Source organism: Pituophis catenifer, unplaced genomic scaffold (assembly GCF_029215685.1).
Source record: "Pituophis catenifer annectens isolate HBS135680 unplaced genomic scaffold, rPitCat1.0.hap2 SCAF_1, whole genome shotgun sequence".
In the NCBI taxonomy this organism is placed as follows: Eukaryota; Metazoa; Chordata; class Lepidosauria; order Squamata; family Colubridae; genus Pituophis; species Pituophis catenifer.
In genome coordinates this window covers 146,097,541-146,219,436 of record NW_027256881.1, presented here as the reverse complement: position 1 = coordinate 146,219,436, position 121,896 = coordinate 146,097,541, and the positions used below count along the sequence as shown (strand labels likewise).

Below are 121,896 nucleotides of genomic sequence, written 5' to 3'. Positions count from 1 at the left end.
GGAGGCAGTGGCAAAATCACTTCAGAAAATCATGAAACTAGTTCAGGCAGTCACCAGGAATCAAAGAAACAGAAAACACTTAATATTCCTTTGGTTTAAACTAGAGTATACATTCTAGCCTTTCTTTTCTTTTTTTTCTTTTTTTTTTTTGGTTCCTCCAAATTCCACTAGTCTACACTCTAACTCAAAGGAACAGAAAGGACGTTGTCTCACCTGAACGTCCATTTTCAATGTGCTGCTCCTCCAATCCATGGACGGGGCTGGCATCAGAGCGACGGCCGCCATTACAGAGGCGGCCGTCACTCTGATGCCAGCCCCGTCCATGGATTGGAGGAGCAGCACAATGGAAAAAGTTACTGAGCAGCCTATCTTTCCCGCTGCTGTTGAACAAGTCTCTTTGGATAATGCTAGAATTGTCATCCATGCTGGAAGACAGTATAATTTCCAGGTCTGTATGATTTTTACTTTAATATATTGCTTGGATTAAGTGGTAGGGACAACTACACTCTTACTCTACCCTATTATTCCACAGTGAGTGAGGTACTGAGCAGCTGCCTACTCATTTCAAGCTACAATTGGTAAAGGTTCCTTTCTGATCTAGATCACTGGAAGTGGTGGTGGCCACCAAACACAAACCTCTGCTCAGTACAGCACCAGATCCAGTCCAATTTTACTCAATGCCAGATGCAGAATGAAATTAAGGAAAATAGACTTCTGCTCTCCTGTACTTCAGCACATTACTTTAGCACTATGTTGTTGCAAATGTTTTTAGCATTAAATATAACTATGGTAGACTATTAAAAGTTTCACAGACTTTGATACAAGATTTTTCAAGCTATTTTTAAAGCACTCATAAAGATTACAATAGTAGTCTCTAAGATGGGGAGTATCCTTGCAAAATTTCAGATGGATAGAGGGTTGTTGTTGTTGTTTGCAATGAAGAAACTAGTTGTTGATGCTTAAAGTGGAAGTATAAGGAATTAATTTATTGGTACTCCTATTCATAGCGATTGAATGAATTCGTAAATCTGACTCACTACCAGCACTCATAAAACATAGCTAAAAGAGCTCAGATTAGGCAACCTTGAAATAGAGCACACATTTAAATGAACACTTTTCAGATCGTGCCACAAAGACTGGCTGTCAATCCCAAGATGCAATGACTGGGAGAACCAATGTTTTAATCATAGGGATTGATTTGAGAGTATACCTCTCTGTTGAATGTAATTTAAGAAAGTCAGCCCTGGAACAGCTATGTCAAGATCCAGAATCAAAATGAAGCAAGCTCCATCCTGTGTTAACAAAAATCTGTTTCAAATTTCCTTGCTGCATCTTGCAAATATTTTAGTCAGATAAATATCTGTGTATTAAATTACTTTGTACAAGAATTGTAAACGGCTCAATGATTGAAGCACTAAGTAAACGTGTGTCAATATTCCTATTCCAAATCTTGGCCAATGGTTTATGGCTTAGCAAGGTCAGAGGATAAAAAATATTAAAATACAACAAAATCAATGCAATAGCTCTTTATAACTACCAGGATTATCTTCAGTGTTTAAAAGACAAAACCGAATAGTATCTTTTTACCTGCCTGATGTAAGCATGAAAGAACAAGTAACACAGTAGCTATTAGCCAACTCTGGAAATCTCATGAATGCTATTAACAGCTACTGCTCAGTTCTGATTCCTTGTATTTTCCCCCATTGATTTTTCCAGTTGAGGCTTCTACATTGAAGGCTCCAATTTTTAATATGGCTACACACTGTTCAAGAGTAATTTGGAAGTGCTTTGGATTGTGCACAAAGCAGGGTCCCTCTCTTAACACACGAGCCCATTTCATTTCAGACTTCTAATTTAGCCTGATTGAAGCCATAACCATTTAGATTATGAAACTCTTAAAGCAGCTACTATTAAGGTAGATATTTTTTATGAATAGCTAAAGATGTGAAACAGTATTTACATGAAATCCAAATATATTTCTTCCAATAATTTTCAAAGACCAGTCTTATTTCCTACCATCTTTTGGGGTATTTCCCATCCAGTTTTCCTAATACTAGGCATGCAGGTACCTTCCCCACCAAACAATGTTGCTTCTTGTCCACAAGCAGACATGAAGTGGGGAATCTGGGAGGAATACTTCATTTATGACTAACCATATCAGTGATTAAAGATGTCTAGCTAATTTAAAAATAGTTACAGCTGTGGATATGATATAACTTCCTAATTGTAAATAGGAATAGTGCAAATTCTTAACCATGCAGGAATGCTCTGACAAAGGGAGTTGAAAAGGACAACATTGAATTTTAATTTTCAGGCTTTTGCATTAACACTACAATAATTCCTTAACTAACAAGAAATTAGAAATATGTTAACCCTCAGCAAGAAACCATAGCAGTGATGGAAAATCATATTGCTGTAGGTCTTATACTTTTAGCTCTCAAAAAGGTTTGTGCTATTACATAGTAACTTTTAAGACATTTGTGGCACATTAAAAATGGTTAAGATTGGAAGATTAAACAATTTACTCCTGAGATAAAGTCTAAACTTTATGCGATCTGAGCTATATTGCGAAAAATAAAATGGTGATTTAAAGCACCTCCCCTATTTATTCATGTCAATTTTTAGGATAAGGTGCTAACTGCATGTTGGAAAACAAAGTATTCTATTCAAAATCAAAGCAATTTGATGAGCAGCAAGTAATGCTGCAACCCTCCCCAAGTAAAATAAAGTCAAGGATCCAGTATATATTCTTAAATATGGTTTAATACTCTTCTCCATTTCTGTACATCACAACACCAAGATATCACTGCTTGGGAGCTCTCTGAAGAGGCTACGTAGTATGCAAAAGGCTAGGATTCTCATCCTTTTAATGTGTTTGTGTTAAGTGTAATACATATCAGTATATATTGATATATACATCAATATATAATGCAATATATACCACCAGAGATCACACATTGATTAAAGAGATACAAAATTTTGGCATCATTTCCAAACTTAAATAGTAAAAATAAAACTACCAAAAAAAAAAAAAAGGAGCTGCATACCCTAAATGTGAAACAAGCAGTATATTCAAAACTGTAAATTTACACCCAATTTTTCTGCTCTTGTCATGTCATAGCAGACCCATTTACAATGGCAAAATCAAAGTATGCTGTTTTGAAGAGCTTAAGGATGCTTGTGATCACAATTTCGGCAAATCAGTCTGAATATTCATAATCATAAAGAGCTTCCCTAAGAGATTCCACCCAATGTGAAAACTTCCTGTGGGCAAACACATGCATTACTTGCTTGCCAAGTTATAAAAAGATACAAATTCTATTGCTCACATTGACAGAAAGTCATTTTGGACCTTTTTAAGTATATACTGTGATGAGAAGGCTTTGTTAAGACAACTCTCCCTTCAATTCAAGTGAGGCAGGATTTGGAACGATATACAATGTTCGCAGGTTGGGAGTCTGACCAACACAAGAAAAATAAGGAAAATGAACAGAGCCAGGCATTAAAAAAAAAAAATCAGTACCTTTCAAAAACCAGCCAGTCCTAAAGGAATGCAGGAAAGTGAGCTAACTGTCTTGCATGAACTATGCCATAGTGTTGAATGTGAATCTTTGGTGCCTAACTTCTTAAAAAACAAAAAAGTTTATTTCTACAGAAGCTCCATAGCCACCAGTTCCAAGGCTTATGTCGGTCACATTTTGCTAGATAATTGCATTTTTAAGCAGTTTGTGAATGTTGGCTGTTGATTCACCAAGGCAGCTTATGCAGTCCCAAAGCAAAACATAAAAAAAAAAAAAACCTAGTAAAGTACAGAACCAAGCGTAAGCAGTATTAGCTTGCTTGTGGAAACTGTTTATTGACTGACAAAAGGGAAAAGTGAAGGCCACACAACTCATAATCCCGGTTAAGCCTGCTGAGACCCTGGCACTTCAATTTTCTTTAATGAAACACACTTCCTGATTTATACAAACAGTGTTTTTGCAGTCTAAGAATGAAATAGGTGGACCTCCGAATTTTAAAGTCACACCTTTCAAAGCTGGCACAGCAGAGTGTTTAATTCCTTTTACTTCTACCACTGTAGACTGGGAACAATAGGAACAAGGTCTCCCTAAGATGGTTCTTCTAAGCCAAGAACGCCATGTAAATGGGTCGTATCACTGCAAAAAGCAGCAATAAATTTCCTCCTATCAAAGTAAGAAACAAACCAGTATAATTACTTTGTTTCAAATGAAGGTTGAGAGCAGTTAATGTAGCTGAAGGTTAAAAAAATCATTTTCATAAAATACAAGAGCAACCAATTTCACCATTAAGTAAAAGTAAAAACTGGGATTTTTTTTTAATTAGTCCAAATGGCATTATAGAAATCTAGTAGAGTGCTGCTGTACTGACACTATGACAAATCAGTAGGGTTTGCTTTCTTTCTCTTTCTTTTTTTGAAACCCGATGTTCTGGATAAAGTTCTGGAAATACTCCAATTCTAAGGCAGGGATCTGTTTTGTTTTCCATCATGAGTTTTCTCTCCTTGGGTTGGATGCTGGAGGGGTGAGGCACATTTGCCAGACCCAGGCCGACTACCTAGTAGTCATCAAGGTCAAAAAATTCATCATCTCCTCCTTGGTATTCCATTCCCTGGAAGTCCACTCGGTACCGCAAGATACCTTTGGAAATAAATGTTAAAGGGAAGATATTACAAATACTTCCTATTTAAGAAGAACATTCAGCACAAAACCTGCTTTCTGATACCAAAGTACTGAACTAGACTATATTTCCTTCCCTCTAGTGTTGAACATTTTTATTCATATTAGAACACACTGTTTTAAAACTTACGGTATATAGAAAATCTCAATTTAAATTGTTGGCGTCAAACAAGTTTGCCACTAAGAATTCATGTTAGAGCAGTGCCGCTAATTTGACCTCTAAAAATATGCTGATTTGCTGCACATAACATTTCATTTCAGCTTTAACCAAATTTCTCATCCACTTCTATGTCAATTATATTTTCAAAAATTCAACAACAGTATATGTGCAAAGTTTACTACATCTGGAAAAACTGAAATAAGCAATTCACTATGATGGGATGGAACTGACAGAATGTCTAATTTAACACAGGAAAGCAAGAAATCACAGGGCAAATTACTTTTGGATTAAAGTGTAAATCTAAAGTGACTGATATCTGGGTTGCAGTCTGAATAGCATATATTTGTCCAAAAAAGCGGAATAGATAACAATTGTCATAAAAGTAGCAAATGATTGGAACCATTCTTAAATTCTTACTGCGATCTTGCTGTAAACAAATAGTGTACCAACTAGTGTGCTGTGAAATTATCTCCTATGTTAAATACTATTCCTGGAGATAGCCACACATTTTCAGATCTCTCTTTATAGAAGATAAGGAAACGTGCATTTTTCTTCAATCCACCATTTCTAGCCATCATCCCAAATTCAGAGAATATCTGGCATCTACAGTGCATGATGGAAGAAGGAAGGATAGCATTGTCATAATCAGTAAGAGTAGGCAATCTTCATCCTGGTTAAAGCTGCAGTGTTATGCTAAATCAAAAAGTCTAATTCATATATAAAGGTAAGCTTACAGACCACAATGTTGCTTTCATATCAGAATATACATGCATTCAGCACACTGATGTCTCACATAATGCCAACCATCTTTCTCACCATTTTTAAGTACAGGTAGTCCTCAACTTACAACTGTTCTTTTAGTGACTGTTCAAAGTTACAACAGCACTGAAAAAAGTGACTTGTGACCCTTTTTCATACTTATGACCATGGGGTTGCAGTAACCCCATGGTTACGTGATCAAAATTCAGATGCTATGTCCCAGGGTCATGTTACCACCTTTGGCGACCTTCTGTCAAGCAAAGTCAATGGGGAAACAAGACTCACTTAACAACTATTACCAACCTAAATGCAGTGATTAACAACCGTCACAAGAAAGGTCATAAAGGGGGCAAAACTCACTTAACTGTCTCACTTGGCAACAGAAATTTTGGGTTCAATTGTGATAATAAGTCAAGGATTAACTATACTGTTAATGTATTTCGCTCAATCTCTTTACCAGATTGATCAGTGAAACTTAGTATCAACCGAAGATGCTTTCTATAATGAGAAAGGCAGCATATACATCTTATCTATTCCAGCACTCAGCGATAATTATTCTTACCGCAGTGCAAATCTCATTTAAGTTGAATAAATGTACTTCCAAGCAAAGATTATCAAGGAATCCTTCCAGCTATCAGATGTACAGGAAGCCTAAATTATCTGACAAAATTATTGGGATAATTATGGAACTATTATAAACATATATTCTCCATGTGGTAATTTGCTTTAAATTCTTATTGCATTGTTTACACTAGGCATATTTATATTATCATCTTTAATCACTACATAAATCAAGGACTCAATCTTGAAAAAGCTGTGGGTCATATACACCAGTTTTTCTTCCCCTTGTGGACAAGCATATTTGTGAGCAGTAATCCTCCAAGAGATTAAAGCATGTCAATGCAACTTGCAAACTATCAAAAGTCTACATAAAGCATCCCTTGAAAATAAATTCAAGTCAAATAAGGAAATATTGATAGAACTGTAAATTCTATCAATGTAAAACACAATTTATGTCAAAAATAGGAGAAGACTAGTGGTCTGGGAGAGTACTGCAAATAGTATTTGGCACAAATGCCAAAATAAACAACCATTTATTGAAATAATATTTCACAGGATTTTGGCATTCTCTATTGAAATTGTGCAAGATTTTGACAATCATGCCAATTGGGACACAACAATGTAGGTCACATAGTAATCATGCACTCTATTGTTTTCATTTTCCATTTACCTCCAATCCCTCCAAATCCTTTCACAAACTGGGATCCTTCCTGCGACTTGTCTGTCACAATTTCCAACGTGGCCCCAAATTTCTTGTAGTTGTTTGCAAACCATTCAAGCAGAGGCATACTTTCTATGAGTTCATGCTCCTGTCCTGTCTAAAAGAGATGACAAGTGTACCTATTAGCAATGTTTTTTCAAATCAGTAGGCAATGTACAATCAGTATTTATGTCATTAGATGCAGAACATTGTGTTGCCAAAATAAAGAAGCATGCAATAAAAAATAACCAGAATGCCTTTCATTCACTTTCCGTAGTGTATAAACCTAACATCATCACACCAAAATGAATTGTCAGAAAGTGTATGTCACTTATCTCATGACAGTGTTGGTGAGCCTTTTTGGCACCGAGTGCCGAAACGGGAGCACGCACATGCACACGGGGGAGCACCAGAAATCAGAAGAGCAGCTCCCCGGCACACATGTGCATGCCAAGAAGCTGGTCACCTGGTCTTCCTGTTTCTGGCATGCATGCACACGTGAAGACCAGCTGGTCAGTGCACATGTGCGCACCGGAAGCTCAGCTTCCTGGCATGCGCATTGGGGAGCTGCTCTTCTGGTTTCCAACGCGTGCAAAGACCAGCTGACCAGCGTGCATGAAACCCAGAAGAGCAACTGATGATGGCTGGCGTGCCCTGAGAGATGGCTCTGCGTGCCATTCTGGCATAGGTTCGCCATCACGGTTATATGAAAATCTCCATATTAGGGCCTCATTCTAGATATTACTTATCCCTTTAAAATCCTGGTTTGAAACAAAAGGATTTAAAAACTATCACCTCTACAGAATTATCTGCTTGCTAATTTCACTGTGCCCTATTATTGTCAAAGAGAAGGACCAAAAGAACAAAAAAGGCTATTTTGCTGATTATTGGGAACCCAAAGCAATTCCCTTTCTCTCAAAGTCTCCATTATCTTGTTAAATGTTTTAAATAATTCTAGATGTATGACTGTTTTTTGCCAACCCCTTGTTTGTAGACAACACAACAGACTTCATAGGCTCTATTATAAGAACTTTCTCATTTTTCTCCTGGGATTCTGCAAAACCCTTAAATCCAGCAGCATCTACTAAAAGTGATGTCAAAAAATAGGGTTTCATAAAAGATAATAGCAGAGACTCAATAATTCTTAAAGGCACAGAACAGAAATAAAACTGTTACAGCCATCGATTTGGTTTTCTTTCTGATGGCAACCATTTTCTAAAACAATTTATTCCAAGGGCATTGCTTCATGTCCTTGCTCTTGCCTACTAAGGCAAGGAGGAGGAGCATAGACCACTGCTTCATATCACTGGAGGGACCACATGACAGCATGACTATTAGAAACAGTGTGTTTCCAGTCCTTTCCTGAAAACTGGATTGAAAAAAGGCAGGTAATTATTTGTGATTTATCTGAGATGTCTCCACTGAAATGATGACCATCAAAATGCCTCAGGTGGGGGGAAAAAATAAATCCTGGCTTTTGATAAATACCTCTTTATCTGTGAAGTGGGATTTATCTTTTTCTTGTTCTGGTGTCAAATAAAGAATCTTCTCTTCTGCAGGAGGGGGAAAAAGCATAATATGCATTAAAAGCACAATTTCCTAAAGTGAAACAGATTATCCAATTAGCATTACACGAAATATTACCAATACAGATTAAAGAATCTATTCATTTTGGGGAGCAGTTGTGGTCCTTTACCACATCTCACACTGTTCTGTGACATAAAAAAGATACTAAAATATTGTTTGTTAAGAAAGAAGATGCAGGAGAAAATTACTAACTCTATGGATACCAGCCATCCTCTTGAAGAAAGAAAGCATTCAGCTTTGCTTTCACCAGTTTAAGAGAAACCAACATATTTGTAAACAATGCCCAATACAGAAGACACTGATGTCCTTTTATTTTTCTAGAAGGAAAAGCAGAACGTCACTACTGACTAAATTGGATCGCAAATTCCAAGAGTTTTTTCCCTAGCATATTCAAGTAGAAACTGCAACCCAATAGATGAGTATGAAATATTCTAAAATTGTTATGAAAATGCAGAGGGATGTCACATACGATGACTAGTACATGGCTTAAGCATGAGGAAAAGCACTGAAATAAAAAAGCAGACACACTGAAACTACTGGATGACCATGAAGGAGTCCCACAATAGAAAACATAAAAGAACACAGTAATTTCTTCCAGAACTTTCATCTTGCTACCACGTATAATGTTTGTTACTGGAAAATAGTCTTTTTCTTTCTAAATCTAATATGGATGAGGGCAAATATTGTCCTGTTTTTCTGTCCTATGCACTTAGATACATTTGCACGATGGTAACGCAATAGCTGAAAAGAATGAAGCCACAACTATTAGGATAACTGTAGTTATCTCAACCAGACAGGTTCTGATCATAATCACTGTAAAATCAGAGCCACCTGCATGGATCATATCCAATGAGTACGCATACAAGTAGTCCTTGACTTACAACCACCTATTTAGTGACCGTTGAAGGTTACAACAACACTGAAAAAAGTGACTTATGATTGTTCTTCACAGTTGTGACTGTTTTAGATCCCCATGATCACATGATCAAAATTTGAATGCTTGGCAACTGTGATCCCTTTTGTGACCTTCTGACAAGCAAAGTCAATGGGGAAGCCAGATTCACTTAACAAAAGTTATAACAACTGCACTGCAGTGATTCTTTTTACTGTTGCAAGAAGTCATAAAATGGGGCAAAACTCACTTAGCAACTGTTTTGCTTATTAAGAGAAATTTGGGGCTGAATTATGGTTGTAAATCGAGGACTACCCATACAAGTAAATTCAGATACAAGCATTTCTTAAGAATGTTTAAGCACGTTTGTTACCACTTTACCTACAGGATTTTAGGTATATGAATCTATTATCTTTAATATTATTTTATGTACATTTACGAGCTTTTTGAGACACTGGTATTTAGGTATGTAATTCTAAAACTAATGTCACAAGAATTATTTCTGTCAGAATCTATGGATTTCCATTAATGAAAGCAGCAAGAATGCAAACATTTACAGTGACCTATACAAATAATTCCTGAAATCCTAAGAGCAAAGCGATAGGTATCACATACCTTCCGTGCCTTGGCAATGAAGTACATATCTCATTATATCCAGGTTCTCATAAACTATCAGGATTTCTACTGCTCCCATTTCTAAGGCTTTTAGAGTATCTTCAACCCCAAAACAATATTTTCCTGTGTCCTGACTGATTTCATCAAAGTATCGGCCTACATTTATTACAAACCAGAGAGAGAGGTTATAAAATATGATTATTTTAACTCCATGCACAAAAACAAATTAATTAATAAAATTAAGAAGAGTTCATTAATGTGACAGATACTGACAAATATGTTTAGGAGATAATGGCAAATATGTTTAGGAAGACAACAATTCATCAGATCAAAAAAATGAGGCTAATGACCACCGGACCAAATACTTTTTACAATTTCTTCTTTTGGGTAGGTGGGGATGATTATGGGCAGCTACAGGGTATTCTTTTATATTTCGGTCCAGATTCAGACAGCACTGGTCACTGTTATAGATTATTTGGATTGAAGCAATTCACTCTTCCGGTGATCTTTGATAGCAATAACCATAGAAACCTTCTGGACCATCTAAAAGGATTGGGAACTAGAGACTGTGTCCTACACGGTTGTAGGGAAGAGAAGTAAGATGTTAGGTCCGTAAGAACTGCTGTGCTTGCCCCTTGCTTTTTAATGTGTACATGAGGTCACTGGGTAAGGTCATCTATCTATTTGGAGCAGGGGTGAGCATGCATACACACACACACAAGTTGAAAAAAATAAAAATAAACACCTTCAAAATAAAAGCAATGCAGTTGTATTTTGTACATAGCATACATTTATTTATATTTGATTTCTAATTCTGGACTGAGCTCACATGGGCCAGATAGGGATAGCTAAAGGGCTGGACATTTTTCCGCACTTACTGCATCTGCTGATTCTCGCCCAGCCGCCCTATTTAGGGCAACTCGCTCCCTCCTTAAGGTAGGGGGAACGGAGGAGCCCTTGCAAGGTAGAGCTGAGGAATTTGTGCAGTTTCTGTTGGATAAAGTCGCTCAGATTCGGATGGACCTGGACTCTGATTGGGCAATACCAACTTAGATAATGGGGGCGGGTCTTAATCCTATTGTGTGGGAGGAGTTTGAGCCAGTGACTCCTGAGGAAGTGGACAAGGCTGTAGGGGTGATGAGTTCCTCTACTTGTTTGTTGGACCCGTGCCCCTCCCGGCTGGTTTCGGCCAGCAGGGAGATGACACGTGGCTGGCTCCAGGCTTTTGTTAACGCATCCTTGAGGGAAGGGTCCTTCCCGCAACCATTAAAGGAAGCGGTTGTAAGGCCCCTCCTCAAGAAGCCTTCCCTGGACCCAGCAGAATTAAAGAACTTTCATCCAGTCTCCAACCTACCCTTTGTGGGAAAGGTTGTAGAGAAAGTAGTGGCACTTCAGCTCCTGCGGTCATTGGATGAATCGGATTATCTGGACCCTTTTCAGTCTGGCTTCAGGCCTGGCTACAGCACAGAAACTGCCTTGGTCACGCTGATGATTTCTGGTGAGCCTGAGATGGGGGTCATTCCTCTATCTTGGTGCTACTTGACCTTTCAGCGGTTTTCGATACCATTGACCATGATATCCTTCTGGGGCGACTAAGGAAATTGGGAGTGGGAGTCATTGTGTTGCGGTGGTTCTCCTCCTATCTCTCTGGTCAATCACAGTCGGTGTTGGTAGGAGGACAGAGGTCGACCCAAAGGCCCCTCGTCTGTGGGGTGCCTCAGGGCTCGGTCCTCTCTCCCCTATTTAACATCTACATGAAACTGCTGGGTGAAATCATCAGACGACACAGGGTGGGATATCAGCAATATGCTGATGATACCCAGCTGTATATCTCCACCCCTCGTCACTTCAGTGAGGTGGTGGATGTGATGTGCCGGTGCCTGGAGGCTGTGAGGATCTGGATGGGAGTCAACAGGCTCAGACTTAACCCAAACAAGACCTAATGGCTCTAAGTATTGCCCCCTAAAGACTATGTTGATTGTCCATCCTTGGTTGGGGGGGGGAGAAAGTGCCCCCCTCAGAACAGGCTCGCAATCTGGGTGTCCTCCTAGACTCACAGCTGAGATTGGAACAACATCTGACAGCTGTAGCTAGGGGAACCTTTGCACAGGTTCGTCTGGTGCACCAATTGCAACCCTACTTGGATCAGGAGGCTCTCCTCACAGTCACTCATGTCCTTGTCACCCACGGTTGGATTATTGCAACGCGCTCTACATGGGGCTACCCTTGAAGAGTGTTCGGAGACTACAGTTGGTCCAGAATGCAGCCGTGCGAGCTATTGTGGGTGCACCTAGATACACCCACATTACATCAATTCTCCACGAGCTGCACTGGCTCCCTATCGGTCTCTGGGCGCAATTCAAGGTGTTGGTTATTACCTTTAAAGCCCTACATGGCTCAGGGCCAGCCTATCTTCGAGACCGCCTTCTACCGCATAGCTCCCAATGACCGGTAAGATCTCACAGAGTCTGTCTCCTCCGGGTCCCGTCAGCTAAACAATGTCGGCTGGCGGGCCCACGGGGAGGGCCTTCTCTGTGGCTGCCCTGGCTCTCTGGAACTAATTACTCCCTGAGGTCCGGACTGCCCCCACTCTACTGGCCTTCCAGAAAGCGTTGAAGACCTGGCTCTTCCGGCAGGCCTGGGGCCGTTGATCTCGCTACGGTGATCTTGCGAGACCCGGCCACAAATTGGAGCGTATGAGTTTTAATGTTTTCTTTTTAAACTTTTGTGTGGGATATTGTTCGCATTGTTTTATTCTTTGTTGTTAGTCAGGAGTCTAACAGAGTCCCTCGGGAGTTGGGCGGCATAAAAATGCGACAAATAAATAAATATGGCCCAGGGGCCGTAAAATACCCAGGTCTGGTTTGGAGTAGCTGCCGATACCCAACAGTAGTTTACCACTAGGTTCAAACAAGATGTGGTAAGAGCTACTGATTGATGGATAGATTGAAATAGTGGCCAGGAGAGGCCCCAACTCTCTGATTGCTATGCCAGTTATGACCTTTTCTGCAGAAAGAAGAACTACTAATACTAATTTATCACTACTTGTCTTTACCACTACCTTATGCTCTATATAGAACTGCCGATAAAGCCCACTCAAAAACAAAATTACTCCAAACTGCAATGACCTGGTTTGTATTGGCATTCATCCCCAATAGAATATTACATCTTTGTTCCAGGCACTATTTTAACTTCCTATCTGCTTCTGAGTACAATTCAAAACTGTCATCCATAACGTTCTATGACTTGGCAATAAGGCTATTCAATGGGATTTCATCCACCTCAATTTGAGAAAAAAGTGCCACTTTTCAGTATTAGCATATATTCTTGAATAGCCTTCCCTCAAAAATCAGCTGTTCTGCTGTTTTTAACTTTTGAAAATTGAGTTATTCCACAGGGATTATGGTAAGTAGGAAGCCCCTTTGCTTTGATGCTTTGAATTTTATTTTAATTGTACTACAGTTGTTTTATTACATTTGTGTGTACTGTTTGAACAAAAGGTTCTGATACATGATTTGAAAAACCCAGATGGGGAAACAAACTTTTACTTTGTGACCAACCTGGAGGTTTCTCTTTGCATAGAGTTCTGACTCAGTAGCAAGTTACAGAGTCACCACTCATACAGTCACCAACACGGAAGCAATAGCATTTTCTTCTGGTAAGCTCAAGGAGTATGAACCAACACAAAAAACCAATATGCATATGCAACAGACCTTAAACTTTGATCAAATATGACATTGTGTTAAAAATATTTTTAATTCAGAATTTTTATATCTGTAACTAACACCAAAAAATGTTGGGTGGAAAGCTGTTACCTTAAGGACCTTAAGGACAAGATAATTCCTATAGAAACTAACTGATAATAATAGAGATATTGGATCTTTATTTTCTTTTTCTTGCATAACTTAAGTGACAATTTTTGTATATTTGACAATACATTTATGTTGCATGCAACAATGAATAAATGGATGTGTATTTCTTCATACCTATTAGCTTTTTTTCTTGAATGAATTTCACATTAGACAGGACCTCAGTGGACAATTCAATTGCTTGATTGAATCCATTTTCACCACCATATGAGATGTCAACTAACTTTAATACTTTGGATTGCAACCTCTGCAAAAACAGAGGTCTAATATTAGAAAAGTCAGATAAATGAACAATTAAAAATCTAAAAGTATTACCCAACAAGGTGAAATAAATAACCAGCATTAACTTTAAAAAAGTAATTCCAACCTCAAACCATTTCATAATTGTATCATGCAATGCTTAAATGTAAAGCTTTATTGTGCAAAATATGTGCAACATTTCATGAACAACTAAATTCTACTTGACATTGCATTTATCATCTTTTAGTGATTTTATTATAAGTTCCTTTTGTCATGAGCCACTCAAAGTTACTATTATTAAAAATGATAAACCCGTGAGGCACTATAACCTTGATGTGATTGTGGCGCTTATGTGCTCTGAAGATGATGAGAGCTATACCAGATATTAACAACAACATATTGACAGTTTACATCCTGCAAATGATAACTTTAACATCATCAAACATTTGCCTATCCCTGGTTCTTGGGAAGGACTTGATAAGTAGATGAAAATGCCAAATGCAGTCTAAACGTCTAGCTGACTATGCAGAAAAAATAACAATTCCAATGGGCAAGATTTAAAAATCTTTTCCTTTAGTATTCTCAATGTTATTGGTTTTCTATTTTACAAATATAGCTCCAAGATCCACATATTTCAGTTGCTATTAACAGCTTACTTTTGAAAATAACAACTGAAATAGTAATCCATACAACTATCAATAAGATAATACATTTGTAACTGCTAGTAAAATTAGCAACCATCATTAAATTACTTCTACTTACCTGATCAAACATATCTGATTGACTTAATTCAGTTTTGAAATCAGCTGACCCTGCTAACACAAGACCAGCCACGTTCACCTTGTCACCAGAAATAAACAGCTGCACAGCAGTTTCTGCTACTTTCCTTACATAGTTGTGACGTTTTTCCATTCTCAAACGAGCAAAACGCAAGGCAGATTGGCCTCCTCTCCCTTTGAAAGGCAAGAGATATAAATATATAACATTAGCTCTTGTATCTTTCAACATTCAAATCGAACAGCCTTGATTGGTCTAGTTAGGGTTTATGACTAGCATGACAAACTTGGGTCTATCTCAAATGTCACCTGCCCATGCATGGCATGTAGAAAGTCAGGCAATATGTTAGCAAAAGTTCAGTGATGGAAAACCACCCCAAAACAAATTTTCTCTATCACTGTGTCCTATCAATGTCACTCAGCAGAACTTTCTTATGTGATTCAGGAACTTTTAGGATCTGGCCTAGCTAGAAATCATTCAGAACCCTGTAGCTCTTTTCTGTAGCTCTTCGCTAGACTTTGTACTAAATCAAACTGGCAATAGTTTAAGAATCTATATGTTCAACAGTTCAATCTACAGAAATTAAAAAGATGTCGGGTCAAGATTTGGGGGTGAGGGAGTGCTTCACTTTTCTGGTGATGCAGATAAGATGCCTGGTAGTATGAAACAACTGTATATAGTAATTACTAGCTTCTTTTTCATCGCAGATTATTTTATTTAATGTTCAGCTGGATTAAGGAGATTTATAAATTCCTCCACATGAATATAAGTTACTCCAGCTTCATAAAAGGAGGTTGCAATGAGGCCTGTCCTGGAAAAATGGATTCAGAAAATTTAAATAATTATAGGCCAGTGAATAAAATTTCTTCCTGGACAAGATGTGTACACGATGACTGATCACATCCAAATATCCTATGAAACTTATTATCTAGATCCACTTCAATGGGATTAAGCTTGTTTTGGTGGCAAAACAGTTATAACTGTCCTGTTGGATTTATATTGCTGGGACAGCTACAACTCTGTTGCTCCCCTGAAACTCTTGATGAATTTTAATACCACGAATCTTGCTAATCAACATCTATGTAAAAATACCAAGACCATTAGGAATGTACTGAATAAGGATCAATGTACTGAAGTACCATCAAAACAAGTCAGAAGTGCTGTTAGTGGCTAATTTATTTGCCAAGTGAGAGGAAATCAACCTATTCTTCATGTGGTTATATCCTCTAAAGCAGGGGTCCTCAAACTTTTTAAACAGGGGGCCAATTCACGGTCCCTCAGACTGTTGGGGGGCTGGATCGACTGGGGGGGCGTGGCTAGTTGGTCATGGCCAATTTAACAGTCCATTGAACAATGCACACAAATTAAACTTTAATTTGTTTTGCTCCTGGGGGTGTTTTATTTGCTTTTGTTTGCATGTTGCTCTTTTGGTTGCTTTTTCTTTTTACTAGATCGTTTTTTTCAGCTGTTTATAGGAGTCTAATGGTCCACTTCAGGAAACTCAGTTTTGCAGCAATTCTCAGCCCCAAGGAGCTTGAGAAACCTGTCTCTCTCTCTTTCTTTCCCTATCTCTCTCTCTCCCCCTCTTTTCCTCTCTCTCTTTCCTTCTCTCCCTCCCTCCCTTTCTGTCTCGCTTCCTCTCTTTCTCTTTATCTCTATCTACTTCTGGAGGCAGGGAAGATGAAAAACGGGCCATTTTTGCCTGTTTTTTGGCCTCCTTTCCCCCCTCCCCCCAACCTTCAGAAGCATTCTGCAGGCCAAAACAGCTTGTTTTTTGGCCAAAAATGGGCCGATTTTGCCTGTTTTTTGACCTTTCACATCCCCCCCCCAAAAGAAGCATTCTGCAGGCTAAAATTGTTGAGCTTATCTTTTGGTTCCAGCCCACAGGGCTTCCGAAGGCACGTCCTGCGCCGTGAAGGGTGGGCGGGGCAACCTTGTGGTGCTCTGCGGGCCGGATTAATTACTTCAGCGGGCCGCAGTTTGAGGACCCATGCTCTAAAGGATCAAGTTCCTAGCTAGGTAGGGGAGTTTCTGGATCCATCTTTTACATTAAAGGCTCAAGTAGCACAAAGCATTTTTCATGAGGTCAGGCTAGTGTACCAGTTCACCTCTTCTTAGAGATAGTTTTCTACATTATACCATGCACTAGCAACTTCACATTTAGATTACTGTAATGAAAAGTAGGGTGGCCCTTGGACAGTTCAATTAGTGCAAAATAGTGTAGCAGTTTGCAATCCCTATTCAAAGTAGGGATTTAAGGATTTAAGGTCATTTAAGGTCAATTTAGAAATGGCAAGCAGTAACCCAGCAGTGGGAGTTTTCATTGTTGGAATGCCCTCAGTGAAGTATCCTTCGGGTTTGTCCTTATGGTTAAAATACCTGTGTTTTGTTTTATATTGTGTATTTTATATTGTGTATACTGTTTTTATAAAATATCTTAATGTTTTAAATTTAATTAATACATTGTTTAAAATGCAATTTTAACTGTAATCCACTTAGATTAATTTTAACTAGGAATACAGAAATATTTTCAATGAGATAGCAAGTAAGCAAATTTGGAACATCTATTTCCATACATGTAGTTTCTGTTCTGTACTAAGTTCATATTTAAAAACAAAACAAAAACCTCTCATATCCAATGTTTAAACATCTGTTTTAATGAATGATTCAGATGCAATTGGAGTATTGTCTGGAGCCATTTCATAAAACTAAGCATACTCAGTGATTACTTTGTCAGCTGCACAGAATATCAATTGATGTTAATTTGATCTCTTGTCTTAACTTCAGCCTCCAGATTACTGTACCGGAATTATCCAAACATATTGAGAAAAACAAACTATTCAGGATACAGCCTTTCAGATATCACTGAATTGCTTTCAAGTCTTACTCCCCCAAAATTATTCTTTCTAAAAACACATCAATCTTTCTTATTTTTAATACAATACCGTGCTTCTTTGGAAGATCCACTGTGAATTTGTGCAGAACCTCTCTGGTGTTTCCTTGAAGCGTTCCAAAAAGTGCACCACTACCATCTATTACAATGAAACCGAATTTGCTATCATCTGACAATAGTGCTGTAAGAGCCTAAAAGTCAACATGACAGAAATTGAGTTTGAACAAGCTGATGTACAACAAATCAGACGAGAGATATTCTCCTGAAGGAATGTTTTTATCATTTTTATAAACTTACTTTTGGAGTATACTTTTATACTCATAATTACTCCAAGCTCTTTAAACTAACAGATTCATTTGAGTTTAAACTACCATCATTGTACACTTTCGCACTTAAATAAAAAACACAAGCAATGTTCAAATACAATTTATACATCATTTTGTGAACAAGAAAGAGATATTCCAAGATGAATGAAGCTCAAATGATTTGAGCTGTCTGATACTACAGCTTTAATAATATCAGTAAAGTGCCAATCTTAGAATGGCAAAATAGGCACATAAAGCAACACACTCAAATGAACTTGTGCACTGTATAATTTTTGGCTCACATTGTTTACCAAGATAAAAGCTGTTAGTGATTTCTACCAGGATCAGTAATAAAGTGTGTGCAAGCGTCACATAAGCACCTGATATACAAACTGAAGGTAACACGCTGCAAGGCTAAGATTAGCTGTGGTGGTGAAGTGGTTAGAATGCAATATTGCAGGCTAATTCTGCTGACTGCCAGCATTTCGATCCTGACCTGCTCAAGGTTGACTCAGCCTTCCATCCTTCCGAGGTCAGTAAAATGAGGACCGAGATTGTTGGGGGCAATAGGCTGACTTTGTGAACCGCTTAGAGAAGGCTGTGAAGCACTGTGAAGTGGTATATAAGTCTAAGTGCTATTGCTATTAGCAAATCCACAATCTGACTTCTCAATTTCACTAAGACAGTCCATTTAAATCACTTGGGTGATATGTGATTATGTAATGCTTTGCAAAACAAAATGCAGTAGAATTCAGTTCTCTGATTATATTCACATGTTCTAAAATTTTCTTTTGTCTCCCATTTCCTTGAAAAATGCAATTGTCAACAGATTTTTAACTGGAAGTTGTGGAAATGATGTTCAGGAAAATGGTCATGTTCTCAGACATGACTAGACTTCCCAATGCTCAGTAGCTTTTCTTGCTATTAAATAAACAGTAGATTGTATAGTTCACTTTAGAAAAAAATAGTTAACTTACCTCTGTATGAAATTTATTATCACACAAATACAATGATGTATTTATTGGTTTGAAAGGTTCAAAATCAATGTTCACTTTCTTCTCTTTTCCTTCTTCTGTCACAATTGTTCCACAGTAAACAACCAGACCATTCGGAGGTACTGTAAAAAAAGATATAATGTTAAGTACTGCTGAAGCTTGAATCATTTTATCTATAATGGAATTAGCAGGATATTTTACCTTTATTATATAGTTTTAGCCGTTGCTGTACAGAAGTAATGGCGCCAAGGACTGAAAGACGATTCACTCGAGACTTAATATTTGATGCTGTGCCAAACTCATCAGCTAACATTTTTGCCACTCGGGAAATCTGGTCTTTGGGGGGAATGATCAAGGATATCATGCTGGTGCCATTGCTAAAATGAACAAAAGAACAAGGATAAAGATTCAAACAAGCAACCCAAATATTTAAGGGATAAGATTTCCATACTAAATGTGGACGAGATGGGCAGTCATATAAATTACTGCAAAGGTACAATGGTTTGTGCCCATAACAACATTTGACATGATACTGCAATGGAGGGTTTTCATTTTGGCATACTTAATACAGTTAAAAAATAATGGTTTCACATCCTTTAAAATTTGTTCTTAAGTACTGTGGAAACATCTCTCTCCCTATTCTTTTTTTAATATATTCTATTTAATAAATGTCCAGTTTTCCCATCTACCTGAATCACACACTTAAAGGCAATTAACAAATTACTCATCTTCATACTGGAATTTTTCAATCATAAGGGATCTGTCTGTCTGTATGTTTGTTTGAACACACACACACACACACACACACACACACACACACACACACACAGAGTGTTTGGATCATCAGCTAGTCATTTAATCCTCCACCAAGAGTATGCAAATATTTTTTTAAAAAAATACTTTAGATTCCCTGTACCAGTGTTTAGCATTTAGCTGTCAGGGGATCAAACATGAGTGGTATCTCTTTATTTAATCTACTTCTCTCTACAGAAAACAGTAAAGGTAAAATTAGTGTTGCAAAAATATGCTTTGATGGAAATTCACTAGCAGTTCTCTCTCTATCTTCTCAAAATTGTCACAGAAACCTCCTACAACCAGTGAAAAATTTTGTCATATTGACCTTGCCAATGTTATCTCACAGCACTCAGCTACCTATAGGTAGTAATAGTGTCCCTAAGCAATAAATTCCACCTTCTGGAATGTTTTCAAAGCAAAATGGAGCAGCAGTTCCTATTTGCCAAAACCTTTAATAAAGAGCCTTTGGTTTGATGCTCAAATCTACTGAGATGTTTGAGACATGTCAACTTTACAACACAAATAGATCTTAGATACAGGTAACCGATTAAATTGTAGAAAATTTAAAGAAAATTATATGGATATAAGGAAGTGATTTAAAAGAGAGCTATCTGTACATCCATTTCAATAACTGCATGTCAATATGTACAGAGCAAATTGCAAAACTGCAATACACTACTGCTGCAGACCATAGAAAAAGTTATATGGGTAACTAAAATAGGTTTGAATAGAATTAAACCTAACAGGGCTTGTTTAAAATGCCTTCAGATCAAGTTCAACTACTAGTGACAATAATGATCTAAACATAGTTTTCTTGGCTACAGTTCTGAAATTGTTAATTCCCAATACAGGTCATTGCTTTAGAATTACCTGCAAGTCTCCTCAGTACTACCAGGCTAATTCTACTTAACTTCAATTTCCTGACAAGGATGGCCAGGTTCTACTGCCAAAGGTATTCCAAAACGTTAGCTGTTCTTATACAATTCAATGGAGGAACTAATTTATTCAATATTACCACAATGGTGCAACTAGCTTTTCAAGACCATTTCACACCTACTTGACACATTAGTCCATTTCTGCTGGCCATGAGGCGGGTCCGAATTGTGCTGCCTGCCAGTGCCCGCTGCGTGAAGACAAGCCTTGTGGCCCCCCCGCTCCAACCCACCATCTCTCAGCTTGCCCGCAGCCTGTCCAGATCACGTGCCTCCCTCTGCCTGCTACTTGGACAGGTAATCAATTCACCTGCGCTTCGCAGGCTGCAACCAATCCCAATTGGTCCTGCACCCTCACTGCCTCCGATGCTGGCCACGCCCACCCCTTCACTAGGGCTTATTTTGGGAGATGGCCTTATTTTCAGGAAAACACAGTAGAACACTAATAATAATTAAGCTGCTCAGTTTCTTAAATTATATAATAAAACTGTATTTAGATTAAAAGAACAAAGCTGTGTGAATCATACAAGATCAAATGTGACTGTGCAACATGCACAAAAGTCAATCAAATTAACTGAATAATCAAATCAGTGTTTCATACACCTCCTTTGCAAAACATACTCCTGCCATCTGCTGGTTAAATTAGTAAGACTTATAGTTAGGAGAAACTGCAATGATGAAAATCAAGATCTCTATCCTAATCAAGATTCAGATTAATTTTTAGGATTCAGTAGTTTCACCTCACAAGAAAACTGATTTCCAAATCTTTCAATTATCCAGAAGATTTTGACTCAATGGGTTTCAGTAATAAAACTCTGCACTGAGAAACAGAGTTGAGTGTGTTTTATCTGCCCATAGTGAAGATGAAATAGCTAAAAAAAAAAGTGAAATAACAGCTTCGATGGAAAAGTACCTGTACATTTTAAGGCAAAATTTTAGGGAGCTGTGGATTATTATGAACACTCTGTGTTGGACTTACACTATGAACAGAATTTTCCAGTCCCTTAATCAACACAGCAATTAGAAATGAGAATTAAGACAAGACTATCTGGAATATTTTATTAATTATCAATCAGTAGCTAAGTCACATCTTTGAATTGCAAAATATAAATTATGCGTAAGTACTACTTTTCTAAAGAAGCAATTACAAGCAATTAAAACATTTAATATGGTAAATTTGAACCCATTTGAATCCATACTTTCACAGAAGCATACTAATTATTGTAATAAAATATATTTATTCAGTTCGTACAGGAGGATCAGTCAACTAGGTCAATACAGCTGTTCTCTCACTTCATGCAAGCTACACTATTAAGTATCAACAATTAGTAGGGAAAGAGAAAGCCTCTAGAGTACAAGACTGTTTTCATTTTCTAGAGTACAAGACTGTTTTCATTTACTAGTTACTAGTCCACTATAGCATCTCTCTAATTATAGAAACCGGCTGTTGGATTTTTGCAGTTCACTTTGAGATTTCAGTTAGGGTTTGTTAACTGGTGAAGTTAGCCTCATGTAATCTTTGCAGCCACTCTGTTCTCTGAAATTTAATTTGGGTGTAGTTAGGATGTTTTCCAAAAACAACTATTTTATGAAGGGTCCTTGGTACTCTCTGAGCTTGTTTTCTTACAGATGTTTCATTACCCAAACTAGGTAGCATCATCACTACATCTTCCAAATGTGGCTCTTCATGGGCTGAGTTGATGGGTATCATACCTGATCATGGCGCTGGGCTTGTATTGCCATTTCAGGCAGCTATGGAGCCACATCTGTTCTTGTAGGATAATATCTCAGGATGGGAGGTCAGCGTGTTCAGTCTACTTGGAATAAGCACACAGGCTAAACTCCAGGACTAGCATGATGCCACCTAGGAAAAATTATCCTAGAGGAAAGATAAAACTAGGCAAAAGCAATTTGATCCTAGCCAGGATTGGTTGGGTGATACTAAGAGTTGTTGCAAGCCATTCCAATGGGTACAGTGATGGCCATAGGCCTAAGAGCAAGTTTTGACAGCAAGTCACACCTGTACGTACAGAGCTATATAACCATGAGAGATCAGACCTGTTCTGCCTCAGCAGAATCTGATAGTTTTGTGCTTAGTTCCAGCTAAAGCATATTGCCCTAATTGCCCAAATTACTAATTATTATTATATCTGCTAAATCCTGCTCCTTCAAGTGTACATGACGTGGATATGCCGATCTAAATTGGCAAAATAAACGAACACATTTTTGTACAGCACCAAAATATTCTATTATAATTATACTACACCACCTGAAATAACATTCCCTTGTGAAGCATTTTGCTAACTTCTAAAGCAAGCACTTTTACCATTGGGTCTTGCATCAGAAATAGCAGTAATTTATTTCTAAAGCTTCTTCCTCAAACTGAGGGAAATTCATTTGTATTGTTTAATGAAACAGATGAGGGTGGACTTGATCATACATTTTTATTTACTTATTTATTAAATTTATATGCTGCCCATCTCACTATCAAGCAGCCCTGGGTAAATGAAAACAGCAGGCATTATTTTGTATTTAGGTTCTTTGATAGACTATGAGATACCTAGGATACATGGATTAACTAACCCAGAAATACAAATAAGGAACAAAGGCCTAAGGGTGAGTCAGTTAAGTAAGTAGCTTTATTTAACTTATAAATGAGGCTGAGACTTAGTATTAACATCTGACAGCCTGTCATATATTCCTTTGCAAAAATACAAGTAGAAAAGACCTTTCCAAGAATTTAAAACAGGATCTCACCAGAAAATGGTGAGATCACCAACAGGTTATTTAGGATAAAGGCTGACATAACAGGACCAGAACAATTCAAATTAGAGAATTAAAGACATCTAAGATACAAAGGGTTTTACTGATAACTGTATGTTATTCACACCAGCATATCTTTAAAAAAGACTAATAGCAAGATAATTGGAGAAAACAAGCAAAAGAAGTACTCATATTCTTGCATCCAAAATGTTTTAATTGTTGCATTAACAGGGAAATGCAAATAGGAAATGCAAATAAGCATTTTATTAGTAGAGAAGCTATTCCTGCAACAATAATATGCTCTTTTGCAGTTCTCTTCGAGGATTCCATAGTTGTAAGAGTTTTCTTTTTAAAAGGTACTATGTTTCCTCATTTTATAAATGTAGGAGAGGTTAACTACTAATAGGAGGGAAAAAATAATTTTTAAAATTGCTACTATCAGAAATTCAAGACTTAATCATTTAATTTTCCATCTAGCTTTTCTCAATTTTAACACCAAAATGATTTAGGATTCAAAGCAGTTCAAAGCCATACCATATTATTATTATATTATTCCATAACAAAATAACTTGTTATCTAAAGTTGTTTTCCTGGTTTTGCAGCCTCAAGGTAGGATTGAAAGTTTCCATACTGACTGGAAAAATATGCTGTTCATAAAGCATAGTAAAAAGATACTGGTAATTTCACAAGTGTAATTTCCTTTTAATTATTCCATATAGATAATTTGTGTCATTCTCTTTCATATACATGCTTCCTATTCATTTATAAATAACACTGAGGAAGAAGAGGAAGGTACTAAACACAAATATTATAAAGCAGTTGTAAAGTTTTCCAATTTAAAATTTTCCACAAAATTCTTATCACTGTAGGCTCATACAGCCATAATCTACAGGTATGTATGTGTGTGTGAACACATAGAAGCCCCCATCCTAAAGATTTCTCACAAGTGCTACTTGCTTGTAGACCAATTTTATTCTTTCCACCTTATTTCTAATTTCTTCCTAACATTTCTTCCTATCCCTAGGTTTGGAGATCCTCAAATCTTGATATTCAGGATACAGATACAGAAAATACTGTTGACAGGGGAGTTCTTCCTTATATAAGCTAAAGCATTACTGAAAACTGCTTTGAGCTATTTGGAGTCAATGATTTTATAAAGCAGATTAGCAGGAATCTCTACTCAGTTATAATACTCTCTCATTTAATAAAAAAAAAACCTCCACTTAGACATGCTGCCTGTTATGAGATCATTGTGCAACAATCTATATTCCAAAATAACTTGCTAGGTCCTAGAAAATTCCTCCTAAGACATAATATTCAACTTTGTGTATTTTTAGTTAAGATGTTGCAAGTTTGTTATGCTGTTGCTTGAAACACTCATAAATCTAAAAACAGTGCACCTAAAACCAAATTTTATATGAAAAATTCACAATTTAAAAAGCACAACTTTCCTGATATCTCCACACATGGCTTTTTTTTAAAAAAAGTTGCAAAACTCAAACTTTATTAGTATCTGCCTTGAGTTTTCCCAAGCCTATAGCTTAAAGGAGTCATGCAAACATAGAACATAGACTGAAGAATTAACATTCAGTTGCTATCTTTAAAGCTTGCCCAAGGTCTAAGCCCCATTTTCTGTACACTTTGTGAACACTTCATAAAGCAGTGGGTCTCAACCTTCCTAATGCCGCGACTCTTTAATACAGTTCCTCATGTTGTGGTGACCCCCAACCATAAAATTATTTCTAAGACCATTGAAAATATGTGTTTTCCAATGGTCTTAGGCAACCCGTGAAAGGGTCGTTCGACCCCCAAAGGTTGAGAACCACTGTCATAAAGGCAGGCTTTGCAGTAGAGCAGTAGCAAACCCCAAACACAAAATATTCATCAGCTGGAATACATTATTTCCCATCCTTTTCAGAGAAAGCTAAATTTCTATGTTACTGAAATGTCAACTGTTTAATATTTGTATTAATGAAGTATTTTTTTAAAAAAGAATTTATCAATATGCTTTTCATGAAAAATGTCACTATCAAGATCTTTAGGAAAAGTTAAAAAATACTATGATTTTAAGATGAAATTTAGACAAGAAAGATCAATAAAACACTTTATAAGATGTTGTTTCCTCACATATGCCACAAATTCAAATCCTTCAGTGCATTTAGCTCACAAAATTTCATAACTCCTATTAATATTCTGAATGTAGTGTATTGAAAATTAGTTTACTTGTCTCCTGGCCAATCTTATTTAAATGTAAAATTATTTAGCTCCAGAAATGTCAATAGGTCCCTCAACAACTGAAATACTGTATAATTATTAGCAATGATAAACAGGCTTTTGAATTGTATTGTGCTTGCTGTCTGTTTTATTGATTAAAAAGTATACCCCAAAACTGCCAATGCTTAAGTTTTCAAAGTGGCAAATTAAATAGAAAGATGGGATTCAAATGATTCAAAATATTTGCACAAAACTCAATTTTGGAAGGTGCAATATAAAACATGCAAAGCATTCTTTCACTGCTCCTGAACAGAATTAGAATGCCAACTTTATATATTAAGAATCCAAATGTTGTTGTTCACTTCTTCCATATGTTGGATAGTAAACATATATGGCTGTAGAAAGTTAACTGGAGATAGTTTTCCTACCTGGAAATTTCTTATTTACGTGCTCATGAGGGACAAAAGGATTAAAAATTAATTGCTTTTTCCATTCCCAGCATTACTGGTAAATTGCTAACACAACAAATTATAACTAAATGTCAATTAGTCATAAACCCTATTAGATTTGATTTGGGAAGGCTCAGAGGGAAGTAAGGGAAATTTGCTCTCTCAATAATCAATATAGTATTCTGATTGAACAGCTTTTTTCAACTGGTTGTTGAACAAGCCATAGAGGCCTAGTTCTTATGCCAACATGAAGTCATAGTCAGTAGGTTAATGCATCCAAAAGAAAATCATGCATATTGTAACTTATTAGTTAGAAACTGAACCCCTGCAAGAAGACTCTTTGTGAGTATTTACAGTACTTAATTCAGAAGCCTAAAGATAAAGATAAACCAAAAAACATCAACAATGCTGATAATTTCTAGTGAACATACAGAGATAATTTTGGTTACTTTCAGTTAAGTCAGTCCTTAAATTGAACAACTTAGCCAAGCAAGTCACATTTTTCATAAACAAAGGAGGCAAAAATTCTTCATGCATCTTTTCCCAAAGCCTATCATATACAAATCTATAAGGTACATAAACAAATATTAGTGACAAGCAAAACTTGCCATCTGAGCAACAGAACATTCCAGAATGTTCCATACAGACTATGCTGTTCTGGAAGTAAATCCTATATATATGTAGGAAGTGAGTTGAAGTGTCCTGAAAAGATTATTCTGGATAAAAAAGAACTGTTTTGGGGCTGGAGTACTCCAAAAAGCTTTGGAGGGTTTCTTTTTGGAGCAATTTCCCCCACTCCACTCCAAAAAGAAGAACACAATCTGGAATGTTCCAGTCTCAAATCAGATTAGTCAGAACTTCAGTTTCATTCCATTACTTAAAACACAGCTAAGCTTTCATAAATATCTTGGAAAAGATAGTAATTCAGCAACATTAACATGTCCCTTTGGCACTTGAATTTATATATATATATATATATTTGATGGGGTCCATAAATTTTTTCTAGTAGGCCATTATTTCAAATTATTCACTGAATTAATACATTCTCAAAGTCCCTTTCACATAGTTAGCATTCAAATGAGGAAAGTCACTGTCCTTTAAAACAGGCCTTCTACACAACTGCAAGGAATGGTTGTGTATTAGTTCAACAACCAAATGTAAAAACAGTCATACACTCAATTCTTTGAGCATGCAGGGCAGAAAAGCAATAAAAACTATCTTTCTCAGCTAGCACAAAGCCAGAAATATTCCCTTACTTGCTTCAATAGATGGAAAATTACAGAAAAAATCTTAGGAAAAGAGGAGCTAATGAAGGTTACTAAGACAAGTGGTCAGTTGAACATGCCAACTCTAAAACATCATGTACCTGTTGTGCCTACAACAGTTTAAGGTAAACAACCTCTGTACTTTGAAAACAAGAAAGGAACAGGATTAACTTTTATAACTAAAAATGCTATTATATCTATATGAACACATGTAATTATTTTTAAGCCACCTTTTAATTGATGACTGACTGTCCAGCAAGTTCTAGTATGCAACTGAAAGTAAAATATCCCAGAGACTAAGGACAAACAAGACATAAAAAACTTGATTGGCCTGCTCCATAAATTTTGAGTATAACAACAAAATTTTGAGTATAACAACAAAATTTGTGGGCACAGTAAAATGGAAGTTCAGAGGAATACAAGGTGAGATGAGGAGGAAAAAACTATCAAGTATTAAACAATGTTTTACGTGGAGTAGACATGATTCTATACACTGGCTTTTATAAAATCTATTTTCTGGATTCAGAATGAATATCCCAAATGTCTTTCAACATTTAAAACAGAACTGCTGTTTTAAACCTACTAGTAGTCCTCCATCATAGAAGAAAAGAAAAAAAAAAACACAATGAAGCTATCTGAGCAGATGTGTGTGTGTGTGAAAAAGTGAAATGGAGGCCCATACTTACAGACTTAGCTGGCCTTAACTAGTTTTATTGTGACTTGAAAGTGTCCAAACTGCACCCACAGGTGTGTGTCACAACCTCAGGCAGCAAAGGGGCCACGTCCCGAAATGGAGAGCGTGGCTCCGTCTGAAGAGAAGAAAACTCCCCTCACAAACCCGAGGACGAGTCTCAAAAGGCAGGAACAACCGCCTCTCTTTTCTCTCTCCCCCCCGACACGCTTCTTCTTCTTCTTCACGGCTGCCCCTCACGGGCTCCTCTTAACTACACGCCTCACCAAGAACCTTCCCCAGAAACTTAAGGCCTAACTCACCCCCAAAGTAAGCCTCGAGTTTCAATTTAGCGTTATCTCCTCCGGGCCGGAACCCTGGAGACCCGGGAAACGTCTCCCGATATTTCACACTTTTTTTTTTTTCTGAGGAGGAATTTTTTTTGGGAGGGGGGGGAAAGCATCCCACGCATTAACGACCCTCTCCCCCCCCTCCCCCGTTTTCGGCCCAACCCGCAAGGTTGCTGCTTCTCCTTCCTCCCCAGCCCCCCCTCCCTCCCCCCGCGCCCGCCCCACCAACGGCCCACACGTGAGCGCCAAATCCCTTCGGCCGCCTCCCAAGGTCTCGGTCTTCTCCCTTACCCGCGCGCCGCCTCGAGGCTCTTGATGAGCTTCTTGATCTTCCAGATCTCCACGTTCCTGTCGGCAGCGCTGGGATCGTCCGCCATCTTCTCCCTCCTCCTCCTCCTCTTCCTCCTCCTCCTCCACCGCCCCTCCTGCGGGTGGAATCGAGCCGCCGAGCCGCCACGAGGAAAAAGGATTGAGAAATTTGGGGGTGGGGGGTGGAAAGGGAGGGAGGGGGGAGGAAAGGAGGAAGCAAGGAGCCGTTAAATCCTAAAGCCGATGCCAGCCGGGCTCCTTCGGTTCCACCAGCCGAGGAGAGCGGCGGCGGCGGCGGCGGCGACCACCACCACGGCCCGCCTGCCTCGCTCCCACTGGCGGGGCGACTCTCCCGCCCGGACGCGCGCGCTCACCTCAGGCCTCGCCGCCGCCGCCCCCCCCTTCTTTCCTTCCTACTCCGGACTGCAACGAAGGGTTCCTCGCGACGGCGCTTGTGACGTCGTTCGCCGGCTTCTTCCTTCCTTTCCTTTCCCCTCCGCCTCTCCTGCTCTTCCCCCTCCCTCTCGCTTCTCCTCCGCGCTGCATGTGTTGCAATCGCCTCACATGGGGTTTCTGACATAATTTCCGGTCCCGCACCAATCTTTTTTTTTTTTTAATTAAAGGAAACGAGGGCCTGCGAGGAGGTGGATTTTCAGCTTTCCGCCACTTCTCTGTCTCTCATTGGCTACGTGCCTTCCGAAGTTTCTCTTCATTGGGTGGATTATGCCCGTGACGGCAAGGCGCTCCCCCCTCACCTCATATTAGGCTGTATGCCGGGAAGCGTAGTTTTGTTGGAAGGGTCAGGCAGGGCGGTTAAGGAGTTATCGCGTGATCTACCTCCGCGACGTTATTCGCGCCCGAGTGCGTGTTCTTTAAAGGGAACGCGCACACCTTTTTTGGGAATGTGCGAAGCTATGAGTCAAAACTTTCCACAGCGCGGGGGGGGGGTTGTCATTGACAAAGAGTACCTTTGCAGCTATAGACATTCTGAATTAGCTTTTAACATAAGAACGACGGCAAACATAAGAATTTAGGTGTTGGCACGTTCCAACTTGTAAGTTTTCCCTTTTTAACTTTTACAACAAATTAAACCAGGACACCAGATTTGGGGTATAAAAATATGTACTAGGACTTAATAGCAGCAAAATCCTGATGATTGGAGGCTTGCCGCCCGGATCTCTTAGCCCTTGGTTAAAGGAGGAACAGCTGCTACTCATTTCAGTTCACAGAAGGGATGTCCAGGTAATGGGGATGCTAATTCACAGGCAATCCCATGTTGTATTGTATTGACTTGGTCAAATCTTTTTTAAACAATGCTAACAGTAATAATACAAATAAGTATGCCTAGTCCTGATCTTCCAACTTCAACAATACCATTCTCTCTTTATAATTCTTTATCGTTTTTTCCATTAATTCATTTAAACATAACATTTCTTTGCGCAGTAGGAAGTTAGCACCCACCCCGTTCCTAGAAGAATGAAATATTTTAGGAAATATTAAAAAGGCAGAATATTACGTTTCCCTGGTTGAGAAATGGAGAAACATGTTTTAAAGACAAAGCAACTCCCACCTTCCTGTCTCCCCCCCCCCCCTTTGTTAATGGGCCAGAGGCAGAAACTCAATCTTTGACAATAGGACCCATCTGCAACAGAAACTCACCACATGGCACCTGGGAAGATTACATCAGCCAGCAAGGCTAGCTAAGACCCCCACCCCCTGGGAGTCTGACAACCAATCAGCATACTCTTTCGGGGGGGCCCAGAAAGTTCAAAGCCAGAGAGAGCATAAAACCCGGGGACTCGCTATATCTCATCCCATTTTTCTGTTCAGGAACTCAAACCATGTGATCCTGTCCACCATTAAACCATCTTTCCAAGCAGTCTCCATGTTTCCAGTGTCTTTTTCCCCACTTGGAGCTCAACCCAGGAGGATATTTCTTCCATCAGCGCCATGTATTTGTTATCCTCTACTAAATTACTAATATTTACAGAATTATTTTGAAAATTATTCACTATTCCACTATAATTTCAATATCCCAAATGTCTAGGACTACTAATAAGGCCAAATATTAACAAAATTTAATCAGTCCCAGGAATATATTTCAAAATTCCCACAATTTCTAATCCTTAAAAGTTTAAGTTCACAATATACTTTAACACACTATTAATATTAATAATACAATCAGATTATCTAATCCTAAACTTCCACCTACTAAACTTAGTTTATTTTTAATTATAATAGATTATATTGTTAATATGTATGCTACTATTTTCCTTATTTGTATTTTCTATTTTTTCTTTTTATTAATATATTTTATCATTATCCATCTTCTCTTAACCTTTTTGGAGCTCCATCATTTATTGACTTTTTAATCACCCTTTTATTTGTCCCTCTTGGAGTCTTATAACTCTTTCTGATATTTTTATACCTACTGAACCTTTGGGTTGCCCTTTGTCTCTTTCTGCTGTATTATTTAAACACCCACCAGTAAGACTCTTTTTTTAATAGAGATTTTTCTTTCTCCCCCTCTATTCTATTCTAAGCTTTGAAGGAGTTATCTGATTGATTTCTACTTATTAATCCTTTCTCTTCATTATCTTTCTCTTCTTGCATCTGGTTGTGATTTTTTCCTTCCATTGCTTCTTAATTCTAATTTCTCATCTATTTTCTGAATATCATGTTCATCTTTTTCTCCCAATTGTTGAGTGGTTTCTACACTCATTTCTTTATCTTTGGACAATCCCCTTGTCTCCTTATTGTTCTTTATAGTTTCATGTATGTTTTTGAGCATCAAAATTATTTCTTTATTTGCCTCTATAATCCCCTGTAGATCCATTTTGTAACAATTTAATAAAGATTATTCAGTATACTTCTTTGGTTCCAACGTCTCAATATTTAAAAACTCCAATTTAATAAAATTCTATCAATCCCATAGTTATGCTTCCAAATCCCCTAGGTTTATAATCTTTAAAATTCTTTAGTGGTTTATAGCCTTGTGTTTTTCTAATTGCATATCTTCCCAATTCTCCAAATTTTAAAGTCTTATTTAACTTTTCTCTTTTCTTCTATCACCTTTCTTCTTTTGCCTCGTAGAATGTGCTGTCAAATAGCCTTAATAATCCAAATCCAAATTAATCCACTTGGTTCCTCCAAACTTTCAAGTCTATAATCCAATAGCCAGTTTCAATGAAGTTTAGTTATTTGCAATTTAGTTCATCTTAGAAATCTTCAAGAGAAAAAAGAAACTCAATAGGTATTTTCAAAATATCCAAATCATCTTCTAGTCTAATATACAGAATAGAAGAAAGTAAATAACACCTGGAAAGGGGCCTGAATAAACGTCAGGCTGCCTTCAAGGTGTTATTTACTTTCTTCTATTCTGTGTATTAGACTTTATGTGTATTGGTATCACTTTTACTAAGAGTCCTGATACTGTGGTGCTCCTCTTCTTCCAGTAGTTGGCTCTCCTGCTCCCAAGTCCAACATTAAACAGTATGTCAAAAACAATTGATTATTCAATAAGTCCAGGGGATTTAAAAATAAGCAAGACAGTTTCTCCCAAAAATCACCTTTCAAATTGTTTAAGCTTTTTTCCTGGCTTTCTGTATTTTAAAGCTTCCCTTGGACATTTTTTTCACTTCTTAATTTTCAGTCTTCAATCTTCTCCGTGTGTCTAATCGCTGCTTCCTTAACGCTTGGAGATTATCTTTTAAAATTCTTATACTAAAATTAAATCTTTGGAGTAAGAGCTGGAAGTTATCTCACCCAGTTTCAATGCTCTGTCCTCGGACTGCTCCAGCACAAATCTTATTGTCCCGGTTGTCCCAGCTTGTGACTGCCAAAAATGGCCATCATCCCTGCTGCTGTTCGGGAGAGCTTGCTTCAGTCCTAACAAGGAAATTGTGAGTTCCTCGTGGTCCACAAAGCGCCTCTCCTTTCTTCGCCGCTCCTACAAGGTGGCTTTGACCCCGTAGGGCCTCCTGACAGCGGTTATCGACTGGATTTCGCAGGGCTCGGTAGAGCCCGCTATTTTCCAAGCTGTTCTCGCTGTGACGTCAACCGGAAGTCAGCCATGGACATTATGAGAACCCAAACTAGATGATTATTTTATGATGTGATGGCTAGGAAGATCAGTTATTGAATTTTCAGCCGTTCTGTAATATTTCTTCTGATTACATCATTAAACATACAGGATTTGATTGGCGAAAACTATTAGTTCTCGACTTACAACTTTTTGGGTATGACTGTTCGAAGTTACACTAGCATTGAAAAAAGTGACTTATGACTGCTTTTCACAATTACGACCATTGCAGTATCCCCAGGGTCACGTGATCAAAATTAAAATGCTTGGCAGCTGATTCATATTTATGACAATTACAGTGTCTCGGGATCATGTGACCACCCTTTGCAACCTTCTGACAACCAAAGTCAATGGGAAACCCAGATTCACTTTACAACTGCGTTACTAACTTAACAACTGCAATGACGCAATAACTGTGGCAAGAAAGGTCGTAAAATGGGGCAAAACTTACTTAAACAACTGTCTTGCTTAGCAACATAAATTTTGGGCTCAATTGTGGCTGTAAATCGAGAATTACCTGTACATAGTCACTGAATTAGTAAAATGAGAACTGTATGCCGACTCTGTAAACCGCTTAGGGAGGTCTGTAAAGCACTATGAAGTGGTACATAAGTCTAAGTGCTATTGCTATATCAGATCACACGTGAAGCTCATTCAGGATCCTGATTTCCACCATTAGCTTTCCAACACTTGATCCTGGAAAGACCATAACCAGAATAGTCTAAGGTGTTTGGCTCTAGAACTGGATCTTTTATAGGGTGTGTTACCCGTTTCATTAATATTTATCATAAATATAACTATTTCTTGTTAGTGTCTTGTTCAGTTTTGTATTTCCAACAATATCCAAATAACACTGCTTTTCAGTAACTCTCAAACAAGACATGTGATACTCTTCACCTGAATATATCTCCAGCTTCTGGCCCAAAATCTCTTTGTCCTTTTCCCCTTTTGATTTATTTTTAAACAGAAAAAAAAAAAATCTGCTTTCAAACTAAATTGCGAAGATATAAATAAGCTACATGCTGTAGGAATTTTTAGTTAAGATGGCATCACTTACCCAGTTTCAATTTAGCTACCAAAGCTAATGGATGTAGCATGAATTTATATAAGATTTTATAAGAAGATAAAGGACAAATCATCATGGAGAAAATCTATAAGGTCATTAAAAATTGACACCAACTTGAGGGCACATAACTGTTGTATCATCACATTTAAGATTCATCTAATCTAATGGGCTTCAAATGAGATACCTTAAAAACCCTTCTCAATGTGAAAAATCAGTGTAGAACCCATTAATAAATACATTTCATATAACATCTTATTACAGACTTCTCTCTTTTAAACCAAATGAAGATCTTACAATTTCGCTGTAATCATGAGTAAACTGTCATGTTGAATTCCTTGATTCTCCCAGAGCCCTGGGGAGAATACTTTGGGACTAGGACAGGGATCAGCTCTGGAGCCACATGTGGCTCTTTCATCTCTCTGCTGTGGCTCCCTGTCGCTGGTCGGTGCCACAATTTTGAGGAGCTTCCAGTTAGGGAGGGGGGAAGCATGGCGTGCCAGGAGACTCTATGGCAAGGGGAGGGTTTTCCGGTCGGCTCCACAATTGATAGGGCTTTTGGTTAGGACAGGTTGAGGAAAAAGGACACTGCACTAGGAGGAGACTCTATGGTGGGGGAACCGGACTTCGTCAGCTGCAGAATTTAACAGATTTCTGGTTAGGACTTTTGTGGCTCTTTGAGGGTTTAAGGTTGCCGATCCCTGGACTAGGAATATCCATGCTTTCCAATGGAAGTCAGCAACATGCTTCCAAAAAGTACACTGACAATAGCATTCCCATAAATGAGGTTAATGTGTAATAGCTGCTGATTTATTTGTAGTTCTTTCCAGGTCTGATCCACTTTCAATTTTGAATACTTCAACTATTAAACAATACCACATCCTGAATTTCATTCATCCGTATAATGTTCAAGCAGAATCAGGATTACCAAGCATAGTTTTCAAACAATATTTAGTGGTCGATTGCCATTAAAAAGACTTTAGCATTTCCAAGGAATTGACCATCAAGCCAATTTTCTTCATTGGCAAAACCATGGTCGGGTTACTCCATTAACAACTTTTTTCAATCAGAACATGCACATTCAGGACATGCACATTCATATAGCTAAGTCATAAGTGTGGCCTTTCAAATGCTAAACTGCAATTCCCAATATCCCCATAAGGGTGATACTGGTCCAAACTGCTGAGAGTTGGAACAAACGCCTGACAAACCACAAGTTGCTCAACTTTGAGGTAAACATGCAGCTAAATCCTGACACAGGAAAAGCACTCATTTAAACAATGAAGAGTTGCTGTTTCTTACTGTTAATATTACACCGTGTAAAACAGATAACGGAGAAACAAATATTCTAATCATGTATCTTCTATGTGCTGAATCTCCATTGGCTAACATGAAACATCAAATTCCAGCATTTTATCAGATTAAAAACTTTAAAGCACCAAACTTTGATGGTTATGCATTAAGCAGTTAAAAAAAAAATGAAATACTGAACATAGATACACAAGATTCAGGTTGTCTTTCTAATCGTTGACAAGTTTTCATCAGATTCCCCAATTCCAGTATACATCTCTGTCATAGAATGGAGCTGAAATACTATACCAAGATTTTTGAACAAAGCACTAAAGAAATAGGATGCTTACTATTCCAGTAACCATCTGAACATTTTTACTGATGGAATTTTGAGTTAAATTGAGGAGTCCTGTTCTTCTGTCTCTATGGTAGTGCGTGACAGAATGATGGGGCAGTGATGAGCTTCCAAAAGGGAAGCCAAAGAGCCCAATGTTCTACCTTGGATCCGCTCAAGATCCTACATCTAGTGTATACTTTTAAGAGTGACTGGATTGTCACTATTTGCAAATATTATGGATTTCCCTGAAGAAAGGCAATTGAAATAACAATAGCCCTGGCTGGATTGCCTTTTAACAATGCCAGGGGAACCAACAATAAAAGGCTGCTACGAAACCTTCCTAGTGTTGTATGAAAGCAGAAGCAGATGTAATAATGTTCTTCATTAAGGAACATTGCATTGCTTCCTTGCTTCCTTAAAAAAGAATACCTTATCTCTGTGATGCAAATTCATTCTCTGAATGAATCCAAGTTGCCTTGCACAAGTCTATTATGCACTTCATTTGTTGCACATGGAAGAATAAGTATATGTATCCATCCACACATGTGCCACAATAGATGTGTCAAATTTATTGTAATAAAGATCTGTGGGCAAGTATGTTCAATACAATGCAATAAACTAGAATTAAGCTCCAGATTAGATTTACCGTAACAAAATCAAGAAATTCAGACAAAGCAAATAGATTTTAAATAGACAAGAGTTTAATCTGGAACAGTTAATGAATTAGATCAGAAATGTAATTTCCTTTGAAAAATTCCTTTGAATTAAGGATGGGAATTTTTGTCCTAGTGGTACCTTTTTCAAAAGATAACTCGGCTTTCTTGGGTTTTTTTCCCCTTGTAAATGTCTCGCTTCCAAGAAGCTTCTTCAGTTCTGCCAGAATTGAAAGTCCAGGTGCCTTTTGAAAAGCACATTTGGGACAACCATGACCGGGATGATTAAGAATCTCCACAGACAACAGGAACTTTTAGCTATTTTAATTTGCTAATCAATATAATAGCAATAGCACTTAAGACTTAAATACCGTTTCATAGTGCTTTTCAGTACTAAGTGGTTTACAGAGTCAACATATTGCCTCCAACTAACTGGGTCCTCATTTTACCGACCTTGGAAGGATGGAAGGCTGAGTCAACCTTTGAGCCCTTTCAGGATCAAACTCCAGACTGTGGATAGCTAGTCTGCACTACTACAGTCTAACCATCACACCACCGGGGCTCACTTCATGCTTATGAAGGTTTGACAGACTGGCTACTGTCAGGTATGCTACAGATCTCATTTAAGTCACAGGTCCTTGCAACCTAAGCAAAAGTTAAGCATTTATCTACACACACGATTTTTTTTTCTACTTATCATTACATTCTACAGATTTCAGTCAACACCTAGGGACTACATTGCTGCACCATGACTTCCAATCTTTTTTCTGACCTCTGTTCATTCTGCTTACAAGATACTGGCTATGAAGCGTGCAAATAATAATTGTGTGATACTCCAACAGATGTAGTTTCTTGCTGTTGGTGTCCAAATCTTGATCATAGTGGGGACAGTGCAACAGTCTTAAGTCCAAGGACCAATTGTTAAGTTACTTTCTCAATGTTATTGTAACTTCCTCTAAACAAGGAAATTGTTAAGCAAGGACTACCTGTATAATGAAAAGCCAGTTTGGTGTAGTGCAATGATTAAGTCATCAAGCTAGAAACCGGGAGACTATGAGTTCTAATTGTGACTTAGGTATGAAGCCAGCTGGGTGACCTTATTTATTTAAAACATTTGTACAGCTACCCATCCTATTACAGCTCCTAATTAAAAACTAAAACACAAAAACTATATTACAACTATACAAAAACTATAAAAACTATAAAAACAGGCAATGGCAAACCACTTCCAAAAAACCTTACCAAGAAAACTGCAGATTTGTCCAGGCAATTGACTTGAAAGTGCAAAAATACACATGCATCTGCTCCATAAAGATGCCCAACTTTCTTGGCAGTCAGGTTTCCCTACCCTTCTTATGGTTGTCATTTTTGCGCCTACTTTTAAATGCAGCGCAAAGAATGCTGTCAGACGCAACTTTTATCAGAGCAAGTTGTATTAGCTCAAAATCTTTATTCTTTTTGTTTAGCACATTTGCAAAATTGTATAGCAGATCAGCAAAGAAGAATTATGCTTTTGGAGACGTACATTAACAGAGGTGAAAGAAGCCCCAATTTGTGTCTCATTTGATAAGGAGACCAAAGAAGTACAAAGTGCAATATAACTATTTATTTGGATTCTGCAAGATTACATTCATATACATTACCACTTGTAGGAACTACCTGTGAAAATTAAAAAAAAAATGCAACTTGAGTCTACAGCAGGAATGGTATCTAGGAATACCACTGGGGCAAGGAAAACAGAATTTTTACACAGACTACTTAGTCAACTGAGAACAATTTATTAATAGGGAATCAGATTTACTGCAAGGAAAAAGACACTGGACAGAGCAGAAAGCCTACAAAAACAATGCATGGAGTATCCATGTTGTCTTGTGGTTGCCGCTATATTAAAATAAGTCACATTTTTTATATTAAAGCTAAGGTGTAAATCTGCTTATACTTTCCCAAGTAAATTGTCAGCTGATGACCACAGTCCCAATATCATCTCTTCCCAGAAGCAGAAACCTGTTTCCAGAGGAGACTCCGTTATTAGGGATGGAATTCACAATTCAGCAATGATGAATCCTACTCCCACTCTGAATTTTGAGACATGGTTTCTAGACCTTCAAATTAAACATGCCGATTCCTTCTGCTCTGAAGTTACGATTGCCAGGAATTCCCAGTGAAAACTGTCACTGACCTCTCTAAAAGTTACCTTGCATTAATTTTTTTTAAATCAGATAGCAATTTGACTAAATTTATACATTTCAGAAAGTATGTATAGAATACTGCAAAAACACAGTAAGACATAAATCAGTTCACAGCTGCTCAGGAAAGTCCTTTGGCTATGAAGCTGTGGAATAGTGTCCTCTTTCTGTTCCAGTCTACACAAGACTGCAATTTACTGCTTTTCCTCCTTCTGATCCCCGGAGCTCCCTGAATCATGTGAGCCAGAGCCTTGTGAACTTCCAGAACTCTCCCGCTCTGATGCCATCTGTGAAGAGAAGCACGGTATTGGTTTAGTTTTGGGTGTGTTCTTCTGCCCTAAGGAACAACTCAGAATGTGGGAAGAATCACCCCAACCAACATTCTCTTCTGAAGAATATGTTTGGGATCCTCTAACAACAGAATGAAGACATCTGCATTTAGTTATGGTGGTACTATCACAGAAACATTCTGCATTCTTGAAACAGAATTCAAACTTGAAGATAAATAGGAGTTTTAATACTTTAGTTAGACATCTGACAACTGATTTAAATACAAGGTGAAGAGTAATGCCTAAGATAGGGTGTTGGGTGTTGTACTTCAGCAACATCTGGAGGGATACAGATGCCTTAAGACCACAGGGACCAAATATATGAATGTTCAGTATTGCATTCTTAACTCTCATGCTGAAAAAGATAAACCGTTGTTTTTACTCTGAATGATATGTAACCATCGAAAAGAGATATATTAATTTTTATGAAACTGGATATATTTTAAAATCTGTGAACATAGGCAAGTCAGTTAACCTGTAAGCACAATTAATGTTAGAGCACTGCTATGGCTCTTACTTTCCCAGCAAAAGGCTCTATAAATGTCTTCACCCGACAGTATGCGCTGAAAATGTATACTCACTGCACAAAATACATAGAAAAGAATGTGCAAAAACTAAAATGCTTATTCTGTGGTATGATTTATGTGTCCTACGCATAAATCTTACACAGCAACAAAATAAAAATGTATTCTAAGAATCATTAGTTACACGTGATTTGCTGAATAAATTACTGACACAGCAGTTCTGCAGGTCCACAGCATATGGAATCAAAATCAGACATGTTAACTAATGATCAAGGTAATGGGCTTAGTGGAGGAAGAATTCAAGTTTGTTAACCCAATCTTAGGTTCTTAGAGAAAATATAACTTAATTACTAAATTATCAGTAGTTTAGCCCATAAGGATTAGCAGTGCATTGGCTGTGTTTACATTTCCTTCCTTCAATTAGCTGCTCCTTTTTAAGGTCATTGGCACATATTTTTGGGATATGAAGCTGGGTCTTTCTCTGCCAAGACAGATCCTTCTATATGTTGTCATCCTACCTTTTTGTAGGCCATTTCAAAAAGTTTCAGGGATGCTTGTTGCAGGGACATTGCTGCCTGCCGGATGTTTTCGCCTGTTTCACTATCTTTACGAGCCAGTAACTCCCGCATTTTTGCAATTTCTTCCTTCAATTTGTTGCACTATAAAGGAATTGCCAAAAAAATTTCAGGTTTTAGTGGAATATACAATAATAGCATGTAATCTATATTATTAGCAAGACACAATCGACTTATATCACCTTAGAAGGCCCCATAACTGATGATCAAGTGTCAGATATATTCACAATGGAAGACTTCAGAAATAAAAACTCTTCATCAACTGTGTCTAATATTCTGATACGAAGCTAGTTAGTTTTTCCTGTTGATTACTGCAGCCCTCAACAGTTGGAAAATATGTTTGTGAAAGGGAAAATATAACATAAAATGTAAGTCTAATTACTTTCAGTATCCCACAGCTGTAACATCCATAATATATTGTTGGGTTGGGTTTTAGATGTATCTTGCAGATTAGATATTTGGGTGCATGACTTGAAGGAATTTTATGAATCAATTTTATATAGCTGCCTATTCACCAAAGGCAACTCTGGGCCTTTTAGGAGTATTTTCTCCTATAGCACATGAAGAGCTTTTCTTGACCTACAAGGTGCCACCATGCAAAGCCATCTCCTAGAAACACAAGGACTACTGCAAGAGAGAGAAAGGAACTACCCTTCTTCATGTTTAAGAGAAAGCACAAAGCCACCCAATCCCAATCTCGGCATATGGAGAAAACTGATGGGTTCAAAGAAGGCAAGCTTTTCTTGCAATCCTGTTGACCATAACAAGAAGATTCGCAGATCACATGTAGCCTGCAGGATGGAAGCTCTCTCCTCCCAACTTCATCCTAAATCTTGGGTACAAGGTAAGAGGCTGGAAAAATACAGCTGCCTTCATAAATCTAAGCAGATGGACACCTAGCCATCTTCAGCAATATACAACAGAAGCCCATAGTGTTCCAATCTGAAGAGAAAAAGCAGAGATGCCTAATGCAGACCATCTGTTACACTATAGTGTGTAGATGCTATTTTCCTTTTACTCAGTGATTCACAAAAAGGTAAGCTGTAAAATTAGCTTTCTTGAAGAAGCAGTATCAATTGCAGCAAGCATATTGCCTAATCAAATTAAGGTGATCAACCTGGGCTGCATGCCAATGCAGAATACAAGAGGGATTCATATAACAAAATGCTAATGCAAAACATTGCTGCACACAGAAAATTAGCTTAACCAGGGAATTCTTCTAGAACATGTCTTCAATATACTACTTTTCAACAGTCTGCAAATACATTCATTTGATTTTCTATATATTATGAAGGAACGGTCAAGTGTCATAGAGGACAGTAATCCGCAGGAGTCAGTTCTTTGAAGGAAACATTTTGGTGGGGAAATTTAAAAAGCAAGCTGGAAAATTTAAGACTAAATTCGTGAGTTCAGCTTTATTACACGTAGTCTTCATCTAGCAACCACAATTGAGACTAAGTAAAGCAGTCACTAAGTAGGAAATCATGTGACTAAAACTATGCTTTCCTCTCCCCACCCCCCACCCCCTTTGGGATGTTCACCCTGGTGCTAGGATAGTGACTGGAAACTGAAAAGAGTAATCAGTTCCAAATCTTTGGTTTTTGTTTGCCTCCTATTCACTCCACTGCTCTTTGGATTGCTCCCCTTAGTGCTAAAATAATTAACAAGAATGGAAGTAATGTTTGTATTTACATTCATTGAAGAAGAGATTACCAGAAAGTAAGAAGGCACATAACGGGAATACGCTGGTTGGTTTGGATAGCACAATTGTAGCTGCCTGTGCTTTTGATGTGTATTCCCCACTTTGTACTTGCTTACTCCCTTGTAATCCTTTCTCTCCAGTCTCTCTGCTCTGCAAGGGGGTGGGGGGGAGGAGAAAAACAGGTTAGGCACAGGGCAACATCTATAGTGATTACGTGACTGAGGAATATTGCAAAAGTTGTTAATGTGGACATTATGGAAAAAAAATTAACAAATTAGTGATAAAGTAAGTTTCCTAAGTTGCATTTACAAAATAAATTTAGAAAGGTAGATTTACTTAAAACATGACCAAGCAATGCAACCCATCCATACATGTTCATTTTAGATTTTAAAAAACTCTTTATAAAAAGGCAGCATGGTAGACCTACTTCATCCGCAGGCAACTGATCTTTAAATTCTTCCATCTTGGATTCTGTGTCATGGATTATTCCTTCGGCCATGTTTACAGCTTCAACACGTTCCTAAAGAAAACAGTAACTTTGTTAGACAGAATATAAAAGCCAATTTGTACTAGCTAAGCATCTTACCAACAAGACACTTATTTAATGTGCACAGTCAATGAACTCTTGAAAGGGAAACAAAACTAGCTAAATATGGCAAAACACACATTCCATTGATGGAAATGTTTGCATACTATCAATTTTACCATTAGTTTTTCTTTTCTGTAGCTGCACAAAGGGGGGAAAGTGTTTTCTTTTGAAATTAAGGGCCACCAAGTAAAGTAATTTTTCAAGAATTTCCTTTTTGGGAGCAAATATATTTCTTTTATCATTGACCATTAGAATTTTTCATCGGTATAGGAGATATTTTGGCCATTTTGTAAAAAAATAAAATAAAATCCTGGGATAACTTAAGTCATCATTACTTGGAAGACGGCATATTGTTTTTGCTTTGCATGGGTAAATATTAGGGATAAATAAATCTGGGAGTATATAGAAAAATATTTATAGGAGAAAACCTATCCTAACTTGCATGGAAAATAGCACCAATTTCTTCAGTTCCTTGTCTGATTCCCAGATTAACCTTCCTCTTTAAAAGCAGTAACTATAGCATCCCAGTTTGTAATTTGTGTTGCATTCTACATCTGTATGAAATATATGAACTGAAAACAGTTCCAGACCCCTGAAAGAATATTTTAAAGGGATCGACCTTAGCTTTTTTCATATTGTGATAATCAGAAATTTGAAGGCTCTTTAAGTCACATTATTTGATTTTCTCTACATATTGCTTTGTTCTTGTTTCAAATTAATATATATGTCAATACAATTTGGGGAAGAAATATTATAGCTAAGAAGCTTGATGTGATGCCAAAGTATATTCCTAAAGCATGGAATTTGCCATACCATGTGGAATTCTGACTCTGTGATGCCAGACATGACCAAGATTAATTTTATGTAAATTGAATCCTATTTTCCTGATTTGGTGGACTTTTTTGTTAGTTTTCATTTGTCACTTTCAGATTATTTTAATATCTTTCTGCCCTTTGGGTTTTTTCCCCCCGTTATTGTTGTAGGGTTTTGTGGATTTTTTTGCATTTCATCATTTAAAAAAGAACATTCTAAAAAAGTCAAGCTAATGGAAACCAAGGTGTTCTTAATTCGTACAAATGCTGTGCAGTTGATGTTAGCACAGAAGCTAACTTATAGCTGACTTTTATTTGAAATAAATTTCAGGCCAATAAGCTGGAAGCCATCTTGGCAACTTTACCTTTTTCCGTCTGTCTTCTTCTGCATATCTTTCTGCATTTTTAACCATGTTTTCAATATCATCTTTACTAAGACCACCAGAAGACTGGATCACAACTACAGGAAAATAAAAGAATTTTCTTTTTACAGAATGCTATCATAGAACAAACTCAACATGCAACACGCAGCAGGATTGCAATATTTTATATTAATGAATCACAATCATACCTGGGAAAGATTTTATATCAGGAAAACATCAAATGTGGGAATGCTACTCTAGGTTGACTAAACCAGTCTACATTAAGACCAATGTGGGCTCCCACTTAAATCTATTTTACTAGACCAGTGATTCTCAACCTTTCTTTACCATGGACCCACTTTAAATACCTTTTGTGGCCATGGGTCATGCCCATAGACCCCCAAGACGTAACTCAAGATTTAAATCATAATTTCTTCAGGCCTTTGGGGATCCCCCATGACATCACAGCCCTCTAGGGGACCATGGACCACAGGTTAAGAACCACTGTACTAGACAATATTCCTGCCAGTCTATGACTGTAGAATGTAAAGTATGTAAAATATTGCTAACAATTCCTACTTCATGTCCTTTATCATTTTAGCATAGATAAGCTTTTGATACTAAATGTCATGTACAGGTAGTCCTTGACTTATGATGACAATAAGAGCTATAAAATTCATCATTAAGAAGTGTGATTGGGGCTGCACCCAATTTTGCAACCATTTTTTGCCAGTCATTGAGCAAATAAGTCGTGGTTGTTGGGTAACCAACAAGTCATGTGACCATGACTTGTGACCTCCTGCCATTGACCTTACTTTTTAAAGTGGCTGGGAAAGTTATGAATGGCGATCACATGATTGCAGGGCAGTCATAAGTGTGAGCTGGTTGCCAAGCACCGAGATCACAAATATGTGACTGCAGGGACACTGTGATGAACGTAAGTGCAAGGACTAATCGTAAGTCACTTTCTTCAGCACTATCATAACTTCAAGCAGTTGCTAAATGAATGGTCATTAAGCAAGTTCTACCTGTATTGTTTGGTTGCCATCTTTAAGAGCACTATCTATAATTTCAAAATTACACCAGTTATCTACCTCAATGCTGTGCTCAGTCAAAAATCTTCCACACACTTTTCAGAATGATGTGTTGATAATTGCATCATAGCACACAAAGCACTTGATTCTGGCCAAGTGCTAAAACTCAAAAATTGTATTAAGCATTTCTAGAAAAATGTAAACTTGGCAGAAAATGCAATGATAAAATATTACTAAATTTTGGCAATTTACTGCAACAAACTCTGCTGGGTTTATCCTCCTAGCTGGCTTTTGCAATAATAGGCTCTCAACAATGCCCTTCGGTTTTTAATGCAGCAACAATCCAAGTACTTACTCTGTTGTTCTCGTCCTGTACCTTTGTCTTTTGCAGATACATGGACAATTCCATTTGCATCAATGTCAAATGTTACCTCAATCTGGGGCACTCCCCTTGGGGCTGGTGGAATCCCAACCTGGAATTACAAGGTACACTGCTGTTGATTTAGAGAAGACCCATCGATGTAATCAACTCTGTCTTTCCAAGCAAACTAAAGTGAAGTTAGTGGTACAATCTATTATTCACTACAGCAAAAGATTTATGAAATCTGAAGAGAAACCACAGTAATCTAAAGCAAAAGTTATCTTTATTACTACATATTCCTTTACAATTCTAGTATTTGTGCTCAGGAAATTTTACTATAGATGCCTTCCTAACATAATGTTCCACAATTTACATTAGAAAAATGTTATCAGAAAAGCATCATGAAGTGTATACATTCTATAACAGTGAAGAATTTTCTTCTTTAACCAAATTATGTTATGGCAATCTGTTTCCATACTTATCTGCCAAACCTAATAATTTAAAGGAATTTAAACAAAGAATTTTCATCAAATATTCTGTCCTGTTCTAGGCAAGCTTTGTGTTTTTATAGGAAAAGTAAAAATTACTTTCCTTTCATTCATGACTATTGTTTTAGATTAAAAAGTACATTCAACAGAATTCCAACATACCAATGTGAACTGGCCAAGTAGTTTATTGTCACCAGCCATTTCCCGTTCACCCTGATGAACTTTGATCTCTACTTGAGTCTGCCCATCAGCAGCTGTAGAAAATACCTGTGGAAGCAAAGCACATTTCATTCCATTAATGCTACTTAACACGATCATATAACTAAGTAACATGATACGGTAATTTCTTGGAACAGAATGGAACCTCAGTACCTGCTCCATGAACTGTTAAAAAGCACAGAAAATGCCAGAAAAACTTGACGTCACAAGTGGCACATCAGCCCCACGGACACATAAATACATTTCAGGAGTTTGACAACCTGTTGTAGCCTCCTGCAGTCATATAATCCTCCTTTTGCAACATCTTTTATCAATTGTGGCAAAACACACCTATTGGATTAGATTAGGACTCACAACCATGTGGTTTGCTTATCTACTCTGTGATTCACTTAATGACCACAGCAACTCGCTTAATGACTGCTGTAAAAACACTTGTAAAACCAAGTTTGGTCATGTGGTGACTCATGTACATCCTGAACAACTCTGACCAAAATTCTGGACTCAATTACGGTTGTATGTTTAAGCCTATTTATAATGGCAGAATGGTTAGTGCAAGAGAGAATGGGGCAACAATGACAAAATTTAGATGACTTTCAAATATTGAGAAAAATTTTAAGAACACATCTTCTCACCTGGCTCTTCTTGGTTGGGATAGTTGTATTCCTATTAATAAGTTTAGTGAAAACTCCACCTAGAGTCTCAATTCCCAGGGAAAGTGGAGTGACATCCAACAACAGCACATCGGTGACATCTCCAGCCAACACTCCTCCTTGGATGGCAGCACCAATGGCAACAGCTTCATCAGGATTGACCGCTTTACTCGGAGAACGCCCAAACATATCTTGTACAGTTTGCTGTACCTGTATGGATAAATTCATATTTATCAGCAATACACCAGAAAAATGATCACATACCACAGAATGTGGCAGGTGGATTCAGCACCTGAAAGGAGCAGGGAATTTGGAAGCGCAGATATAAAAGTATGCAAGACCACAGTAATATCCTACAGGAGTGTTCCATTTGTCCAACAGGATAGATGTGGAACGTTTACTTTTTTACTTTGCAGTAAGCTATGCCCAGAATAACACTAGTCCAGTCCACAAAATTAATCCACATGAAAAAAGTACAATAGATGGTTATAGGTAAGCAGCTGCAAGACCATGCATTCCTTCAGTGAAATTACTGCTCCTTCCCAGAAACCCAAGAAATAACCCACTCCTTCAAGCTGAAAAATCTCTTTCAATGCTTTAAATATCTTCCAGTTTATACATTGAATAGAATGCTGATATGACAAAACCCCCCGCAAAAATTAAAAAGATGTAGAAAGTACAGGTAGTCCTCAAGATACAACTATAAGGGAACTTACCCATTACAGATGCATGTTGTGAGAGTTGTTAGGCAAAGCATCTCAATTTACAACCCCACTCCCATCGCTGCTCTCCCCAATGAATTGCTAAACAAATGCCCAGGTTATTAAGTGGAGCCCTTGGGAGCCTAGCACAGGCCCGCCTGCCCTGGCCCTCCCTCACCCCGCAAGATGCCGTGCTCAGCTTCCCACCACTTGGCTCCCCACAGGTCTTTTCCTACTGCCACTGCCCCTCCCCAGGTCTTAAAAGTGTTTCCCACCCACCAGATGAAAGACTCTCCTCCTCACTTATCTTTAAAGAGCTATGAGGCCTTCCAGAGCACTGGAATGGATTGTTTCTTTGTGTGGCCATGTGGTATGATCCTGGAAGCAGCCATTTTGTTGTACCCACAAAATGGCCACTGCCACTGGGTTACTGTCATGTAGCCTGGGGACAAACTACTTAGTTTTGCTGCCTCACTGATGTCTGCACAGTCCTGCAGAAGCTTTCTGCAGCATTCAGCAGACCCTGTTAAAAGCCAGCAAAATGAAGCAATTTGTCTGGCAGCTGCCATTTTTGTCCCAGCACTCAAAAGGTGGAACAAAATGGTGGCCGCCTCTGCACAGCCCAGAGATACGTGGCCTGCCCTCCTCCTTCCATGAGGTCCAGAAAGCTCCAAAAAGTAAGTGTGAACATTGATGAGTGTGTGGGGAGCAGGCCTAAGTGCTGTGGAATCATGATGGGGTGGGAGAGGTGCAGGGGCGCTGCAGCATCCCTGCGGTCATTTGTAAGGGCAAATGACCACACCAGGGGCGCTGCACTCATCATAACTTTGAAACACAGTCTTACAAAATTTTGGACTGTCTGCTGGAACTTTGAGCCTTCGTTAACTGACCTGTTGTCTCTTGAGGACTACCCATAGATTCATTATCAAAGCTATCTTAGGTCTCAAACTTAGAGAGGATAGCAGCAATTCTGCAAAAACAGCAGAATAGCCCATATAAAGGGTTACAGTTAGTTCTACACAGCCATCTCTATTGATTAACACATTTTTATTTTTGCTGGGTTCTTTTTTTAAAAAAAAGCAAGCAAAGCATAGTCCAAAGGGCACTTGGCCAGACTGCCATGACAGGATCTTCAAGTATATCAAGTCAAAGAGGAATGATTGTACCTTTGGCATTCTAGTCATGCCACCAACCAAGATAACTTCTCCGATGTCACTCTTGCTAACTTCTGCATCTTGCATGGCTTTCTGACAAGGTGCTATTGTCCTTTTAATCAGATCTGCCACAATCCCCTCAAACTGAGATCGAGACAGCTTCATATTCAAATGTTTTGGTCCTGAGGCATCCATTGTAAGGTATGGCAAGTTAATGTCAGTCTGCAATACAAGATTAACAATCATTAGAAATAAGAACAATTAGAATTAGAACAATACTTATTTGAAAAGTATTCTGTGATGCAGCTATTTGATTTTTTCCAGGATACACTGTTCCCAGATTGGTCCTTCAGCAATTGATCTTGCAAAGAATTACTGTCCTTAATGGATATGGCAGCCCTCAAGTATAAAGTTTCTTTCGAAAGCCAATTAATTGTCCAGAATGTATTCTCTTGGTGTGGTTCATTTAAGTAAGTCTCCATGGGAATAATTCCTAATTCAGTATATTTTACTAAATGGCTATCATTTTTTCCCACAACTCAAAATCACAGCATTTAATTGAAAATCACAATACTACCTCACCCATGACCGTCATCAGTATTTCAATTTTTCTTTGAATACAAGATAGTAAGTAAAACCATGAAGGGTTACCTTTTCTGCCATCTATTTCCAAATAGTTTTATTAATTTTGAAGATTTTTATTTTGTCTACAGTATTACAACAGACATGAGTCTCAAAAACAATCAATTTCATGGTTGATATATGGTTAAAAGGAAGTCAAGTTTAATAAATAAATGGGAAATTGCAAGCTTTTCTGTTAAATAGTTGCTATCTCAAATTATCGATTAGGTTTAGGCATATCACTTGAGATATCGCCAGGAAGACCCTGTAGGAGAAGGGACAGAATCTGCACATCTTCCAAGGGAACATTCCCATTTTCAGTTTTAAGCTTTGCATTATTGACCTCTATGCACAAACACATTCATTTCTTTGAGAGGATTGATATAGTCATGTGAAAAAGTAAGTAAGTACATCCTCTTTGAGTTCTATGGTATTACATATCAGGACATAGTAAAAAATCATCTGGTCCTTAGCAGTTCTTAAAAAGTAGGTAAATACGACCTCAGATGAACAACAGCACATGACACATTACACACAGACACAATCCAATAAAATGATATATAATACATTATTACTTACTACATGATAATTTAAAAAATATTTTAAAACTATTAAGCAGAACTAAAACAAAAAGAAAATGGAGGGATGTTAATAATAATAGAACCATCTCACAAGTGGTTCCCATCTCTTGCAGCCCTGAGGCCTGCTGATATAAACAGGTCTTGAAGGACTTTTGAAAGGTCTGGAGTGATAAGGTCAACCTCATCTCTGGGGGAAGAAGACTCCACAATGTGGACGCTACAGCATAAAAGGCCCACCACTGAGGATCCACCAAACGTAGCTCATTTTCAGTTCCTCACCTGGACCGAAGAAGAAAGTTCACATTTTGCTTTTTCAGAAGCTTCCCTCACTCTTTGCAGAGCCATATTATCTTTAGTCAGATCAACCCCTGTCTAAAAAGAAAAAGACAAGTGTTGAAGTTCACTGTCTTCTATGTAGTCTTGATTAAATGCTAAATAAATCTAATTATTAGAATGAAAGCTTAATACAGAGAATCCACAACAGGTCATACAATCAGCATTCAAACTGATTCTTTCTGCATTCTAAGGAAGACAGGTAACATCAATCCTTAACACTAGGCTGCCCATTGTTTAAGTGATTTTACAACAAATGTGATGTACCATGGAAGGTTTTGTCTTTATATTACAGATGCTAGAAATCTTTTTAAAATTCACATTTGAAGAAAAATATTTGAGCCATACTCTGCTCCTAATCCCATACTATGGTTCCCACTAGCTATATACATTCCCACTCAGAAATGCTAGATAACAATTTCCAGTTCTATTCTACTCTACTTGCATTCTAATTATTAAATTGTGAACATACAATCTAAGCTAGATCCAGAATGATGAAAGAGGGGAGGGGAGGGGAGGGGAGAGGATTTATCCTTGCTACTGTATTAATAGTATGTACTGGGTATTTTGAAATATAAATGCATTCATTTATATAAATTGGTAAGTCAATATGCAACCCCCTTATTATCCAATAAACTCCCTGTATGAATGTATACATTTCTCCTTCAAGCAACTTCTCCAAGTTTAGATTTGGCTCTGTTTTTTTCTTAAAAAAGATAATTAAATGAACATATTAGTATATGCAGATAACATCCACAATGGTAGAGATCTATGAGCCTAGACTGCAATATAGATATACAGTGTAGATACAAAAATTATAGTGAGATGTGTCTTGACTTTACTTCATTATAGTCTGAACACATCTAGAGAAGGACACAAAGCATATAGCATGAAGGAAATCCATGCTACTGAATGTGCGAACCCATTTCTACAAAGTAATTTCAGTACCAGTTGCCCTATAACCTTCTTCAGTACTTTCATAAAGGAACTGCATGAAATGCACTATCTGCTTAACTGAAATATTTTAATCCAATTTCAAAATGGGCAGTTTTGATGTTGTCTGAAGTGTTCTGACCTCAAAAGAACCCACAGGAGGGAGCATTCCCAGTAAGGTTAGAAAACTGTAAGACTGTACTATCTGAGCTCCCAATCACCTACATTTGAAACACCTCTTGTATATCTTTTTGAAACTCATCCTGTCACAGGGAAACAATGGCTATTAAAGAAATCAACTTGTTTTAAGATTAAATGTGCTTATTTCATTGATACTGCCACCTCGAAGTAATATTTATGAGGTAGAGATAAGCTTTGCAAAACAGCTATTGAATTATACAAGCAGTAAAAAACGGTACAAATTGAATACAATAGCATGATGAAAAAAAGTGAGATATTTTGGTTAAGTAAAACACAAATTTTGAAATATTAGTACCAGAGTTTGTTTTTTTTTCAAATTAAATTTACACTTGAAAGAGTTCCCTGAAAATCAGTTTAAAATATAAAAAATGCTTACTTCTCTTTTGAATTCTTTTACTATATGCTGCAACAGCGCCTGGTCAAAATCTTCGCCACCCAAGAAAGTATCACCATTTGTGGACTTGACCTCAAACACTCCCTTCTGAATTTCCAAGATAGAAATATCAAATGTGCCACCACCCAAATCATAAACTGCAATACTAAAAAAAAAAAAAAAAAAAAAAAAAAAAAAAAAGGGGGGGGGGAGAGAGAAGACAGACACACATTAGCACCAAATCTACACATTAATATAACATTCAGTTCATACTAAATTCTTCCAACATTTGTTCTATTGAGCTATATTTAATCTTTCAGAGTTCATCCATTATCACATCATCTGATAATCTGATCTTAGAAGTTTCTATTTATGACACCTTATTGTAATGTTCTTTTGGCATCAATGGCCTTTGTTCTGCATAGAAATGGTATGTAACTATGTTCTTTCTATCTTGTAAACATGTTCAACTTCTTTCTATCTCTGATAAAAGTGTATCACTTGGTTTGTTAAGTAGAGAGGAATTCAACTGAAAATTTACCTGAAGGCCTTCTAATTCATCATAGGTCTTAAACAGTGCTCTTTATATAAAGCTATACACTGAAGCTGGCAGCTAAAGGAATTAGCACATCTGTTGCTCCAGTAGGTAACATAAACCAATAAAGCACACACTCTCAGAAATAATATTGCAAAAAGCATGGGACTATTATATACTTACACTTTGTCTTCAACCTTATCTAATCCATAAGCTAGGGCTGCAGCTGTTGGCTCATTAATAACTCTCAAAACATTCAATCCAGCAATCTGTCCAGCATCTTTAGTGGCCTTTGAAGAAAACAGCAATCTATTAGGTATTGGTTGTTCAACCAAGGGAAAATTCAACACAAAGAGGTGAATCCAAATTATGCTTGCTTCTGCAAAGGAAGCTTTTGTTCAGTCACCTTCCACCCATGGCCCATGCATTCTCAACCTATTCTAGAAAATTATCCAGAACAGATTACAAAACTATACCAGGATTTGCAAGAGGAAGGAGAATTACAGATTATTTTTACTTATGGTTTATTTTAGATAAAAACTTCTGATGCAAAGTAGGTTTTTAAGATATGAAGTTGGATTGCTGTAGATGCAAGTTGCAATCTTAACTGTGTTCCTACATTTGCCTGAAGACTAGGTTTCCACCAACTTAATATACAGTATTTCTAAAATGGGGAAATTGAGTTTGATTTGCTACAAATAGAGCATTAGAAACAGAATTTTTTTTCCAATTTAACTTCTTGTGGGAAGCTTTATCACCTTTCCTTTGAAGAAATACAGTATTTACTTCACACTGTTTTTGAGCTCTTAATGGGTGAGCTTTAATTTTATCCCTATTTGATTACATCTTCCTTAAATACTAATTTTAGGTAAGAAAAAGTTGGGTAGAATTGACTAAATGAAAACAAATGAATATCTACTGTCAAGTAAAGCAAGCTGCAGTACATTCTGAGATCTGACCAAAATATTTCCATAAGGGAACATGGAAGTAACTATAAACATCTTCCTGATCTCTCTCCTTCCATCAAGAGAAATAAAACCCCAATTTCTGCAACCATACCTGTCTCTGGGAATCATTGAAATAAGCAGGAACTGTGATGACAGCATTTTTGGCAGGATGCCCCAGGTAATTTTCTACAGAAGAGGAAGCATACTTTTAAGAGAGGTCACTATTAAGATATAGTCAAAATTTTAATCTGGGTAGAAAGATATGTGGCAGGGGTGAAATCTAAAATTTTTTGCTACAGGTTCTGTGGGCGTGGCTTAATTAGTGGGCATGGCTTGGTGGTAAGGTGATTGGGAGGGCGTGGCTTGTTGGTCAGGTGGGTGTGGCCAAGTTAATGTTACTTCTTTGCCCTTTTTTAACCTACAAAACACAACACAACACAACTGGCTCACCCACAATGTAAAAGCAGCTGTGCTAGACCCAAAATGGTCCCTGCAACAAGGAGGACAGGAACCTCACACAGCCACAAAAAGCCCAAAAAAACAACTTTCACACTTTACACACACAAAATTCCACATACAGCTTTGTGAGATTTTGTGTTTTGTGTAGTTAGAGTGAAACACTACAGAAACACACTAAAACTCAGAAAGCTGCACAAATATTATTTTATTTTATTTTATTTTATTTTAATATAAAAACAGCTAAATTTAAAACTTCCTAAACTTTAAATGGCTAGGTCTAAAAAAGAACAACTAAAAAAAACCCCAATTAATTATTTTTTTAAAGATCCCAAAGGGAAAAAAAACTTACCCAATAGAACAGGGGTCTCCAACCTTGGCAACTTTAAGACTTGTAGACTTCAACTCCCAGAATTCCTCAGCCAGCTTTGCTTTGCTGGCTGAGGAATTCTGGGAGTTGAAATCCACAACTCCCTGCCTGCTTGATTGCAGGCAGGGAGATTCAGTTGCTTACTGATGCAATGGATTGCAGGGTTTACAGCAAGGCATTGCGACCAGCAGCTAAGGTAACCAAGCTGAGGGGGGGGAGGGGGAGGGATTTCTGCTACCGATTAGCAGGCAACTCAGCTGGGGTCGTCAGAGCTTGGCTCGTCAGAGGCATGTAAAAGAAAAAAAAGGCTCTGATGATCGCGCGGCTCAGCTGGGCATGGGGGGCGGGGGCAGGGATTTTTGCTACCAGTTCTCTGAACTGCCCGCCGCCATCGCTACCTACTCGCCCGAGCCGGTCCGAACCAGGAGCATTTCACCCCGGTATGTGGCTATATTATAGAATTTGGAAGAGTATTACAGATCTGCTTAATATTTCATTTGACTAAAATTAAATGTAATTATAACAGCTTTTTAGGGTAGGCTTCAAAAGTAAGATGCAAACAAGGCAATATTGACATCCACATTAGTGAGCATCAATAGACACTTTGTGAAATTTATTTTAATTAGAAAATCAGTTAAAACTAGTATTTAAGAAAGTCTTAGGCATGCAAGCCAATAAGGAGGATCCAATTCTCAGGCTAGCCCTGAGAGAGTCTTTTACTTATATGTGCCAGAAAATTCGCCTAAAGTATAGTAGGATTGTTTAGTGGAAAGGCAGCCCTTCACAAACACGGTACTAAGTGTTTAAAGCTTTAAAAGCAAGTTTAAAACTGAGAATTGGACCTGGAATCTTGCTGGCAACCATTATAGCCAGCATTTCAGACTTCTTGGATCCTGGCAACAATATTTTATACTAATTGCAATGTTGAGCCTGCCTTCGAAAACTACCCCAAGCAAAATATATAGGAAGGATATCAGTCAAAGATAGCCAGTGCAACCTCTGGATTTACTTCTCCTTTGGAGAGGAATTAGAATCACAATGTGTTGTAAGCATAGAGCAGACTAATTGGCAGAAAAGATGCCACACCCCTTATAAAAAGGTTATTCATCATCTCCATTTAGTCCTTCAGATAAATCATATTATCAGTTTTCTGCTGCAAATCAAAGTAACAGAACCCCAAATAATCTAAGTGTCAGACCTGGAAGCCATCTTTTACAGCCTAGGAGTCTTCTTTCGTTGGGGTGTTACTTGGAACCCTGACGTTAAGTGTGAGTTTTGAATGGCATAAAAGAAACATATTTTACCCATCAGCAAATTATTTGGGTTAGAAATGAAGCCTCAGAGCAATCACAAAAATTCTGCTGTACAAACCTGAAGTCTCTTTCATCTTCATTAAAATAAAAGCACCAATCTGGCTTGGAGAATAGAGCTTTCCATGAGATTCTACCCAGGCATCACCATTGGAAGCACGTACAATTTTAAAAGGAACATTTTTGCTGAAATAACAAAAGTTTTCAGAAGGTTAGAGCATAGCACTTTGTGGCAACACCTAGCTAATTCTGATCTGAAAAACATAATCACAGAGGTTAGGTTAGTAATTAAATGGAATATTAACAGAAATCCCAGAGCTATAGGCTTTGCCAAGGTTTTTCTTAGGCCATAGAACCCTAGATCAAGAGGAAGTAGGACTTCTGCATGTCAGATGACAAGCCCTGTGCTCTTTTACCTTAGCAATAAGGGGTTATGGGAAACCTCTTCACAAAGAAGTCCAATTTTTAGTCCCAGATAATTTTTTTTTACTTTGATCCTCTGTAGTCCTTCCCCCATCACTAAGATAAAATTTTAGAAGGAACTAAGGAAAAAAAGATTTCAGAAGAGACGAAGATGTTTTTTCCCTTTAGTCTCTTGCAGAATCTCCCACGTATTTTATAGCAAAAAACTATTGTCAAGACACCAGAAATAAAGCATGAGTCAAAGGAATATTTGCTATTTAAAACTGTCACAACTTTCAAAGAATTGGAACAATACAATCTTTGGTAAAAGATCAAAGTTAGCAGACTGTAATATCTTAATATATGTATTACTATTACTTTAATATTACCCCTAAACCCCGATATTGAATTTTCCATTAGTGAAAAAATAGCAAGCCAATATTATGTATCTCAATGTTAACTGTTTCTTTCTGATCTCCCACCCACAATGCTTAGGGTTAAATTTGGAAAGCATGTGGGTTCAGAACAGGGGTTTGCAACCTTAAACATTCGGAGCCATTTGGACCCATTTCTCACAGAAAACATTGGGAGCCACAAAATCTGGGTGGACGTGGCCAACTCAACATCACTTTCACACATGACACCCCCCCCCCATGCCTACCCAGGTTTTGTGGCTCCCAGTGTCTTCTGTGAGAAATGGGTCTCTTTCTACCTCCCTCCCACCCTCTCTCTTTTCTTTCTTTCTCTCCCTTCTCTCTCATTTGTTTCCCTCTTTTCCCTCTCTCTCATTCTCTCCCTCCAGCTCTCTCATTTCTCTTGTTCCTTTCTCTTCCTCCATCATTTTCTCGTTTCTCTTTCTCCCCTTCTCTCATTTCTCTCTCCCTCTCATTTGTTTCTTTTTCCTCTCCCTCCCCCTTTCTTTCTATCCCTTCTCTTATTTGTTTCCCCATCTTTTTCCCTCATTCTCTACCTCCAGCTCTCTCATTTCTCTCTGCCTTCTCTCTCTTTTGTTTCTCTTTCTCTCCCTCCATCATTTTCTCATTTCTCTCTTTTTCTCCCCTTTTCTCTGTATCAATCTCCCCCCCCCACTTCTGTCTGTCTGTCTCTTCTCTCTCTCTCTCTCTGAAAGCCAAGGCTGGGCCAACTTGGCGAGCTCTCCTTGGGGCTCTTTGCTACTCCTTTCTTCTTGGCAACTTTTTGGAAATCCAGGCTGGCTGAGGAATGAGCCACAGCGGTGGCTTCACCAAAGACTACCCCCCTCCTCCTCCTTCCATGACCCCCTGGCCGGCTGTTGTAGGGCCAGGAGGGCAGGCATGAGCAGGGATACCCTCCACAAGTGAGCGGAGCGGTGGCCCTGGCTGCGTTGATTGAAAAGCATCTTCCAGGTGGCTTTAAATCTGGCGCAGGGGACTTCCGCCACCCGGACGACGCTTTTCAATCAACCCCATTGGAGGAATAAAGAAGCTCAGAGCAGTGGGAAAAGAGGGCTGGCCCCGCCGAACCTCTCACGCCCACCCCGGGGATCAGGCTCAGAAAAAGCTGGAGTGCCCTCGCCAAAGACGCTTGCCCATCCACCTGTCAATCCACCCACTCTGGGCCCCTTCGCTGCACTTTGGCCAAGTCCAGCTGCTCGCTTGATGTTATCCCCACTTGTGGGCACCCTCCCGGCCCAACAGTCGGTCAGGGGGTCATGTGAGGAGGGTCTTCGGCGAAGCCACAGTGGCGGCTTGTGCTCGCCTCAGCTGAGGACCTGTCCCCCTTTCCATCGTACCCTCCTCCTGGATCCCATTCCCACCTCGCCAGCCCTCATGTTAGCGAGGTTGGTGTTGGCCAGTCATGTTGGGCCAATGTTTCGGGGTGGAAAGCAGGTCATGCGACCGGGTTGGCACAGAGCCCCAGGAGAGGGGTCAAAGAGCCACATGCGGGTCAGGAGCCATAGGTTGCCGACACCCGGTTTAGAAATAGAGACTGGTTTTCAGAGAACTCAAATCCTATTTATGAAAACTATGATTCTAAAACAGAAAAGAACATTCCCAATTCTTAAAATTATGAAATTTGTACATGCCACTATGTCACCCAGATCATAATAATCTTAAATATCCCTGCGAGTATCCCAACAAATCAGAGCACAATTGTAGATGAAACTTCACATACTTCAGTTATTTTGAGAACAACTTTCGAATTATTTAACTCCCAAGCATTAAAAATGTGGATCATAGGTGCAAATACATATAGGTATGCAGTTCATTTTTTAAGAATTAAAAAAATCTCAAAATGTTTCCTCACATATCTTTCTGCACTTCTGGATCATCATATCGCCGCCCAATCAGACGCTTGGTTGCATAGAGTGTATTGTGAGGATTTGTTACTGCCTGTCTTTTAGCTGGCATGCCAACCAATCGCTCTCCCTCACCGGAAAATGCTACAACAGAAGGAGTGGTTCTGGCACCTTCTGAATTTTCAAGCACCTGCGTAAGACAAAATAATTATTTGGTATGGGCAACTATCATCAAATTTATAAAAATCCTGACTTGGATCAGCAATCTGATTTGACTCACTTTTGCCTGCTTTCCTTCCATAACTGCCACACAAGAGTTGGTTGTGCCAAGATCAATCCCAATAACTGCTCCTTTGATTGCTTCTGAGCTGAAAGGGAAATGTAAGGCAATTAGGCTTAAAAGGAATTTAGCACCTGGTTTTATTTCCACTTGAAGAGTAAATGGTCTATTTCTAAAGAATTCAACTGAGATTTTTTAAAAAAACCTCTTAACCAATTAGTATTGCCTTCCCCAACACAGCAATCTTGGCTACAATTCCCAGAATTTACAGCCAATGTAGCTCTTGGTCATACCAAATGAAATATCAATACCAAAGCTATTGAATGCCAACCAATAACAGCATCAAATTTATACCATTAACCACGATCTTCCAGTTTTGCTAACAAAATAAAATTCAGCATATATCTGCATATGCATGGATATGGATGTATTTTCCTTCGTTAGTTTATCCAAATACTCCTTTCAGCCTAAATGTTTTCAAAGAAAATACAAGGCAAAAATTAAAATAATTATTCACATGCTATGAATAGAAGAAAACTTTTTACACCAAACTCTGGAATTGGTACTAGAAAAGACTTCAACTGCTATATGAAGCTGCAATATACACAGTATATGGTATAATATCATATATACACAGTATACACATATTATATGTACACACACACATTCAAAAGGGCTTTTTAAAAAAATAACTTCAAAAATAACATTGTTACACTGAAAATGTGTTAACACAGTACATTTAACAGAATTGACAAAGAAATAAATATACCATTATATGTCCTCAACATATGATCTGAATTGGGACTGAGATTTGTGTTGCCCTTGTGATCATAAGTTGAGGCACCTACATGACCAGCCCTGATTTTTTGACTGTTTTATGATGGTTGTTAAGCAACATTGCTGTCATCCAGCAAATCCATTCTCCTAAATGGGCATCTTTTGCTGAAAACTGGCAAAAAAAAATTGTCATGTGACCTTAAGATCAGGGGTGGGTTCTACATTTTTTTTACTACCGGTTCTGTGGGCGTGGCTTATTTTGTGGGTGTGGATTGATGGGTCATGTGACAATTCTTTAGGATTTAGCAGAGGTACTGGTCTACCAGGCTTTTAACTGCTTTCAGAGCTGTATCGGTCTACCCATTTGTTCTTGGAGCGTTCCGGTCTACTCATTTGATTTTGGAGGCACCGGTCTACCAACACACTGCCTTCTAACACTGATCAGCTGTAGGGCGGCAAGAGTTTAAACAGTTTTTTTCCTTCTAGCCGATCAGCTGGGACGCAGGAGGCAGCAATAGATTGGGGGTGGAGCCAAATAAAAGGTAAGAATAACGCGGGGGGCAGCCGGGGGGGCAGAACCGGTTCGGTGATGTCATATCGTCACCGCTACCAGCTCGGCGGAACCGGATGGAACCGGGAGGAACCCACCACTGCTTAAGATGCTGTAACCGAGTTGAACCCAAATTGCGATGATATGACTGGGAGGGGGGGGAGGGCATTTAACAGCTGAAAACAATCTTGCTAAGCTCACAACTTTGAACGTTAAGCCAGTGGTCTCCAACCTTTCTGGCTCTGCGGACTGGCGGGTGGTTTTGTACACGCGTGCCATTATCACAAATGCAGTTTTGCACATGCATGCCCTCACCCACCACGGCCCAGGGATTGGAGAACCCCGCATTAAACAACTAGTAATAAATTGGGGACTACCTGTAATGCTTTGCTTTTAAATTTCTCTATTACCTTGCCATTCCCATCTGTCCCTTTGACCTTTGCTTGCCCAAACTTCATTATTCCCAGCAATACCAATGTCACCACCCTTTCTCTGATGTTTTTTATGCATGCCACTGCTTCCCAGGCAGCCTCTGTATTTTCAAACCCTTTCTGAAAATTCCAAATATTTTTTTTTTTGCAAAACTCAAGGTTTTATGTTCCATTGCAGATATTACTTCCATTTTTATTCTTTTGCTCCATTTAATCATTTATTCATCTTTCATATCATCTCAATTACTAAAACTATTTATACTGCTTTATACATTCCTAGTGAATGGCTTGCTGTTATGCTTTGGAAGTAGAATTGCAATCTCATTTAGATGTAATTTATGCCCAATAGCCATAATCTTTTGATTATTACACTTATCTCCAAAGATTTCAAAATTCTGAACATCAGCAGAAACTAAAACTGATTTTTCAATTCTCTTCTTGAATATGTTTCTTGTAATGTTGACTCATAATTGTAAAAGTTGTGGAAAATAGTAAGAATATATACATATTTGCACATTTTGTGCACTGATTCTATCAAATATATATTCATTTCCGATTTCCAGCTCTCTCTTTTCTCCCCTCCCTTTATTGCTGCCCATTTCTCTACTAGAACAGATTTTTTTCAGTAGTGACATGGTTTTCACAGGTTTTTTTCATCCACATATGAAAAAGCTAAAAGCTTATTCAGCCATATTATGAGGTTTACAAAGTGTTCCGGAACAGCAACTATTCTTCATTTTAATATACAAGAAAATCATTTTGAGCTTTAATTTCATTACTTACGCATAATTCCTGCTTGCTACAGTTCTGAGGATATCTTGACTTAAACCATTCCAGATGATCTATAAGAACAACAAAGCCAATAACAATGCATTTATAAAGAGCACTTCCATTTTTCACTGATAATGCTGTCTTCTTCCAACATACTCCCATGCTTTACCTGCAAAACATGCCTATCTAAATCCTATCTAAAAACATTCAGTTAAGCAAGACCCTGAGGAAGGAGGAGGAGAGGGAGAAAGAAAGAAATGAGAAGGAATATATTTTTCATTCTTCTGGGGGGTAGGAGAGAGAGAGGGGGGGAGAGAAATGAGAATGAATATATTTTTCATTCTTCTGGGAGGTAGGAGAGAGAGAGAGAGAGAGAGAGAGAGAGAGAGAGAGAGAGAGAGAGGGGAAAGAGAAATGAGAATGAATATATTTTTCATTCTTCTGGGGGGGTAGGAGAGAGAGAGGGGGAGAGAGAGAGAAATGAGAATATATTCATTCTCATTTCTCTTTCCTCTCTCTCTCTCTCCTACCTCCCAGAAGAATGAAACATAATTCATTCTCATTTCTCTCCCCCCCTCTCTCTCTTACCCCCCAGAAGAATGGAAAATATATTCATTCTCATTTCTCTCTCTCTCCCTCTCTCTCTCCTACCCCCCCCAGAAGAATGAAAATATATTCATTCTCATTTCTCTTTCCTCTCTCTCTCTCTCTCCTACCTCCCAGAAGAATGAAAAATATATTCATTCTCATTTCTCTCCCCCCCTCTCTCTCTCTTACCCCCCAGAAGAATGGAAAATATATTCATTCTCATTTCTCTCTCTCTCCCTCTCTCCTACCCCCCCAGAAGAATGAAAAATATATTCATTTTTCATTCTTCGGGGGGGGGGGGTAGGAGAGAGAGAGAGAGGGGGAGAGAAATGAGAATGAATATATTTTTCATTCTTCTGGGAGGTAGGAGAGAGAGAGAGAGGAAAGAGAAATGAGAATGAATATATTTTTCATTCTTCGGGGGGGGGGGGGTAGGTGCTGCCTTAATGTAACTTTGCTGCCTTGACAGTGGATTTTCAGTACAAAAATGGTTCAACGTCCTATTCATGAAAAGCAAGCAAGAAGTTCTGCCTTCTGCCAGCCCGCTTAATTCAAGGCTCTGCTTCTCACCAGCTGAAAGTGGCAGCGGAGCACGTGGCTCCTTCCCTTATTAAGCGGAGGCTGGACAGCAGCCTTTCCATAAGAGGGGAGGGGGGGGGGGAAACGACGATTTCTAATCCCCGTTTCTTCATCCATGCTCTCTTTCATTTACTGTCATTGCAATTTCAGGGGCTGCTATACAGACGATGAAGCCCAGCTCTCTCTCTCTCGCTCTCTCTCTCTCCTGTAAAAAGGCACCAGAATTGGCAGGGCTTTCGTATAGAGATCAGCCAGGCCTACTCCCTTCCAGGTTCATCATAAAGAGCCTCTCTTGTTGCATAAGGGAAGGGGGGAGGGGAAAATCCGAAGCGCTCGACGTTTCTAAACCAAAGGCCACAGGTTATTCAAATACATCTTGTTCTCTAAAAGATTTGGGGGGGGGGGGAGGAAATCGTCCCATCACGACTGCCCATGTGGGACCATATCGAAATCTTCCAAAAAATATTGAAGGAGGGGGGGAACCCAAAAACCCCACCAACCGCCGCTTTCCTATTTTGCCCGGAGGCAGCACGATGAACAATTTAACGAGCTGCTAGTAAAAGGAGACGGATCCATTTTGTGTGTGTGGGGGGGGGTTCCTTTCTCTTTTTTGGGGGGGCATCGATGCCGTCGAAATTATCCTGGCCTCCTGAGACGACAAGAACCACGGCATGGTCATGGCGCAAGGCCCCTGGTCCAAGCGGCGAGCGCCCCCCTCCCCCTTGCCAACAAAGGCTAAAAGGACACACATGGAAGGGCCCATTTTAAAAAAAAGGGGAGGGGGGGCTCCGAAAGCCCTTGACTCCCTCCCTTCTGCCGGGAAAGGAACCGGCAACTGCCTCCCTCCCTCCCCCCCCCCTCCGTCGGGCCTTACCTGGGCGGGCCCCGGGACTCCCCCTCCACGGCGCAGAACGAGCACGCGGGCAGCGCTCAACATGGTGGCAGCGAGAGAGAGAGGAAGAGAGAGAGAGGAAGGCCGCGGAAGAAGCCGAACAGCGGGGGGGAAAAAAAAGAAACACGCGCGCGCTGCCGACTACGGCTTTCTGGAAGTCTCCAGCCCACGTGGGTAAGAGAAAGAGGCGTGACCGGGAGGGCCTCTCTTGGAGCTATAGGTGTCCGGATCAGGCGCCCGATTAAAATAGGCCGTCAGAGAAAACCAGGAGAAAGTAGATTTCCCAGGATTTGAGATTTTAAAAAGGTGTATCGTTTTCTCTCTCTCTTTCCCGCTAAATTCTTAATCTTAACCCCCCCAAATAACGCTTATCCCACAACAGGCTTTTTCGAGACCGGCTTTACTGGCCGTTGGCGGGAAGTCCCCAAACTTCAAGGTCAGAAAGCGGAGGTGGATTGATAGATGCCTTTTAACCGGAAGAGGGGAGGGGGAGATGACTTGCGCGAAGCCTTCGACGAGAGATTGGGCGGCAGAAGAGTTTTTTGTGCTAGAGGGGCTTCCGGAAATGACGAGCGCGCGCTATTTAGAAGCGGCTGGTGAAATAGGTTGCAATGCTGCGGGGGTGGGGCAGTGAGCTTTTCAGCCAAAGCCGATGGAGTTGCTCAATCGGACCTTTAAACATGAACGAAACTGAATGAGCTGCGGCTCGTTAATTTTTTTGTTCCAAACTGCCTTTAAAAAAAAACAAAAAAACTTAGCAGCAGGGTAATAATTGATACAGGGGAAAAAAATGACACACACAAATGATGGCTTAAATAATATATGGATAACTGACACGGATAAATAAGTGGCGTTCCTGATAGATAAAGAGTTTATGGATTCAGAAGGATCTGATTGTCTTTCCTTTATTGTGTTACTTTTTTTTATTTTGCTTTTGTAGTATTCTCAGTGTGAGTACCAGTTTCCCCGCACAATGGAGACCTGGCATCGTAACATATGGCATTGTCTTCTGTGTTCTCCCAGCCTCCGCAGATGCCTATATATTTAGGAAAATTTGTCTTATTTCTCTTGGCTGCTGAGCATTAGTTCTGTTTGGGATGGTTGATCTTAATGGTTTGGGATGTGTGGTTGGCTTTCTTTTTCTTTTTTTAAAGGAGAGCTAACCGTGCTCGGCACGCAAACTTTAATAGCATTCACCTCTGAATATCAAAATGGAAGACATTAATCATGCAAGCAGTCCATCACGAACGATGCTATTTTTTAAAACAAATATACCCTAGGTTGTTTTTGCTTCAGCAGCTCTTATACTAAAATTGGAACAATACCAAAAAGATTAGCAAATATATAGGTTAAATAGATTTACATTGTATGAATATAAATATAAATACTGTATAAATGCTATGTGTAGAATAGCCCAAAGCACATATTCCATTAGAAGTTCTGTGAGGATGGGCTCCAGCACGACTCTGAAAGCTCGGAAGACTAAACCCCTAGTCCTAGTGACTGATCCAGATTGGATCCTGCAATATCCTGAGACATGTATTTGCCTTCATTTGTTAGAAATTTCAAGGACTGATATTTGGCAGACAAAATATTATCTTTCCCATTAAGCACAGCAAGTAGATTACTTGACTGCCTTGTATTCCCACATGGATTTTTTAATCATTATTTTCACACTGCATGTTTATACAGAGTTCACCACTTAAGCCAGGGGTGTCAAACTTGCGGCCTGCGGGCCAGATGTGTCACGTGCCCACCCCCATTTTAGCGAAGGGGGGGAAAGTCACGATACATCATGTGACAACAACATGACGCCACGAGTTTGATCCCCCTGACTTAAACCATCCCATTTTCTTTTTCTGTTCTTTTCCTCTCCACAGTATGAGACTTCCAAGTTTTTCACTACCTAGATTTTGCCCCTAACTTTTGCTTCATTGAACAAACTGCTCAATCTGTATTCAGACTGTTTCACGGTGGAATGCTCCTGTTCAAAATCTCAGTCAACAAACCATAACTTTTCTAGAAAAAAGTTAACATTCTATTCCTCTGCTGTCCCTTGACTTTCACTATTTTCATAATAGGCATGTCTAGATTCACAAAAGGCCATGAATTGCTTTAATCATTTTTAAAATAGCAATAAAAATAGCACTTAGACTTAAAATACCTCATTTTACTGACCATTTTACCGAGAAGGATGGAAGGCTGAGTCAAACTTGAGCCTGGTGAGATTCGAACTGCCAAATTGCAGGAAGCCAGCAGTCAGCAGAAGTAGCCTGCAGTACTGCATTCTAATCACTGCGTCAGGAGAGTACAGGTAGTCCTATATTTACAACCATTTGTTTAGTGATTGTTCAAAGTTACAAGAGCACAGAAAAAGGGGACTTATCACTGCTTTTCACATGTCTGTTGTAGCATCCCCACAGTTACATGATCAGAATTTGGATGTTCAGCAACTGGCATGTATTTATGACGGTTGCAGTGTCCTGGGATCATGTGATCACCTTTTGCAACCTTCCGACAAGCAAAATCAATGGGGAAGCCAGATTCACATAACAACTGTGTTACTAAACAACTGCAGTTATTCATTTAACAACTGTGGCAAAGTCGTAAAATGGGACAAAACTCACGTAACAACAGTCTTGGTTAGCAACAGAAAGTTTGGGTCAATTGTGGTTGTAAATCAAGGATTACCTGTAAGATGGTATTGATTGATCAACAGTTGTCTCTGCCTAGCTATTAGCCAGAAAGGACTTGCCTGCCAGTTCTCTGTCAACTCTGTATATAACTGTGCACAGCAGATAAAGAAAGATGGAGGCTTGATCAGTCTCGTGTTCATGTTAAACTGGCATGAGAATGTATGGGATGAAAAGTTGATAGGAAGAGGCCTGACACTGCCATACCTTTTTTTTAAACTTTGTTCTTTGCATTTGTATTGCAGTTATAGAGATTGATGGGGGAGGAGAGGCTGCTCTTTGAGGGCTCTATATGTTTAGTTTTAATTTTTGTGCTTGTTTGTTGACCTAAAATTTAAGGGGTTGCTGTTTTCAGTTCTAACAGATTATTGCTGAGATGATCATTAAACATAAGATTTAATTCTAAAATATGTAAAATTATACTCATTACCCCGTAATCTGAAGAGTCTGGATATACTGAGACTTATGTCATAGTAGTAGTAGTAATAGTTGCCGTTCGGTTTTTTTAGACAGCAGAATAACATTTTTTTACTTCAAAGAATCTTTGAGTATGGTGACTTACACCTTAAGAGCTTTTCTCAAATTGGTATCATCTTAATATATTGGAATAATTCCCAAACTATTTGTCATGTCAGTTGGGGAATTATGGAAGCTGAAGTCCAACACATTTGGAAGATACCAACTGGGGGAAGATTAGCTGAAATAGTTATGTCCTCAATTTTAGGACTTTAGTCTCCTACAGATTAGTAGGAGGATTAGTAGGATTAGTTAGAAGTAAAGATCTCCAGCTATTTCAAATCAAGAATTTATTGTGTCTGCACTTTCGTAATGTTTCTTACTCTGAAAAGGAATACAGGTCGTCCTTGACTTACAACCACAACTGAGCCCAAAATTTCTGTTGCTAAATGAGATATTTGTTAAGTGAATGTTGTCCCATTTTATGACCTTTCATGCCTCAGTTGTTAAGTGAATCACTGCAGCTGGTAAGTTACTAACACAATTGTTAAGTGAATCTGGTTTCCCCGTTGACTTTGCTTATCAGAAGGTCACAAAAGCTGACCCCTTTGTGATCTTCTGACCCTGGGACTCTGCAACCATCATAAATATGAATCAGTTGCCAAACATCCAAATTTTGATCGTGTGAGCAAGGGGAGGCTGCCAGTGGTGGGCTGCTGCTGGTTCAGGCGAACCGGTAGTTCTGACTATCAGCTGGCCCCGCCCACCCACCCCTGTCCTATCCTGTCCTATATTTCCTTCTTTCTGGCTCAACTGATTTCCACGCCTCGGCTGTTCTACTTACCGGAGCTGCCATAGAAGGTAAGCAACTGAGCTTCAAATTGCTGTATTTTGAACATGCACATTAGGCGCATGCGCACACAAAGCACATACTCACAAAACTGGTTGTTAAACCGGTTGCAGCCTACCACTGGAGGCTGCAATGGTTGTAAGTGTGAAAAACAGTCATAAGTCTCTTTTTTCAGTGCTGTTGTAACTTTGAACGGTCAGTAAATGAACTTTAAGTGAAGGACTACTATAGCATGAGCGGTATATATGTACGAATTCATTTGGCCTATAAGGTTCTATAAACAAGGTTCTTGTTAATGTAGGCAGCTTTGTTATACTGCTAAAGTGAAAAGACAATACTTGAACCTTTCTATTAAATGCATAAAAGTAATTTGTGATATACTGGCAAATCCTCAGAACTGTGATGTCCATCGTGTCACAGCTGAACAATAAAATTATGATGCAGGGGATTTACTCCTGAGATAATACAAAGCTCCCCATTGAAGGCTAAATCACAATTGAAGGCTGATGTAAAATGAAACACATTTGAACCAGAGAGTGGCGTGAAAGAGCTACCCAGGACTTTTTCTGATTGCTCTTGTGAACAATGAGCAAGGGGAGAAAGAAAGAAGAAAAAAAAAAACAGCTCAATTCAAGGCACTGACAAATGGCATGCAAATATTGGCAGACTGTAATTAAAGCAAAAGCATGCTCAGGGGGAAACTATCCCAAATCTTTGTTTATAACAACTCCCCTTTGTTGTCATTCCATTTACAGAATCAATGCTAGAATGAATGGATGTCAAATGTTTCAGGAAAAAAGGAGGGTTTAATTCTTGGCTCAGTCACAGGCACAGCAAACAGTGCTATCAACAGAGCAGCAGGCAAAAATCCATTTCTTTTGCTTCCAGAGAAATGTTATACGCTTCCTTCTCCATCCTCCCACCTCCCCCCAAAAAAGAAGGGAGCAAACAATTTTGTAAACAGCTGTGTTTAGGTATGTCTGATTTGGATACCTTATTCTAGCTTCATAGTCCTTTTACCTGACTGGCTGGTCGCAAAAATGTAGCCATAACTGCTTCTCCAAAAACCTTGTGCTTTAATTTTGTTCCAGTCAGTTCAGTGAAGATTTTAATTTGAGTGAAGCCCAGTTCGTAATAAGCTTTCAGTTTGTGCTCCACATCACTCTTTGCCTGCCCTGCACGGAACTAAGATCGCCCACGATGAACAAGTACTGAATCAGGAGGACAAAAAGCAGAAAAATCATTAGAGGTCAAGATTTTTTATCTGTGGTTTTTAAACTGAGCTTTGCCAGCTTCAACTTTTGAATGAATCCGTCCGTTGTATCCATGAACCAACTCTACAGCTCCTTTTCTGATGGTTTTATAATGCTTCAATGGCAAATCATAAATTGGTGAGGGTAATTAAAAGAAAAGGGAATTTTCTGTAAGAATAAAAGAGAAAATTGGGAAGCGACATCATTATCACCACCACCACAGTTGTAACTTATAAGCAGTATCAGCTGTCATTAACAAAGCCATAGATAAATTTTTGATATATAACTGCTAATATTTATTTTTATTTTATTGATTCGATTTATATGCTGCCCTTCTCCGGAGACTCAGGGCGGCTTACAATGCGTTAAGCAATAGCCTTCATACTTTTGTATATACCTGCTTAGTAGGGCTTTCGCCCCCCCCACTCCCCCAGCGGTGTTCTTTTTTATACAAAGTCACCTTATTGCCCCCACAATCCGGGTCCTCATTTTACCTACCTCGAAAGGATGGAAGGCCAAGTCAACCTTGAGCCTGGTGAGATTTGAACTTGCAATAATTGCAGGCAGCTGGTGCTATTTAACAGCACTTTAGTCTGCTGCGCCACCAAGGCTCTTATCATATCTCATCATATATACGATTAAAGTAACTTTTAGACCCTTTCTAGAGGGCAGTTGACATTATGGGCTTCCTAGAACCTGGGAAAAGGTTAGCAGATTTATTTCCCACCTGTATTCTTTTTACAAATAACTCAAGGTGGTGAATATATCCAGTACACTTTCCTCTTCCTTTTCCCCCCACAACAATAACCCTATGAAGTGAGTTGGGCTGAGAGAGAGGGACTTGCCCAAAGTCACCCATCTAGCTTTCATGGCTAAGGTGGGACTTGAACTCATGGCCTCTTGCTTTCTCGCCTGGCACCTTAACTACTAGACCAAACTGTTTACAATAATACTGTATTCAATACAATACAATGCAATAATACAAAAGTAGTTTACTTATAAAAGAGCTAACCTCTAAATGATCAGATTCTGGCCCATGCCATGTGTCACATCCATAATGTTTGGTATGAATTATATTGCATTGTTTCATAAGGCATGGGGAGAATAAAATTAGATAATTGTTACATTAGAGATGCGGAAGAAGTCAACATTCTTATGAAATCAGAGATTTCATACCAGCAATGCAATGGTCAAGTTTAAAGGGTAGAAGTTCCTTGTGACAATCTCAGTTATGCATGATATATGTAAGTGGAAAGACTCAGTATTTCAAAAGAGAATGGGAAGTTAGAGATAGGAGCTTTTCCCCCTTAATGCAAATAGGAGCTATCCTATTTTCATTAGAGAGTTAATTAATTAGAAATTAATAAAGGCATTTTAAAGGAAACTAAAGATTGCAACCATTTTATGCAGTGGTGGGTTTCAAATTTTTTTACTACCGAGTCTGTAGGTGTGGTTTGGTGGGAGTGGAATGACTTTGTGGGCGTGGCAGGGGAAGGATACTGTAAAATCTCCATTCCCACCCCACTTCAGGGGAAGGTTACTGCAAAATCCCCATTTCCTCCTGATCAGCTGGGACTTGGGAGGCAGAAAATAGATGGGGACTGGGCCAGTCAGAATTTTTACTACCGATTCTACGAATAAATTTGCATTACTGGTTCTCCAGAACTGGTCAGAACCTGCTGAAACCCACCTCTGATTTTATGTTAATGGCATAGGTGGCAATATATATAATACCCAATTTATTAGATATTCATTAGATCAGCATAATTGCAATCTTAAACATAGATACGGGGAAGTAAACTTCATTGAAAGCAGTGGTGCTGAATTTGGTGCAAAGCCCAGGCTACCACTGATGATTATTCATTTGTGAAAAAAAATGGAAAATGAAAAATATAATGTCCTATGGGGCAGGAAGGCCTTGCAAAGCACTGAAGAAAGTTTCCATGGATACTCACAGCATACCTCATTCATTATTTACTCCAGGAAAGATAAGATTTTGAATAGAGCACTTCTTGTTTAGTCTTAAGAATAGATAACAGGTTTGGGCAGTCCATTTTTTGAGGAAGATGTTTCTTGAGGATAATTTGATATTTACAGAATATTTAAAGAATTTGACTTTTTAGGAACAAAATCCTAACAACTGACAAAGCAAATTGGATTGATTGATTCATGCATACAAGGCTTTATGTATTTAGTTTTTAAAGGTCTTATTTGGAATCTCTGTATATGCAACCATATTGAACTGACTGAAGGATTGTGGGTCAGAGAAGGGAGAAGAGAATGTTGAGCCATTACATAAAAGATATCTGAGTTCTTGGAAAGTACAAAATGTGAGAAAGGAACTCAAAACAATTTCAGCTTGATTGTGGTAGGTGGAAGTAGATAGGGGGTTTGACAGTGATGGTATTCAATTTTTTTTACTGGTTCTGTGGGCGTGGCTTGGTGGGTGTGGTGTGGCTTGGTGGGTGTGGCAGGGGAAGGATACTGCAAAATCTCCATTCCTACCCCACCCCAGACCCAGCCGATCAGCTGGGATTCTGATCATCTGGGACTTGGGAGGCAGCGTATAGATGGGGGCAGGGCCAACCAGAGATAGTATTTACCGGTTCTCCAAACTATTCAAAATTTCCTTTACCGGTTCTCCAGAGCCTGTCAGAACTGGCTGAATACTGTACCTTATGATTCTTGATGAACGTATCTTTTATTTTATGTACACTGAGAGCATATGCACCAAGACAAATTCCTTGTGTGTCCAATCACACTTGGCCAATAAAAATTCTATTCTATTCTATTCTATACCACCTCTGGGGTTTGACAGTTTTTCAAGATTCTCTTGCAATATTCTATCACAGTAAACTACATTCTAAGACTCCTAATGTCAGCTTGTAGTACTAGCTCTGTTTTTACTGTAGAGTTACATTAACAGAATCTTGCAAGTTTAAAAGTACATTTCTTCCCCCTTGCCTTGTCCAAATAATCAGGGAAGGGTGCCATGCTCTCGTTGCTTCTGCAGCCTAAACTGCCTCTTGTCTGACTTGCCTGCAGTTCTTCCTTCTGTCCCTCAAGGTCATTCCCACATGCCATTATACCTAATGATTCCTGTTCTCTAACCTTGCCTGCTGGTTGCAGGCCCTATTTCAAGATGTCACAGCATAGTCTTTATGCTTTGAGGTGTGTGTGTGGGGTGGGGGGATACTTTGCAGATGTATGAAACTTTTTGCCTGTCTGAAGTTCCTTATAAGGAAATAAAGATGGAAAAATATGTGCCCAAAATAGCATATTTATTAAAGGCCTAATGCCACCTGCAGTCTATACATATAATTCTTCTAAGAGTGTCTTTATAATCCATCAGGACTGCTGATCCCTGCCAAACTCCATGAATTTACCAAAAAGTGAAAGCTCTTTGAAGAAATAAGTCTCAGGCTGCCACAAAGCATTCCTTTCATCTACTATTACTTTTTGAGCTTCGACATATTACCTTTGTGGGTAAATGATATCATGATACATTTCAAGTGAAACTCAAGAAAAATAATATCTCTGGATTCAGGCGAAATGCCCATATAAATGCCCCGGTTATTCTACCTGTGGACTTTAGTAGAACCACAATTTCTGAGCTGCAAAACTATTGAAGAGAACCAGAAGGTTCAGTTGCCTCTTGAAAAAGCACCTTTGGGACAACCATGACCTGGATGACTGAGAATCTCCATAGATATTGAAAAGATCTGCTGCCATCTAGTGGTCATTTGGAAATTTGCAAACCCGATATGGTTGCCCTAAATTTCATCATTTTTTGGTAGGGTTCACATCTCACTTTGGAATTATTAATAGTAACTGTGATCTAATTAGTTCTTCCCTTCCCACACTTTAGTTTAAACTATGTATTGTGTTAAGTACTGTTAGTATTAATATTACCTTTATCTCTCTTCCCTGATTTTGACCATCAATATACTGTATATTCCAGGGGTGGGTTCTACTTACCTTTACTACCAGTTCGCAGTGGGAGCATGCTTGCGCGCTTCTGCTCATGTGCAGAAGCTACTGCGCATGCGCAGATCACCCATGATGATGTCATGATGGGTGGGCGGAGCCTCCCGTTGGTTTTACTACCGATTCTATAGAACCGGACTGAACCGGGAGCAACCCACCACTGGTATATTCTGTGACATCGCTGTATAGGGAATTATATAATGCCTGCATTGAACAACACTTCTACCTCTTTATAAGTAAGTGCAATGTGCCTGATTTTAATACGTGTAATATAACTTCACAATATGCAACTGATATTAAAAAACCAACTTTTGGAGGTGGCAGGCTTATGATTGTAATCAATTATCCATGCTAAGGCAGACCAAAATTCTACCCACATTTTCTCCTCAGCAGCTTCATTCTTCTGGAGAAGACTCTATATCTAATCCCTATATTTTCTCCTTTTTAGAGTTTCCAAAGTCAAACAGCAAATCCATTATTGAATACACGAATTATATAAATGTGAGAGGCGAAATGAAACTTGTAACGCTTCTTTAATGCGAATTGAGCATCTCAATACATCTTGAAGCAGGTGATTTAAAAGTGAAGGATTTATTTTTGACATACCAACATTTATATATTGCTGACATTTGTGAAAGGTTCAGGGCTTTTTTTTTTTCCTGCTTCTTAATTGAATTGCTGTTGTTCTGAGATAGAGCAGCAAGCAGTACAATAGCCAGAGGGCGTAAGAAGCATATCATCACCCATTTTCTTCTCTTTGGATCCAGATAACCAGCAAAACTGCATAGAAAGCCACTTTTATGGATATTTTTGGTATTAATGCCTATCTAGTAAATTAGGACCAGTAATGAGGGGTTCACAGATAGCACTAAATCTGGGGTGATGCCTTTGGCTCTCAAATTCCACCCCCCACCCCCCCACCCCCCGCTAGCTCTAGAGATGCCTTTGGCTGAAAATGACATGATTTCTCATCATTTTAAGGTGGATATGTCACCAAGACTAGCGATTATTGTATACAATGCAATATTGGCTTTTTGTACATCCAGTCCCAGCTCCATCCATAGGGGATAATTTAAGAAAGGTAAGGCTTTCCTGTCTGTAGATCTCACTTGGAGATAAACTACCTTTTGAAGAAAGAGAGGCAGGAAATTCTCCAGTCTCTGAAATACAGAAACTTGCCTAACATATAATATGCTGGGTTAGCGGCATCATGCGTAGCCATGGTGGCACAGTGGTTAAAATTCAGTATTGCAGGCTAACTCCGCCCACAGTCTGGAATTCGAGGTTGATTCAGCCTTCAATCCTTCTGAGGTCGGCAAAACAAGGACCCAGGTTGTTGGGGACAATATGCTGACTCTGTAAACCACTTAGAGACGGCTAAAAAGCACTGTGAAGCGGTATATACGTCTAAATGCTAGTGCTATTGCTCTTATCCATCTCTTCCCATTTACCCCATTTACAAGGGTCCTTGGTGCTCCTTTTGATGATTCCTGAAAAAGAGACGTCTTTCGCCCTTGCCATTTTGAGAAAAACCTGTAGAAAAGGGGAGAAATTCTCCTTCCACCCTCCAAAATCTTCCCATGCTGTAGAAGAATTTAGCTTGGGCTATGAAATGGAACAAGGAGAGGGAAAATGGCTGCTCTGGGAAAGTAGGAAGTATAAGAAAGAGATTCAGAAAAGCTCTGCTTTGATTTTGTTATCCTTAAAAAGAGGGCAGGGAAGATTTTAGACGGGCTTTCAAGATCCTGTTAATATTACCCTAGGCCAGGGGTGTCCAACCTTGGAAACTTTAAGACTTGCGAACTTCGATTCTTAGAATTCCTCAGCCAGCACGAGGGGATTCTGGGAGTTAAAGTTCCCAAGTCTTAAAATCGCCAAGATTGGATACCCCTGCTCTAGACCAATACAGTAGCATTTCTGGAATCCCTAAAGTAGTTGTTGCTTAACCTGATCTTCTTCAAAGGGCTGACATTTGCCCATATGTATGATATGGTCCAACCCAGTGGTGAAATGCTCCCGATTTGGACCGGATTGCCCGATGGCGGCGGGTAGTTCGGAGAACCGGTAGCAAAAATCCCTGCCCCCCCATGCCCAGCTGAGCCGCGCAATCATCAGAGGCTTTTAAAAATTATTTTTAAAAACATTTTTTCTACAACCTCTTCAGCTGCAGAGGTTGTAGAAAAAATGTTTTTAAAAGAAAAAAAAGCCTCTGATGATCAGGCAACTCAGCTGGGATCGTCAGAGGCTTTTAAAAGAAAAAAAAAGCCTCTGACGATCAGGCAACTCAGCTGCAATTGTCAGAGCCTTTTTTTTTTACTTTTAAAATAATTTTTTTACAACCTCTTTTACAATGCTTTTAAAGATAAAAAAAAAAAAGTTGGCCACACCCACTCAGTCACATTACCCCCCACCAAGCCACACCCACAGAACCGGTAGTAACAAATTTTACATTTCACCACTGGTCCAACCTAACTCAACTTAAAAGTGTTCAATGCAGCCTTTGGCAACTAAGAGATTGTCCCTCTCAATTATCTGTGATTATGTTTAAAGAAGTCCATGAAAACAATAGGATTTACTTCTGAGTAGGTAAGAACAAATCCAGTTCCAGAGTAAGTTCCACAACCATGTCAAGCACAAACAGCAACAGTAGAAAATCTAAACCAGGTGCCTATCCACATATATGTGGTACTTTGTCCTCGTGCTATTTTCCTTCAAAAATATGTTGTGGTGTTTCCTTAATTGCTTGAAAACAATTAGGGAATCCAGCATTTAAAACTACATAATTATTGTTTGAGGGATGTTGCTAGGGGAATGTGCATCTAATTTATTTAAGCTGAAAAAACAAACCAAGTTTGGGGGAACATTCTATGGGCATCATGAAACTGAACAAAAACGAATAGGAAAGAAGAAATGAGAATTCAAGCTGGTGTGTCTATAGGTAGAATACTGGATCAATACATTAATGTACATTCTAGCAGCAACAGCAGCAACATAATTACCTGCAATGGTTAAAAAAAATAAATCCAATAGTCTTTTCTAACATCACCTGCAGGTAAGAGGTATGTATTTCACACTCATGTGATTGACACAACTGATGCATTGCAGTGCTGTATGTCACAGCATATACTACTGAATACCATTTTGGAAACCTAAGAGAAAAGTCTCAGGAAACCAGCCATAAATCAGGAAACCGTCAGGACAGGCAGCTCTACAGTTTCAATATTCAATGAAATTCAAGGTTCAGAAACCTTGGAGGATGGGGAAAAAGATTCATTTTTTTTTTTTAGAGCAAGACCTCTCCCAGCTTTAAGGGAGTGTTTTGATGGCAATCCAAATCCAGAGATACCAGCTCTTCCCCCTCTCATTGACCACAAGAGGATTATAGATTTACACCCGGACTCTTCTTTACCTGCCACTCTTTCTGTAAAGCCAGTATTGCTCAACCTCAACCACTTTAAGATGTGTAGACTACAACTCCCAGAATTCCCTAGCCAAAGTTTTTGAGGCTTGAGAAACACCTGTGTGAAGGATTATCAATCTGAAGTCAGTCCTTCCTGTCTTTCTTCACAGACACATACACACACACACCAGTGATGGGATTCAAAATTTTTTACTCAGTTCTGTGGGCGTGGCTTGGTGGGCGTGGCAGGGGAAGGATATTGTAAAATCTCCATTCCCTCCCCACTCCAAGGGAAGGTTACTGCAAAATCCTCATTTCCTCCCGATCAGCTGGGACTCGGGAGGCAGGGAGGCATCTATTGATGGGGGCAGGGCCAGTCAGAGGTGGTATTTACCAGTTCTCGGAACTACTCAAAATTTCTGCTACCAGTTCTCCATAACTGGTCAGAACCTGCTGAATACCACCTCCCCCCCCCCCCTCTCTCTCTCTCTCACACACACACACACACACACACACACACACACACACAAGTGTGCTCTTGGCCTCTGGTAGGATGTGGTGAAGGCTTCCTTATTTCTATAATGTTTTTCCTGTAAATAAGTCTGTTGTAAATCTTGCTTCACTAACCAGGTGAAGGTCAGATTCCTGCTCTCAGGAACACTGACACCCACACAAAGAACATTCCAACCTCCAATAGTTTAAAGCAGAGCCATCTGTGGCAGAATTCCAACCCTCCCTTTGGTAAAGATTTTTAGACTCATTACAGTAAGGAACTGATCTTGAAGAGGCAGAACAAAGTGGAACCTCCTATTGTGGTTGGCTTCTTTCCTCTGTATTTCACTCTGCTAAGATCAGTCCTTAGCTTTGACACTGCAGACATTGAAAAATGAGGTTTATAGCTTACTCTTTACAGATCATTTAAATGTTTTAAGGCAGTTCCTTCAAAATATGAACAAGGTGCCCGAGATCTTGGCAGATGTGCACGCTGTGCTTCTCTAATAGTAATTTTTTTTTCTCCGGGAACAATCTGCTTTTTATCTTTAGCTGCTGTCAGCATTGATAGAAAATTTATTGTATTTTCTGCAATAAAAAGTAATGCTTTTATTGTACTTTTATATAAACGTAGCCTTATTTTTGAATTATGCCAAGGGATACTCAACTAGTCTTGGCTGAATACAGAATCTATCACCTCTCTCTTTTTCCTTTGATTTCTTCTCTCAAGTTTTCTAAGCCTAGTTCTATGCTGTGTTACTTTTGTTGGCCACAGGAAACTCTTCCATTTTCCATACTGGAAAAAAAAAATCTAAGATTTTATTTGTTCCGATGGAAAAACTTTATACTTAAGATAGTAAGAAAAGGGAAGAGTCATATAGGATAAGAAAAAAAAATCACTGGTCAATCTTAAAGTCTGTAGAGATTCTCAGTCATCCAGGTCATGGTTGTCGCAAAGGTGCTTTTTCAGGAGGCAACTGGACTTTCTTGTTTTTTCTTTTGAAGACATTCGCTTCTCATCCAAGAAGCTTCTTCAGCCTGTCAGAGCTGAAGAAGCTTCTTGGATGAGAAGCGAAAGGTCTTTAAAAGAAAATACAAGAAAGTCCAGTTGCCTCCTGAAAAAGCACCTTTGGGACTGGTCAATCTTATAGCTAGGCACAAATGGATGTTGAAAGTTAAATCTATCCACAATTTTGCAAGGGCAAGGCTCACTCTTCAGGGTAATTGTTACTGTACTGAAAAAAATGATCACCGGGAAGGATTCCCTCCAGAGTTGCACAGCCAGTAGTTGGCCATTGTCATTTATGCAAAAGATGGAACACAGCTATGGATAGAAAGATCACATACTCATTTAATTGAGACAATGGTTTGTGGAATCCAGATTACAGAAAAAGAGGAACAAGACTGTTGGAAGAAACATCCTTCTAGGTTCTGCTCCAAGTGGGGAAAAAGACATTGGAAACATGGAGACTGCTTGGAAAGATGGTTTAATGGTGGACAGGATCACATGGCTTGAGTTCCTGAACAGAAAAGGGCAGATACAGAAAATCTTCGGGTTTTTATGCTCTCTCTGGCTCTGCATTTCTTGGGGCCCCAAAAGAGTATCCTGATTGGTTGTCAGACTCCCAGGGGGTGGGGGTTTTAGCTAGCCTTGCTGGCTGATGGTCACATGTGCTTCCCAGGTCACATGTGGTATGTTTCTGCTGCTATTGTGTAGAGGGCTAATCCTATCTTTGTTGGAACTTTGGCAATTCCTACTTTGGCTCTGCCTGAAGGAGGTAGATCTTTGTTATGTAGAATAGACTGGCCCAGGCCTTAATGGCCCATTGACAAAGGGTGGGGGCAGGAAGATGGGAGCTGCTTCCAAACATGCTTATCCCAGGGAAATATAATATTCTGCCTTTTTCATATTTCCTAAAATATTTCACTCTTCCAGGAAAGGGGTGGGTGCTAACTTCCTACAAGACCATAGAAACATAGGGTCCTTTATAGATAGCTTGAACTTTAGAGGGGGAGTTTTCAGGGCTCTGACTGCTAGGTTTTGGGATTATAGGAGGGGAACTAGGCTTGTTAATTTATGCCATGCAAATGGAGCCATCCTATTTGAGAAAACCATGCTGCCTGGAGGCTGTAAAAAGCCATTGCCTCTGGCTAAAACATGGGAAGACACTGATGGATTAGATGCTTGTCATAAAAGACAATGAAATGTTTAAAGAGGTTTTGTTTCAAAAAGTTGAATGGGGGAGAATCTTTGTGGCCTTAATCAATTTTATCCTGCATGAGGATGAGTCATATTTTCCTTTTCTTTGGTTCAGAAGTGTAAAGGGTGCTTTATCTAAAAGATCCTTTGGGTTTGACAGGATTATGCAAAATGGGCAGCTGGACCCAGCTCCTGTCACGTTTTCAGCATCAGTAAAGAATGTTCTAGGAGCATTTTCTCTGCCACAACACCATAATCAATCAACCAACCAGTCAATCAGTCAATCAAATAAATCATATAAGAAGCCAAGGAGGCTGCAGACAAAACAACTTGTGCAATGAAAGATATCCTGGCCATTTTAAAGCTAAAGAAATTTGAATACACTCATGAAAATCTGTCTGAAATTCTCTCCTATTTGAAAGATAATTCTAAAGCAACTTCTCTTTCATCAAATTAAATTGTCAGGAGAATTTTTCTGCCCAGCATTAGTCCATCAATACTGTCAACGAGGACTGATGGTGGCTCTTGAAAAATACACAGAGAGTTTTTCTAGCTCTGCTTGGAAATGCTGGGGACTGAATCAAAGCCTTGCTTGCAAAGCAGGCATTCTGCCACCGAAAAATAGTATTTCCTTTTTTTACAGTTCCCCATTGAAAATGCAAACCCATGTTTTTCAAACTCAAACTTAGTAGCACGCTGGCTGGGGAATTCTGGAAGTTGAAGTCCACAGACATCTTAAAATTGCCAAATTGTGCTAAACTTGAGACTTTTGCTGTCAATTTCCCTGAATGCAGAGTAATCCCAAGTGTCCAAAGAATGCCCAGAGCGAGTTGCCCATTTCTGTAACAAAGCCTCACATACTCTGATTACTGGTGGCAGGTAGAAGACATTTAAAAACACCAGAACTTCACAGTGTAGGAAGTTAGCACTCACCCCTCTACTAGAAGAATGAAATATTTTAGGAAATATTAAAAAAGGCAGAATATATTTCCCTGGATGAGAAATGGAGAAACATGTTTTAAAGACACAGGAGCTTCCTGCCTCCCCTCCCCTTTGTCAATGGACCATCATCTGCAACACAATAGGACCCATCTAGCAACAGAAACTCGCCACATGGCACCTGGGAAGATTACATCAGCCAGCAAGGCTAGCTAAGACCCCCACCCCCTGGGAGTCTGACAACCAATCAGGATACTCTTGGATACTATGCCCAGGAAGTTCAAAGCTCAGAAAGGGCATAAAACCAAGGCATGCTCAGCATCTTGTCCCCTTTTCTGTTCAGGAACTCAAACCATGTGATCCTGTCCACCATTAAACCATCTTTCCAAGCAGTCTCCATGTTTCCAGTGTCTTTTTTCCCCACTTGGAACTGAACCCAGAAGGATATTTCTTCCAACAATTGTAACTTGGAAGGGATTGTTTTAATTCCTATTTTTGGTGGGACATTCTTCTCCTTGCTTCAATATCACACTGTGTGGCAAGACATGGCCAGGTGGGTTAGCTATTCTTGTTACCTCCAAAAGCAAAGCTGCTTTCCATCTGCTGCATGCCAGTGTGGCATGGGACTGCTGCCAAGGCAAAAATATTGCTCTGTGATTAAAAATGATTTCATGGCATACGTCCATTTCTGGAACTGTGCCAGATGTCCCTAAAGTGTAAGGGAAGCGTTAGGAGTTTAAAAGGGGCTGACAATTGGTGAAACCTATCTTCCACCAAGAATCTATGCAGGTAATTACTTGATTTACGACCACAATTGAGCCCAAAATTTCTGTTGCTATAGTGAGACATTTGTTGAGTGAATTTTGCCTCATTTTACAACCTTTCTTGCTATATTTGTTAAGTGAATCGCTCCAATGGTTAAGTCCATGGTCATTAAGTGAATCTGGCTTTCCCGTTGATTTTGTTTGTCGGAAGGTCGCAAAAGGGGATCACGTGACCTCGGGATACTGCAACAGTTATAAATAAGAGTCAGTTGCCAAGCATTTGAATTTTGATCATGTGACCATGGGGATGCTGCAATGGCCATAAGTGTGAAAAATGATCATAAGTCACTTTTTTCAGTGCGTAACTTTGCACGGTCACTAAACAAACTGTTGTAAGCTGAGGACTACCTGTATTTTCCCTTGGCCTTTTGTTACAGAGCTTGCCTGGGTAAATATATGTCACTTGCAACAGTTACTTCCCCAACCTGCATTTCTGGACCGAACCCTGGGACCTTCCTCCCTTGGGTAGGTGGGTGGTGGTGGGGCATCTCAGGGTTTAGGGCTGGATCAGTACAGTTACAGTATATTATTCAGGTAAAAGCAGAGTAAAGAAAACTGATGACTAGCAAAGAAAAGAATCAGAGGATCTGGATGACAGTAATCAGTGGAGGCCAAACAGAGAATAAATGCACACTGAGTAAAGCTTGCAGCAGTGTAAATAGAAATGCAAGGCAGCTCATCACAGAAGGAAAGATGATTATCTGGTGACCTGTGTCTCTCCTGTCCAGGAAATGTCGTTGCCAGCTGTAGGATGGAAATAATCTAATGCTTCATCGTAAACCCATTCCCTTTAAAATGCTAGAATAAAGGATTTAAAACCATATAGTTTGTGGAACAGGCTGCTGTGTCCTGGTTGCATAGCATGCTAAACCATAATTGGTGGTTATACGTCACATTAAGCCAAACACAAACAAGGTAATTTAGAGCAGGATTTGCAAATGGCCTCTAAATGTCTCCTGGAGGCTTAGGAAGTGGGGCCCCATAAGATGTTCCGTTCCATTTGTTCAGAATTTTTTTTTAAAAAAAGTAATTATAATGTCACTTTACAATCATTATCTTCCTCTGCCAAATTGCATATTGGTAACTATATTTGGGAGGTCCCAAAGGTGTTTTTTCAGGAGGCAAGTGGACTTTCTTGTTTTTTTCTTTTGAAGACGTTTCGCTTCTCCTCCAAGAAGCTTCTTCAGCTCTGACAGGATATTGGGGAAGAAGTCAGAGCTGAAGAAGCTTCTTGGACGAGAAGCGAAACGTCTTCAAAAGAAAAAAAACAAGAAAATCCACTTGCCTCCTGAAAAAGCACCTTTGGGACAACCATGACCTGGATGACTGAGAATCTCTACAGAATATTTGGAGGTCTTTTGGAAAACCATACCCAAAGCTTTTCATAAATCCAGTATCCCAAGATGGAACATAGAATAATAGAGTTAGGATAATAATAGGAAAGGACCTTGGAGGCCTTCCTCCTGCTCGAGCAGGAAACCCTATGTCACTTCAGACAAACGGTTGCCCAGTCTCTTTGTGAAAGCCTTCAGTGATGGAGCACCCAAACTTCTGAAGGCAAGCTATTCTGTTGGTTAGTTAATTGCTCCAGGGGTGAAATTCAAAATTTTTCCCTACCGGTTCTGTGGGCGTGGCTTGGTGGGCATGGCAGGGGAAGGTTACTGCAAAATCTCCATTCCCTCCCCATTCCAGGGGAAGGATATTGCAAAATCTCTATTCCCACCCCACTCTGGGGCCAGCCAGAGGTGGTATTTGCCGGTTCTCTGAACAACTCAAAATTTCCACCACCGGTTCTCCAGAACCTGTTAAAACCTGCTGGATTTCACCCCTGAATTGCTCTCACCGTTAGGAAATTTATCCTTAGTTCAAGATTGCTTCTCTTCTTGGTTAGTTTCCATTCATTGTTTCTTGTCTTTCCTATTGGTGCTTTGGAAAATAAGTTGACCCTCTCGTCTTTGTGGCAGCCCCTCAAATACTGGAATACTGCTATTAAGTCTGTCCACCCCGCCCCATGTCCTCCTTTTCACTAGACTAGACATACTCAATTCTTGTAACTGTTCTTTGTACTTTTTAGCCTCCGGCCCCCTAATCATTTTTGTTGCTCTTCTCTGCACTCATTCCAGAGTCTCAGCATCTAGCATAGATATTCAACATGGCACAGCAATTTTTAGAAACTGAAATAGAGACGCTGAAGAATCCCACCAGGAAGGCTGGACAAGACTTTGGCTCACACCAATAAATAAGGCAAAGGTAGACAGGCCTCCAGAGGAGCACTCTAAAGCAGGGAGAATTTGCTTACATGATTTCTGTTTTAAAACAGGTGTGCCTGTCAGCCCCCTAAAGGAACTTCTGTCTGGAAACTCAAAGCAATAGCTTCACAAAACTTGGAAAAGCTTTTGAGGATAAATCAACTGCCCTTGAAAACAAAATTAAACAGCTGGAGCTATTGGCATAAGGAACATGAGCAACCCTATCTCTTTACAACAAATCTATCAACCACAGTGGCAAAATAATTAATTTTAAAGCTATCTGGGCTAGCCGAGCTATTTTGCAGAGCAAGCATGGTTGCTACCAATGAAGTAGCTGAAAGGATTGTGGAATGATTAAATTCTCTTGGAAACAAGGGAGATTTTTTACTGCCATATTTTACTGTGTTCTAGTTTGTAGGATAGATCACAACTGCAGTTCCAAGGAATGCTAGGTTTACACATATCTCGGGCACTGAAACCAATATTTTTAAATCTTATGAATACATCCACTCTTAATTCTGATGCCATGGGGAACTCATGGTGTTCCACTTCCTCACATATTCAAGTGATCAGAAATAGGATTGAATCCAGGGATGGGCTTCAAAAATTTTAGCAAGGAGTTTTCTGCCTGGTTGCTGGGTTAGCATGGCCATGATGGGCGTGGCCTAGTGGCCTCCTGCACCCCATGGGGGGGTGTTTTTGCTTTCCCTGGGCTCTGGAGGCTTTTGTTGAGCCTCCGGGAGGGCAAAAACGGCCTCCTCAGGCTCTGGAGGCCCTCCGGGCCTTCCTGAACTTCCGGTAGACCCATTTTTTGCCCTCCCGAGCCTCCACGGGCACCCTGCATTTATCTGCATCCAAAATGGGCTGCGTGGGGACTCCTGGGAGGGGTGGGGTGGGGTGGGGTGGGGTGAGCGGGGCCAGCCAGGAGTGGGATTTGGGGGTTCTCCGAACTGCACAGAATCTTAGCTAGAGGTTCTCCCAAACCCCTACAAACCCCCAGCAGCCCACCCTTGATTGGATCCATTGATCAGGTCCCCTGGATACACTTTCTAGCCATGTGTCCTGCTCCCTTAGCAGCTGTATGAAGGAGCTGCATGTATGTATAAATAAAACATGCAGGTACGGGTCCTCCACCCCCATATTTTTACTATCTGATGAAGGTCTAGATCTTAAAAGACTTGTCTCACATTAGAGGGCCCCTCCAGAGCTGAACCATCAGTAGTCAGATGATATGCAGCTATCATTAGTTTTGATGCCACACAGTGTCCTAGCAGAGGTATTGTGGAAATTTTAAAATCATAAATAGCAATACCATTTAGGATTATGTATCATCCCATAGCACTTTACAGCACTCTGTAGGCGGTGTACAATATAGAAGCATTATTTGCTTATTGCCCCCCAACAATCTGGCTCCTCATTTTATCAACCTTGGAAGGATGAGTGAACCTTAAGCCCTGTCAGGATCAAGCTCCAGGCTGTGAGCCGAGTTTACCTGCTGTTGTAATCTAGGCTTTCTGATTCATTAAAACACACGAGTAGTCCCAAAAACCTCTTTTATTGCAACAGTTGTGAATTATGTTCATTCACAGCTTTGTCCCAATTAGTTGCAAGAAGTCCTTCGGGAGAAGTCCTTCAGGATAATCACCAACCTTTATCTCCCTTGACATGCTGCCAAAGACCTACTTGGCAAAGCTACATGGAGTCCAGAATCAAACACAGATGCCAACTGGGAATAGAATTAACAATGTTGCTTTCCTATAAAGGGCCCACATGCCTTTGCTCCTCTTTTAAGCCCTATGGGAGGGACCAATCATCTCCAGGCCTTATTCCTGAGTCATCCCTTTAGTTTTAACTGTTCGTGCCTTCTGGCAGCTCTGCACATGCACGCACTAGGAACAGGCTCCTCCTGTTCCTCTGCCTCTCTGATGTCCAACTCTGGAGGCTCTGGAGTCTGTGCATAACTCCTAGATGGCCCTGGCCCCATCTCTGCCTCAGACGCAGAGCCCTCGTCTGAGCCTTCCCCGGTCTTCAGGACTGGCCCATGTTCCTCCCCAGCCACCTCACTGTCCGACTCCACTGCCAGCTCTGCAGGCTGCTGGCGGACCACAACACCTGCAATACTGCATTCTAGGTGAAACGTTAATATATACTGCTAGTCCATGTATGTTATGCCATGCACTGAATAAAATCAATAACTGCATTCTAACCACTGCATCACCAGCAAGCTGTGGAGAAGCATGGAAAGTTTCTTTTAACATTTGCTCCAGGAAGGCAAGCCCAATGCTGGTCAGTTTCCTTCAGTAAAAGTCCATGTTGAAACTGGATGCAACCCAGCGGTGAAATCTGCCCGGATCTATCCGGTTTGTGCGAACTGGTAGGGCCGGTGGCAAGAGATTCCGCCCACCTGCCGGGACATCATTACGTCCCATTTTTGACCCTCTGCGCATGTGCAGAAGGCTCTGCACATGCTCAGAAGAGCTGCGCACACTCACTTTTCTGAACTGGTAGCGAAGGTAAGTGCATTTCATCGCTGGTGCAACCTATTTGCAGTTGCCATTTCAACTTATTTGCTTCTGCTCCTATCATTCCAAAAAGTGGCTAAAACCTTCATTAGGGCAGCTTGATATATTGCAAGGCATTGTGTCTAATCCTCCTCCATTGGTGAGAGATTATACTCATGATCCTGCCAAAATTACTAACCATTCTGAAAAATTAAGAGGCCAAAGAATCGAAAACAGATGAAAGAGATGAAAAAGATAAGTGCTTCTCAAATCTGCATAATAATTGAAACCAGACTTGAAAAGGGGAAGCTTTTCGGGGTCAAGAGACCGGTAGAGAAGTATCTCCCAAGCAAAACAAAGAAAAGACAAAACCACCTCTTGGCCAGCACACCTATTAGAAAGATATGCCACCTATTAGTGCATTGTGGTGATGTGTGCTTGTAAAAGTGAAAAAAAAAATCAGTGTGGGTGAATGTGCTTCAGGGTTTTTGTTTTTTTTTTAAACCTTTATTAACATTTAAAATCCAAAAATACAAGTTAAAATACATCTATAACAAAAATACATCCGTAATAATTATACAATTCAACGTCTTTCTGACAATACGTAATTCTTAACTTTGTTCATCTATTCCCGCATATTCCTACTTAATTGACATATTTAAACACATTTTATATCTTATTTTATTCTATACATTCCTTAATTTTAATTTCTATCCATTGATACCAATTTTCCCAAGTATTCCAAGTCTTCCTTATTATTTAATTCTAAAATAAGTTTGTCCATTTCTGCACATTTGAAAATTTTCTGGATTATTGCACAGTCTGTTGGTATAGTGGACATTTTCCAGGCCTGCGCAAGTACAATTCTTGCTGCTATAGTTAATCCTTTTAGCGTAATTTCCTTTAATAATCCCCAGAAGAAACAGTTCAGGTTTAAATTCTATCTTACAGTGTGTAATTTCTTTGAGCCATTTTTGTATCTTAATCCTGAATTTTTTAACTTCTGGGCAAAGCCACCATACATGGAAGTAGGTACCTTGTACTTGATTGCATTTCCAGCAATTAGGTTTTAGGTTGGGGTACATTTTTGCGAGTCTTGTTGGAGCTAAATGCCACCGATAGAACATTTTATACTGGTTTTCTTTATATGCGTGAATGTGCTTCAGGGTTGACGTATATTGAAATAAATTCAGATTTGCATTCTGAAGTTTCTGCCTTTATCTGTGTTTGGAGTTGCCTCGTTATGCCTTTATCTGAGTTGCCCAGTTATGGCAACCACACACACACATATTGTCCCAAAGACAGAAACTTTGCATTTCACCTGCATCTACAAACTCTTTGAATCTCACTACCTGGGGAAGAATTGTAGCCAGGTGACAGGCAAGCCAGCTTGATCTGAGATCAAAAACAGTCAGACTTACTTATCTGCAGCTGTGAAATCCCCTGATGTCTCCTAGTCTAGTATTAACCAGTTTCTCAAGATGAATCAGGGTTTACTAGAGGTTGCATTCCGACAAACAACTGCCCTCATATACTCTGATACATGGCCATCCTAGTCCTACATAAAGATCCAAACGGAGTTACATTAAGTTTGGACACTGATAAAACTGGTTGAAATAAAGTACTGCCAAATAACCTGTTTCATCATAAACAGTCTACCTCTTTATGAGCTCCAGTAGTGCTGTGCTGAGCAGTTACATCAGAATGAATATTTAACAGCCAACAGAGGCAATTTTCAAAGCTAGCCTTTTCAGCAACTCATTCCTTTGATTTACCCCCCAGTCCACCAACCTCTTTCTCCTTTCTACCGGAGTGAACATTTTTTTGTTCCACTGCAATATCCACAGCTTCAAATGGAATGTTTCCAACACCAATATTTCATACGTGGTGGGAAAACACCCAATTTGCTCTAACTCTTCAGTTTTTTGCTTCATCATTTGTGTTCTGGCCTAATACTAGTGAGACCATTAAACTCTCATGTCCTTTTGAACTGATGCGGGGAAAAAAAATCGGCTCTTATTTCCTGTGACTCTCAGTCCACTTCACTCTTTGGTACCAATAGTCCTCAACGTATGACCACAATTGACCCCAATATTTCTGTTAGTAAGTGAGGCATTTGTTAATTTTGGCCCCATTTTACAATCATTCTTGCCACAGTTGTTAGGTGAATGACTGCAGTTGTTAAGTTAGTAACAGGGTTGTTAAGTGAATCTGGCTCCCCCATTGACTTTGCTTGTTAGAAGGTCGTAAAAAGTGATCACATGAGCCTGGGACACTGCAACCGACATAAATATGAATCAGTTGCCAAGCATCTGAATTTTGATCATGTGACCATGGGGACAGTGCAGTGGTCTTTCAGTATGAAAAGTAGTCATAAAACACTTTTTTCAAGTGCCATTATAACTTCAAATGCTCACTAAATGAACTGTTGTAAGTCAAGGACTACCTGAATAAATTTTGGAACAAGCAGCAAAGCAGATCCACTTTTATCTAAACAGCTTCTGCAGATAACAGAGTATTTTCAGGCAGGCCAGCAGAGGGAGCAAAGTCCATGCTGAATCTCACATTCAAAGTTTTATGGACAGAGATGAGAAATTAGCATAAGGGCACTAATATAACTTAAAGCCAATTTATACAGAACATCTCTAAATTTAGGACATAGAATCTGTTGGAAGGGACCTTGGAGGTCTTCTAGTCCAACTTCCTGCTGAAGTAGGAGACCCAGACAAGTGGCTATCCAGTTTCTTCTTGAAAACCTCCAGTGATGAAGCACCCACAACTTCTGAAGACACTGGTTGTTTTCACTATCAGGAAATTTCTCCTTTAAATGTGATTTCTGTCTTTTCAGGAAAAAGAAGAAGAAGAAGTGTTATGCTTTTTAGCATCTCTAGTCAACGGCTGGTAGCTTTATAAAATTCAAATGATCAACCTTTTATTAAATTATAACCTAGAAGAGATTGAAGATGAGGGGTAATTGCTTGAATGCTGAACAACTCTCTGCCCATCTGGAGAGAGAAGAACAAAAACAACTAATCACTTCCATGATCCGGAATATCCTCTTAAACGATTTCCCTTTAGTTTAAGTTCAACTCCAGTGATCACACAAACACATGCATTTTTTGGGGGCCACAGTTTTGAAGTAGTTTAACACTGCATTGATTGATCGATTGTTTTGATTGAGTGATTGATTGATTGAGTGATTCATTCATTCATTGTCTAATCTACAACCCTGGTAATTCCATCCTGGTAGTCCCACAAAAGCTAACAAGAACTGACCTTGCTTAGTTTTTCTTACAAGCTTTACAGTTTTTTATTAGCTTATCATATAAAATGCAAAAATACAAAACCAAATATCAGGAAACCAAAAGGAGAGAAAAGGGAAGAGAGAAGTGTAGAAAAGAGGGGAGGGGGAGAAAAAAAGGTGTTTTTTTGGTTCCTTCTGGTGCAGTAGAATAAGGCATTAACATCAAACCTCAACTTTTTACTTTTCCATAATAATATAACCCAGCCATTTCTATAACAACAAATCAATCTAATCAGTAAAACCCAAAATCAAAGTTTCATTTTTTTTCCCACCTCAACCACAAACTCTAAAACTGGTTTCCAAGTAGAAACAAAAATACCATATTTTTTGGCCTATAAGACGCATCCTCCCCCCAAGTGGGTGGAAATGTCTGTGCTTTTAATAGAGCAAATGTTGCTGAAGCCCTGCCCACCCATTGGCCCCCACCCTTCGGCCTCTGCCTCCCAGCAATTCGCCTCCTTGCAGCAAACAGGAAACAGCCTGGTCAGCTTCAGCACAGCCTGATTTAGGGGCACACAGAGGCGGCGATAGGTGGCAGCGGCAATGGGCGGCGGTGATCCCCGCAGCCTGGAACAGCTGATCGGCGGTATTCCAGGAGGCAGATCCAACTGCCAATCAGCTGCTTGTGCTAAATCAGGATGTGCTGAAGCTGACCAGGCTGTTTGCTGCAAGGAGGCAAATTGCTGGGAGGCAGAGTCAGATTTTTTTTTCTTGTTTTCCTCCCCAAAAGCTAGGTGCGTCTTATAGTCCGGAGCGTCTTATAGTCTGAAAAATACAGTACTTGTATTTTTTTTCTTTTATTAAAAAGTCAATTTAGCCATCTCTGCTAATTCCATCAGCTTTTGCAACCATTCGTCCATTGTGGGAATCGAAAGATCTTTCCATTTTTGTGCGTAAAGTAGCCTTGCTGCCAACAACATATATAACATCAAAGTTCCAATTTTTTTCCCAAGCCTTTTTCCATTAAGCCCAAAAGAAAAGGTTCTGGTTTTATCTTTATATTCACTTTAAGATAAAGGTAAAGACCTTGCTTAGCTTTCTTGAGATAAATCAAGGTTGGCTTCATGCTACCAGTACTTCCCTTACTCACATTCAAACATAAACAGTACCTCCCTTCCCCACTTCCTGAAATGGTACAGGCAATTGAAGTACTTGCTCCTATTGAAAAATTCTTTGGTAAAATTCAGCAAAGAAGTTCTTTCCAGGGGTGAAATCCAGCAGGTTCTGACAGGTTCTGGAGAACCGGTAGTGGAAATTTTGAGTAGTTCAGAGAACCAGCAAATACCACCTCTGGCTGGCCCCAGAGTGGGGTGGGAATGGAGATTTTGCAATATCCTTCCCCCAGGAGTGGGGAGGGAATGGAGATTTTGCAGTATCCTTTCCCTGCCATGCCCACCAAGCCACACCCACAGAACCGGTAGTAAAAAAAAATGAATTTCACCACTGGTTCTCTCCTCTTGGAGGGGAGATGGGAAGATGGCAAGTACAGCAACAGTAGGCATTTCACTATGCTGCTTCTTGCATGCACCTACAAAGAAAAGAAACATAGATGTCAGGTGTTAGCCTCAATATTTAGATATCAATAATGGCCCACCGGCTGATTTCCCCATCATCTGTCCTCATTTAGCCCCTGAATCTCCAGTTGCTGAAATGGTACAAAATTATTCTAAAACAACCAGATGTTAGTTATCAACCCAATATGTAGGAATATAGTAATAGAATTCAGTCCAAAAGATAATTTTTATATTTGTTTTAAAGAAGCTGGGGCATACCCAATATATGGTTTTCCTTGCTGAATATGTTTTCCTTGTGGAATATGTCTGTACATATTTTCCCTCTAAGATACATGCAAATAAAAAGTCTGAAGAGAATAATGATTTATTTCCAGAAGTTTTCAGCTCTTGGCTTTGTTTGCTGTCTTACCTCCATTAGATTTATGGCAATTAGTTCCATGAGATAATGTCATCAGACCACATGATAATCTTAACCAGTCAAAATATTTGGTAATTTTTATCCTTTAATTGTAGGCTTAAGCCTTCTTCACTTTATTTGATGAACCACTCTATCTATGGTGAAGAAACCAAAGAGCTTTTTTTTTTTTTTGCCTCTCAGTTCTGGTTGTTGTGAGGTCAATTTGGGGGCAATAGTTTATGAGTCTTGAGCTAGGATTGTAGAGTTCCATGCACCAGCCACCATGTTATTGGGCAACCTGGGGTAGTTGCTATATCTCAGCTCAGCTGTCCTTATCATAGCATTGATACAAAGATGGTGAAAGAAAGAAGCAGGAATGCTGTGTATAACAGAGTGGCAAGAGACCTCAGAAATCTTCCAGTCCAACTCCCTGCTTGAGCAGGAGACACTCTACCATTTCACACAAATGGTTGTCCAGTCTCTTTTTGAAAGCCTCCAGTGATGGAGCGCCAAAAACTTCTGAAGGCAAGTTATTCCACTGGTTGATTTACTCTCACCGTTAGGAAATTTCTCCTTAGTTCTAGGTTGCTTTTCTCCTTCATGAGTTTCCAACCATTGTTTCATGTCTTACATTTTGGTGCTTTGGAAAATAGTTTTGACTCCCTCATCTTTGTAGGAGCCCCTCAAATATTGGAACCTTGCTATCCACGGGTGTCAAACTCAATTGTGTGACATATCGCAATGTTTTTTGCTTCTGCGGAGCCGGGGGGGGGGGCGTGACCAGTGCATGATGCATCCAGCCCGCGGGCCACTAGTTTGCCAGGCCTGTCTTAGTCCTTCTTTTCATTAGACCAGACACAACCAATTCCTATAACCGTTCTTCGTACATTTTAGCCTCCATTTTTGTTGCTCTTCTCTTCATTCTTTCTAGAGTCTCAACATTTTTTTTATACTTTGGTGACTAGGACTGGATGCGGTATTCCAAGTGTGGTCTTATTAAGGCTTTGTAAAGCAGTACTAGAACTTCACATGATCTTGATTCAATCCCTCTATTATTAAGGCATCCTGGGATTGTACTGGCTTCTTTATGCTGCTGCGACACACTGACCTGGCAGAACGCTAAAGTATTCAGTGAGTGAAAAAGAAAAACCCAAGCTATCATGGATCTAGTAACAATAACAGAGTCTGAAGGGACCTTGGAGGTCATCTAGTCCAACCCCCTGCTCACACAGGAGACCTGTACTAGGGATTCAAATCGGCGAACTGCTGACATTTTTGATCGACAAGCTCAGTGTCTTAGCCACTGAGCCCCCTAGTCAGATATCCCTGCTTTTGGGTCCGGATTCAGAAAAGCAAAAACCTTACTTTACATGGCACATCTAAGAAGTATATTGTTCTGATCCAGAAACTCCAGCAGGATTTGGGATTTTACTCCTATAATGATTCTACATTGTTCTGACATTGCTTTGACCTTGGCTGTTCTCGTGACATTGGCTCACTTCAAGTCATAGTTAGGGCAAACACCCTTGCCTGTCATTTACATTTATTATAATATTTCCCTCTTCCCCAATAAAAAACAACAACACACCCCTCTTAGATATTTCACGAGCCATTCAGTTGGACTATGAATCATAGGGTGCTAATAGGAGCTTTCGATGGGCTGGGGACAAAAACAGCTACCAAACGACTGAGAGGTTGCTTAGTGACATGGTCATTGGAAGGCGAAACAAAAGAATGCATTCTTGTTCGTACGCGTTTCCCCTGCCGTTGCAGCGAAGCATGCTTTTCTCAAAAAGAATACCCTCATGAAAGCCGACTGCTGTGAAGATCTTAATGGCACTTGTAGGGTTTCGATTATTATTAATTCCTTTTCTCCTTTCTTTAATTTGCCAAACGCGCTTCATTATACACACGATTTGGAAGGGAAGGGAAAGCTTTTGCATTTAGCAAAGGACATCCCACTAGCCTTTCTCAGATATACGCCTGCTGAGAAATAAATGAACATTCTCCCGTGCCTTAAATGAAAGCAGAGCGATAAGAAGAATGGCAAGTCTCGGCATTCAATTCCAGAGGGAAATGGTGGGTTATCTAAACAGCACACAGCTTATTTGGTCACAATCAGGCTTTACAGAGGGTTTAAAAAGACCAGCTTTGTTTCTCCAGGTATAGTAACCAGGATAGAAGATATGAGCCTTTTGGAACGCGCTCACCGCTAGCAGGTTAATTTTTGTCAGCTTAAAACTGGGGAAGTGCTCCGGTCTTAGCATCCCGCCCTCTATGAATTGGACCAATTTCTTTTGGCATTTTGCTCTTAACTGGCTTTCAAACTCAAACCTTCACCTTGGAAAGCAGCCTCAACCACAAGACAATTGCACAACTGGAATTCTTTAACAGGAAGAGAGGCGTAACTGTAATAAATCTTGCCTTTTTGAAAAGGAATAAGGGAATTTCTGCACCACTTCCATTCTTCGCTTTCCTCAAAGGAAATCATCTCTGACCTGCCAACCTTGAAATACTGAGAACGAGGAATAAAAACACACAAGGCCTATTCTTGGGCTGCCATGTTCCTCAGTAACACACACATTTCCTCATCCCTACACGGTGAAAAAGGGAAAGGAAATAAATTGCTTGCGCCTTTTATTTCCTCATCTGCATCCTTAGCATATTTGTGTATGTGTTTGATTGGTTGTTCATTAAAAAATAAAGTCCCAATGGTTCCTATGAGGGGGAGGTTAAAGCAGGGTTGGGCAAATCTGGCCCTTTTACAACCTGTGGACTTTAACTCCCAGAGCCAAGCTTGGCTGTCTCAGGAATTCTGGGAGTTGAAGTCCACAGGCTGTAAAAGGGCCACATTTGATCCCACCCCTGGGTTAAAGGGATCAAGCTCCCATTAACCTTGCAAGAGTTCCTCATTTGTGGTGTTAAATACAGGTGGTCCTCGACTTACGACCACAAGTGAGCTCAACGTTTCTGTTGCTAAGTGAAACTTAAGTGAGTTTTGCCCCATTTTACAACCTTTCTGACCATATTTGTTAAGTGAATCGTCCCAGTTGTTCAGTTAGCATTAAAGTGAATCTGGCTTCCCCATTGACTTTGCTTGTCAGAAGGTCGCAAAAGGGGAATCACGTGACCTCAGGAGGCTGCAACCATCAAAAATATGAGTCTATCTTGATCCGAGGTACAGTGTTTACACAATTGGTGAATCAAACGTTGGATGGATTCCATCCATAACTATACAATATACTATACAATTCTATACAGTTCTATACAATTAAATCCAATTCTAGTGCCTAACAAATCATAACCTATCTCAAGATAGAGATTGTATATTTTCTTTTTAATTTTGGAAAATTCAATAAAGTATTTAAAAAAAAAAATGAGTCAATTGCAAAGCATCCGAGTTTTGATCACGTGACCATGGGGATGCTGCAATGGTCGTAAGTGTGAACAATGGTCACAAGTCCCTTTTTTTAGTGTCGTTGTAAGTTCGAACAGTCACTAAATGACCTGTTGTAAGTCAATGACTACCTGCACACAACAGATCATCTCCAAAGAAACTGACTCAGTTTTTGAACCCAACTGACGACATGAGATCACAGAGGTTGCTCCTGTCAAGCTGTTGCTACAAAGTTAGTGTGGAGAAGAACCCCGAAACAGGAACGGGTATCAATAGGAGCAAGAGCAAGAGCACTTAGACTTATACACTGCTTCATAGTGCTTTACAGTCCTCTCTAAGCAGTTTACAGTGTCAGCCTATTGCCCCCAACAATCCGGGTCCTCATTTTACCTACCTCGGAAGGATGGAAGGCAACCTTGAGCCGGTGAGAATCGAACTGCTGGCAGTCGGCAGAATTAGCCTGCAATACTGCATTCTAACCACTGTGTCACAGTGGCTCTGGTGATCAGAGCTATGCGTGTGTTCTCTGAAATAAGCCTCATTTAGTTCCGAGGAGCTTATTTTAAAGTCAGTGCTGAGAGCAGAATCTCCCACGTCCAAGTCTCTAACCTTGAATGCAATAAAAGTTAATGGCAAGGTGGCTTTATCTGGTTTGTGCTTCACTTACCTTAGGTGTTAATCAATGGCAACCTTCAGATCAGTGGTTATGCTTGTCTTATCGTGCTTCCCTGGAACCCTCAATGCCACCTTCACTCTCATCGGTGAGCAGGATAAGTTCTCCATTTAGCCTTGTATCATTGCAGCTTTGAGATGTTCGCTAGTTTTAAAGGGCCCAAGCACATTTTGGTTACACGTATTCTGGGCCAGTTTCACCCGCGTTCAATCAAAACTCTGTTCTCTGATTTTATGTGGATTTTCATGTTTGGGATTTTCAGGGCATGTGATGGGCACACTCACAAAATGATTGCTGGGCAAAGGAGCTTGTTTGTTAACAAACCTAAGAGCCTTGATAGTACAGTGGTCTAAGCACCCTGTTATTAACACAGCTGCCTGCAATTACTGCTGGTTCGAATCTATCCAAGGCTCAAGGTTGACTCAGCCTTCCATCCTTTCTAAGGTAGGTGAAATGAGGACCCAGTTTGTGGGGGCAATAAGCTGACTTTGTATAAATATACAAAAGAATGAAGGCTATTGCTTAACGCATTGTAAGCCGCCCTGAGTCTCCGGAGAAGGGCGGCATATAAATCAAATTAAAAACAAAACAAAACAAAACAAAACAAAACAAAACAAAACAAAACAAAACAAAACAAAACAAAACAAAACAAAACAAAACAAAACAAAACAACAACAACAACAAAGCACTAGCCCTCATGATTGCAGCTAAGCAGAAGGCACCTGATTACCAGAAGACAAACTCTGGATTTGCTTTCCATTATGCCTTAATGTGCACCATAAGACAGCCCGTGGAGGCAGTTCAATACACCTTCCCATTGTTAGTTTGTTGATAGAGTCAGTTCTTTGTTTTTGCTCATGGCATGAAAAGAGCGGCCCTCTTGTTTTAATTTCAGGCAGCAAAATCTCACAGGCCAACCCTCATAAAACTGAGCTGCAAACATTAGGAATCATTCAAGAGGATGGTGTTTAAGGGGGACATCCAATTCACACACACAGAGAGAGAGAAGCTTGCAACGATATGCATTCACTGCGGGCAACAGAGGCAACCCCAAATTTTAACCTCCCATCAAAATGATAACATCATCGTGCCATTGTACTGGAAGAGCTGATCTCTTGACCAAAAAGGATGGGACTTGCAACATTGCTTTTGTCATCATAAAGAAGAGGGAGTCAACCTATTCTCCAAAGCAGCTGAAGGCAGGACAAGAAGCAATGGATGGAAACTAATCAAGGAGAGAAGCAACCTAGAACTAAGGAGAAATTTCCTAACAGGGAGAACAATTAATCAGTGGAATGACTTGCCTTTGTGAGTTGTGAATGCTCCAAAACTGGAAGTTTTTAAGAAGAGATTGGACAACCATTTGTCTGAAATGGAACTATAGAGTTTCCAGACTGAGCAGCGGGTTGGACTAGAAGACTTCCAAGGTCCCTTCTAACTCTGTTATTCTGTATTCATTCGCCCTCCTTGTTCTCCATCCTCACTGCCCTCCCCACCCGAGCTGTGTGTGACAGCATTCCTTCACAGATGGTGCTTGAAGGCCACACATCTCACTAAGGTTCCTCCATAGTATAACCATAGTTTCCTGGACTAGCCATAAGGAACTGTATGCTAGAAGATGTACTAATCCTGATGGCCTCCTTCCCATGACACATTAAGCCCAAATTAAATCAGGTTCATTCTGTTCTCAGCCAGTACATTCATTCTTCTTTAGCATGACTCAATGCAGGAAAGCAATGAAAGCAAAAGGAGGGGATGGAAGTGTTCAGCAGTGAATCCCCCAACGTTGCTTTTCCTGATGCAGACAGCTGATCATTATTTATGTGCAGAGCGCAGCAGCCTTGCCGTGGCTTCGGCAGTTCCATTTATTCTGTGGCATGTGGCATGAAATTAACAAGCGATTCTCTTGTGTTTCAGTGGTGCTGGATTTATGGTAATCAGAAATAATGAGAAAGACTGGTGAGGTGGAGGGTGGGTGGGTTGAAGAGAGAAGGAGGAACTGGAGCCGAGAGAATGAATCAGGCAGATGTGGCTCTGCCTGTCTCTTTTGCCTACTTGGAGAAGTCGAAAACGGGTGTCCTTTGTTCTCCTTGCCTCTTGCTGCAATGCTGACAAGACTGCCTGAAAGATCACGAACTCTTAGAACAGGTTCTAAGTTAAACAGAAGCCAGTCTTGAATAGCAGTAGCACTTATATACTGTTTCATAGTACTTTACAGCCCTCTCTAAGCAGTTTACAGAGTCAGCATACTGCCCCCCAAAATCCTCATTTTACCAATCTTGGAAGGCTGAGTCAACCTCGAGCTGGTCAGGATCGAACTGCTGGCAGTGAGCAGCGAGTTAGCCTGCAATACTGTATTCTAACCACTGCGCCACCATGGCCAGTCATTCTCCAATTCACGCCCATCCCTATAGATCCTGTGACTTCACCTTGGCAGGTTGCTTGGGGGAACCAGGCAGCTGCATTGCAAATGAGGAAGAGGGAAATGGAAACAGATTTTCCAGGGCTTCAAATGGGAAGCTGCCCATCCCCCAAAGATTGGACTGCAAAAACAGATTCCGAGATTGGGGGGAGGGGTGCAGAAACAGATGTCACAGCTTTAACATGCCTTTGATCCTTTGGCTGGAGGACTGGAATGGCAGATAAATTTCCATCATGCCTTCTAGGCTGCTGGAATGCCCTGGGCATATGCTGATGGAATGGCATTGGCTGCCAAGGAATAGAATTACGGGACAGACATGGGGAGCACAGGGGAAGGAGCTCATCCATCATCTGCTGGCCTTTCTCTATGTATTCAACACAACTTAGAACTTCTCACCATCCTGATGGACTCCGGGCAGCAAAGAAGAACTGCAAAGTCTGTCAGCCAGCTACCCAGAAGTAAAATGAACACAGGTAGTCCTCGACTTACCACAGTTCATTTAGTGACCGTTCAAAGTTACAACGGCACTGAAAAGAGGGACTTAGGGACTGATTTTCATACTTACAACTGTTGCTTCATCCCCATAGTCATGTGATCAAAATTCAGACGCTCGATGATTGACTCATATTTATGACAGCTGCGATGTCCTGGGTATCCTGTGATCCGCTTTTGTGACCTTCTGACAAGCAAAGTCAATGAGGAAACCAGATTCACTTCACAACGGTGTTGCTAACTTAGCAGCTGCAATGATTTCATTTAACAATGGTGGCCAGAAAGGTTGTAAAATGGGACAAAATTCACTTAACAAACGTCTCATTTAGCAACAGCAAAGTTGGGTTTGATTGTGATCATAAACTGAGGATTCCCTGGACCATCTCTTTCCGCTGATGACCCCTGCAGCCAACTCGGGCCAAAAGTCTGATGAAACAACATGCATATCAGTGGCGGATTTCAAATTTTTTTACTACCGGTTCTGTGGGCGTGGCTTGGTGGGTGTGGTGTGGCTTGGTGGGCATGGCAGGGGAAGGATACTGCAAAATCCCCATTCCCTCCCGATCAGCTGGGACTTGGGAGGCAGAGAATAGATGGGGGCGGGGCCAGTCAGAATCTTTACTACCGTTTCTCCGAACTACTCAAAATTTCTTCTACCGGTTCTCCAGAACTGGTCAGAACCTGCTGAAACCCACCGCTGATGCATATATTTCTTAGCTTCTGAAAGGTAGCAGGCTTGGGGCTGTAGAATGGCATTCCAGAGAGGAGTCTATCACAGAGAAGCCCCCTCCCAACTATCAGCCGACTGCCCGAGCTTGGGTGCAAAACGCTATCCTGTTGTTGGCAGATATATTGGGAGAAATATAATCTCCTGTTAATCCCCAGCAATTGCAGCATTTTTGCAGTAGTGGGGATCATCCGTTTTTTCCCTTCCCCAGGGCTCTGTTTCTCATGACAGCTTGTCTAACAACTGTAAAAAGAGTAGCCGATCAAGAGCAGCATCTTGAGTCTCCGCCTGCAGGCCTTCCAATCCAACTCTCCATCTGGGTGAAACCTGACAGGTGGCTCAGTTCCACAACGTGATGATGCCCCAACACCATCACCCTTCGGCCAGATGTTTGTGCAGCCTCAGCCTGTGCCATGCCTCTTACCCATAACAAAGCCTTCTCGGTGCTTTGCATCGGCTATTCTCGCAACAGTCTTGTTTGTCGTCCCTTGGTGGGACTGGCATTTCCAGTTCAATGTGACGATAGACTTATCATTTAAAGCCCCCCCCCAAACCGGTAAATTGCTCTCCTGCAGGATGGGCTTTGCTGATCGCTCTCATGTCTATTTTGCTGCCAACAACTGTCACGGCTTCCTTCCTCCTGAGCCATCTTTTTGTTCGCATTGCTTTTTATTTCTTTTTATTTGTTGCACTGGTGTTCTCTAAGACTTTATTTTCCTTGGCAACTGATCTTCAGGGATTTCGTTCGCATTATTTTTAATGAAATTATGCCGGAATTTCATACTGACATTTCTGCTCTCCCCCCCCCACCCCCACCTTCACTGTCTTTTATCTTGCTAGAATTTGTGCATTTATAATGTTTCGGTGACATACCACTTTTTAATCACTGACTGTGTGATGTTTCTCATTTTAAAAAACAGATTAAAGGATTAAATGAAGCCCACCTAACTAGAAGCAGGACACATGTAAGATCTTAACTTCAGAGTAAACATTCAAAACCTACATGGGGCATGACGTAACATATCTGTTTCTATTTTGACAATTTAAGAGAAGATCGGCTGTATACCAGTCTCTAGATATCCCTTCTAGATATTCAGTGACAACGGACTTCAATAGATCCTAAATCGAATGTTCTACATATACAATAGTCATCTGCAAGGCATAGCTCTAAACCAGGCTAGTTATGGTTCTTATGGTAAGAGTTGTGTAAAACCTCATACACGAGGATGTGAACTAATTTAATATCTGTATCTCTCTGGTTTGAGAATTTAAGGAAAGGAGAATTGTACATTCCATTCTGATATGAGCCCTGGTGGCACAGTGGTTAGAATGCAGTATTGTAAGCTAACTCTGCCGACTGCCAGGAGTTCAATCTTGACCAGCTCAAAGTTGACTCAGCCTTCCATTCTTCCAAGATCTGTAAAATGAGGACCTAGATTGTTGGGGGCAATATGCTGACTCTGTAAACCACTTAGAGAGAGCAATAAAGCACTATGAAGTGGTATATACAGTAAGTCTAAATGTTATTGCTATATATCAGATCATTTTAAATAATTCAGATGATGATGATGGAGTTGAATCATGGTGGTGCAGTGATTAGAATGCAGCAGTGCAGGCTACTGTCAGCAGTTTGATCCTGACCGGCTCAAGATTGACTAAGTCTTCTATCTTCCGAGATGAGTAAAATGAGGACACAAATTGTTGGGGTAATATAGTATGATGAGTCTGTAAAATGCCTAGAGAATAAAGCACTATGGAGCAGTATATATGTTTAGGTGCTATTGCTATGGAGTTGGCATAGGTTTGAAGAAAGAGCATTCTTGCTGCTACTTACCAATTGTTTACCTCCTTAATCTTTCCTCTTAATAGATTTTCTTTGTAAGAAAGAAAGGGAGAAGAGGACAAACATAAAAACTTATCACCTGAGTCCTCCGTACAGTGAGATTTTATGAATGTTGCCTATATAATAAAATTCTCACATAGACGCACTTTATCCTTAACAAATTTAATTAACCTATTAATACTTGGATCATACATTGTACTAATATGCTTTGATTGGATTTGGCAAAGCATATTAGTGTTGAATGTTGCCTATACAATAAAAAAAACTGTGACTTGTAAACATCTTTATGCAATAGTTTTATGTAGGAATTGTGCCACTGTGGTTGTATCCACAAACCATGATTAAAACAAACCATGATTAAAACAAACCATGACCCAGCACACAACATAATTTAAATACTGAGTTCCTACATTGGTCTGTGACCACATTGTGGTTTTATACAATGTGTGAATACAGCCACTGTTATTCATGGACCATGATTTCATGTCCTTTTGGTAAACAGAATTGGGTAGATGCCTTGATTTATGACTTGCCACTTAAAAACCATTCAAAATTATGATAGGCCTGGAACAAGTACTTTATGGCCTCTAAAACACTTCTGGCTATTGTAAAATGTCCTGCCAACAACCCTCCCACCCCAGTCACATGACCATATTTCAGGCACTTGGCAACTGGTTTGCTTTTATGACTGACCGCTGTGATTTCCAACATTTTTTTGCCAGTTTTGAGAGAATGGGCATGAGAGAATGGGTATGATTCAGTTAACAACCATGTGATTCACTTAACAACCAGTGCAAAAATGTTGTAAAATTGGCTTATGACTATAACAACTTACAACTGGAAATCTGGTCCAGGTTGTAAGACAAAAACTACTTATAATTTAAAGTCACAAATTGCAGTAGCATGATTCACACATTCCAAATTAAAAACCAAACAATCCACATTATGATTTAGCAGGATGTATGGTTTATTCAACAGGCTATGAATAAAACAAAGCATTCCTTCATATGATACATGAACCCAGCCTATCTCTTTTTCTGATTACATCTATTTTTCACCAGAAATTCCTGACATGTCTTATTTTGGAAGTTTCTGCCTAGAACTGTTGGTGGCCTATATATCTCTGCTCAAATACTCCCTGACATTACACTGGCTTAGATATTTACATTGGCTCGGATTCTGTGCTGTCATTCTATGAGCAATTTCCCACAGCGGAGTTAAAGTATTATCAAACTGGCAGACAACTGTACTGGCATAACATTGCTGCCTCTATCATGTCACCCCAGTGATGCCGCCAAATGGTGCTATCCTTATTTGTTGTGAGCAGGGCAAGTCAAGAAAAATAATTGATAAATGCTCTTCCTTCCTTTTCATCAAGCTTCCGTAGCAAGTGGAATGTCACTGTCCTTTGCAGGAACTGGGACTGGGATTGAGACTGGGGGAGATGACAAATTTTGGTAGATATTTGGACATATTGGCTTGGTCATCTCTCAAAATCTGGTACCAAGTCATCTGCTCCTGGTCTTGTCGTTTGATTTGACACTGTCCTGTTAATCCAATAGATCATGCACCTAAGATCAGGGGTGGGTTCTACTTATCTTTACTACCGGTTCGCAACGGGGCTGCATGCGCGTTGCATGCGCAGAAGTGTTCTAATGACGTCGGGGTCGGTGGGCAGAGCCTCCCCCCGGTTTTACTACTGGTTCTATAGAACCGGTCCGAACCGGGGGCAATCCACCACTGCTACAGATCAAGCATTTCGCTGCCTCCCTTATATCTAGTCGCAGTCCTAGGGAAAGAAAAGGGATCCAGTATGGTCCCAGATGCCACTCATCTGTCAGGTGCTTCTCCCCCTCATCTTCTTTCCTGAGAAGACAACCTGCTCCACACTTCCAGATACCCTTTGCTGAGCTCCCTCCTCCAGAGCTTCCAACCCAGACATGAGACAGAAAACCACAACTCCTGGAGAACTGAAAAACCAGTGCTGCTCAGAAAGGGCAGGGAAGGCCGCAAAATGGACTTGGAGAGTGGAGCTCCAAGGATCTAGTTGCTTTCTCAGCAATTAAGTCAGAGCAGCAACACTCTGCAAGAATGCATCACAATTTTCTTTCTCTCATCCTCCCAGGTCACTTGCCCAGATTTCAGGAGAAGTTAAGAAGGGGGAAAATCCTGAAAAACTGTCAGAGATATCCACACCTTCCCTTCTTCTCCCCAACAGTCAGGGACCATCTGCCCAATCAGCAGATGACCTGAAATCAACCAACTGTTCAGCACAGGACGAGCACTCTTTCATGAGAGTACTAAATCTGTGCTTCAAAACGGCAAGGCCTTGCACTCTTTCAAAAGAGTACTAGATCCATGTTTATAAGGAGAGCCTGTAAGGCCTGACAATATTTGGGAAACAGAGTCCAGCCATTATGAGTCGCCTCTGTAGAAACCTAGTGTCCCACCTTTCCTGCAGACTAGAGCCCAAATGGCCACAGAAGGAAATACTATCAACCAGAGTCTGCTTGCAATCACCTTGTTAGGTTCATGGATCTTGCCCAAATAACTCCAGACACAATGTAGTGTTTCTAATGGCTTATTTATTAAATATTCAAATATTGAATTAGCTTACTTTTACATCTGTATCTGACCTATGTCCTTTCCTTACAAATGTGAAACTGGAACTGCTGGATGACCACGTGGGAACTGCCTTTTGTACTCGGGGGGAGGAACTTTGAGGTAAGGTGGGGCTATGGGGATAATGGGTTGTGTGGTTGGGTTAACCCTTGCAGGGTAGTGTGGAATAGATATACAAGCAAGTTAGACATTTCACCTGACAAAACTCCCTCTAAATGTCTAACTGGTGACATATTTACGATACCCATATATACATATATATCTACATACAAATACACATGCAAATTACATATATACACATACTTTTGATGTGAGATATGCATGCTGTTTGTGTGGCAATGGTTTTGTGAGTATGTCTGCTGTTTGCTCCTCTGTATCACAATGTATAGCCTTAATGAACCTGATCTCTGAGAATTGCCTAACATGCTTATACTTTATTTCTATGTGTCGTGACCTTTGACCTACGGCATCGGCTTTTGATATCTCGATGGCTGCCTTATTGTCCTCGTGAATGATTATGGGGTATGACGGTTCTGTCCAGATGTCGTTGAGTAAATCATCGAACCAAATTAGGTTGTTGGCAGCTTTAGACATACAAACAAATTCTGCCTCAGTGGTGGAGGTTGCTACTAGTTTTTGTTTGCCTGTGTACCAATGTATCGGGCTGTCGTTAAGGAAGAAGATGTAACCAGAAGTGCTCTTCCTGCTCTTGATGTCTCCCGCCCAATCAGCATCTGCGTAACAAGACAGTTTTGGTTTTGTAGATGGGTTGGGTTCAAGGCACAAGTGGGCATCAATACTGTATTTTAAATATCTGAGTATTCTTTTAATGGCGTTCCAGTGGAAAGTTGAAGGTTGGTGGACGTGCCTGAATAATAGGTTGACTGCTAAGGCAATGTCCAGCCTTGTCCAATTGGCTATGTATAGTAGCGAGCCTATGGTGGACCTGTACAATCTGTTATCTGTGAAAGGTTCCGTATTGTTATAAAAGTTTTTAAAGAAATCTGGTTGCATGGGAGTTTCACTGGGTTTGGCTTCTGACATGTTGCACTTTTGCAGTAATTCTGCGATTTTTTCCTTTTGGGAGGGTCGGAAACCTTGTCTGTTTTGGTTACCTGGACTCCTAAGTACTTGTCTATTGTTCCCAGTGACTTCAATGAAAAGTGTTTTCTTAGTTCAGTGGCAAATATATCACATTTCGATTTTTGTCTCCCTATGTACAATATGTCATCCACGTAGACGAGGACACCTTCAATGGAGTCCTCTTCTCTTTTTGTCAGGAAACATTTGTCAGGTGGCTGAATAGCCCATAGATTTGAGGGCCTTGGCCAAACAGTCATACCACCTTTTGCAGGATTGTTTGAGGGCGTATAAACTTTTGTTCAGAAGCCATGTGCTGTCCTTTCCTTCATTAAATCCGGGTGTAGCCTTGACATAGATTTCTTTGTTTAATTCAGCATGTAGGTAAGTGGTTTGTACGTCAAATTGGAATACTTCCAGCCCTAGGATTGTGGCTATCACTAGGGCGCTCTTGACGCTCTCGGGCCTAACCGTGGGCGAGTAGGTGTCTGTATAGTCCTCTGGGTATTTTTGAGCAAAGCCTTGCACAAACAGTCTTGCTTTGTATAGTACTTTGTTGTCTTCAAGTGTTTTGATCCTGTAAAACCAATTGGTTCCGATTGGTTTTTTATTTTCCGGTGTTTTGGCTGGTGTGTATACATGTAGGTCTTTGAGGCTCTCCATCTCCTTTTCCATGGCTTGTTCCCATTTTTCTCTTTCTTCTTGGGGAAGGTTGAGTATTTCTTCATAGGAGCTGGGTGTGGTGTAGTTGGTCTGCATGGACATGACATAGTCCTCAAATCTTTTTGGTGTTTTGTTTCTGTTTGTCCTGACTGGTCTGTCAGATGGCGTATTCGTCCCATGTAGGCACTTGGCTTCTTTGTCTGTGAGACTGTCCAAACTTAGTGTAGGGCTTCGGCGGCAGGCCAGGAATCCTCGTGGTCACTGGGTGAGGCCTCCAGAAGTTTGGCAGCTTGGTGGCGGCAGCAGCCGATTCCAATCCACAGGCGTTGATTGCAGAGCGGGCTGGGAAGCCCGGTGGAGGTTGCAGGGTAGGTGAGTGCCTGGCTTGGTCTTTTTCTTTTGGGTCTCTCGCCGATGGTGGGTAGAGCGGTGCGTTCGAGGTTCGTCATGGGACAGGTGTGTTCGCCATAGGTTGGTGCTCGCTGCTGTCGAGTATTGCCTCCCTCGAGTGAAACAGGGTCAGTGTATCGGTGCCTTGGGTCGCCCTGGTAGTGTTCCAAATCGCTGAGGTTTCTTCGCGATTCGAAGCAGGTGTGGGAGGCTTGAAAGCGGAGCCGAATGCTGCCGCAAGAGTCTCTATGGCTTTTTCTATCTCGAGCTCGGTAGGCGAGCTCCTGGATTTTTGAATTCTTTCTTCATTATTATTTTTGTAGTATTCTTCATTTACTTTGGAGTTCGTATTGGTTCGCGCCAATCGGTTTGGATCCGGGCTTCCCATTGGTTGCTGGCCATTTAAAGATGGCCACCAGGAAAAAGACACGAAAATGGATTCGGCTAGGTTGGAAGGGCCCCTCTCTTACCGGAGTTGTGGTCTCCTGGATTTGTTCCTGGGCTTCCATTGCTGCTCCACAATTCTCTAGAAGACTTTGGAGGTTCACGATGAGCTCTTCATTGCTGGCAGGTGCTTCCATCATTTTTAATATGGATAGCCTGAGTTCATCTCTCTCCTGCGAAGCGTCCCTTTTTTGATTGCTTGCCGTTTCCTGTTGTCTCTCATCCCTGGGTAGTGAGTCCAGATCGATGTCCTGCTCACGCTCAGTCGGTGTGGTTCTTAGTATGGCACCTCCGGGCGTCAGTTGTGCAGCCATTTGCCTGGTAAAAGCTCTGGTGTTTATTCTGTTTTTCTTTGCAGAATAAGCAGCTTGTTCAGTCATTATTCCGAGTTATGGGCAACCATCCTCTGCTACCATTCTGTTAGGTTGATGGATCTTGCCCAAATAACTCCAGACACAATGTAGTGTTTCTAATGGCTTATTTATTAAATATTCAAATATTGAATTAGCTTACTTTTACATCTGTATCTGACCTATGTCCTTTCCTTACAGATGTGAAACTGGAACTGCTGGATGACCACGTGGGAGCTGCCTTTTGTACTCGGAGGGAGGAGCTTTGAGGTAAGGTGGGGCTATGGGGATAATGGGTTGTGTGGTTGGGTTAGCCCTTGCAGGGTAGTGTTGAATAGATATACAAGCAAGTTAGACATTCACCTGACACACCTACAGTAGCCAATAGGAGCTGAGCACATCGTGAACTACTTCTTCTTCTTCTTCTTCTTCTTCTTCTTCTTCTTCTTCTTCTTCTTCTTCTTCTTCTTCTTCTTCTTCTTCTTCTTCTTCTTCTTCTTCTTCTCCTCCTCCTCCTCCTCCTCCTCCTCCTCCTCCTCCTCCTCCTCCTCCTCCTCCTCCTCCTCCTCCTCCTCCTCCTCCTCCTCCTCCTCTGCCACTTTCTTGATAAGCTGTTCCAGATCATATCCATGACCAAAATTGTGATAGGAAAAGAGGGAAAACACTGCTTTAAAACTACGGATGATTTTAATGTGCCTCTATTTAAAGGCAATTTCATGAGAACAGAGCTGCTAGGAGGGCATGTTAGTGAGTCCTAAGTCATATGGAAATATTCAAGAGTGATCTGCCAAAGACAATAATGCATGTACTGTATTCCTGTCAGATGCTGCCATGCTAAATTAAACCAAAGGAAGCCACAGACAGGAAGGGAAGCTTTAAAAAAATTTCAGTACATTACGCTCAGTTTCTCTAGCAAAATTCCTTTTATTAATGCCATGATTTTTAATCAGTGAACTCCCAATTTGCAGAGAAATATATTAGTCTTGTCTATATAACGCAGCCAGTTTGATTAGCATTTTTTTATGATGGATTCACAAATTGTGCAAAGCCTTAATGAGACCTGCTTAGTTTTGGCTTAGCATACTGTGTAAACCCAGACATTATTGTTTATAAAACATGGTTTATGGCATATATGAACCCAACAAATTGTAGCTTATTCAACAAATCAAGGTTGTGCGATTCCAACTGTAATTTGCTTCTGAAAAAGGCTTGGAGAGAAAATTAGATCACTGTATTGTAAGAGAATAAAAGGCATTCTAAAGGAAGAGAAGGAGACTGCAGGAGAAAAGTAAATGAATTCCTTGGGTTTGTGTTCTCTCATTTTAAAAAATAGGAAAGTTCTAATCAAATTGAGGGGAATCACAGAAACCTTTCTAACTTTCATTAATACATTTTCATCACCATGTCTCTAAAAATTCATAAGTGAAATTGGTGATCTAACAAAAAAAGATCTAACTTACCTTTTGCGTCAAGTTTTGTACCACTCAGAGGTCTGAGAGTAGGCTACATAATAGCAGTAATTTGAAGAGATCTTGGAGACCTCCAGAAAATTATATACCACTGGGTTTAATGTCTCTTCCAAGAATTTTGGTGGAAGGCTGGCTAGCCAAAACAGCTGGTGGGGAAAACAGATTTAGGGTTGCATCTGGCCTTAGCATGAGTGGCTCTTTTGTGCTCCCTTGTAAAGACTGCTCCATTTTACCTGCTATTCCTTAAAAGATAACACACACACACACACACACACACACACACACACACACACCAGTGGTGGGTTGCCCCCAGTTTGCACCAGTTCTATAGGCCCACCGACCTTGATGTCATCAAAATGTATCTGCACATACGCAGATGCGTCTGCGCTTGCACAGAATAGCATGCGTGCGCGGCCCCATTGCGAACTGGTAGTAAAGGTAAATAGAACCCACCCCTCACACACACACACACACACACACACACACACACACACACACACACACACAAAAGAGAGAGTCAGAGACAGAGAGACAGAATATGTAGGAAGGCAGAATCTCATATATTTGGAACATAGACACTGTAAAATGTGAGGCAAACATATCCTGTGATACAAAAACCCCATTCTGGATTTATGGAGCAAGTGAGATTCTGGAAAAGTTGGGAACGATGGCATATCACTCAAGTTCTTTTGCTATTATTTGTTTGCCCAGAGGGAGGTATGGACAACCTCTTTTAGCTTGTACGCCTCAGCATGAGGGCCATGAAAGGTGTTGAGTGAGATGACAACATAACCAGAAGGCAGAGCTGAACAGCTCGTTTTTATTTTTTATTTTTATATTTAGTGTTTTAAAATTAATCTAAAAATATTTTATTCTTATATTTATTCGTTATTTTTTTTTTAGAATAACAGAGTTGGAAGGGACCTTGGAGGTGTTTTAGTCCAACCCCCGGCTTAGTCAAGAAACCCTACACCACTTCAGACAAATGGGTTATCCAACTTCATTTTTATTTACTGGATTTTACCCTACCTTTTTAATATAATATAAATATAAGCTCATGCCTCTTTTGAGTGTATAGGGGAAGATTAAAAATAAAAATGGGTATGTTTTGTTCCTGTCCACTCTTATCTTTGTATTTGCAGCGAAAGAGAATTTAGCTTGTTGAGGCTGTACAATAAAATTCTGGCTCATTGTTAGAGGAAGAGAAGGAAGAAGAATGGAATGGAGTATCCTGGAACTTTAAATGCAAGTACTCCATATCACAAGACTTGGTTGCAGATCATACTGGGACATATTTCTTATACAGCAAGGTACAAGAAAAAACAAATAATGAATTAAAATAGAAAGCATCCTTCTGCAGCACCAGAGAAACATACTCTGGGGAGGTTTTTTTTATTATTATTATTTGCAGAAAACATGAAATGACTTGTCCAAGAGCTTTCAACATTACTGAGCCAATGCAAGAGAGCTTATCCTGAATTTCCTAGTAAACTGGCCAGTATATTAAATCTCTGCATTAAAATTCCGCCTATGCTTGTCGGTAAAGAGTATTCTTTTTAAAAGAACACCATTTTTGTCTCATCCTCGGCTGGATTGATTTCCCCATTACAGCCACCCATTCTTCCGGATTGACTATAAAGAATGAGGGCATTTTGGAGGGCCTCGCAAGTGTGACAATGAAAGAAACATTTTCTACACTCAGAGCAATTAATTGATCTCCGAGCATCAATACGGCCACAGAGCGGTTGCTTGGCAGAGAAATGAGACGACACTGCAGCTGCGGAGCGATGGGCTTTACTTGCTTCTGACTCAGTGAACTGCAGAGAGAGGACAACCTCAAATTGAGAATAGCTATTAGCTGTCATTGGCAGCATAGATTTTTGCTTTAATAGGAAACAAAACAGTGATTTCTAAATGGTCTGCATTGTCAGGCTCTTAAGGGTCAGTGCTTCTTGCATTCAGCATGTAATACAGAGAGCCTGTTTGGTGTAGTGGTGAAAGTGCTGGCCTAGAAGCCAGAGGTGGGTTTCAGCAGGTTCTGACCAGTTTTGGAGAACTGGTAGCAGAAATTTTGAGTAGATCCGAGAACCGGCAAATACCACCTCTGACTGGCCCCGCCCCCATCTATTCTCTGCCTCCCAAGTCCCAGCTGATTGGGAGGAAATGGGGATTTTGCAGTAACCTTCCCCTGGAGTGGGGAGGGAATGGAGATTTTACAATATCCTTCCCCTGACACACCCACCAAGACACATCCACAGAACCGGTAGTAAAAATTTTTGAATCTCACCACTGCTAAAAAACACGAAGCTGTGAATTTTAGTTTCATTTTAGGCATGAAAGTTAGCTGAGTGACTTTGAGCCTGTCACTCTCTCTTTGCCCAGCCCACTCCACAGGGTTATTGAGGAGGAAGGGGTGTTATGCACGTTTGCTGCCTTGAGTTACCTATAAAGTAATAAAGGTGGGATAAAAATCTAATACATGTGTAAATACATCTATACTTGATGCCACTAGTTCTTGGCGTTGAGGAAATCTTATATATAGAAGCCTACCTGAACTTCTCCAAGATAGCTTTAGAAGAGGGTGCACAAGCTTTTGTGTCTGGGGTCCTTCCTGAACATATTATGGCAAGGCACGGTTGGGTCATGCATGTGGGCAAGGACAGGATTTGGGTGTTTTTCTAGGTTTCTGGTCAGTTTGGAAAGGGTTCATAAGAAACTCCCTTGATACGTTTTGCTGTATTAGTGCATTTGCCATCTCAAAAGGTAAGAAGGCCATCTCTCCTTGTTCAGTCATTATGATTGTGGGATATTCCAAGTTTACAAAAATTGGGTTGGGGAGGCAATCCTGATTTAGAGTTTATGGATGGCCATCACAGATTTAGAAGCTAGAGAAATACCTGACAGGTAGTTAGCTGGACTGGTTTATGACACTACTGCTCTTTGTGATATCTATCCGAGATCAAGAACCACCATGAGCTGTTTGGGGTTAGAAAGTTTTCCTGCGCTAATTTATAGTGTTGCTACTATTAAATCAATGGCAAAAATGAAATAGCACTTTTGTTCCTGTAAGGTAAGGCTGGAAGACAACTTATATATATATATAAGTTGAGGGCACCCACTCTCTGGAACCAACTGCCCCCAGAGATAAGGAGAATCCAAGACCTCGGTGCCTTCCTCCGTGCCCTTAAAACTTTCTTTTTTCAGCAAGCCGGGCTGGCTTAACACTTTTAAATGTTTTTAACTGGTTTGTCATTGTTTTTTAATTATGGGGCCAAATTTATATATATCTTTTTAATAGTATTTTAATGTTTGTAGTTTATGTTTTTATTTGGCTGTACACCGCCCTGAGTCCTCAGGGAGAAGGGCGGTATATAAATTTGATATAAAATAAAAATAAAAAATAAATATATAACCTACACCCAAATTTGGCCACATGAAAACATACATACAGTATCCCAAACCTAGAAAACACCCCTAGATGGCACCTGCGGAATCTTAAATGATTATTTTAATAAAAACCTAGTTGAAAGCTAAAACCCAGTAGAGGCTAAAGCACAATACGAACAGTTGTCTAGTTTAGTGGAGAGTAGGGCTAGGGGTGACACAGCAGTCTTTCAATATTTGAGGTGCCATCACAGAGAAGATGGGGTCTCCAAAACAACTGAGGGCAGGACAAGAATTAACAGATGGAAGATCCAATCTAGAATTAAGGAAGACTTTCCTGTCAGGGAGAATAATTAATCAGTGGAACAGCTTGCCTCCAGAAGTTGTGCTCCATCACTGGAGGTTTTTAAGTGATTGGACAGCCAATTGTCTGAAATGGTATAGGATCTCCTGCTCAAGAAGGGGGTTGGACTAGAAGACCTCCAAGATCTGTCCGACTCTGTTATTTTGTATTCTGTAAATTGAGCTGACATTTCATGAGACTGCCCAACTTAACCTGCGACCACGACCGAGACCAGAATTTCTCTTGGCAGCTGTTAAGTAAGTCTCACCCGATTTTACAATCTTTTTTTGCCATGGTTGTTAAATGAATCACTTGCAGCCATTAATTTTAGCTGAGATGCTGAAATGAAACACTCAACACTCATGAATTCACTTTTGAGGTCACCAAACTCTACAAGACTCTGGGCAGCTCACAACCTAGAAGCAAGTAAATAGTAAAACAATAAGAACAAAATGATATGCATCTGGAAGAAAAAAATACTTAATAGAGTGTAATTCTCCAGGGACTCAAAACTACCCTATCCAAAGTCTTTGGGGAATAGCCAGCTTTCAATATTTTTTTTTTTGAATGTATGAATCTCTTGGGAGATGCTTTTGTAGAGGCAGATGTTGCAACAGAGAAGGCAAACTTCATACATCCCAAGAGATGGACGTTGTTTAATCAAAGGAAATTGGAGCACACTGTTCAGTCTTACAGACTAGGTGGAAATAGATGGCCTCTTAGACAACCAGGCCATAGGCGATGGAAGGCTTTGTAGGTCAGGGGTCCGCAACTCCGATCTGTGGACCAGCACCGGGTCACAGCATGCCAGAAACCAGTCTGTGCAAACAAGCAAAGCCCCATCCGCAAGATGCAGGCAACACATGAAATCACGCCCCCTCTGGTCCCCAGAAAAACCTCTCTACACAGAACCAGTCCCTGGTGCCCAAAAGGCACTGTTGTAGGTGATAAGCAAGACCTTGAATTACACTCAGAAGCCATCTGGTAATCAGTGCAACTCATGGAACTATGGTATCATAGGGGCATATCAAAGTGTGCCCGTTATTGTCTGTGCCATTGCATTCTTGACTGGCTGTAGTTTCTGAATATTCTTTGAGGGTAGTAACTGGGTGAGCTCCCGTTACTTGTCCCAGCTTCTGCCAACCTAGCAGTTCGAAAGCACGTAAAAAATGAAAGTAGAAAAATAGGGACCACCTTTGGTGGGAAGGTAACAGCGTTCCGTGCGCCTTTGGCGTTTAGTCATGCTGGCCGCATGACCACGGAGATGTCTTCAGACAGTGCTGGCTCTTCGGTTTTGAAATGGAGATGAGCACCGTCCCCTAGAGTCGGGAATGACTAGCACATATGTGTGAGGGGAACCTTTATCTTTACCTTTTACCATGTGGAATGCATTGGAACACTCCACTAGTGAGGTGACCAGGGCATTAGTGACAACTGGCATACTATATGGATCAATGCAAAGTTGACCACTCCTGACCACAGTGCCACCTACTCTTCAGGCAAGAGCCATGAGTCCCAGAAAAAAAACACCCCAAAATGTGCAATGGCCTGGAATGAGAAAGGGCAATCCCATTCAAGATTAGAGTTGAAGAGTTCCCAGAGTTGGGAATCCCAAATATAGCAAGCTATTCAGTCTTCTCAGGATTGAGCCTAGATCATTTTTGTTGTAGTTTCTATCTGCAGCAGGATGTCCGTCCGTCAGTCAATCATAGCAATTATAAGTCAACTTTGTTCCCACTGCTGATGTTCTAGAACAGAGGTGTCAAACTCACGTCGTCGATGCGGTGTCACGTGACATATCTGGACTCCCCCCTCCTTTGCTAAACCGGGTGTGAGGATGGCCAGTGTGTGATGCATCTGGCCCATGGGCCAGGAGTTTGATAGCCGTGTTCTAGAATGTTGCTTTATCTCATCATTAACAGCTTTAATTAGCTAAAGTTCCCATTTAAAACAGCAGATGTTGTAGCTTTCTTAAGATGTGGGTATTTTTCAGTCTGAGTTTTTTCATTCAACAGGTTTCAAAGATGTTCCAAGTATAAGTTTTTTTTTAAAAAATCAAAGGTTTTTTTTTATGTATAAGAGGCTCCTGCTTTTCTATAGTTCTGAGAACTTGACAACTTCTTTCTCTTGGTATTTTTGAGCTTACTTTCTTCTTGAAAGTGGAAGAGGGGCTATTGGTGATATTTACTGTTACATATCTATGACCCTCCATATTTTCCAGTCTGAGAAAGAACTGAGTTTTTTAAATGCAGGACAATTTTTGCCCAGTACTAATTATTTATTCTCTTTTAACCTCCCCAACATAATGTTCTCCAGATGTTTTGAACCACAATTCCCACCACGTGAGAGCCATCACTCTAAACAATACCATGGAGAAGGACTTTCTGATTATGTCCTAGTGATAGACCCCTCAGGATGCTGTGGTATTGTGGATGGGGTTTATTTGCTGAAGTACAAGTAATATGGGTGAGTTAACACGATACATGAATTTATCTGTAAATTCATACCTTACATCGAGCAATAATGTTATTTGTCTTTGGCTTAGAGTTTGGGTTAAACATAACAATCGTGGTTCTTAATCATAGCTTGTGGCTTTGGATGTTATAGGTCCAATTTAGTGACTTAAGGCTGATATTTATGACCAGTTTGCCCCAGTGCAAATAAAGTTTCTGACCACTTTTCAAGGGTGGGATAATATGATGTCACATTCTACCCACTGACAACCTACTAGGAATGCAGTCCTATCTGATTCACTTCTGAGTTTCATTTCATTATAATTTCACCAGTGGAATAGTGAAAAGATGTCCTTTAAAAATGCACTAATGGAAAATAATTGGGAAAAATGGTAAAATTGTACAGTAATGTCTTTTAAAAAAACAGACTACCTGTGGATATACCAGATGGAGGATATTAAGTACGAAGGGGAGTGAATGGAGAGGGACTCATATAAAGCCCTCTTTCCCTGAAAAAAAAAGAGTCACTGTTTGCTATCTTTGCAGGGGCGAGAAGAGCAAAGAAGCACAAGAACTTGCAAATTAAGGACCATGGCAAATGCTTAACATTAGACCATTGCCATGGTCAAAGTGGAAGAGGGGACTGAAATACAGAAAGGGATTTTTAAGCCAACTTCATTTCCAGCTGGTTTATACATGGGAGTAGTCAAGTGGCTTAAGGAGGCAGTGCAGAACAGCCCTTACTCAACCTTCAGCTAAATGCTGGTTTAAAAAGATAAGTGAAACCAGACAGGGGTAGCAAAAGCCATGAAATCTGCAATTTGGCATATATTTTTGACTATATCTTAAATATAGTTGACACAGTTGGAAGTATTGCCTGAAAAATTTGGCCCAGACTACAACCTTGAAGGCTTCACTTCAATTCCTCCTTGAACTAAAATTTCAGTGGCTGTTCTTGGGTCCGTCACTTTCTTTCCACCTACCTCCTCATTCTGAAGATCTAATAAAGATTTACTCCATTTTTCCTGAACCAACACCTTCCAAATGTGTACTTCCAACTGGCAGCATTCTAAGTTGAATCTTTTTAACCAAGAGCGTGGAGTAATCAAAGCTCTTGCTGATGTTTGAGAACTGCGAAAGGTTTTGAGAAGTTCTAGAAACAGCAATCTGGGGAAATATGGAGATGAAAACGAAGAAAAGAAGGTATTGCCATCCATCCAGGCGGTTTTCTTGGGAAAATGAAGATCTTTGCTGCAGCTGGACTTAAATTTCATCCTTAAAAAGAGCCTTGATTCAGTCTGCCAAATTCAGAAGAAGAGAGGCAGTTGGGACAAAGAAAAAGATATAGATTGCATAAGTACCTACAGATGAATTCCCATGTAATAAAGAATCCCGCCCCAAACTAGCTCTGTTTGCAAACAGGAGGAACTTCTGGCCTGAGCTCTCTCATTTACATAGCTGTGTAGGCTGTTCCCCTCATATAGGCTAGTTGCTTGCATTTGTTGGCACTGGGACTATGCTAAAGCTGGCATTCTACCCTAGTGGGCATAGTGCCACCTGAACAGATGGGCCCAAGTACAGGCATATTCAAGAGAAGCCGAATTCAAGAGAGGTGGGTTTTTTGTTTTTTTTTGGCCTGCTTATAATGGGCAGGATATCAGCACAGGAAGCTGAGTACAACAGCAACTTGGGCAATGCTTCAGCAAATTTAAGAGAGAGTCGTAGATGACAAATATTTCGGAGAAAAACCACTTGGGAGTTGAACAATATAAAATATAATTCATATTGTAGATAGAGATGTTCTTTCATGTGACTGAAAGGCTTGGACTGCCTTGAAACCTCTTTGGATTTTATTTAGAGGTCAGAAAATTGTTGTTATCTATCTATCTATCTTCTTCTTCCTAGCATATTCCTGCAAGTGCAGAGTCCACTTTTTGGATCATTGAACGCCACTTTGCATCTCCAGGATGCAGGCCCACGGCTTGCATATCTTTGTTGATGGTGTCTTGCCATCTCTGTTTTGGACGCCTGCGAGGTTGCTGGCCATTGATTTCTAGTTGGTAGGCAGTCTTGGCTATGGTGGAAGGTGCTGCTCTCAGGACATATCCATGCCAGTGGAGCTGGCCTTCTCTCATCTTCTCGATATTTGGTGCCACAAATATGAATGGTGTCATTTGTGATATGGTCAAGAAAGGAGATGCCCAATATCCAACAGAGCATTCGCATTTCCATGGCATGGAGATAGCGTTTGGTCCCTGTTGTTGCTGTCCAGCATTCAGTGTCATACAGTGCAACAGGGCAGATGGTTGTCTTGTAAATCTTAGATTTAAGACAAGATGGCATTCGTCTGTCACATAACACAACAGTGAGTTCTTGCCAACGCATCCAGGCTGCATTCACTCTTGCTCGAACCTCACCATTGATGTCGCCATTGCCTTGGAGGTTGGATCCCAGGTGCCGAAAAATGGTCACCTTCATTAGGTTTTCTCCATTGATTTGAAGCGTTCTAGGGGTGTTGACAGTCTCTAAGAACTCAGTTTTCTTGATGTTGAGGTGGAGTCTGAAATGGTTGAGGCGATCATTCCATGTTTGAACTTGCTGTAGTTTGCCTCTGGTGGTGGAAGCAAGCACAGCATCATCAGCATAGAGCATAGTTGTTATCTATGCCTCCTGAAATTCAGGGTTTTATAATAGAGGTGCATCACACTTTGTTAAGACATTATTGATATAGCTATGGTTGATTATGCAACCGGAATGAGGTTTTCAACCTTAAGCCAAAAGCCAGAGATCTGGGATGGGAAACCTATGGCACGTGTGCCCGAAGTGGCACGTGGAGCCATGTCACCTGGCACATGCGGTGTCGCCTGTTTCTCTTCCGGGTTTCTGGCATGCATGCACATACAACGATCAGCTGGCCTTTGTGCGTGCAGCAGTGCCGGAAACTGGAAGAGCTGATCTTCCATTTTCCGGTGTGAGCATGCATGCCGGTCAGCTGATTGGCGCATGTGCATGCGCGGCAGTAACCGGAAGACTTGCTTGCCGGTGCGCATGCATGCACCAGAAACCAGAAGTACCTTATCTGGTGTGCACATGCCCCCTGGGCAGCTCCTCTTCCTGGTCGTGGCCCTGATGAGCGCGAAGTGCTCCCTTTTGGCACTTGGTGCCAAAAAGGTTCGCCATCACTGTCATAGATCATTTCCCCACTAGGAATTTATAACATCTTCTAAAATCATCTAATCACCGTTGTCTCAAAAATACTTGAAAATGAAGGCGGTCTTTATTTTACTTCAACATTGCCTGAGTGATGCGGTGATATTCAATAAGTCATTGATGGGAATATAGAGCCATCATGTCCAAATCATGGTGGCTGGTTTCACACAGAGCATGCTAATCAGAAATCAAATAACCCAAATGCTGGGCTTAATGGAATGTTTGAAGACAGACCTAGAATTGCTACCTTTGTAGAACCCTTCTTTCTATTAGGCATGCCTCTTTTCTCACCCTTTTAGCTGATTCTCAAGGAGGATATGTATGTATGTATGTATGTATGTATGTATGTATGTATGTATGCAGGTGTGGGTTGCTGGGGGTTCACAGGGGTTCGGGAGAACCTCTAGCTAAGATTCTGTGCAGATTGGAGTACCCCAAAATCCCACTCCTGGCTGGCCCCTCCCATTCCACCCTGCCCCTTCCAGGAGTCCCCACACGGTCCGTTTTGGATGCAGATAACTTCAGGGTGCACGTGGAGGCTTGGGGAGGGCAAAAACCAGGCCTACCGGAAGTTCAGGAAGTGGGCCAGTGGGCCTCCAGAGCTTGGGGAAGCCGTTTTCGCCCTTCCGGAAGCTCGAAGAAAGCCTCCGGAACCCTCCCTGCTGTGGTGCAGGATGTCAACTAAGCCACGCCCACCATGGCAATGCCCACCCAGCAACCAGGTAGAGAACCCCTTGCTAAAATTTTTGAAGCCCACCCCTGGTATGTATGTATGTATCTATGTATCTATGTATGTATGTATGTATTTATTTATTTACATGGCTACTCAACTCGCTCTCAGTGATTCTGGGTGGCTTACAAGGATAAAACCCCAAAATAAAAACAATAAAAAGTAGTAAAAAGGCAATAACCCCTCATCCCCCTGATGACAATGATCAAATGAGCCATTTGATGGGCTCCATACCACTCTGGGGACTCCAGACTCATTGGCAAAACCAGATCTTCAGGGTCTTATGAAAGAGTGTCAAAATGGAGACCAATTGTATCTCTGTGGGAATAATGTTCTATAGCAGTGGTTCTCAACCTGTGGGTCAGGACCCCTTTGGGGGTCGAATGATCCTTTCACAGGGATCACCTAAGACCATAGGAAAACACATATTTTCAATGGTTTTAGGAATAATTTTATTGTTGGGGGTCACTACAACATGAGGAACTGTATTAAAGGGTTGCAGCATTAGGAAGGTTGAGAGCCACTGTTCTATAGGAAGGGAGTCACCACGGAGAAGGTCTTTGTTGGTCCTGCTAGATGGACCTCCTTAGGAGAGGGGTTTTGTAAAATTCCCTGCCTTCCTGCTCTGGTGGGTTGGATAGATATTTGCGAACAGGTCATTACTCATGGGAATCCTTATTCAAGAATAACAGAATTGTTTTGCACTACTGTAAGAGACATTTTTCACTGGAGGTGGCTGATGGGAAGGCTTGGCCTAGTCTGGGTACCAGCCATTGTCAGATTAGAAGGAACCCCTGTGTCAAGATAGATCAAATGCTTCCAAGACATTCAGAATAACAACCAAATATCTACTGACCAGAAAAGGAAGGGGAAAAACTTCAGAATTTAAACTCAGGAGGTATAAAGACTTTGATTTTCATAAAGGGACAATTTCCCCCCAAATAATTGCCTTTATTCTTGTCTACAATAAACGTGCTACGACCTGGGTTAGAATCTTCTGCCAGATATGGCAATTCCTGAGTGAGGGTTCAGAGTTTGGTGAACTGAGATTGATAATTCTGGCAATTAGAGTTGTTTCCTTCTGATTCTCCTTTCTGCTTGTTTCCAGACCTCCCATCCATTTGTCATGAATTTGGTTTGGGAGTTTTAAAAAGTAAGAGGCCCCTTGAAAATTGGTAGATATCTAATGCAGTGAAGAGTGGATGTGAACTAACTTCTCATCAGGAGTCTACATGTTATCCTCACAAGATAATGAATCTGCTCATTCTTTTCCAGTGCAGCCTTGTGTTGTGTGAAGCCATTTGCGTATTGCCCGCAAAATACAGAAGTCAAATTTTCATGGGGATAGATTGTAATGGGAAAGACCAAGAGTGAGTGAAGCCATCTTAGAGGGAGTGAGAGTACATATGAATGGCATATGAAGGAATGCATGCATGACTTTCCAGGCAAGCTTACTTGGAGGAAGGGAAGTTTGTGTCTACAAAGAACAAGCTGTATCCATATCTCATGCTGGATGAACCCAAAACGGCTGAGATACAAAGTGAGGAGATTCAGTGCTTCCCTTCATAAAAGAAGTGACAATGACCTTGAATGAACATGATATATTGACTGTTTCCCTATGACTATCATTAAGTGTTGTACCCTATGATTCTTGATGAATGTATCTTTTCTTTTATATACACTGAGAGCGTATGCACCAAGACAAATTCCTTGTGTGTCCAATCGCTCTTCGTCAATAAAGAATTCTATTCTATTCTATTCTATTCTATTCTATTCTATTCTATTCTATTCTATTCTATTCTATTCTATTCTATTCTATATCCTCCCCTTTATTTTGAAAGAAAAAGCAAACCAAGAAACATTGGCTGGCCAACCCTCACAAATATGGCTGGGAGATTTGCAAACTGTTGCCAACTATGAGACATGCCATGGGGGAAGTACAAAAAAATCAAGAGTACATCTGTATGGCTGTATTTGCTTGGTCAAATCTGCCTCTTTCTTTACCCCTCCTTTAGGCATCTGTGTAACCAACTGTGGTTTGATAAGTTGTTATGCTGATGCATGCTGGATAGATAATTTACTCATAGTTAATGATGAGCATTCTTGGCATGTCACAAAACCGCATTCAAAGAGTTTCATCCATAGAATCAAGAATCTGAAAGAAATGATCAAAATACATTTCAATACTGTATTATGTATTTAAAAAAATCTTTTGTATAAGAACATTATTTGTCCAGAAAAAAAATTAGATTAATTTCAACTGCTAAAAAATAAATTATCTTTAGAAACAATGTCATCATAAAAATGGTTTTTGTGGGATCTTTCCCCCCCAAATGATAGAAAAGCTGATCTATTTATTTGCAAAACAAGAAATATACTTGGTGTCTGTAACTTCTTATATATCACAGAAAAGCTACTTTTCAAGACACTTTTCTTAACCTTCCAGTAAGAAACCATTGAGTTTCTCAAACAGTCCCAACATTTTATCCTGTACTTTGCTCCAGAGACATTCAATTTGTTGTTAACTAGTACTGTATGATATTTCCTTGGGCAGCAACCAATGGGCAAGATGATCTTTTTGAAAACAATCCTAACATATAATTCTGGGCGTCCTTCCCAGAACAGTTAAAAGCTTTTGGCAAAAAGGTTGGGGCACATGGACAGTTTATAGACCAGGAAATAGCAAAAACGCTTCTGTGTAACTGCCAGGCAAATCCACGTAGTCGCCAGCAGTGGAACACATCTGTCTTCCCTCTGTTCTCCTTTATCATTTCCCAGACCAATAAGAACTGTTCCACCTTTTCCACGTTTGGAATAATTCATGAGGTCCTTCATTCAGATGGTTAAAACAGACGCTGCTATTTACATGGAGCAAACGGTGATGTTCCAAAAACTGGACTTTGAATCTCCAGGTCTCCTCTTTTGTCAGGGAGGCCAGGCAATTCTCAGTCCAACCTCACAATGGAGGCATTTTTGACCGCCAGAGATTGCAATGCTCTTCTTCTTGTGGCTCTTTATATAAATAACTCAAATTATTTAAATAACTCAAAAGGCTCTGAAGAGCAGGTTTGGAATAAGTCTGTTCCCCTGTGGTGTTATAACAAGGGAAGTACTGAAGAGTGATTGTGGGTCTAAATCTCACCTCTTGTTTCACTGAGCAAGCTGAGAAAAACTAAACTCAGAGAATTAAAGAGATCTCTTTATTATAGCCAGGGGTGGGATTCAACTGGTTCGGACCGGTTCGGGTGAACCGGTAGCTCTGACGATCAGCTGAGAGCGAACTGGTTTGCTCTGTCGGGCAAATTCTGGGCCCGCCCACCTGCCCCTGTGCTATACTGACCTATATTTCCTTTGTTTGAAGCCCAGCTGATAGACGTGGCAGAGCAGATTGCTGCACCTCAGCTGTTTTACTCACCGGGACTGCAGTAGAAGGTAGGTTTTAGAGCTGTTTTCAAATGCACTATGTGGACGTGGAGCATATGTTTGGCGTGCATGTGCTCAGTGAACCAGTTGTTACACTGGTTGAATTTCACCACTGATTATAGCCCTGGTCTCCTAAGCACTGTGACTTTAGGGATGTTATATAGATGTGGCTTTGCATTGCCACTGGCTTCCCAACATTTCAACCTCAAATACCCAGGCAAGTCATAGGATGTGATCAGGGGTGGGTTCTACTTACCTTTACTACCGGTTTGCATCATGCCCGTGCGTGCACATGTGCAGATCACCAATGATGACATCCAGGTCAGTGGGTGGAGCCTCCTGCCAGTTTTACTACCGATTCTTGGGAACTGGTCCAAACCGGGGGCAACCCACCACTGGATGTGATTCAGCTTCATAGAAAGGGAGCTTACAAATGGGAAGGGCCAAGCCTGGAAGTAGTATAGGAGCTGGGATATTTTATACCCTTTGTTGAGCAACCTTTCCACTGCCAGTGCTAGAAATCTGGGAAATATGGTCCATGGACTGCCACAGATCTGTGGCATGCCAGAAACCAGGCCGCGCAAACAAGTGAACCCCCACCCACGGGATGCAGGCAGCACACGAAACCACGCCCCCTCTGGTCCTCAAAAAATCCTCTCCCCACGGAACCGGTCCCTGGTGCCCAAAAGGTTGGGGGCCACTGCCTTATACAACGTTTACTTTTTCAGAAGTAAGACTAAATAGCATTTTAAAATGTACCTGTTCAATGTGGAGGTATAAATTAAGAAATATAATAGCCCAAAGATTAAATCTTTCTATCTTCCAAATGCACCAACAAAAACCCGAATCTTAGAATTAATAAGTTCACAATTAATTAGCAATTTGACTAATAAGACTGCAGAACAAAAAAATGAGATTCATCAGCATCCATTGTATAGACCTCAGAACACTCTTTTTGGAATAGGTGGTTTAAGGGGAAAAATAGCAATAGCACTTAGACTTATATACCGCTTCATAGTACTTTATAGCCTTCTCTAAGCAGTTTACAGAGTCAGCCTATTTCCCCCAACAATCTGGGTCCTCATTTTACCCACCTTGGAAGGATGGAAAGCTGAATCAACCTTGAGCCCATCAGGATTAAACTCCAGACTGTGGGCGAAGTTAGCCCGCAATACTGCATTCTAGCCACTGTGGCTCTTTTAATCTCCAAAATGGATGCTCTAGTCCAATCACAAAGCAGTTCTTGACATACTACACACAGAATGATGCAGTTCTTGTGTAAGCCAAGAGAAGCTGGAGGCTTTGCTGAAGCATTCATCTGTTTTATGCTTTCAATTTCCAGCAACCCATATAAGTATTGGATAGCCTTGGGCCAATCACTTAAAAACTTTGTTCACACAAAACATTTAAAATGGATATTGAAATAATCCATAAACTGAGTTGACCCAACACATCAAATCATAAGCTAACTAAGTGGCTTGGCTTTATACAGCATAATCAGCAGCAAAACAAACAAGATGAATGTGTGGTTTGGATTTAGCCATTAGGTCTTCATCCGAGCAGGCTAAGCCCATTGTACAAACAGCCTGATGGTTTTTAGGGAAGGAAGGAAAATTCATGCATGTATGTCATCCTTCCTTGGCAAGGCATTATGAGAACTTGACGAACATGTCTGGTGGGCACCCCCTGAGGAAGGCTGATTCCATCATGAAGCTACAGGAGGTTAAATGAACTCAGTTTTAAAAATAAACAGATTCAGTAAGGCATGAAATATGTGAGCGCCTGTAGGTATTGTGGCATTTAAGGCCTACTGCACAGAGCAGAGCAACTGACAAGTATGGCTAAGAAAGGATCTTCTCATCTGGACCTGAAAAATGTATTTGTCATGATAAATGCCTAACTATTACTTCTCCCTGACCACCCGGTCCTTCAAGGGTTAACTAACCACATATCCCATAATCCCTGTAACCACTCCTTACCTCTTGACCCCTCCTCCTGGGTACAAAAGGGCCAACCACATGTTCCACAGTAGATTCCAGATGTATACCTGAAAGAGAAAGGTACAAGGTCAGTGACCTCCAGTACCAACAGACCAACAATAAAACTACTGAAAAGAATTGGGCTATGTCTTTGAGTTATTGGGCTAGATCCAGTTTCTAACAAAATGGTAGCAGAGGTCGGTTGCCCATAACTCCAGACAATGACTGAACCCAACACCTATCCTGAAGAAGCAAACAGAGCACAGACCAGAGCTCTTACCAAGAAGATGGCTGAGAAGCTTGCAACCGAAGCCACAGCCATGGAGGAGACAGAAGCTGGAAGCGAACAGGACTCCAGCCTGGACTCACAATCAGATGAAGAGGGGCCATCCAAGGAAATCATCGCCCCGGAAGAAGAAACAGCACAGAAAATGAATAAATTCAAACTCTCCATCCTGAAACTGATGGAGGGAAACAGCAACAAAGAAAACCTCATCGCGGACCTTCAAAGCCTCTTCGAGCAACAAGAAGCAGCGATCGAGGCCCCAAAGACCACAGAGAAAGAAAAGCCAGCAAAAAAGGGTAAGCCACCCCAACCCGATGACCCTGAGCCGGCAGAATCCATCTC

At 40.2% G+C, this 121,896-nt stretch overlaps 2 protein-coding genes and 1 non-coding gene across 4 annotated transcripts; all 3 read right to left on the bottom strand.

Annotated features, from left to right (window-relative positions):
- Positions 1 to 3,831: 3,831 nt before the first annotated feature.
- ETF1 (eukaryotic translation termination factor 1) lies at positions 3,832 to 29,365 on the bottom strand. Of its 2 annotated transcripts, XM_070933040.1 has the most exons (11): positions 29,172 to 29,365; positions 28,780 to 28,913; positions 19,252 to 19,427; positions 19,033 to 19,172; positions 17,803 to 17,941; positions 14,843 to 15,033; positions 13,958 to 14,087; positions 9,972 to 10,127; positions 8,366 to 8,430; positions 6,848 to 6,995; positions 3,832 to 4,658 (listed from the first exon to the last, which is right to left on the bottom strand). In XM_070933040.1, the coding sequence occupies exons 2-11, from the start codon at positions 28,863 to 28,865 to the stop codon at positions 4,576 to 4,578; spliced, it is 1,314 nt and encodes a 437-aa protein (XP_070789141.1). In that variant the 5' UTR covers positions 28,866 to 28,913; positions 29,172 to 29,365; the 3' UTR covers positions 3,832 to 4,575. The 2 variants fall into 2 exon arrangements, with proteins under 2 accessions (XP_070789141.1, XP_070789142.1); XM_070933041.1 differs by lacking the exons at positions 28,780 to 28,913; positions 29,172 to 29,365 and adding an exon at positions 28,462 to 28,584.
- Positions 29,366 to 37,805: 8,440 nt separating this feature from the next.
- Positions 37,806 to 62,298, bottom strand: HSPA9 (heat shock protein family A (Hsp70) member 9). The gene is made up of 17 exons (XM_070933039.1): positions 62,098 to 62,298; positions 60,069 to 60,127; positions 57,528 to 57,615; positions 57,256 to 57,437; positions 54,629 to 54,753; positions 52,544 to 52,617; positions 51,668 to 51,774; positions 50,953 to 51,115; positions 49,389 to 49,481; positions 47,920 to 48,129; positions 46,035 to 46,262; positions 45,346 to 45,450; positions 44,690 to 44,807; positions 43,304 to 43,398; positions 41,965 to 42,057; positions 39,779 to 39,919; positions 37,806 to 38,694 (listed from the first exon to the last, which is right to left on the bottom strand). Exons 1-17 carry the CDS (start codon positions 62,158 to 62,160, stop codon positions 38,602 to 38,604), a joined length of 2,037 nt encoding a protein of 678 aa, XP_070789140.1. The 5' UTR covers positions 62,161 to 62,298; the 3' UTR covers positions 37,806 to 38,601.
- Positions 44,403 to 44,467, bottom strand: LOC139309206 (small nucleolar RNA SNORD63). The gene has a single exon (XR_011599851.1). It is a non-coding gene; the product is annotated as a small nucleolar RNA SNORD63 (small nucleolar RNA).
- Positions 62,299 to 121,896: the final 59,598 nt, after the last annotated feature.

Coding starts and splice junctions, on each gene's coding strand:
- HSPA9 (XM_070933039.1), bottom strand. CDS start 62,160: ATGTTGAGCGCTGCCCGCGTGCTCGTTCTGCGCCGTGGAGGGGGAGTC. Junction 60,128..62,097: donor GAGTCCCGGGGCCCGCCCAG/GTAAGGCCCGAC, acceptor TTGTTCTTATAG/ATCATCTGGAATGGTTTAAG. Junction 45,451..46,034: donor TCCCAACCAAGAAGAGCCAG/GTGAGAAGATGT, acceptor TTGCTTCCACAG/GTATTTTCTACAGCTGCTGA.
- ETF1 (XM_070933040.1), bottom strand. CDS start 28,865: ATGGCGGACGATCCCAGCGCTGCCGACAGGAACGTGGAGATCTGGAAG. Junction 14,088..14,842: donor AATCAGATATGTTTGATCAG/GTAAGTAGAAGT, acceptor CTGTTTTTGCAG/AGGTTGCAATCCAAAGTATT. Junction 10,128..13,957: donor TCAAGAAAAAAAGCTAATAG/GTATGAAGAAAT, acceptor TAATAAATGTAG/GCCGATACTTTGATGAAATC.